Source organism: Xiphias gladius, chromosome 1 (genome assembly GCF_016859285.1).
Source record: "Xiphias gladius isolate SHS-SW01 ecotype Sanya breed wild chromosome 1, ASM1685928v1, whole genome shotgun sequence".
NCBI lineage: Eukaryota > Metazoa > Chordata > Actinopteri > Istiophoriformes > Xiphiidae > Xiphias > Xiphias gladius.
The window spans coordinates 14,972,264-15,083,749 of record NC_053400.1 but is presented as its reverse complement, the minus strand read 5'-3'; the positions used below and the strand labels follow the sequence as shown (position 1 = coordinate 15,083,749).

At 40.7% G+C, this 111,486-nt stretch overlaps 8 protein-coding genes and 1 pseudogene across 12 annotated transcripts in view; 2 read left to right on the top strand and 7 right to left on the bottom strand.

Annotated features, from left to right (window-relative positions):
• Nucleotides 1–7,593: 7,593 nt before the first annotated feature.
• Nucleotides 7,594–33,314, bottom strand: kcnk2a (potassium channel, subfamily K, member 2a). Its single transcript, XM_040126900.1, has 9 exons — nt 33,200–33,314; nt 16,915–17,021; nt 16,659–16,771; nt 14,991–15,081; nt 14,369–14,486; nt 13,229–13,389; nt 10,414–10,600; nt 10,170–10,309; nt 7,594–7,932 (listed from the first exon to the last, which is right to left on the bottom strand). Exons 1-9 carry the CDS (start codon nt 33,312–33,314, stop codon nt 7,594–7,596), a joined length of 1,371 nt encoding a protein of 456 aa, XP_039982834.1.
• A 76-nt stretch (nt 33,315–33,390) lies between these two features.
• cgref1 (cell growth regulator with EF-hand domain 1) lies at nt 33,391–39,448 on the top strand. 3 transcript variants are annotated; one of them, XM_040130795.1, is made up of 7 exons: nt 33,391–33,525; nt 34,543–34,648; nt 35,039–35,113; nt 36,457–36,530; nt 36,894–37,018; nt 37,171–37,272; nt 37,994–39,448. In XM_040130795.1, exons 1-7 carry the CDS (start codon nt 33,516–33,518, stop codon nt 38,285–38,287), a joined length of 786 nt encoding a protein of 261 aa, XP_039986729.1. In that variant the 5' UTR covers nt 33,391–33,515; the 3' UTR covers nt 38,288–39,448. The 3 variants fall into 3 exon arrangements, with proteins under 3 accessions (XP_039986729.1, XP_039986749.1, XP_039986739.1); XM_040130815.1 differs by lacking the exon at nt 33,391–33,525 and adding an exon at nt 33,942–33,975; XM_040130805.1 differs by lacking the exon at nt 33,391–33,525 and adding an exon at nt 34,143–34,171.
• Nucleotides 39,449–39,816: 368 nt separating this feature from the next.
• Nucleotides 39,817–42,656, top strand: efcab2 (EF-hand calcium binding domain 2). Its single transcript, XM_040134731.1, has 7 exons — nt 39,817–39,888; nt 40,116–40,200; nt 40,999–41,071; nt 41,435–41,511; nt 41,979–42,021; nt 42,190–42,256; nt 42,440–42,656. The coding sequence occupies exons 1-7, from the start codon at nt 39,864–39,866 to the stop codon at nt 42,556–42,558; spliced, it is 489 nt and encodes a 162-aa protein (XP_039990665.1). The 5' UTR covers nt 39,817–39,863; the 3' UTR covers nt 42,559–42,656.
• Nucleotides 42,657–43,306: 650 nt separating this feature from the next.
• LOC120789828 lies at nt 43,307–46,301 on the bottom strand (annotated as a pseudogene).
• adpgk2 (ADP-dependent glucokinase 2) lies at nt 45,377–55,439 on the bottom strand. Its single transcript, XM_040137196.1, has 7 exons — nt 55,228–55,439; nt 53,777–53,936; nt 50,484–50,674; nt 50,158–50,254; nt 49,797–49,933; nt 49,209–49,345; nt 45,377–48,677 (listed from the first exon to the last, which is right to left on the bottom strand). The coding sequence occupies exons 1-7, from the start codon at nt 55,421–55,423 to the stop codon at nt 48,111–48,113; spliced, it is 1,485 nt and encodes a 494-aa protein (XP_039993130.1). The 5' UTR covers nt 55,424–55,439; the 3' UTR covers nt 45,377–48,110.
• Nucleotides 55,440–56,091: 652 nt separating this feature from the next.
• ctsba (cathepsin Ba) lies at nt 56,092–65,706 on the bottom strand. Its single transcript, XM_040138539.1, is given in 12 exon segments — nt 56,092–57,601; nt 57,906–57,987; nt 58,277–58,340; nt 58,342–58,406; nt 58,652–58,765; nt 59,453–59,599; nt 59,685–59,770; nt 60,457–60,572; nt 60,726–60,840; nt 61,058–61,143; nt 61,625–61,752; nt 65,593–65,706. Coding segments are annotated over 10 exon segments (990 nt in total). The 5' UTR covers nt 61,748–61,752; nt 65,593–65,706; the 3' UTR covers nt 56,092–57,601; nt 57,906–57,913.
• Nucleotides 65,707–72,408: 6,702 nt separating this feature from the next.
• Nucleotides 72,409–79,896, bottom strand: xkr5b (XK related 5b). Its single transcript, XM_040135871.1, has 13 exons — nt 79,788–79,896; nt 77,892–77,981; nt 77,682–77,787; nt 77,260–77,426; nt 76,388–76,521; nt 76,145–76,223; nt 75,662–75,831; nt 74,774–74,885; nt 74,424–74,591; nt 74,087–74,277; nt 73,827–73,910; nt 73,223–73,406; nt 72,409–73,055 (listed from the first exon to the last, which is right to left on the bottom strand). The coding sequence occupies exons 1-13, from the start codon at nt 79,894–79,896 to the stop codon at nt 72,409–72,411; spliced, it is 2,241 nt and encodes a 746-aa protein (XP_039991805.1).
• A 2,091-nt stretch (nt 79,897–81,987) lies between these two features.
• Nucleotides 81,988–90,782, bottom strand: eva1a (eva-1 homolog A (C. elegans)). 2 transcript variants are annotated; one of them, XM_040133050.1, is made up of 5 exons: nt 90,717–90,782; nt 85,882–85,902; nt 84,877–85,061; nt 83,863–84,219; nt 81,988–83,159 (listed from the first exon to the last, which is right to left on the bottom strand). In XM_040133050.1, exons 3-5 carry the CDS (start codon nt 84,977–84,979, stop codon nt 83,047–83,049), a joined length of 573 nt encoding a protein of 190 aa, XP_039988984.1. In that variant the 5' UTR covers nt 84,980–85,061; nt 85,882–85,902; nt 90,717–90,782; the 3' UTR covers nt 81,988–83,046. The 2 variants fall into 2 exon arrangements, with proteins under 2 accessions (XP_039988984.1, XP_039988974.1); XM_040133040.1 differs by lacking the exon at nt 90,717–90,782 and having other exon boundaries at nt 85,882–86,015.
• Nucleotides 90,783–97,320: 6,538 nt separating this feature from the next.
• The window catches only part of itsn2b (intersectin 2b), a 30,036-nt gene continuing 15,870 nt past the window's right edge, over nt 97,321–111,486 (bottom strand). Inside the window, exons 18-40 of one of the 2 annotated variants that reach the window (XM_040123589.1) lie at nt 110,987–111,486; nt 110,738–110,859; nt 110,319–110,585; nt 109,990–110,186; nt 109,682–109,737; nt 109,035–109,201; nt 108,834–108,864; nt 108,583–108,704; nt 108,220–108,316; nt 107,864–108,058; nt 104,340–104,461; nt 104,055–104,161; nt 103,701–103,884; nt 102,835–102,933; nt 102,504–102,587; nt 102,302–102,385; nt 102,047–102,109; nt 101,556–101,705; nt 101,188–101,306; nt 101,011–101,093; nt 100,811–100,894; nt 100,145–100,318; nt 97,321–99,787 (exon numbers count right to left, since the gene is read on the bottom strand). The exon at nt 110,987–111,486 is cut by the window's right edge and continues 300 nt beyond it. In XM_040123589.1, coding sequence (XP_039979523.1) covers nt 99,639–99,787; nt 100,145–100,318; nt 100,811–100,894; nt 101,011–101,093; nt 101,188–101,306; nt 101,556–101,705; nt 102,047–102,109; nt 102,302–102,385; nt 102,504–102,587; nt 102,835–102,933; nt 103,701–103,884; nt 104,055–104,161; nt 104,340–104,461; nt 107,864–108,058; nt 108,220–108,316; nt 108,583–108,704; nt 108,834–108,864; nt 109,035–109,201; nt 109,682–109,737; nt 109,990–110,186; nt 110,319–110,585; nt 110,738–110,859; nt 110,987–111,486 — 3,256 coding nt within the window. In that variant the 3' untranslated portion in view covers nt 97,321–99,638. The remainder of the gene's footprint in view (nt 99,788–100,144; nt 100,319–100,810; nt 100,895–101,010; nt 101,094–101,187; nt 101,307–101,555; nt 101,706–102,046; nt 102,110–102,301; nt 102,386–102,503; nt 102,588–102,834; nt 102,934–103,700; nt 103,885–104,054; nt 104,162–104,339; nt 104,462–107,863; nt 108,059–108,219; nt 108,317–108,582; nt 108,705–108,833; nt 108,865–109,034; nt 109,202–109,681; nt 109,738–109,989; nt 110,187–110,318; nt 110,586–110,737; nt 110,860–110,986) is intronic. The other variant, XM_040123597.1, reaches the window with a different exon arrangement.

The following is a 111,486-nucleotide window of genomic DNA, read 5'->3' as shown; positions in this document are numbered from 1 at the left end:
CATTTGACCTGGCACAGGCTTGTCTTTACAGAAGCACTCGAGCAATTTAGTTTTTCCATTTCCATACGCTTGGAGGGCTTATAAGAGACAGATACACTGACTTTTAGTCCCTACTATAATGCAGCTTGAACATGCCTTTTGTTAGATCTGGCCTACCTGGTAAACTCTTTCAAACTCCATGCAACCAATTTGTAAGTCAGGCTCTCTCTTAAAAATGTGTGGTTCCAAGTCCATACTGAGATAATGCCTAACTCTTTTATCAGACTTGACAAAGCTAGAGTCACAGAAAACTTAATACAACTGTTTTTACAGGCTGAGTAGTACCCCAGATGACTAGTAACTCCAAAATGGCTGGAATGCCCCTTCAAAGCATACCAATTCAGCACATGCAAGCCAAAAAGATACAAAATCTATAAAGAAACATGGCAAACCACCACTCCAGTCCTCAAAGGCCTTAAAATCTGGACATTTTCTTGCTATTTGTTTTTGTTGGGTGTGATAGAAATGCTTAACGCCTGGCATTCGTGGAAGGTTCAGTGAAGCACATGTCCTGTTGAAGTAGTGTGAAAAGAAAATTGTGTGGTTCATATTGTGCTGTCTGTCTGTCAATGGTGACTTGCCAACATGTCTGAGTCCTCTGTTAGAAGAAACAGCAAGGCTGGAAATCAGAGAGAGGAGGAGAGAGGAGAAGATGCGAAAAGGATCTCAGATTGAAACAGAACTGATAAATGTCTAGATTGAAGTCTTGCAAATGCATATTTTTAGAGGGAGATGAAGGAAAAACCCGCCCAAGCATCTGACCCTGTTGGCTTGACTTCACACCGCAGCTACTGTGTGCCTCCCTGCACTCACAACCTACTCTTGGATGGCAATATAATGTTCAATTACACACAGAGTAGGAGCTATTTTTAATAACCAGTGTCCCCAGGCTTTTTTGTTTTACAGCACCTTTCTAGCAAAGAATTGCCTCCACATACACTGAACTAAAAATAGAAACCATTAGAACAGAATCAACATAAAGGCCACTGGAGACTTCAGTTCATCTGACTTCTGTAGTTGCAATGTTTTGAAACATTAACCCCCCCTCAAGGAAATTACTTTCAAAGACTCGTGTTGAACAAGGACATGACTGTGGAGGAGGATCTCAGTGATATTAATAAAGAGCCGTGGCAAAAGAAGCTAAATACCAGTGGTCTCTGCTCCATCAAGCTGCTTGAGAGCTTTCAGCTACAAAGACTTTTACTTGCAAAAATTAAGGTTAGCAAACATTTGAGAGCCTTCACTAGGCCTGTATAGGGTAAACACGCCGACCAGAGATACAAACTGTATGAGCTGAGAAAAAATTATCTATTTTTAAGATATCATGATAGAAGAACACTTGCATGTGGCATGTACACTTCACTCCTTCACTGCAGAAAGATTGGAAAACCTTCTGAATCAAAACTCTTGATGCAACTAGGGGGTCAGTGAGGTTGTTCTTCAGTGACTGGGGACCAGAGTTTTTCATCTTAAAGGGTCATTTCAACCCAATTTACAAAATCATGTTTTCTTCATTCTCCCTAATGGCATTGAAACATGGAATTGTAGATAGTTTTGGTTTAGTTTGCTGAGGTTTTAAGGTCTTGACTGTTAAGACTTATTTATTTGTGTTCCTCAAAGTGTCCAAAATTACATGTGAAAATCGTGCAAAATGTCTTTTCAGAAAAAATGTCCCTATTGTCTGGATAATCCACAGATTTCACTGTGAACTATTTTTGAAAGAACATACCTAGTAAATACTGAAAAGAGCCCTCAGGCATTTTTTTTTTTTTTTTTTTTTGTATTTGTTTTATTTATTTATTTATTTATCCATTTCTTCATTGGAGTGTAATTTGGGTGAAATTACCCTTGAAGGTGTCCTAGAGCAGGATACTGAGCATGTGATCAGTCCTATTGGTGCAACCTCCCAAAAGCCCACATTAAAGACCAGAGGACAGGTCATGTGCGACGGCAAGTGGCAGCCAGAAGTGGTGTGAGTGGAGAAAATACAGAGGCTTTTGCTTGTATTCTCAACAATATGAATTTAAAAGCCTGTGCCTATCTTGGATTTTCTTGTCTGACGATGTGCAACAAGCTACTGTTTCTTACCGCCTGCAATCCAACCAGCCTCACACCAAAAGCAAAGCCAATCAACCTAATGAGTTTTTACCATGAAATTCTCCAGTTTTCACTTGTAGGACGGATTTTATTTGTGCTATGCCTGACCCTGTGGTTCCAGCCCAGACTACAGCACTGCTGGTTCCCTGGACCTTGGTTGGCTGAACGGGCTTTTAGAAGTGAGCAAATGTCATGGTGAAATGAGCCAGTGTACTGTATCTGTCTGACGGTGCGCTGTTGATTCTGGTCTGTACTTCCTGCTTTGATAACTTTACCTCACGCATCATAAGAGCAGCTGCCACTGGCCAGTCACACTCATCAGACCACTCCATCATCCAGGAAGTTTAAACACTAGTAATTACTCAGTGGTTCAGCGGCTGTGAACTGTGTGAGAGAAGAGAACTTACTGATTAAATCGCTTCCAAATACTTATAATGAAGCAGTTAAAGTTATGTCTGGCAGTGGTGAGACTGAGTTGTCATTCACTGTACAGCTCCTGAAAACTTAAACTTGGTTTAATATTGTGAAATATTTCTTTGTAACATTTCTCACTCAAGACTAAATAAGCAAAGTTAAAGTTTTCGGGGAAAAAAACATCCTTGGTTATTATTTATCAAGAATTTAATTCTGACAGTCACCATACAATCCTCTAACTCTCATTAGATTTTAATTCAAATGTTACGAGATCCTGATGGGTGCATAGAAGTGCTTCTCCATCTGAGCTACAAAAAACCAGCGAGAAGACCAGAGAGAGAGAAAAAAAAAAGACAGAAATTGCTCATGTGAAATAACCAAAATTGTTTTATCTTTTACTGAGATATGTGTGTTCATGCTGGACCTCATTGCTCGAAATAAGAAGCTGAGTGAAAAAATAAGTTTTCAGGGCTTTTAAAAGGAAAATCAAACTTGAGGTGGTTTGTATGGTTTAAATGTTGAGTTGACAAATGGGCCAAATCAGCTATGAGAAGCCAAACAACAACTAATTTCTAGTTAGTTTCAGGACACCTGCCTTCACCTGCCCCTTCCACGTCAGACAGTATCTTTGCCTCAGGTCTCTCCCTCAGTGCATTCACCCTACAACCCCCACCTCGACCCCCTCACAGTTTTAAAGGAGCTATATGTAAGTTTATGTTTTATGTTTTTTATTTTTTAGTTTACCTCCAACGTTTCACTTTTCACTTTGCTGCAGTGATGTACAGGTGTAGTCCAGGGTGTGTCAGTGCACTACGACAACACTGTTGGGCGTGGTTACAGGCGTAAAAGAACACACTTCTGCTCACCCAAACTACACCCATCAGTGATGCTTGATGTGGTCTGAGGTACAACAGAATTAAAACTTTAAACCAGACTAGGTACTGAAACACGAACCAGCTTTTCGTCCTGCTGTTAAGCTACTCTTTAAGTTTTGTCACAATTGTACAACGTACAGTATTTGCATCGATGATGTAATTCAACATCTCTTGACTTTAAACTTTTTTTTCTGCAATGGGGATAGAAGTGCTTAAGATCTATCTTGTTTTGTTATTTGGGAATTTCTGTGAGGACAGTTTCTGTAAAAAAAAAATAAAACTGATCATATGGCGCATATTCTTCTTCTGGATATACAGAACCATCAGAAACGTTTGAGCACTTTGAACAACAGAGAAAACAGTGAAAGAATTGAGATTCGGTTTATTTGCAAGTCATATATTGTACAAAAATCTTTGTTACATTGTGTTTAGATTAGCTCTACAGACTTTATTATTACATTGTGTTCTCCCAGACTCACATCAGTGTGGAACCATACAGCATAGAAAAATACACAGTTTTCATGATCTGAGTCATAAAAAGCATTAACATAACTAGCACATTAGCAGAAAATGAAAAGTCTTGGAGTTAGTTTCATTTTAGCACAGCTAAAAAGACGATTGTGTAAAAAGTTCATTTGTTTGCGAACAAACTGAACAGCAAAGAGAGAAGGCAAACTTAGACCAACCAACCACTATACAGTGTACTGCCATTACTGTTTCCATTCAGTGTTAGCACTGAACCATACAGACTGAGTTAATGCCGGGCTAAAAAAACAAAACAAAAAACCCCACTATAGTAAAAGTCAAAACAAAATAGGACTTTTCCCATCTTTCTCTCAGTTCACTTAGGACGTTCAGTGGGCGTTTGATTGACTAGTTAGCACATCCAATAAAAGTAAAAGGATCCATATTTTTCCATTCTCACAGATACCAGTCAAGCAGGACTTGAAAAATAATCAAATAATTGGAACCGTAGAGGATTGTTAAAGCAAGTTTTCTGATTTATTCTGGTTCAGGTATGAGATTTTTTACCTGCTTTTCTCAGCATATTATTAGAACCATTTAACACTCCAGGCTGTACTATTGATTCATTTCAAGTTTTCTTTGTCATTACTTTCACCAGATTAATCCAAAGCCCTCTGGGTGAATTCTGAGAGGCTCAGATATAAATTTGTTTCAAACTCCCTGTGTATGTGGGTAATTATCTAAGGGTTCAAACTTTGTGTGTGAAACCGTGTACTCACCACTAATGCCACATAACAACAAAATTGAAGCCTTCTGACTGGATGGACTGGTTGGCTGTGGAAGCCTGAGCTTGTTGTTACGTTCAAAGGCTGTTAAATCAAAGTGCATTTTCAACGGCAGGCATACACACACAGAAGAAAACCCTCAGAGTGTGTGTGTGTGTGTGTGTGTGTGTGTGTGTGTGTGTGTGTGTGTGTGTGTGTGTGTGTGTGTGTGTGTGTGTGTGTGTGTGTGTGTGTGTTTGTGTGTCTCTTGAAGCTGGGCTTTAAAACCGAATTTATTCTTGCACTGTAACGATGAAACTTTCATGGCCTGTCAAACAATCATATCTCAGCAATACAAACACAAGTGGTTTGAATTGTCCAGAGTGAACTGATTAAATCTTTTAAAATTAGAGATATCATGTTCTCCAGGACACCGAACGTATGACAGTATGAGAGATACAGATTCAAAGGTTGTTTGCAAGAAATGTTGCTACACATGTGGTTGTCCAACTCAGAAATGGCATTCACTGTCAATTATAGCAGCCTCGGGTTGGTCAGCAGAGCCTAAACACTTGCTAGAAATAATACTCTGATACATTATAGAATCATAAGTTGTTAAAACGTTCACATAGATAAACGTTTTAATGGTTGACTAACTGGCTCAAAGGGGCACTGCATTATTCACATGTGACTGCTACAGTTTCCCCAAACAGGTGAACTTTTTCTGCTTCAAGCCACTAAAAAAATAAAAGTCAAGTCCACTTACTTGATCCACTGAGCCGTGCAAATTGTATTATCATAGAAAACACAAAATATTGGATGAATATGATCACATGTGGTTCCAGGCCAGTAGAACATCATGAGTGTGAACCACTGATTTCGAGCTGTTGGACTGTTCACCATCAGCACTGGGCTTATAAAACACCTAATTTCCGCAGCTGTAGAAAACCAAATTGCTACTGATAACACAAGAAAGTCGCAGCTTGGAGACATATGACATAGCTGCAAATGAGCACTTGTTAAATAAATCAGTGGTGCTTGGCCTTGTAGGCAAAGTAAAGGGTTTAAGGCACAGCAATGGTTTGACATATCTCCTCACAGAACCAATCAGTGCGCTCGGTTCTTTTAAAATTACATCTAGAATCAGAGAGAGATGCGTTTTGACCACTTCAGACCACATGCACCTTCTCCCTCTTCTCTAAAACAGAGAGGAGCTAGTGACAAATATTGTATGAAATGATGCCCTCCATCAGAACCAAAATGTTAAGATCACATCATTATAAAAAGATCTACAGTCATAGTAAAGACTCTCTACACTCAGAATTACAGGACTGTAGGACTAACATGGCTGCCACTGAAAACCAGAGTGGTCAGACTCATTGGCTCATTGGCTCTCATCAGAAGCTGCTCACCCTCCAGTCCAGAAAAAAACTACACCTAACTCTTTAGTTACTCAACAGCAATAGTGTTATAATAGTATAATATAATAGTGAATAGAATAGTGGGAAGGAGGTTTTACATTGAAATAAAGATAATATTTGGCATACAGTAACTGCAAAAGGGTCATGGCTTGTACCTGTTGTTGGTAACAATAATTATTTAAATCTAAACCTGTAGATTATAACATTTACCAACAAACTGTGGAAGCAAAACATGTAAAAAAAAAAAAAAAAAAAAAAGCTCATATAACAGTACTGTTTTTAAGTATTATAGTGGTTTGATAAAGTAAAGGCAATTTATGTGAGCTACTCTATAAAACGGTCACAGTGATATTCAAATATTTTCTTTTTTTAAATTTGTTGGAATTACAAACGAAGAGTTTTAGAGTTTAAACCACACAGGCTGTGAAGTTTCATATTTTAAAAGAGCTTTGGTGCAGCAAATATGGTCTTTTCCCGTGTGTAAAGATAAACAATGCTCTAATATGAGCTCAGTCTAAACGTAAAAGACCTGCTGTCTGCAGTCTAAAGAGATTCTCTGTGCTCAGAGTTTGTAGCTTAATCAACATCACAGTCCTGCATCTTTGTAGTTCAATATAGCACAACTTCTCCATCTCCTCTGTAGTTCAAACAATATCACATCACACCATCTTCACAACCTCACCGTCTTCACATTCTGCAGTCATTTGGCACAAAATCTGCCTCTCCCCATCAGAGTCCACCATCTTTGTAGTTCAGACATCATCTCTTCTAAGTTTCACAATTGTGATATCATCACATCTCACAATATATGTAACACCTCTTCAAATGCCATCGATTTGACGTATGTAGTTAACATCCTACTGTGATTGTCGGTGTTTTCTTCATTCTGCAACTGTCCAACAAAGGACCCCCCCCCCCTCAACAAAAATAGCTAAATACAAAAACCTAAACACAACAAAAAATTGTTCATAAGTTCTAAAGCTGTGTGGTAAAAATGTACCCTAAACTGTTAAAGTGGAAAATATTGAAGTGGTGCAAACACAGCCAGGCACCTTGGACATTCTTCTGACTTTTCAATATCAAGTCAATATCAATTTTACGTATACAGTGTGTTGGAGACATTTTATTGTAATATTTTACCTGCTGACTGACAACTTTGCTTGCTCCAAGATCTGAGTGAGACTTAGCTGACAGACACCCAGTTAATGCAGTTATAGATAAGATCAACTCATGCACTGTATGTTCTTCTTCTTGCTCTTGGGTGGTAAGGTGAGAGAGGTGGCCCGTTGTCAGAAATCCACTGGAGTCTTGTTGAGCAAGAATTTAAATGCAGCCTCCCTGTAGAGGGCTGCAGATGTCCCTGCTGGAGTCACAAAGTACTACATTCTCATTAATACTTGATTTGTGAATGGAAACAGTTCACTTGGTAAAGCAACTCGGTTCTCAGCACTGATGCCGTCAATGATGACAAATGGAAAGGTCTTGGAAGGATCTTGAAAGGTGCTGGCCGTCATCTTTCTACTTGAGGTGTTCAATGATTGAGATATCTCCTCTCTCGGGATCCAAACCGTTTATGAACAGACCACTGTTTCTGGCCAGAGGTGTCGTCAAGCCCTGCAGCCCGGCCTCCTTCTCGTTCTTGTCCCGTTCATCGTTGAAATTGACGGACACGGTCCTCTTGGGCAGAGTGAGTTCAGGGGCAGGGCTAAATCCCAGCTCCGAGGATAGTTTGCGCTTAATTGATGCTGCACGCTGGAACTTATCGTAGATCTCAACACTGACACGTCGACGAGTTTCTTTGAACTCTGCGGAGACGTTAGCCGTCCACTCGGCAGCGTGAGCACGGATCTCTCCTACCTGCAGGAAGAGAGAGAGAGAGAGAAAGAGTGACGTAAGTAGACAGGAAACACATGGATGACAGGTTTGATTCTTGAAACTGTTCAGCAAAAAAAAAAAAAATGCTGTTTTAACTTTTTAGTTAAATGGCTAAAATACAAATTGATATGAAGAAGAGAGAATGCTGTGTAATGACATTTAGAAATAATCTTTAAAGGTCATTTTTGGTGGTTTTGTATGAGGAAGGCTAAAAACATAACATTATTAGCATTACTACCTTTCCAGGCACCTTCTGGGCAGCTATTGGTTTCCATTCACTTTACTACAATATGCGGATCAACATGCAAAGACTTAAAGCTTTGTTGAAGTTTTCCATCCATTACTCTGTTTGAAGTGAAATACTTTCATTGAAACTGTGAATGCTCTGAAAACTCTGCCTGTTGGTGCATTCAAGGGCACTCCAACATCAAAGACTTGCCAGTCACATTATCCCTTTTATGATAATCACGTTTGCCTATTTTTACTCTTTGTCCTTTGAGTATGATTTTTTTCCATAAGATGATAAATAGCAATAAAGTATAAATCTTTGGTATGGTCCTTTAATGATCTAGTATAAACATAACTCCTCCATTTAGAGATGATCAGTAGTTATTGCACACTTGTGTGAATAAAACAGAGCGAGAGTGGACAGAGAGAGAAGTGGAGAGTGACAATGTTATTGACCATCAAGTCAAATCGACTGCATTGAAGCAACGTATCGGCCAATCAATACGACTGCAACGGGCTAACCAACCATGGAAAATGTGACACACACACATACACAGATGAGCACATCTTTAAATAACAAAAATAGCAATAATACGTATATTTCTGGTGGAGCAGAGCATGTTGTTACAGCACAGACATTCGGTATATTGCAGAAAGCACACTGCAGCATTTTTTCTTCCTCGCAGAGGAGTGGAAATAGTTGAATATTAAAAATGAACCCAAGGAAATAGAGTTATATTCTCCAACAACAGAGTGGTCTGCCACACTGAGTCTAATTTAATTCTGTCTGCACATCTCAATTTAAATGAATTAAACACCTCACTATCTGTTCATCTTCAGTGAACCACAGAATCTGATATGATACACCACATAGATTTTTACTCATTTAGCGCTTTGCCTGTAGGGACAGGCCTGTATATAAGCCTCCCAGTCAGAATGTAAAAGAGGTCTTTCATTACGGAAATGTTCTTGCTTCTGACAGTCAAGTAATCCACCATAGTGCGAAAAAACTTTATGTCATATACTTTACTTTTTTCTACAAATATTGCAAATGCAGTATCATGACACTTAATGGCATGAAAAGCTATTTACTACCAATGAATACAGCCAGGTCCTCCAGTGTTGCTTCTGTTTCCATTAATATGACGAGCATGTTGACAGACAAAAAGGAAATGGCAGACTGAGGCGGAGCCCTGTGCCAAAATCTGTTTAACCAGGATATCTATTCGTCTTATTGGGACACCAACATCTGTTTTGTCCTTATATCTCATCAGAAGGTAATGGAGTAATATTATGTGGTATCACAGCAGGACTTCAGTATTAGAAACCTAGGTACTAGCTACAGTTGCAAACCACAATCATTCAACTAATTCTGTTTAATTACTGGGTACACCATGTCATGCCATTATGTTCTTGCCAGAGATACTTGTCTTGTCCCCTGAAAGTCTTATATGAGAAAATGTTTGTTAGTTAAGAACTGGCTAAAATGTTTGACCATTGTTGTAGAGGGAAGCCTCCAGGTTTTTTATCCTGTGAAAACTCCCACGGGTTCCTTTGTGGTAATAAGTGAATTTATTTGTGCAAACTGTTATATTTAGTGTTCAGACAGTTCTAGAAGAAATTTCTGATAAGGACATTATCAGACATTGTCCAAATAATCTCTCTCTCTCTGAATATGACCACAGTAATGGCCTAAGACTATGTGTTTGGATGGCAGACAGTCAGTTATATTAGAAAACAGTCTTATCATTGAAATGAAGTTAAGCAGAGGGCAAAAGTTGAGGCAGGGAAATGGCATTGTTAACGATTAGCCTGTATAACCTGTTTGTCATTGTACTGAAGGAAAGAGAGATATAGAGGGTGGACACATTCACATCAACAGATGAACAGATATGCAGCGAGAAAAATATTAAAAAGTGACAGAAAAGTTGTAAAACAAATGAGACAAAGCCATTGAAGGAAGGAACAGGTGTGAGCCAACAGTCTCGTACCTCTTCTTTTGTTCTCTTAGAGATGACTCTTAGCCAGTCTCCTATCATGCTGAGGATGGCAGCAAAGTAGGCCAGTCCCACCAGAATCCAGAACCATACAACTGGTTTATAGTAATCTAAGTACTCTATTTCTGACCCACCTAGACACAGAGAAAAAGAGATGTCGAGTTATTCAACACCTGACATGACAGATCTGTATGATGCAAAGAAATAGAGCTTTTTTTCAGGGTCAAAGTGTCTGTACCTGCTACAAAGTCCCCAAATCCAATGGTAGTAAGGGTGATGACCACAAAGTAAAGGGACTCCAGCGCAGACCAACCTTCGATGTATTTAAAGATGGCTGCTGGGAGTGCCACAAACAGCAGGCAGCCAAACAACACAAACAGCAGGGTAGAGATAACCCGGATCTTCGTCTGGGTGATGTCCCAGTGCTGCAGGGGAGGCAGAGACATAGAGCGGCCGAGAAAATGAGCAATATAACAGTGAAATTCAACGCTACGACAGGTTCACCTGATCTGTTTGGTCTGTTTGTGAACACTGAAAACGTACACAAGGCTTCTCATTCTTTTAGTGTTTAGGGTTAATCAAATTTCCTTGGATCTGAGGAACAAAAGCTGTGTTGTTAAATTATTTCCTCCTATGCTGGAACTGTCAGAGTGGCAGAGTGCAGGCACTAGAAAGAGATAATCCAGATCAAAAGTGGATATTTTTATATGGCGCCTTGTCCAGCAATGAGAAGTTACTGAAATGCTGTCCCAACTACAGAAAGATGCTGAACGTTGTGTGGAAGTGAACCAGAAGTTAACTACCCGAAAATATGGCCATCTGTCAAACTGGGGGAAAATGGGCTTATACTACTGATTTAATGCTTAACAAGGTTTTACTTTGGCACAGTGATGCTTTGACCTAAATGTTCACATCAGCACGCTCACATGCTCACGCTACAATGCAAACATCTTGATGTTTAACAGGTATAACTTACCATCTTAGTTTGGCATGTTAGCATGCTAAAGCTGGTGGGAATGTCATTAGTTTTGCAGGTATTTAGCCACGAAGTGACATTTTGGACCAAGTCAAATTTTGACCTGATGATGGCCCTAGATGAAAAGTCAGAGGGTCAACAAAATTATTCCAGTTCATCCTGCGGGGGACATAAATGTGTGAAACTAATTTCTTCGCAATCCATCAAACGGTTGTTGAGACATTTCACTCAAAACCAAATGTCATACTCATGGTGGCTCTGGAGGAAAAGTCATTAGGATTCATCCTCTGGGCACCAGTTGTTGAGATAAATCAGTCTGCACCAAAGTGGAGGACCGACTGACAATAAGAGATACAGCACATTGTTGAAGGGAAAAATGTTTTTGAAGTGACATGTTAAAACAGCCAGATGCTGTTAGTAGTAACAGCATTATTCTGTAAATTGGTCCTTCGGGTATAATAGAAGAGAAAAGACATTCACAGTATTCACTGAGGATAATGCTGCAGTCTCACACAATTTGCAGAGAGCAATAAGGCTTCCACACACACACACACACACACACACACACACACACACACACACACACACACACACACACACACACACACACACACACACACACACACACACACACACACACACACACACACACACACACACACACACACAAAATGAACTTTTGTCCCCTATCCTCAGTCTTAATCATCATATTTGTTACTGAATCCCTCGGGTGCCCTGAGAGCAGCAGAAGGAGCAAATCATTCTGAATTACACATTCTGGATTCAGATTTCTCTTTCATTTCATTTAGGACTAAAAAGCAAATTATTCACAACAGCAACTTAGACTTAAAAACCTGAACACAAGCTGTGTGAGCTTTGTTTCTCTTATTTGGTGTCTGCAGGCTTGTTACAACCCATTAATGCTGACGTTAATGATGATGACACTGAAAACGGTCTGTATAACAACAATTGCAAGGAGATCTGCCTCTCATTCAGACAGTTTGGGCGTTTTTAATGAGTGTGGATCCCAGAATGAGAGAATGTATTTACTCAGTTTGAGTTCTGGCGTCAGCTGCTTCAAGACCGACCTTACTGTGGCTCTAGCTGTTATGACATGGCTGTCTAAACCAGCTGAGTCTGCAGAGGTTCTCGTCCGTTACTGATTCAACGGCCATGAATACACAGGATTAATGACACAAAGGGTTAAAAACCAAGCTGACCTTGTTACTGAACACTGAAAATCATCAGGGTTTAATTCCCTCTGGGGTAACTCATGCTAAAGAAACAACGGTGCTGCAAGGTCCTTTTAATAAATCCTTCAAGCAAGGACAAGGACACATCTCTGAGGTGGGAAGTCTACATAACAAACCCAGAGAGACACAGTACCTGAACCGGCTCCGCCATCTTGACTATTCATGCTACTACAGGTTTATGGAAAACGTGCTCACTCAAGGATGATATACATACAATGAAATGATTGTCAATATGTTTAATTGTAGTCCAAAATCAAAATATTTGTGGATATATTAGACCAATGGGGCAACGTTGTATGTTAATGAACAGGAATTCTTTGTAGTAATATTGGATTTTTGCACCAGCATGAGGAGTTTTCAGATATTTAATGCATTTATCTATGAAAATTATGTATATCACAATATAACATAATGTCAAGTTCCATTTGATACAATATAAGATTAAATTCATTTCAACCACCCTTACCACGTTTTGGAGAAATCAAAGAATGGCACAGTAGTTAAATCAGATGTAGGTCTTATAAATATACGACTAAACTAAAAGAGCTGGTGTGGGTGAGGATATTGTCAAGAGTGCTTTGATATGAATTATTCAGGTTTGCCTATATAAAGTTGCTGCCTATAGTCCATACACTTCTGTGAACTTTCCTGTGTGTGTTTGAGAAACAACTGTATGTGCATGTCCACCTGTACCTGTATGTGTGTGTGTGTGTGTGTGCGTGTGTGTGTGTGTGTGTGTGTGTGTGTGTGTGTGTGTGTGTGTGTGTGTGTGTGTGTGTGTGTGTGTTGGGTTTACGTGACTGTGCACATTAGTCCAGACTCACCACAAACATTTTCTCCACTCTGGCAATGCCCTTGCCGAATATGGTGCCGAGCTGATCTCCTACACCAGCCAAAAGAAAGCCGAACAGAGGGATCCCTAGCAACGCATAGACGATACAGAATATTCTTCCACCTTCTGTGTGGGGAGAGATGTTCCCAAAACCTGCAGAGGACAGAAAGAAGGCGAGACAGGGAAATAGATTACCACTGATCCTATAGCATGAACATTAGGACAGTGGACATTTGGCCTGTTATGTTTCAGTGTTTCATTTCATTGTTTTTTTTTTTGCAACGATTGAGCCAGCATTATTTTCAAATATGCAGTTTTTCTCCCAAATGCCAACACTGGTTTTTTTTTTTTTTTAACACAATGGCAAGAGGGAATTACTACAACCAATAACATTTTTTGCAGAGCATAGTGCTTCAAAAAAGCCGAGAAAGTAATTTATGAATCAGATCATCAGATACAACAAGGACACAGGTAAGATGAGTGCTGTGTTAACATGATTGTTTTATTAAAGTCTCTAATATTTTTCAGATTACACATATTTTTGGTGAATTAGTTTATATTTAGTTTGCTAGGGTGTGATTTATTTATTTTTAAATTTCTGTTCAATCTGGCCCTTGAATTAAAGCTGATAAAGATGAAATAATCGTGTTGACACAAAGAGTGATACCTGAGTGATATTTGTTTGTTTGTTTTTTGCAATCATGGGCTTGTTATAAATTGTAGGTTTAAATATAAATCAACAAAACTCAATCTTTCTTCGAGCGTACGTTTTTCTTTGGCCGAGCCTCTTCCAGCATACTAAGAGTGAAGGAATATGGTGCACAAAGACATGACCATCCACTGTGCTGAAAGCGAGGTGAGTGTGATGAACACACACACATACATGCATGTATAGTGTAATGTATGGCCATGGGGATAATAATGTGCATAAGTCAGATTATATCAAGGAAGCAGATATAGAATCACTGACAAAAGAAACTCCCTCCATTTTCCACCTTAGTAAGACATGTTACATAACTGACCACAACAGCATGGTTCAAAAGAGTATGCACACAAATACATTGACCACACACTTGCAAAGACTATGATTTAAATTCATACTCTAATAAACAATGACACACCAGTGTCCTACCAATGGTTGTGATGACAGTCCCAGCAAAGAAAAAGGCAGAGTTCAGGTCCCACAGGCTGCTGTGGTTGGTCAGTGTCCCTGCAGGGTTTACTCCTGAACGGATAGCAGACACAACTTGCTGGAAGGAGAGAAAGAGAGAGAGAGACTTGTGTTCAAAACAGCTGTTATCAGAGAGATACCTTCCGTCTGGTTAAAAAACAGACGTTGTGTTACTTTCTTGCTGCCATAAATAATATTATCATGAAACATTTAAGGAGGTGCTTTTGAGACGTGTTTCTTGTAGCAGTGCAGGCAAGATTGTCTGTTTGTGTGCTTGCCGCTCTAATGAATTAAAGATGGAAATATATAAAACTTGAGATGACTGTGGGTGAGGATAGCTGTCAAAGGGAATCCAGTGCAGGTGAGTGTAAGAGTCCCAGGAGTAGCAAAAGTCTGACTGCAGCAACAGACTTCCTGTAAAGTGAAGCTGTGGGAACTGTCCATGGTGCTAAAACTACCGCAGCCTTGCAAGCTCAGTCGCAACTGTGTGTGTGGTAGGAGACACTGTAAGGAGATATGAGTGCACAATACATATCTTTATTTGTTAACTTTACTTCTTTGATTAAGATAAGGCCAGGCTTACCTTAACCAGCTCCTCCAGCTGGCTCTGGTTCACACAGGAGTGTCTGGACAGGAACTCCAGCTTCTGCGACAGGATGGCCAAGCGCTGGGCACTGGGAGAGAGAAAGGAGAGAAAAGTGAGGGAGGCTGAGAAACCTTTTTGATCACAAGTCAAATTAAATTCATATTTCACAAACAGAGTGTAAGGGTTTGTTAAGGAAGTTTAAGTATAGGAATAAAGTGCTTGCTTCTCCTCTGCTGAAGTTTGAGTTCTTCGTGGTGAGTTGCAGTCCAGACCATAAGTATTTGGACAGGAAGCAACAGGATGAATGCAGAGGTATACAGGAGCATTCTCTGAGCTCAGATTCAGTCAACTGCTTCAAACTCATTCGACGATGTTTTGTCATACAGCAGGACAACAAGCCTAAACTTACGGCCAAAGCAACCACAGAGCTTTTTCAGAGTGAAGACGTGGAATATCCTCGACTGGCCGAGTGAGTCACCTGATCTCAGTCCGACTGAGCAGCGTTCAACTTGGCGAAGACAACTCTCAAGGAGAGACCCCACAACAAGCAAGAGCTGAAGGAGGATGCAGTGACTCTCTGGCAGAGCATCACCAGGGAAGAAAACAAGCGTCTGCTGATTGACCACAAAATAATAAATATGTGGATTTTGTTTGGCTTCATGTTTCGCTGTCCAGTTATTTCTGAACCCCTAAAATTTGGGCACTATGTGTTAAAAGGGCTGTATCTCCCACACAGTTCTTTCTATATTGATGCAAACCTATTCAAATTAAAGCTGAGACCTTGGCACTTTAATGTGGTATCCATTATTTTAGTTCAAATTGAATGTGCTGAAGCTCAGAGCCTGAAGAACAGAAATGTGTAACTGTCCAAATACTTCTTCATTCCTGACTTTATAATCATCTCAGTTTATCTTTAATTAACTGAAAGAAGTTTAGTAACACCCTTTTGTATATTTTTTTCTATAACTGACACACTGGGTCTATAGCACCAGAGTTATTTAATAAGTATATCTGGATGTCATCTGCATAGCTGTGGTGTGAAATCTTATTGTCCTCCTGGAGTTTGGCCTTAAGCATATAAGGAGTGAATTTTTGGAGGCCCAATGATTGAACCCTAGGGGACTCCACATGTTATAGTCATCCACCCAGATTTATGTTCACCAGCTGCAACAACATAGCCACTGCCTTCTACATACAACTTGAGCCAACACATTTCTGTACCAGAGACCACTACAGTTTTTCAGTCTGTGTAGAAATTCTATGATCATCATTGTTGAAGACTGATATTTTTCCTCATAAAGTATTAGACAAACATGATTTACTAGCTTCATCGCAGGGGTCTCTATTTCAGATGTGGAAAATTGCCTTTAAAAATCAATTTGCATTGAAAAAGTTGATAACATAAATAAAGACAACATTCTCAATATTTTTACAATAAAAGAAAGTTTCAAAATAGGTCATTAATTATTCCGTATCAAAGCATCCACACGGCACTTTGTAGAAGGGGCTTAAAACCTGCAGTTTTCAGTGGCACTGAAAAAATGCCTGAGTGAGCAACTTACAGATCGTAGACAGAATGTCAATAACAGGAGTATGATGGGTAAATGGATGTATGAGTCAATGGTGGTGAGGCAGACAGACAGCAGAGATATTTAACCTGCCTACCTCTCGTGAGGCTGCTCCAGGGATCTGAAGACTGCTGCTCCCATCACCAGGTACAGAACCACCAACAGAAAGATGGCTGTCACCGTCTTCCATTTCATCACTGTGGCAACCACCTACAACACTTCAACTGATCAATCAACCCACATTCATACAGGGGGCGTCCTGAGATTACCTACAATAATGCCAAAAACTCATTTTACACAGCCTTTTTCCCCCAGAAAAAAATTATTACTTTTAAAGTCTTTTTTTCTCTCACCTCACTCTCCTCCCGGGGAGTCAGTGTGATTGGCTTTGTGGAGAAGGAGAGGCGGGGCTTGGTGTTGTGAGTAGCGGATTTAGGGTCCAATAAGTCTGGAGCTGCCACTGTCAGGGAAAATTATTTTTTTTAAAATTGCCATTGAATCTTTATTTTTCTCACACTTCCTTCCCCTTCATCTTTCTGCTAGCTTGTTCCAGTCAACACATTTAGCTGTTCATTTTAGAAATCTTTATAAATAAATCATCGACAAGTCCTTTAAATGGCCTTTAAATCCTAACATCTTGATGAAAGCATGAATCAAGCACAAGTGTTAAGTCCTCGGGAGGTATTCTTCCTTTCGCTCATGCTGCAATACTTGGGTGTGTAATTTTTGTGTATCTGCTTTTATAAGATACAGCAAGTAGCTGAGAATAAAGGGTATGCTGAAAGCAAGAATAAAGAAAAAAAGAGGACATGAGGGTGGTGTGCATCTTAAATGTTAGGGGATGGAGGGACGGAGAAGGAAAAAGAAGGTGCTGATGTCTTTGTAGTTTGTGAATCAACAGCTTTTATGTATTTAATTCTTTTAAGTAGATGAATGAGTGTGTTGCAAATGATGTTTAACCGTAAAACTTTTGCATGCCAGATCGGGTGCCTAGCTTATGGCACGTTTTACAATTGTCAGTCAGTTTTGGATCTGTTGATCACTTCACATGTGCAGTCAAAAAAAACCCCAAAAAAAACGAGAGCAATTACAATGGAGACAACAGCGGTGTGATAATTACCTTCAGTTTGTGCACACACAACGTATGATTTTCTGTTTTTAGAGATCTATTAACATGAGGGTTGTCTTTACTCTTTTTAAAAAAAAAAAACTATTTCATTTGTTTTATTTATTGAAATTTAGTAGGAAGAGGAGAGAGAAAGTGATATGTATTAAGACTTGACAATATACTGAGATGTGAGGTATACTGATAATTCTGCAATAGAATTATATTTTAATTATCCTGTCTTCGGTATTTTTTAATTCACTAATCCCAAAATCACAAATAATAATAGACTGTATTTGACAAGCAGACATACTGATGGATTGACAGTTTTACTACAAAGACAGACATCACATTAATGTGATCTCAAACATAAAAGCCACATACTGTCAGACACCATTCAAGTACTTTGGAAATTAGGAAAAATGTTAGGATATAATGTTTTCTTCTAAACTGTGTGTTTATGTGTGAGTGTGTGCATGAGAAGACCTAACAGAGGGCAATATGGGTCAATGGAGGGCAAAAGAGAAAAGAGAAGCGACGAGGAGGAGAGGACATGGGAGAGTCTGGAGGTGGAGTCTGTTCAGGATCTCTCAGACAGGAAAGAAGAGAATTTTTAATTAAAGAAGGAAAATTAATGAAAGTTATGCATCGTTCAGGCCGAGGATACATCATTTCCCAGTGTTTCACTGTAAAACCCTAAAACTGCTACCATGTTATATTCAGTCACACAGAGTCGCCTCAATGGTGCAAAAACATTCCTCTCTAACTGCTCTGCGTCTCCAGGCTGTCACTCCTTAATGCAACGTCCACAACGATCAAACTTCCTATAAAGATTCGTCGACCTAAATAGGTAAAATATTATTCTGCAAATGATGGGAACTGACTTTAGGTGGATTTAGCACTCAAAGGACGATGGGGCCGAGCTTCGGAAATATTTTCCAAAAAAAAAAAAAAAAAAAGAATCAGAATAAAAGAGTAACTGAGACGAGGTCGCACATCTGGGGAGAAACACTATTGTAAAGACAAGCAAACAAACATCGCAGTCGGTGCAACTGTGCAGGAAGCAGAGCGGCTAAAGTCAAAGATAATCACACGCACACATCACATGGTGGACAAGCAGAACGAGTCTTGCATGGGTATGACACCACGTTATTTTTTACTGATACCCGTGTTGTTAATATGCTTGACGTGTCGATGTGTTGGCATAGATTAGATGGCAAGTAAAAACATTTCTTTTCTTTTTTTTTTTCAATAACGCAGCTGGTTTGAAGTGGGAGCATGGGGGGTTTAAAAACTTATTCCACGAGCTGCAGTAAGTTTCACGACTCTACCCTGTCCCCCTACAAATTACGATGACATATTGCTAATTCTGTACTTACTCCTTGTTGTTGCCTATCCGATGCCCTCCGCTCTCCTCTTCTCCTCATCCGACGCTCTCACTGCGCTTAGGGGAATCTTTCCTCCTCTGCGTGTCTCCTCCCTGCGAGGCTGAAGCGGGGGGAAGAACAGGCGCTCCGTTTTCCTTTAGCTCCTCTCCTCTACTTTTACCGCTGATCGGACACTGATGCTGCGCTTAGGTACTTTTATTGTCTCCACATATCACGACAAAGAAATGTTTTTTTTTTTTTTTCCTGGTCTCTCCCTCTTTTCTCCCTTTCTTTCCTCCTCTTTCAGCTCTCTGGCCTCCGCTCCGCTCCGTTTGCGCTCTGGCGTTTTGAGCGCACCGGTGCAGCGGTGGGATATCACCGAGAGGAAGGAGGAGGATGAGGAGGAGAGGGGTGGGGATACGGGAGGGAAGGGGTGGATGTGCAGGACGCAGGGAGGTGGCTCCCAGACCGGAGAGCCAAGGGAGGTCTTTCACAGAGTTTGAGGCGTCCCCATATGAATCTGCAGTAATCTGACTGCATGTTTATTCACTAGAGGTAGACCTAAACCGTTTGCTCATAGCTCTACCTCTCTCCCATTTTATCGGCCAGATGCACCTGCAACAAAATCACGTCAGACGAGGCCACTATCTGAGACAAACCCATCCATCAAGTGTTACAGTGTCATTTCAAATACGCCTAAGGTATTTCTTGGTGTCGACGAGCTGGACGTCAGACAGGTATGAGGAGGGAGAAAGTGGAATTAGTGAAGAGGAAGAGACATAAAGGCAGAGAGGGAAAGAAAGAATAGGGGGAAATAAGAGTGCATACGTTGTTTTTTTTTTTTTTTTTTTAAAAAAGCAGTGAGGCACACTGAGTGGAAGAATGAGGGAAACAGAGGTGAAGAAGAGCAGGTAGTGATGGAGTTTTCTGTGTATCTTACAGGGACCCAGGTGGTTCTGCTGTCGTATCAGTCTTAGAGGGCTATGTTAAATGGTGCTAAAGCAGTGGTTCCGGGTTGCTCGGGCTTGTGTTACAGTAATGATTACGATGTGTCTACTTGCGAGCCCTTGTCACGCGTTGCGTAAATGTTGAACAGTTCCATCACCGAGCGAGTTTCCTTTCAAAACTTCTCAGATTGTTTCATTTGAATAAAGAATTCCTGAGGAAGCCAGGAGAGGTAAAACAGTCCGACTTTTTTTTTTTTTTACAAGAAAAGAACATTTTAGAGAAAAATCATTAAAACAAGATTTAAATTTGAGCAGCAGAACTTTGCTTTCTCTTCTTTCGTCTCCCATTAGTCATTTTACAACCCCTTAGATTTCTCCTGTGACCCCTTGGAGGTTTCAGCCACTGTCCTAAAGCACAAAGCCACTGGCAGGAAGATTTTCTGATATGGATGGCTGGATACAGGCTCACTTTTCTCTGCTATTGCTTGATTGATTGATTTAAAAAAAAAAAAAAAAAACAAGCCTTAAACTAGGATGACTTCATTATTTTCTCCATGATCTGCACACTTCCAGTAACTTTTCCTCATTATGTTTTGTATGGACTTAGGGGACAGTATTGGTACACTGTCATCCTGGTTAGGACCTCAGATATGCAGTTTTTCGATGTGTAGCTGGGAATAGAGATATTGTCTCGCTGTGCTTTCCACTGGAAAACAAAATAAGCCATAGATGGTCCAGTGTGTTTGTACTGCAGCACGGGACTTGTGCAATGGAAATGTTCTCTTAATGTTTAACCAGTACAGGTACTGCAAACTCACTGAGTGAACACAACGCTGGTTTATTATCATCTTATTAAATACTATCTTATTTGCACAAGGTTATTGACCCATATTCCCATTGTCCCAATTTCAATCCAGGCTTCTTGTTACCTCTGCCAAGCAGGTTATGTTTTCATCTCTGTCTGTTTGTTTGTTTTGGATTGTTTATTTGTCAGCAAGATTACGCAAAAAGTACTGAACTGATTTGTCCCAAACTCGGTGGAGGGATGGGGCATGGGCCAGGGAAGAACCCATTACATTTAAGTGTGGCTCCGGTTAACGGAGCAGATCCAGGATTTTTTGATCCCTTCCCTTAACCTTGCGAGATAAGGCATTTTCCGCCTTGGTGGAGGGATGTGGTGTACTGAGTTTCATGCGTTAAAATCCCTTTCAGACACTTGCATGCTTGTTTCTACTGAACAAAAACACCCACAGAGGAGATGAGCAGGAAGGTGAGAGGTCAATGAAGCAGGTTGAATGACAGGTGTCTGAGCCCACTGGGGTGATCAAATATACAGAAATGGGCTATTCCTTTTACAGAAACTTAAATGGAGAATATAAATAGAAGCTTCCTGCCCCACAGTAAGTTTCAACACCAACGGATTTTTGATAATCTGCTGGGAAACAGTCTCCAGTTTGGGCTGTACCCTCTGATTGAAACTCAAGTTGGCAACTTCTCGAGGTAAAGATTGTGGAGTGCTGTGTGTTGTGGCTGAAAAAAAATCAACCAAACGAATCACAGTTTGCTTTTCACAGACTAATTAAGGCCCTGGAGGTATAGATAGAGGCAGAATTGAAATTGGGGTATACATGGCTGAGTGTTCATCAAAGAAGGAAGTGTTTTGGTAAATACTTACATTGGCTTGTAACATTTACTTGTTCCTTGGTAAGTAGTTTTGTGGGTTTTTCTGTGTTGTCTTAGCCTTATTGTAAAGCGTAACCTGTGTTCTGGCTCGCAATTTAAAGCTTTTTTTATGTACAGTATAACTGCCTGCTTAAAGATTTTATTGAATAAGAAATAAAGAATTTATATAGCATCTTTACCTTTATTTGAGAGTGTGACAGTGTAGAGAGACATGAAACACTGGGAGAGACGGGCTGATGACTTGTAACAAATATACTTACATTGTAACTTGCAACTTAACCCCCTTGACTACCAGTATACTATATAATTTGTTTTTTATGTACATCGTTTTCAGCTGCTCTCGCGGGGTCACCTTTCAAATTACCATATGTACTGAAAAAGAAAATGGTGTTTTTTGAGCTGACAAATAATAATGAACAGGCTGTAGTATCATCCATCTCTCATGCTCCATTGCTTTTCCTTCCCTCCCACTCTCCATTTCTCTCCCTCCTCCCTCTTTCTGTCTTTTGGCCCCTGATGAGAAAGTAATACTAGCTTAAATGTTCGTGTTTCCACCTCATGCATCCAACATCTGAACATTAATTACACGCCTGTTTGTACAGCTAAAGATAGATACTGTGTGTTGCGCCCTGTGTCTGACTGAGCGTGTGGGTGATGTGTATATGTGTGTCTTCGTATGTTGCATGCTTACTAACAGGCATATTTAATTTGTGTGTGTGTGTGTGTGTGTGTGTGTGTGTGTGTGTGTCAGTGTAGTCTAAACTGAATAATGCCTGAACATTTGAAGATATATTTTAGTAGGTATCATATAAAACTAGGTTTTCTACTCTAATGAGCACATCAGTTCTAAGATCCTGTAACTTTTCTGTACTGTATGACACTTACCAGCACCTGTCAGTCACTGTCCTGACTATGCTGCAAAGGTGTTCGGTACATGTTACCAAGTCCTCAAAGTCGAACTGACTATACTGAATCGAAATTATCACTGACTGAATCAGTGGAGGTGGAGCTCCTCACTGGTGACTGAGAGCCCTGCAGTCATCTCAGTTAATTCCTTCTTAAAAGCATATTACAAGACCGCGAAAGCCACAGGAACGATCAAAAATCTGATAACTCTGTCATAAATAATAGGCTGCTGAGCTATTAACCTTATGTACACTTCTTGTATAGGATAGTTTAATACCGAACTACATTTAAACTGTGATGCGTTCACTTGCCTACATATATACACAAGTGCATTTGAAGTGTTTTTGCGGCCTAAAATTATTAATATGTCTTGTGCAGCTGAGCCCATCTTGCTACAGTTTTGAGCTCGTTAGCTACACAAAAGACAACAGAAATCTATACTTAACATTCCTGCTGACCATTGTTGAATGCATGTTTTACAGTGTAATCCCTCACAATGAACATTATGTAAGCGGACCTCAAGTTCAGACAGTAGACAGGGGGTGAACGTGCACGGATGCCCACTCAAGGAGCACATCTTACCCACATCGCACTGTACTCTTTAGTATCTCCTATGCGCAATGCATTACAGTAAATCAAGTTATGTCAAGTGTAAACAAACGCACATAATGTTCCGGGACTTTATTTATTAAATTAACAGTATAACCACCTATTAAGGGTAAATAAAGGGTACATGTCAAATTACTGTTAAATGCATTGCCAGTGGTTGTTTTCTTGTAACTTTAGATCACATGTCCTGAAACACTAATCTCTCATGTAAACTCTTTGTCTGAACCAGCACATTGTCCTACACTTCTAGTCTTCAAATTGTTCAGTTGAAAATAGTTCATCAGTTTTTGCCAATTCAAATTAATCCAGTATGAACGTATTTTTATATTTTCTAGTTGTCAGTTAATTTATGAGTCTACTCCAGGACCTCCAAGGGTGGTCCTGGTTGCGAAAAAAAAATACAGATGATTTACACTGGATAGAAATTTTATTTCATTTGTGGTTTACGTGCCTGTTTGTCTGTATATCTTTGAGTTGTGGTTTGTGCAGCGGCAGCTAATTTAGAAATTGATTGCTTAATAATAGCAGTCAGTCTGGTGTGTGATAATCAATGATGCTGATACTTAGTAACAGTCAATTTACACGGCAGTGACCAAATATAGTAGTCTCATTTCAGTTTATTTTCCCATCATTTGTTATGACTGTTATGCAGTCTGTCTGAAGGGTAAAAATAATTCAAATGCAAATATTCTCCTGCCATGGAATGAAATCTTGTCTCCCTAAAAACTCATCTAACAATCTGTACTCCGCTGATTTGAAAACAAGAAGCCGTTGAAACAGCATTATTTTATTAAATGTTGTTAGTTTTACAATTCTGGGGATCATGAAACCTGGGGTATCGTGGAGACCTGTAATTATGATAAGAACAGTGGTGACTTTTTAATAGCGTGCAGCTGTATTTATTTCATTTATCAACTACTGTTGTCTCTGAAACACACAGTATCTATCTTTACCCAGTCTAAAATAAAACACTCTTATCGGAAAAGGTGACTTATACCTTCCAGTCATGAAATGGAATCTGATTTGTAGTTCATAATATTTTTAACAGACTGCGAAGCTATTTTTTTCAGCAGTTTAAGTTCGGAGAGAGCTTTGTCAAGGAGCTCCTTTTTTGCGCTCATAACACACTGATGAGGGAAACTGGAGAGATGCAGAGGAAAGAGCAAAGTCAAATTTTTAAGCAAAAAGAAAAAGGAAAGCTCTACAGAGGCCTGCCTTGAGAAGATATAAATACAGGAAGCAAAGAGGACAACCTTAACTTCACTCTTATGTGGAAAACAAGTGTGATCCCTCCTGAACTTTTCAGGCATTACCATGACAACCAGACCGTTTTAATTACCACAGTCGGTTCTGGTGTAGATTTTTCCACTATTACTAAATCCCCTGTTAGTGCATCTGTACGTGACTTTGTATGTAAGTGTGTTTTTATGTCAGGGTGATTACATTAGTGTCTGTGTGTGTGTGTGTGTGTGTGTGTGTGTGTGTGTGTGTGTGTGTGTGTGTGTGTGTGTGTGTGTGTGTGTGTGTGTGTGTGTGTGAGTGTGTGTGTATTTGCATGAAAATGTGTGCAAGCCCTATACAGTACGTGTATATAGTTTGTGTACTGTATATACACGTGTATGTGTAGGTGTATTTAAGCAGCACAGTTGCTCTCTCAGGTAATTGGTCCTGACAGTGTGGTGCCCCCTCAGATGCCTGTGGAGAAACGACCCTGGGTGCTCAGGACATCATGTCCTGGCTGGACACAAGCCTGCAATTAGACGCCCATGAAGTGGAACTGCCCTGCGTGTGTGTGTGTGTGTGTGTGTGTGTGTGTGTGTGTGTGTGTGTGTGTGTGTGTGTGCGTGTGTGTGCGTGTGTGTGCGTGTGTGTGCGTGTATTTACATATACAGTATGTGTTGTCAGTGTTCAAGCGAACCCCCCCCCCCCCCCCGGGTGTGTGTGTGTTTGTGAAGCCACTGTAACACAATTAGTGCCTCCTCTGGTTTTCCAGATGTAATGACCCGAATCCCAGAGGAATTAGCTTGTGGAATGTGACAGCAACTACTTCAAACAAACTCTTAGTATGGAACTGTGTGTGTTCGCGTGTATGTGTGTGTGTGTGTGTGTGTGTGTGTGTGTGTGTGTGTGTGTGTATACGTTGCAGGTGCAACTCATGGGACCCATACACTTCATCCATCTCTATAATCCCAATCTGACTCCACAGTATCTAAACTGTTTTCTGTATTAAATGCTTTCTAATTGTCACACAGGTTCCTAGCAACAGTTATAAGCTATTGCTGTTCGAAATGACCTGGCAAGGAGCAGATAGTGCCCTCCAGTGAAGTTGTGTTTACCACGCTAACTGATGACTGATGTGGTATGACTTTGTAGCATACATTTTCTAATAGCTCAGAGTTCACAAGTTGAGATTTTTTTTTTGAAGTTTGGAGCGGTAATGAGACTTTTTTTCTACATCCATCCAACATCCATGTTTGTTTTCAAGCAACTAGCAACAGTGTTCTCCCTCGAACAGCAGCCATGACATGACCGCAGCGTTACCATGTTGAGAATGCAACCTCACCAATTCCATTAAGGCAGAAAGTGTCTGCGGCACTAAAGTTAGCAGTGCTCCAATACTTCACAACGCTTTCTAATGTTAAGTAGGTTAGTACTGATTGATTAACATGGGCTAGCAACAGGCTACAGCTCCAAGAATTGAAAACAAACTCACTTACAGGCCTAAAATAGTTCCAGACTGGTTTAACAAAACTTTTGTTGTGGCCTCAGATGTGTCCATGAAGTAACAGTGCCTGTTGGCGTTGTTGTGGGAGTGAATATCAGCGTTAGGAGGACATGTCAGCGTGAGCAGCAATGACCGTTAATCACTGTAAGCGTCTGTTGATATTATATTGGGGTATGGGTTTAAAAATAGCTCACGTAGTTTTGACTGTTGGGGCCATGAAATAATGAAACCTAATCCTTGTTACATAACTGAATGGAGAAAGGGCTTCTGTATGGGACCTGTGTGTGTGTGTGTGTGTGTGTGTGTGTGTGTTTGTGTGTGTGTACATGTGTATGTGTCCGCCAGTGTACGTGCTTGTGTGAGTATGCATGCGAATGCACTTGGGCTATGCTAAAGACAAACAGAGCCATGAAATTGCGTGACATGGTGCTGGGAATGGGAACAGCGGACAGAAAATACCCTTTGTAGTAAACATCAGGGAATTTAGTCATGTTTTAAGAGGGGAAAAAAACTAGTAGTAGTATGCGGGTAAATAAAATATCTGTAACATGCAGTATCTCCAAATCAAATAACTGTCCATCATGTTAGAGAACATGTGTGAGGCAGCTGGATTAGGAGGTGAGCTTCCAACATTTGTGTCTGTCAAATTTAGATTTTTAAACAAGATCTGAGACATCACCAGCCTGACTGAGGAAATCAAAAGTGATCGGGCATCTTTGTAGTAACTGATCTGTCACATATAGAAGGAACACGTGATCGCACTTTTGAATTTCTAAGATCAAAAGGCCACGAATGTTAGTTCGGAGACGCAAATATGACACAACTTGGAGAGATGTTGCATCTTGGAAGAGTGCTTGGCTTTTATTTTTTTCAGAGGTTGGAGGTTCGAAACATTTTGGGTCTTTGTTTGCTCTGACGTTTACCAGTGCAGACTGATCGGATGGGAGAGCTGCACAGTAACTGAGGGTCAAAACTTTGAAAAGCACAAATGCAACATAGTTCAGTGTCTTGCTCACCTGCACTTCCACAGGACACTGGAAGTTGCTTTTGGGATGGAATCTGAAATTTTATTGTCACAGGACGGTACTGTACCTGTGACATTGCTGACCAAAACTATTAACATGCCTTCCAGTATATACTTTTACCTTCTGGCCAATAATTTATAAAACACTTCTCTTCATTTTTTCTTTCTAACTTATCTCAGTCTCTCTTCATCAACTCCCACTCCCTGGTCACAACTGTCCCTTTGGTCCACAGTCTTCCCTCCCCACCTCTCTTTTGATATTCTGTTCTCTCCTCTCTCTGTCATCACCTCCTCTTTTTTCTTTCTCACAGTCTTCCTCCAGATGAGTTTTTAATTAGTACTTTTGTACATAATAAAACATGCGTCACTGAGAAATGGAAAAAGCGTAATCTAAGCAAATAGATTTAAATTAACATGAAGCAAGTGTTGAGAGAGATGAATACAAAGGAGGGCAGCTACGTGTTATAGTAAAAAAGAAGAGGGGTCGGGAGAAGGAGATGTCAGCAGGGAAGAGAGGTGAGTGAGGGAATATGAGAACAGGAGTATGGGAGAGGGGAAGAGAGAGACGTCCCTGACAGGTACAATGATCAAAGAAGACGCCACCACTGAAAAAAAATGTGTTAAAAATAAGAACAGTGTGGTTAAGTAGAAGCCAAAATATTCACCTTCATGCGTTTTGAACAACAGAGGAGGTCAGATACAAATGCAGGTTCATTAGGAGGAGAGAGAGAACAGGAGGAAGCACAGTATCTATGTGTAACACACTTGTGGTTCACCCACACAGGTTCGCTTATTTTGCCTGATTACATCTGTGCTCATTGCACAGACTGTGCTTGACATTGTGTCACTCGACATTTGTTCAGCCATGACAGTGTGACAGTGAGTCAACATGAACAACGCCAGGATGCTGGAACTAAAGCAGCTATAACAGCTATATTAATATAATCAGAATATCCTTCAATATTGCACACTATTGTGTTGTAGATTTTGTGTTATTTGTAAATGGGTAAAATAAGAATTTTTTGCCTTCAGTCTGCACTCAATAACTCATAATGACAAAGTGAGAACATGTTTTAAAAAATGTTTTTATTTATCAGACATCAAAAACTGAAATCTCCCTTCGCTGTGGGGCACCTGTGGAAAACTGAATTGACTGGACATAGTTTAGAGAGTGACACACCTGTGTATAAAAGTTCCACAATTCACACTGCATGTCAGGACAAAAACCAAGCCATGAAGTCAGAGGAATTCTCTACAGACCTCCAGAATGAAATTGTGGTGACGCATTGATCAGGGCAAGGGTATAAAACCATTTCTAGAGCTGTGAGTGTTCCCAGGAGCACAGTGGCCTCAATAGTTCTGGGAGTGAATACTTTCTGAAGTCAATCTGGGTCCAGCCAACTGTAACCTGAGCAGGGGTCTTTAAAGGAAATAGTAAATGTAAAGGGCTAGAGAAACACAATGAAGGCAGGTGCTCCCATAAAAGTTTACTGTATGATACAACTAAGCAGTTAACATTGTATAATGTTCTGTGACCTGTACAAAAAATGCTGCGCATTTACTGTCAATGAGATACATGCTGGGGTTTCAGTGAGCTCTGAAATGATGTCTGTTGAAGCTCTGCTACACTTCAACGTGTCTCACCAGGCTCCACAGTAAATTGCACCCAAGGGGGACCAGGCATCTCTGTGGAGTTAGAGTAAGTCCTTGTCAGGATTCTGCAGTGATGCAGTGGCCCTGTGCCCCTCACAAAGTGTGCAATAAGTGTCCCCTGCTCGCATTAACTGACTGAAATTGCAAAGAAAATAAGCCAGTTGAGAAATTCTCGTGTGTCAGATACTGACATGGATATGGCCAGATAAAAGTGCAGACCCTTGCCTTTGACAGCAAACCAGCCTCTGTGACTGGAGGCCGCATCCTCCCACAACACTCTCATCCTATTTACGCTACAGTATTTACTCTGGTGTCTCTGTTCAACCAAAGAACACACACACACTTAGTCAGAGCAGCAGGAGACTTGTTTTACCCTAACAGCACATTCTGTGTGGGGTGATCTGTAAGAACAACATCGCTGCCTCCATCTCCATCCCTTTATCTGTTTGCCAGCTGTGTGTGAGACTGAGAAGTGTTTTCTTAATGAACGCACATACTAGGCAGAAACTCATGTTAACAATTACAGACTAATCTCCCTTCCTGTAAGCGAGTATCTGTACGATGCTTATGCAACAACTGTCTGTGAAATAATAAGAAACTATAGTGCTAAGCCACTCAGTGAGTAACGCATTGGGATGTTTGAGTATATTTGTGCGCTTAGGCCCCTGACCAATTTTTGTGGGGTTATAAAGGTGTGACTGGTCTCTTCCACTCATAGGCCTGAGCTTCAGAATTTCCAGTGGAAAGTCAAGAACCTCTCTTCTTGACCTTAATAAATGTGTGTGTGCAGGTGCATGTGGTTGAGTGTGTTTTTTGTTTGTGTCTTTATTGTTTCTTTCCATCTTCAGCAGCTGCAGCTCCACTCATCCTGAAAGACTTTATTAGTTTCTTATGTGTCTAAAATGCATACGAACACGCTTCAGCGGATTAATGTTTCATTTCCATGCAGGTGTGAGTTTGTCAGTTTTACAATCATGGGAAGTAACTTTTAACAGCATTATTCATATATCTATCAAGAAATAGTGTATCAGAAAGTCTGACTTGGAAAATACAGTATCATGGGAAACTCTTGTGGTTGCAACTTGGAGAGTATTTTTTAGCATTTTGTGCCGCCTTAAAACAGACGCTGTAGATTCAGTATTCAAAGAAATGGTCAAATAAAACCAAAGTAACTAAATAAAGCAATTCAAATGACAAACTTACCAGAACACTGTTATCAGGTTGACTGAGGTGTGCTCGTAAAAACTGATCGGAGTCATTACTGCTGAGGAGTCACAGGTTGACCACCAAGGTTGTTTATTGGAGCATTATGGTCTTACACTTTCCCACTTTTACGCTAACGTGAGGTAACATGAGAGCAGGTTGGTACTGTCCTTCAACCACACAGTTCAAGCCTCAAAAAGATGGATTTCTCCTTTGGGATCAATGACTATCCCAAGATGATGAGATCAGGAAAGGACTCAGTGACACCGGCATGCTTTTTGAACTGACCCCCTGTCATGCTTAGACTCATCTAGACTGACCAGTGTGGAGTTGAAAAAGAATGTTTGTTTGTGGGTGTGAAGCTATGTGGCAAAAATGGTAGTCCAATCATCTGGTTGAGTAAATCTACAATTCAAATACATGAATACAAACACACACACACACACACACACACACACACACACACACACACACACACACACACACACACACACATACATTGCATTGTACTGTGAATAAGTCCATTCCTATTTAAACTATTCCTTCCTCTATTCTGCCTCAATCTGAAATTCACCTTTCATCTTTTTCCCGGTGCACCTCCCTCGTTCTTTTTCTTCTTTTTTTACCTCATGAAGTTTCACTTCATTCCCTCTCAATACTTTTCACCCATGTACTGCATTGAGGCTGCCAACTTTAGTCCTGCTTTGGTAGTCTGTGTGTGTGTGTGTATGTGTGTATGTGTGCGTGTGTGTGTGTGTATGTGTGTGCGTGTGTGTGTTGGCACCACAATGGAGTTTTTCTATTTTTAGAAATTTGATTGTAAGGTCTGGCATTACTTCAGAGGATGAGGGAGATCGGGACACGAGGGAGGAAGGCAGATGGGAAACACATAAAAAGAGACAACTGAGGGGAGTGAGGTGATGTGGGAACTAACACTGCCTCCGAACAAAGACTCCTAGCCCACTGAAATGAATTGCATCTTAAAAGCTGAGACTGTAGGTCATAGAGTAGTTCTATTACTATTTCCATCGATTTTATACTTTATACCATTCCTTAAATAGCACAAGGTTCCACTATTATTTTTATAAATAACTTACTGTATGTAATTCGACTATGTATAAAGCTACTATACACTTGGATAGAAAAGTTCCTCAGTTTTCCCTTAAGACGGAGTCCAGAGAACCAAGACTGTAATCTGCGTAGAAGAGACCGTCTTTGCAGTGGCTTCATTGATGATGCAAAGCACTGAGAGTATGTGAGTGTTTATTTGAGGTTTTACTTTGAATTGTATGCAGCTCTGACCCAGAACATGTGACCACAAAGATATTTAATAATACATCCAATCATCCAACATACCATGCTTACGTATGGTATTTGGTACAAAGAATGTTCCATCCAAGATGCCTTCAAAATGCTAAAAACCTCATGGATTCAATAACTGGCTCAGTAACTAAGATATTTGTTTACTGGTGGTTAGTCAATCCAGCTCCTAGTGGCTGTTTAGAGGTGGGGCAATGTCTGTGGATGACACACTGAACTCTGATGCCTCTCGTGTGTGAAGCTGTGTCAGTCTTAGGCTGAGAAAGCCCGAGGCAAAATATAATGCGGGCATTTTTCTGATTAAAATCGCCAGATGAAACTCCGTGATAATATTTTCATGAGATACAAATCTGCATATTTACTGTAACATGCAGTGCGGTTCGAAAAAGTTGAGTACAGAACACGAACATGTTTCTGACAAAAGCCATCGCTCAGATAAAAAGTGGTCAGAAATGTGGATCATTCCCTCCTCGTGGTTTTTGATAAGAACCCACACTGTCTGCTGTTCTGATGTTTGGAGGCCAGCGGTAAGGGTGTGTCCAAGAAACATTTTCCCTTTGGGACCAATGTGTCATGTCAAATGAACATTCATCGAAAACAGATCACACACCGTGAGAGCCACTAGAAAATCAGCATAATAATTCATTTGCACAGCTATGACATCTTAACTTACCTTTACCTGGTGTGTGTGTGTGCGCGTGTGTGTGTGTGCGTGTGTGTGTGTGCGTGTGTGTGTGTGTGTGTGTGTGTGTGTGTGTGTGAGAGTGTGTGTGTGTGTGTGTGCATGTGTGTCTGATGTTTGAATCTCAGTGGTCAACACGATATCACTTTTAAACATTTACTGACATTTATTTTATCTGATCCAAAATGTTTCACAAATGCATCATCATGCAAGAATCATATTGAAAGTTATACTGAAAGTAGATACATTATAATGTGTCACTTGTCACATTAATGTACCTGACCGCACTTTGAATAATAGTCGGAGACATTTATAATTATTTGATCTTGACTTTGCTTTGAATTATATAGTCGGATAATAAAAGGCTACAAATGCATGCTGGAACAGTAAGAAGAAACTAAATAAAAGCCTCTGAACTGCAATTTGAGTCTTGCCAAACCCCATACTGATATGACACTTATAACGACATTTCTGCAGATACGGTATAATTATACCATTATTAGCCTAATCTTCTTATTCATACTGTTCTGCAGATGCGACTATGACGCCTTATGAGGAGCAATTCAAATAAAGAGGTACTGGGACATCTTGTGGTCAAATACCTGCACTACAGTGCATACTTGTGACTTTTACTCCCTCTTGGCTTTGTGTGTATCTGTGTGTGTATTTACTGTGGTAAACACACTTAAGGCAATCTGTAAAAGGAGGATGTAAAAACTTTATTTTGCAACACAAGTTTTCCAATTTAGCACAATTATCTGCAGAACTGTATCTGATATCTCACTTGATGTGACCCATGGCCCTCTTAATGCTATTTTGGTAAATTTATCACACGTAGTTCATAGCAGCAATATTAGTTTTACTGGTTGTGAGTCCTAAGAATATTTTGTTCACTTCCAACGAATACATAAATTAGATTCAAGTATAAATTCTGGTGTGAGCACTGCCATGTTATAAATACAGATTACTGTGTGGATTTTCACATGCTGTATGTGTTGCTCTTTAAATCGCTATCACTGCTGGAAATGTTGTCTTTTTAAAATAACCCGAATGGAAACATACTGTAGAGGACGGCTACATGCACACTTTCTGTGCCCCCTCGCGTTTAAATTCAAGTGCAGCTCAAGCGTATTTGTCATTCCAGCTAATAAAAAGACAGCTGGATGGAAGCCGTTTCTCAAAAGACCTGGGCTGAGGCAGCCTGGGTGGTTGTGGGGTTCAGCTGCCTGGCGGTCTGGGAGAGGAGGCTCCTCGTGTTGGCTGAAATCACCACCAAGAGGTACAACACTCTACGGAGATACCGTTAGAAATACTGCGGCGGCGGCCCCCGTCTCTCCCACCCGCATGCCCGCGGTACAGCTGCTACGAATTATCGAGGATCTTAGACTCAGACTGAGCTCTAGCGGAGTCTGACTCTCGGTGTGGACGTGGCGCGGCGGAAAACCCGGAGAGAGGAGCACGAGGAGACGCCTCCTGCGCAAACGCACTGACACGACGGCGGCTCCCGTCTTCCACGTGGACCCCGTCATTGACCAAAACACGCTCCGGTCTCCGTGGCAGCCCGGTTGAGGTTGGGGATGGGTGGGGTGAGGGGGGGGCCAGCCGCCGTTGCGCAGTGCAGACCAGGAGGCGCGAGCAGGGCGGTGCGGGACAGAGGTGCTCTCCCGATATGAGCCTGTAAACCCCGAGCCCTGCCTGAGTTAAAGCTCTTTACTGTCCACGCATCCACCATGCAGACAGGTAGGCTCGCCATCAATCTGAATACAGACGTGGGGCACCGCAGCCCGGGTTTTATCGGATGCCGCTGAGCCTTACTGGGGCGTGTGCATGTGGCTCCGGTGTCACCTAGATGCAGCTTGATAAACGCGCGTTCGCCGGGCTAAACGGGGCTGACCTCTCTCTCGCTCCGGCGGGTCGTCGTGTCGTCGGTTTTTCTTTTTTTGCTTCAGTGCGGGGGCTGTAGTTCAGAGCCGGACCGGTGTTTACAGCGCTGCTGTCGGCGTCGGCTGCGGCTCAGGTGGGGAAGCGTGAGCGTCGGCGTTAGCACCGCCGCTGCTGCCCCCGCAGAGGCGATGGAGCTGGTTCATTAGTCCGGGCATTTCAGGGGGGATAAAGCGGCGCGCCTTGCCCCTTCCGGTTCAGTCCGAGGCAAACAACTTTGATCCACGAATAAAACATCTGCTTGTCTAAGTGGCTTGGAGACGCACGGACATACTCACTGGCCAGTGGGGACAGTGTGGATGCGCTACGCTGAGCTATAAGTAGAGGCAGAGGTTTTAATTGGTTTTACCTTAAGGCTGCAGGGCTGCTATATGTATTCAATAATCGGGTTTTATTTGTAGGCAGTAGGGGTGAGATGGACATTAACTATCTGACACAGCCAACAGTACGAATGACTACTAGGTTATGAGTATGTGGATGTATTTTGGCAGATAGCTACATAGAAGCATGAGCCATGTGGAAATTCCACTTTCCACTTAAACATCATGCAACCATCACCCCTCAAACCCCCCCCCCCCATGTCCCTAACATTAATTCATTGGAAATTTCATTATCATTTTATGCCAACCACGAAATATCTTGAGATACCAGTTCTGCGTTCTGCAAAAGGCCACTTATGCTTATTTAGTTGAATTTTGTGATACTCAATGTTCTCAATATTGTTGTAAAAGTGTTGACTGTTTGCGGGTAGATTCATGACAGTGGCCTGTACAGATGTGATAAGAGGTGGATAACATGGCTGTGTTGTGCCTGTAGGTGCGTTCATGGAGTCTCCCCTGGGCAAGTTGGTCCCATGTGTCCTATGCCTGGTCCTGCTCATACACCTGTGCCCGGCTGCACCAGGTCTACCAGGGACACAAAGGTAAACCCATCTCCCTACTTCAGTCTTTCTTTTTTCTCTATTTTTTCACACAAAACCAAGAAATAAACGTTTTTAATCTTTCAAGTAAATATGCATAAAGATTTTTTTGGCATAATAGATGCATTTTTATCGTAATAAGAAGTGAATGTCCTCAGTAAACATGTCATCAAGGGCTGCAATATCAGAATGGCCAAGATTTGTAACACTGGATATTTCAAGCAGACATTTTCTTAAGCAGGGTACATATCTGTTGCTAGCATTTCCTGCAAAAAGAACAAACTCTGTTGTAGTTGCCTTGTAAAATAAAGTTTAAAAAAATGAAATGAAAGTAAAAGAAAAGAGGCCTTTGGACATATTTTTTATTCCAGTTTTCATTACTTCATCCCACAGAGAGGAATCAGTAGGTGCCCATCCTTCTTCCGTAGCACTACCTAATCCCTTTGGCTCTGGAGAGGAGGACCGCAGGTGAGCTGGTTTTAGTGGACTAAGCAGCTACTGTCTGTTCACTCTGTGGACTTTGGCTGCTGTGTTGTGCTAATGATGTGGCCTGAACCATAAACTGATAAGATTACATGTGCAATAACACTGCTTCATGTTGTCTCTTCACATCTCTGTTACTGTACAATACAATGTACTGACCCGTAATGGACCACAGGTCTAATTTATTCAAGGAACAAAATGAGAAAAGTAACCACTTTGTGGACTCGGTGTCATAGTGTGTCAGCGACAATGTGGCCACAAATTCCCGCTGGCTGATAAGATTAATGGATGTTTACACTACTTTGGCATATTGTTAGATCGAGTCCGTTGAGTGGAGAAAAATGTTTGTCAGCTGTGTAGAATTGCAGCTGATGGGATCTGCACCTCCCTCAGCAAACAATACAAATGCATTCACAGGAGGCCTGTGTGCAGTCTGAATGGACAGAAGGCGCATTTTTGGGTGCAGATGTAAACTTTTTCAATTGTAATAGGAGTGTTGAAGTATTTTCACGATGCTGCTATTGTTGTGACCATTGCTTCAGCTATGGCCTGTGCATGGGATTGAACTATTGTAATATTTTAGGCGAATGATACCACAAGAGCCATCTCAGGTGTTTCCCCTATATCTTGTCTTAGATATATCATATCTATGATGACGTTTCATGTCTTATGTAGAAATGCTTTGTTTTTGAAAGGTGCTATACAGATAAACTTGCCTTGTCTAGACACTGAAAACACCTGGTTTAATCTTTAAGCAAAACGTGTTTCCTCCTAAGTAGCATGACCTGAAACAGCACTGCCACCCATACATCATAAACAGAGAATAGCAGAGCAGCTCAAAGGCTCGGTGAGTACCGCTGTTGCCTCAAGGGTGTCCTCTTGTGATCTGCCTTATGTAAGGTGTGATAGATTTAAAATCAATGAATGAATGAATGAGTATTTTTTGATGAGGTGGCACCTCCTCCTGGTACATTGAGTCATGTGTTAAGACTTAGCCTAAAATAAAAGAAGTAGCCAAAAAGTCTGCCCTCCTGTGGTCATATGTGATACAGGATCACTGCTGTACTTAAAGTACCACTCAGCCTGCTTAGGAAGGGTCAAGAGTCTACATACAAAAATAGCAGAGGGCGATTTTAAACAATCCACCCAAGATATTTTAACCCTAAATTTGTCTTTCTCCTTTGCCTCTCACTGCTTTAGCAGCCAGTGTAATAGTATCTACAATATGACTCTGTCCTCTTTCCCAATTCTGACTCCTGAGTGTTAATTCTTGGCTTGTACTGTTTTACTGATGGATTGAAATGCCCTGTGTGTTGTGTGGACCACAGGTTGCTGCAGAGTTACATTCAATCCAGTCTGAAGGATGGCCAAGGAGGACCAGAAATCAACACCTGGGAGCAAGGTACATATCTCCACCTACTGGTGTGACACAGGATTTTCCCTTTGATCATTGTTACCAAATACAGAAACTCTCATTTTTACAGACAGTTGCTAACTGAAATTTGTAAAAAGGTCTCAGGTTCTAATAAAGTCATCTTCTATGACTTTGGCTTTTTGAATCTTTTTATGCCGATGACCAGAGGTTTTCCAAGTTTTTTGTCTGTGATTCTGGTAGAACGTTTGTGTCCCATACTATCAATTATTAACATCACTGAAGTTGTGTTTGTGTGTAAAGAGTTGGGCATTTTCCTACTGTACATCCTCCTCCGCAGCATATCAAAGTGTTTGCTTTCAAACATGTCGCTCTTCTCCTGTTTTGTGTCAGAGGTATTCTTCCTGTTTCGTCTGTATGACTACGATCGCAGTGGGTTGTTGGATGGCTTAGAGATGATGAAGTTACTTTCAGACTATAACTCCCATCATACACCGGGAGTGCAAGCCAATGAGTTGGTGAGGAGGAGTGGCTGTAGGTGTGTGTGCTGTGTGTGCTGTGTGTTTGAACTGCCATTGTATTTGTGCCTCGTTATACATATCTACCTGTATTAGAATGGCCTGTTTGTCTTACCTGTGTGTGTGTCTGTGTGTGTGTTTCCTGAGTTCAGGTGGTGCCCACGGTAGATTTTTTACTCCAGACTCAGGATCTAAACCAGGATGGCCTGTTGGCGCCATCAGAGCTGCTCTCTCCTTCATTACCTCACACAGAGGTACTGTGTGCATGAACACAATCATATCCATTCATACAAATGTATTCATAGCTCTTTCCTATGTAGTGTAATGGTTGTCTTTAAGCCAGAACAGACAAAATACAGTGGGCTAAATTATATGGTGGCCTGTTCAGGCAGCATGATTGTATAGTGAGGAAAAATCTGTGATGAGTTGAACTGCTGTGAATTTTTTGTATATCTACTGGTGCAACATGTCATAACCACCAAAAAATTCAATGTTACCTGGAGATAAAACTTATGAGATTTTGATATTTAAATTTGACAAAATAAACATTATGTATTTTAAACATGAGAGTTTATTCATCACATGCCAATAGTAATTGACAAAGTAATCACTACTCAAGGTTTTTCAAATTCATAAAAATTATAAAAATATAAATGTAGTTAGTCAAATATATGATGTAAAATAAAAAAATTGGACCTTGAGTTTGGGATTGTTTTGTCAAATTCTGTATTTTGTTTTTGTCATTAAATACAAGTATGTTATAATAGCAAAAATCAGCTGTCAATTTGAAAAATTTGCTTCCATTTGACATTTTGATTGAAGGAAGCTTTTTTTTTTTTAATCACCAATTAACATTTAGACAGAAGTAATGTTACATTTTAGTGTGCATTTTATTTTGGTTTACTGAGCTGTATCTAGGTAGTTTTATTCACAGCTTCACTGCAGTAACATTACATCACACTTTCTACCTTAAAGGTCTCCAGCAACAGCGGCGCACCTCGCCGGGAGCAGGAGGTGGCGGTGGAGGAGAAGCTGTCAAACCCCAGTGCTAAAGAGGGGAATGCAGGAGCACTGGAACAAAGGGAGGAGGCTCATGAAGAGATTAAGCCTCAAGAGGAAGAGATACTTCAACATGAAGTAAAGACAGAGGAAGAGGAACGTGTAAAACAAGTAAATGAACAGAATGTTCAGCATCTCCCAGAAGCCCCAGCAGCAGATCTGAGGGATTACCAGGCAGCCCCCGTACATCAGGGGCAACCAGACATGTGAATGCACAAACACACATACACCCACTAGAGGTCGCTCTGGCCTCCTGGTTCCAGCCTGTGGAAGACTGCTTACCGACGGAAAAGTACCGCCATCACCTGAGAGAAGGTTTTAATTTTCATCCCCACAAATGGATCTGAATTCTGAGATTTTACAATCCATTTCATTGGACTGTCAAACATGTAAGACAGTTGATGAAAAGATGTATCTGTTAAAAATATTCCTATCACTGTATTGGAATACTCTCTTTACAGCCAGTACCTTATGGTATTAATATAATACAAAGGTATCCACATTTGTAAAAGGGACAAAAGTCCTGAATTTAAAATGCAATATTATCCATATTAGTAAAATGGAAGCCATCTTTGATAGGGATTAGTACTTTTGTATACGTTTTCTTCTTCCAGCAAGTGAAACAGGTGATCATTTTATTTTAAAAGATTTGACAATTATAAAATTTGCTTAATTTGGAATATTTTTTTTTTGTTACTTTAATTGTATTTATTTAACCCTTCCTGTTAAACCTGAAAAGCTTTGCATATTTTTAATGTATTAGTTTTATTCTTTGTAAACATTGTTGTTTCATGGTCACACTGATCGGCCTTATTATGTCTGACCCACTCTAGGTTTAGGATTTGCATGTCGTAGTTATGCACTAGAAGTGAATCTGGATGGTAATTTATTCAACCTGGTCTCATTAACAGGCAGCTCAGTTTTGCCATGAAATTAAATTTGGTCTTCCTAGATAATTTCCTTTAAAATTAGGTTATTCGGAGAAAAAAAACACATCTTATTCTGCAGTATTGGCCAAGTCTTCATTTCTTTGGATGCACATGTGTACAGTCCAGAAAGTATTACATTTTGATGAGGATTTCAGTATGCCTGAATGAGCTGGGAATTACAAAATTACAAAACAGTACTGTACTCCTAATGAGTAGTTACAGTAATGAGTTACTGCCTTCTACCACCAGTCTTTAGACTCCAGGCTCATACATTTTCATCTTTACAATTACGGACAGGAAGGCCCTGTTGAAATAGCATTAAATGTGGTGTCATATTAAATTCAGTCTTTCTCTGCAAACTTGAAATGTGTTTAATGTATGAAAGGGTTTACTGTTTAACGTACTTTTTTGTTTGTTTGTTTACCTTTTTAATCATTTATGCATTTATACAGCTGGAGAAAATAAAGCAAACACCGCTTTGTCCCTCTCTCTTTCATTCTGTCTCCTGTTTCTAAAATTTGTTGAAGTTTAAAACGCAGAAGCACAATACATACAAACACTGTACACTATTATACTGTGCAAAGGTTTTTGGCACTTTAGATGTTTAGTTTTTACTCCATCACGCAATAATATAAGGGAGGAGTCTGATGGTCCCAGATTCATTATGTAGCGGAAAAGAAGATGAGATATACTGTATAGTTTAAAGTAAAATGATTGGCAATGTTATAGGATGAAGAGTTTTAAAAAGTACGTGGCTTTATAAGACATATCTTGGGTATCGGTGGAGTCTATCTCTCTCCTTGTCACCAACTAACGGCGGCCAGTCGGTTGCTAGGCAACATGAGAACTGGGAAAACATGGCGGAGAGCAAGCAGAGTGCAGGTTAGTTGGCGTTAGTTAAATACCGTCTATCTTCTAGTTTGTTTGAATTCTCACCTTCAGACAACAATAAAAGGGGCAGTTTCAGTTTAAGCTAAGTCCTTAACAATGTTATTAAAAATGATGAATAGTAGTGGTTGGAAGTTATTTGCTTGAAAGTTTGGACGGTGGATCTGCTGCGTTCATAACTCCGGGCTCTGTTCGTGTTTCCTCTCTCTCTCGTCGGTCAGAGGCCACGGCGTCGGATGTCCACAGGAAGATCCGAGCGGCTTTTGAAGCGTTCGACTACGAGTCTAACAACACAGCGGACGTCCGGTGAGCTCCTGCGGCTGTTCCCATCCCTCTCCCCCAGTGAGGGAAGAAGCAAGGCTGCATCACGAGCCTGGGCAAAGCAGGCAACTGCCCTGCTGGCTCCAGACCCACAGGGGCTCCTTAAAAGCCCCAGTGTTACGCCATAGCATTTGGGACTACTTAAATTGATTGATCGCACATTTGTTAAAAATTTGCACCACTTGAAGTTCAGTACCAACTCCTCCATCCTCCGTCTTGTGGCCGGAGCTCACTGTTTTAGGTTATACTGAGCTTATGTGTTGTGAAGTTGCGTTTTATTGAATTGCTTCCATTTTTTTCCCGTGTGTCAAGTCATTAACACACAGAAAACCTCGGGCAAGGTCATATTATTCCATTAAGGCTGCAACCAACAATTAATTTCATCATCGGTACAGCTGACAGTCATTTTCTTCAATAATTGATGGATAGCTCAGTGTAAAATGTCAGAAAAATAGTGAAAAATGCCCATCATTATTCTAGATTATATTTTTATTATAAATATTTTTATTATAAATGTTCCGTCCAGCTGTCTATGCAGCTGTTACCTTAATTAGGACATCCAGAACAAAGTGAATTAATGTCTGTATTTAAAGCAGATCCTGTCAAATAAATATAGCTGGTTAATGAATATGTTCTACAGTATCTTTATAAGACAAAAAGCGAGATCAGTGCTGTCAAATTTGTCATGAACAGTCTTTACATGTATTTAAATAATGTGGGCTAACATGTTGTGATTTTAGCTGAGGCTATCCTGTTCATCTCCTGCCATGTGTTTGTTTTTAGGGAGATCGGCACCATCATCTATTCACTGGGTTGCTTCCCCTCTCAGAAGGAACTACATGACTTTGTAACTGAGGTCAGAGCAGTCATCACTTATGGTTTGGTCATATTTTGGATGAAAACAACAAGTCAAATAAATCATCTCAATCTCTCCCCAGGTTCCAACCTTTCATATTTTGGTCACGTTACAGTTTCTACTACACTGGATAGTGAAATATATTTAATAATGAGCTTCCCGATATTGTACTGTTGCTGTCACGTTAAGATACCATCTCATCTTTTAAAATACTGCAGTTATTGTTAATTTGTTCCAGCGCAAATTAAGAATTATGATCAGCGGATGTATGGCTGATTGATGTAACATACAGATAAAGTTAGGGGAACACTATCCATCCTTGTTCAAGACCCAAAATCCAGAAGCCTCGTCCTGTTCAACCAGGTGGAGGACGACCACACAGGATATATCCATTTGAACAGGTTCCTCCCAGCCATGACCAAAGTGCTGTTGGAGCACAAGTAAGACAGCTCGGTTATCTCCAGTGCATGCTCTTCACTGATGCCAGTTGTGTAGTTTTGTATATGTGGCTAATTAATAAAAATGCTGAATTTTGAGGGTGAGAAGGCAATGTCATTTTGCAAGCAGGTGCTGGCGTTAAAGTGACCTATTATACGGTTTGTGTTTTATTAGTAGTTGTTATTGAGGGAGCAAATTTAGTACAAGTGTTGAGACTGTTTTTTTATTTGTTAAATATAACAAGGTAGTCGCTGTAGTACTCCACAGAATAGATATGTGGTGCAAAGGTCTATATTTGCTACCGTTGTGTCTTTTCAAAGCCAACAAAATACCATGTCAGACTTCTTTAAATAATTTAAGCCACTTTCTTTTAAACTTGTGCTTTCCTGTGCTTAAGGTTGCTCATTTGTATTCCTGTGTGTGTGTGTGTGTGTGTGTGTGTGTGTGTGTGTGTGTGTGTGTGTGTTAGGTTTCCTCCCATTCCTGAGGACCTTCTGCTTCAGGCCTTTGAGGTGAGACCAGCTGTTCTTTGTGTATTCTCCAGTGTTGTTGTAGTTCAGGAGTTATAAATTAGGAGTAGGAGTTATAAGATCGGAGAACATCACACTGTCAGATTGTATCTAACACAACAGTGTTAGTTACTGATATTTTTTAAAGCAACACTCACACTGTGTTTCCAGATTCTGGACAAAGAAAAGAAAGGATACCTGGAGCCTGAGGAGCTGACAAAGTACATGACACAGGAAGGTAAAGCAGAAGCTTTCTGTTTTTACTAAGATTAGCTTGTGTGGTGAAAAGCAGCAGATTATCTCATAGATATGCTTCGGTGTGTCTATCATTCCCCTTACTTCCACAAAACAACCTATAATGTGTGAACTGTTGTTTTAGTCATGGCTGTGCTGTGTTTGTTGATGGTTGTCTTTAAACCAGGTGAGCCCTTCACTCAGGAGGAGATGGATGAGATGCTGACAGCACTCGCTGACCCTGAGAAGAACCATATCTATTACAAAGACTTAATTAGCCAGCTGACCACTGACCCTGACATGTAGACAGTGTCACAGTGTGTGTGTCAGTGTAACTGTTGAAAAATAATACAGACACAAGTTTTTGTCTTTTTGGTGTGTGTGTTCATGCCTGCATGTTTTTAAGGTGGTCTATCACTTATGTTATGGTATAATTAATAAAAGTACATAGCTCAACACATAGCCTTGCTTTGTGTTTTCTGACTTGTCTTCCAATTCAGATCAAATACTTTTTCATTGTCAGGGATTACGATACTCTGTACTCCTGCAAATACTATACAGAATACATGCAGCAGTAATAAAATAATATCTTTATGTGATTTAAAAGTATTGGTATAAAATCTCAAAGTTGAAAGGAATCTGATGTCTGACAGATGCAGATGATAATATAAATTCTCTGTAATAACTCTATAGAAAATATTCCTTGTTCACTGGTTATATCTGGGCCCAGTAGCAGTAGAAGATGAAGAACCAGGAACAATACCTACATGAAGTGACAAATTAAAAATGAAATCAAAAGTATTAAATGCTGAGAGCAAGAAGAAAGGAAACAACCTCAATCATGGTGAATTATGATGTGATAAAGAAGCCATGATGTGACAGCCCCGTAGTATTCGTCAAAAGAATCTAGAAGAATTCTTGAGTCAAGCAACCTGCCGCTGGGTGAAAGATACATCCCATGGATGCGCTTGGACACATATTCAGTGATGTTTCCTGGGTGTATCGGGTCTCAAAACATCATACACCCTTGCCCAGGCAACCCAGCTGGGGTTGATCAGTCCCCGACTTGCGTCCCAGCAGCAATGGACCACGGATCACCCCTCTTTATCCACAGCCGCCTGGAGGCTCTCTCTGTTGACACCGTTGCTGCCCTGATGGCTGTTCTCTTTAAGGGCCCACTCATGCCCAGCAAGGTGTAGACTCTGTAGAGAGAGTGGCCAACAAAGCCTCTGCAGCCTACTTCAACTGGGTAGCAGTGTGCTTGCCAACCCTGTCTCCAGCATTCCCCCAAGAGTGCCTGATACATGGCATGCTTTCTTTTAAATGCCTCCTTTATGTGGTCTTGACAGGGCACGGTCAATTCTATCAGGGCAAACTGTTTTGAGGCCTCTGACAAAATTACTATACCTGGTTGCAAAGATGTTACAGCGATCCGTGCTGGAAAATTGAGTTGCTTGCCTAGATCAACCATTAGTTGCCAATCCTCTGCTGTGCTCAGGATGTGCTTGAGTGTCCCTCTCCCAGAGATGAAAGGGCAGGAAGGTGTATTGTTCTTGCCCCAAAGCTGGAGGTTTGCTGGGCTGGGTAAGATGTCGTAAAAGGCTTGTATCAAAAATTTTATGCCCTGGGGCTCTGCTCGCCAGATGTCAGTTCAAGTGAGCCTTCGTTCCTTTGCACTCTCCCATCTCATCCAAGCCCCCATGCCTGCAATTTTAGTTGCTCTTATTTCATCCATTGCAGCCTTCGCTTCTTCCTGGTCAAGCAGTCGCCTCACCTTGTCCTAGACCTTATTGTATCAGTGTGTTGGAGAACTGCCCAGGCCTGCCCTTCCCATTGCTACTGCCCCCACCACTGCCTTGTGCCTCAGCCTTGCTTCTGCAGTCTCAAGCTCGCGGGCGGCACTCCATCCCCTGTCAGTGCTGGTTTCAATGCCAGCTGCAGAGACTTTGGGATCCTTGGAGTCTCTGTACTGCAACAGCGCTCTGGTCCAGGAGACCTTTAACTCCTCCATGACGCTGTTAAAAGGAAGCTACAAGATGTTATTCTTTCCGTACAGAGCTGGGCTACTTAGGCTGCATGGTAAACCGAGCCACCTGGGAAAGTATCCGCTGATTCTCCTTTCCATTGTCTCTACTGATGTGATGGCTACATTGTAAACAAGTAATGGCCAGAGAATTCGAGGCAGGATGCCATGCTGGTATATCCAGGACTTGAAGCTTCTAGGCAGTCCTGAATTGTCTATTCTGCTAAGCCAATGGTCTAGCTCCTTGATGGATGACTGGGTGGCTGCCGATTCTCTGAGGTTGTGGTCAAAGAGTTTTCCCAAACTCTTTACTGGCTTCTCAATGATAGATGGAATCTTGGTGCCATTCAGGGAAAAGTGGAACTTGTCAGAGACTCTGCCTTTCCTTGGAACAAGTGACCTGGACTTGGCAGGCTTAAAGCTCATCCTTGCCCACTTAATAAGCCTCTCCAGTCCACAGAGGATCCATCTACTGCCTGGTAAAGAGGATGTGCTCACTGTGAGGTCATCCATGTAGGCTCTGATGTGGGGCTGTCATATGCCAGACTTGGTTAAAGGGCCTCTGCACTCCACTTCTGCATCTTTTAATACCATGTTCATGGCAAGGGCGAAGAGGGTGACTGATATTGTGCACCCTATGATGATGCCCTTTTCCAGTCGGTGCCAACTTGATGTTAGTAGCCCAGAAGTGATAGTAATCTAGGATGAGGTCCTTGATTTTACTGGGAACTCACAGTTTCTATCAACTTGTGTGGTATTGACCCGTAAGCATTAGCTAGGTCTAACCTCAACACAACCAGATCTCCTTTCCCCTCAAGTGTCTCTCTGATTATCTGGGTGACTACCCCAGTATGTTCAAGGCAGCCCGGCATCCCTGGAGTCTCAGGTCTCTGCACTGAGGTTTCGATGTATTTGTTTTTTAGCAGAAAGTCTTTCAGTCACTGGGACAAGATGCTGAAGATCTTACAGCTAACTAAATCAAGAAAAACTCCCAGATATCGGCTTAAAAAATGAAGTCTGTAGCTACGATGGGTGTGAACCTGATCAATGAATGACCCCAAGTATAAAAAATAAACAAAGCAATGATTGCTTTATCAGCATAGCATTTTATCTCAGGTGCTTCTGCACTGAATAGTTAACATGCATGAAACAGTTAAACACAGCTTTGGAACATGGGTGACATGACTTCATTTAAAGCTATGAATATGATATGGTGGCAAACACAAGCAGTTCTCTATATGAGCATGAATGCATGCGAATGTTTCATTTCACAGTAAAAACATGACCCATTACTCCCTGCTTCCAATCACCATGTGAGATGAAGACATCAGAAAATAAAACATAACCCTACAGTAATAGAAAAAGTCTGTATTAAACATTCCCTTTTCACTAAATTCTAAAAGTCAAGACACAATAAGGCTCATTTACCTTCAGCATAAATCAAACAACTGCATCACATCAGTACAGTCTTGATACACAGAGAAAAGATTTAAAGGGATTCCTTTACCTTTAGATTCTCATTTTCTCTTGATCTCATACATGTTGCATTGTAACATGAATAAATTTCCACCTAACTGAAAACTGAAAGTTGTAAGAAACAAATAGAGAAATTAAATTGTGTAAGAAAGAAAAAAAACACTCCACTTGCATGTTAAGTCATAGTTGTGAGACATACTTCAATCGGAATGGAGAAAATTAGTGAAGCTGGGCCTGTGATGGAATGTTTGATTTGTATAAAGTGAGAAAAATAACAGAGTTGGCATCATTCCCATTTAAGTCCAGCTGCTTCTGTAAATACAGTTTCAAATGAAAAAGTGATTCAGATCCTGAAGAGTGAAATGGGAGTATAATGATGATGATGATGATGGTGATTTAGAGACATGGCCTAACGTTAATTTACAGATTATCTCAACAACAATCATTTTAAGAAAAACAAAATAAGAAAGTAGTGGCTTTGACACAAGAGTGCATGTGTGTAGTGACAGGGGCAGTGGGTCTGTCCACCAGTAGACCACCAACACATCATGTTGGATCTTTTTTCCAGCTGGACATTGAGGGGAGATATATCTGGTGCTAATCCTATCACAAGTGAGATGAAGACTAAATATGGAAAGTATAATTTCAGTCGAGACAACTTCTCCACAGATTAAGGGGATTCATGGTCAGTAGCACCATGGCTTCAAGTCAAGCTTACAAAGTCATGTTGCTAACCCCCTCTTTCTTAGAAAAAGATAAAACTAGAGTAAAAGATTGTGATCCACTGTATACAGCCATATTTTGTGAGAATGTGAAAACTGGCTGCCAATGACTTCCCCCTTACAGCAATGTTGTCCGGGGCAGTACACATTGGTTATTTGGTCCTTAAAGAGCCACAAACAAGAAGAAACAAGGAAGAAATATGACAAATAACAGAAAAAAGAAAAAGAAAACATGGGAGACAACAATAAGAGGGCAAAAGGGAGGGTGACACAGAAAAGGCATGGAGGTAGAGAAGAAATTTTTGACATCATATCCAACTACCAACAAGGGTCTCTTAACATAGTTTTTGCATTATTGCACTGAAGCTGACACAGAGAGGAATGACAATCCTAAAACAAATCAAATTCACCCAAACAAGTATGCACATTTTTCACATATATTGGGAAGAACATGAGGTGATCACCTCACCAGCTTTCTACTTTTAATCTTTTTTTGCCTTTGAGAATGAGACACGAGAGGGAAGAGGCAGGAAACAGCCTCCTCATTGAAATGCTTCAGATGAGACAAATTAAAAACTGTCAGGTTGTTAAGTTTTCAGCCTTAGACTAGCTTTTCTGACACTGCAAGTCAGGTGAGGTCAAAGGCTTGTTTAGTGGTTGGACTTGTAGATTTTAAGTAGGTGAAAACACCTAATAAACAGGAAACCAAAGATAAAGCTATTCCAGGAATTACACAACTCTGGATGAGTCTGCTGCATAGTAGAGCCACAGGTTTAAATTACACAAAGAGAGTTTATCTTAGAGCAGAAGTTGTGCAGTCCTGCACTCTTCTGCCCAGTGAACATAGCAGATGATGCATTCAAAGTCTTGATACGCAATTCAAAAACACAATGCCACAAGCTACCCAGTGTGGCTGTATAAAAACAACCCGGTGTCTGTGTGACTTTATCCAAACCTCATCCCCCTTTATCTCATCCTGACTGAAGTCCAAGTCTTGTAAGGCCTTGGAGAAGTAGAGGAGGGCAGGTTATTTACATCACTAGAGTCAGATGATGGGCTACAATGACTTGACAAAGACATTGGGTATGTGACAATACAGGGTAGTGTATGCTCCAAGTTCTGGTTCTTAATAATCAAATGAACTGGATACCTGTGGGTTTTGCACTCAGGCAAAGTCATTACATATACCTATTAATATATGTATAAGTCACAGCCCAATGTACATACACATATAAACACACCAACTGAAGTGGGCCCTTAACTGAGTGTTAACTGAAGGAAGTCTGGTTAATATAGACTTTACTCAGTTTACAAAACTTTTACTGAGTTTATTTTTTTTCTTCATCCCCTTCAAAAATCAATACTTAGCCCATACAATAAAATATGGTGGATTAGATGAATAATAACCACTGTACCCAATCATCTGACTCCTATGAGTGATGACAATCAGTTTTCCTTTTGGTCCAACTGGGCCATGAGCTGCAAATGAGATAGCATTAGCCTAACACCGTTCAAAATCAGTGCTTTGGTTTGCCACAACGGCTATTTTGCGTCACATATTAATCAAGTTCCCAGAGTCACGTAGTCGCCAACATCTACTTAGCACTACACACAGATAGACCATTTAGTGTCCATGTCTAGATCTGCAGCACAAGGCCAGCAGCTGAGATGTTGTCCCCTCCACCTGCAGTTTGGTAAACCTCAGTGCACACCAGCACAGGTGCCACACAGATCTCATAATCCTCCTCATCCCAGCAGCTGACCGGCTTGCTCTCCTGCAGAGGGATACGCTGGCTTCCCTCTCGTCGGCTAACAGAGAATGAGTCATCCATGATGAGCCTCGCCTTGCTGGGGTCAATGTCATTAGAGCCACAGACATGGCGGTTAGCTGTGAGAGAGGCTTTGGCTGTGGCTGACATGGTGTTCTTCCACTGAGAACCATGGGTCACGATCATGGCCTGAAAGGCCAACGTGTGTACATGGAGCCGGGTCAGCGGCTTACCCATAGCAATGTTTGTGTCTCTTTCTGCACTGGCGTCATTGGTATCCTTGTAGCGCTGGTTCAGAATGCGATAGACCTCCCTCATCTGGTCGAGGACAGTAGCTACACGAGGGTTTGGGTCTGACAACACTGTGATGTTGGAGCCTTTCAGCAGGCTGAGCAGGTTGGGAAGCTCCTGTTCATTCATCCCCAAAGAGTCCGCCTGTAAGCAGCAACAGGATTAGTGATTAAACTAAGGACCTAAACTTCACTTTACTGTGGATCTTGGGAGGTTGAAAAAAAACCAAAAAAAAAAAACACACACACGCACACCTAGGAAAGTGCAGCATGTCTTTATCCTGTATCAGAATAAATGACACACACACACAACAGATATTTTAGCTAACATAAAACACTAGCCTAGTAGCATGGCTTTTAGGGCTTGTGTCACTCAAGACATATGAGAAACAACTAACCTCTACACACACACGCATGCACGCACGCACGCACGCACACTAGGTAATACAGTGCATTCAAAAAGTATTCAGACCCCAAGAAGGCAAATATAGTTTCTGTTGAGTCACAACTATTTTATATAATAATGTATTCAGCAAATTTAACTAAGCAAATCTAGTCTCAAACTTCCCAGTACTGACTGCCATTTATTTTCTCATAACCCCTCTAGTCTCTTTGCATTCTGAGTGATGTGTGTGGATTAATGTGATGATTAGTTTAATTGTTCAGTCATACATACATGTGGAATGACATAGTGAAGCAGGTCTTCCATTATACTTTCTTCTACAAAACTGGCCATCTCAAAATGGATGCCAATCTGAGGAGAGGAGGAGGACAGCAGTTTGGCCAGGCGGGTGAGAAGGGCATCCCGCTCACCTTGAATGATGAAAGGAATAGACAGAAGATTAGAGAAGAAATTAAGACAAAAAAGGAGTAAAGGAAACAAAGAGGACAAAGTGGAGTAATAAATATCACTATCAGCAAAGGCCTACTCTGCAGAGGATTCTAGAGGGAATGGTGCTAATCTCCGTCAAACTCTTTTTCCTCTCTGCATAAAATTAACAATTTACAAATAACAAGACCTTTAAGTGTAACTCAGAACAGATGAGTCCCTTTAAGGTAAAGTTATCACTCATAATTGCACCAAAGGTTAGATTACATCAACGCACATCCACAGATCTTCTCAGCAAAGTGATGCAAGGTTAATTGAGAATCTCTGAGTGCTTATTAGTATCCCATATCAACCGTGCGACACAAAACAGCAGACTCTAATATTACATTTTCCACATCAGCAACAAATAAAAGGCTGTCACCAGTTTCCTCTTACCTGAGTGGAAGGGGAAGTTATCCATCATTTGCAGTCCGCCCACCACCAGCAGATCTGGTTTGAAGTCTTCGAGTTTCTCAGCAAACTCCTCCATGGAGTCCAGGTAAGGGTTATGATCATCACTGTGGATGATATATCTACAGAGCACAAACACAAGCAACGCCAAGCACAGTCAGCTTCAAATACCTTAGAGCCTTAAATTTATACAAACAGTATGTACGTACACACATGCATCACTTAGCCTTTTACTTCACTGAATCCAACTTATTCACCATCATGGTGAAAAATGTCAAATATGAACAAAGTTTACCTTCTACGATCCCTCAAGATCCCCCAAACAGCCACCAAATGCTCAACATACCTGTTAGCTCTACGTGAGGTATAGTGCCCCCAGCAAGCTCCAGATGGATACTCTAGGATCAGATGAATGTCTGGCTCTTCTACAATGTTACCTGCCACTGAAAAGAAAGGGGTAGGTATGGTAGAGGTAATGGAAGTGGAGATGACAGGAGTGAGAAACAGAAAATAGAGAGGGCAGAGGAAGTAGAAAAATTAAGAAGAAGAATAGGAGGCAGTGCAAAAGGAATGGCGAGAGGAATTCAGGGATGCAGGAAAATGATTGTGGGAGGTAAATATAAGGAGAGTGAAATGTAATAAGGGTCTCCCAGTGTTAATTTGTGTGTGTACCTGTGATGTGCTGGGACAAGACATCAGTAAAGTCAGGGCTGAAGCTTCCCCCAAGCAACACATCACATCCCTCAGTTGCCATGCGACCAGCCATTACCGGAGCATTGCCGCCTACTGACCATCTGTTCCCAGGTAGGTCACGGGACGCCTCGACTAGCTCACTAAAGAGGGTGTCATTTAGCATAAAACGCCTGCAACGCAAAGAAGTTAAAAAATGGTGAAACAATGTTAAAATTGAAAGACCAGAACCAGAAAGCAGCAACATTCTTTTTTTAACTTATTATTTCCTCTTTCCTAACTGTGTGTTGTGCAATTGTAACAAAGCAATTTTCCTTTAGGGATCATTAGAGTATTTCTGATTCTGATTTTTTTGGCTTATTGGAAAACACAACAATTAAGTGCTGTACTACTGAAACAGTTTTTCTTACAGTAACAAGACAGACTTGTTTTATGCCATGAAACTCCACTGAAAGCTAAAGATACTGACATGTCTAAGGTTAATGGCAAAATACACATGTCAAGTATATCAAGAATAACAAAGTTTCAGAGAAAAGAAAAAGGAGGCAAGAACAAAAATAGATTTGAAACAAAACCATCAAGATGTGATTGTAGTGTAGCGTTTCAGCTTTAATTCCAGGGGTTTAAGAATGTTTAGGAATTACAGCCATTTTTATACACAGTCCCTCATTTCCAAAGCCCAAAAGTAATTGGACAAACCAACATAATTATAAATATAAGGATTATTTTTAATATTTGGATGAAAATCCTTTGCAGTCAATGCCTGCCAGAAGTCTGAAGGCCATGGACCTCACAAATGCTGAGTTTCCTCCCTTGAGATACTTGGCCAGGCTTTTACTGCAGCTGCCTTCAGTTGCTGCTTGTTCGTGGGTCTTTCTGCCCTCAGTTTTGTCTTCAGGTTCAGTGAAAAGCATACTCAGTTGGGTTGAGGTCAGGTGACTGACTTTGAAGAATATTGATTTTTTTTTGGCTTTTACAAGCTCTTGGGTTGCTTTCGCAGTAAGTTTTGGGTCGTTATCCATCTGTAATGTGAAGAACCATCCAATCAGTTTTGCTCCATTTGGCTCAAACTGAGCAGATAGTTTAGCCCTGTACACTTCAGAATTCATCCTGCTACTTCTATCAGCAGTCAAATCATCAATAAACACCAGTGACCCGGTTCCATTGACAGCCATTAATGCCCATGCCTTAACACTGCCTCCACCGTTCTGACAGATGATGTGGGACACTTTGGATCATGAACCGTTCCTTTCCTTCTCCATACTCTTCTCTTCACATCATTCTGGTATAAGTTATTCTTGGTTTCTGTCCAAAGAACCTTGTTCCAGAGCTGGGCAGGCTTCTTTAGATGTTTTCTAGCAAGGTCTAATCTGTCCTTTCTGTTCTTGAGCATTACCAGTGGTTTGCACCTTGTGGTAAACCCTCTGTATTTACATTCATAAATGCTTCTCTTGATTATAGGCTTTGACAATGATACACCTACCTCCTCCAATGTGTTCTTGACCTGGCCAGATGTTGTGAAGGGGTTTCCTTCACCAAGGAAAGAATTCTGTAATCATCCACTTTAGTTGTCCTCCGTGGTCTTCCAGGCCTTTTGGTGTCGTTGAGCTCACCATTCCTTCTTTTAGGGAATGAACCAAATTGTTGATTTGGCCCCTCCTAAAGTTTCTGCCATCTGTCTGATAGGTTTGTTTTGCTGTTTCAGCCTAATAATGACCTCCTTCATTTGCATTGACACCTCTTTGGACCACATATTGAGAGTTCCCATGAACAGCTTCCAATTGCAAATTCAACACTTGGAATCAAATCCAGACCTTTTATCTGCTTCATTTGTCATGAAATAATGAGGGAACAGGCCACACCTGGCCAAGAAACTGATCAATTGTCCAATTACTTATGAACCTCAGAAAATGAGGGAGTATTTATAAAAATGGCTGTAATTCCTAAACATTTAATGAGATAGTTTTGATAAACCCCATGAATTAAAGCTGAAAGTCTATGCTTCAATCACATCTTGATGGCTTCGTTTAAAATCCATTTTGGTGGTGTAAAGAGGCCAAATTACAAAACCTGTCACTGTCCAAATACTTATGTACCTAACTGTATCTGAAGGAATTTAAAAAAAGGTAAAATAAAAAGGTATAATGTGTATTTTATCATAATTAGATGAATAATATGAATTCATAATTATGAATTCTTGAGTTATGGCCAAAAATGTGTTTTGTGAGGTCACAGTGACCTTGACCTTTGACAACTACATTCTAATCAATTTATCCTCGAGTCAAAGCGAACGTCTTGTGTCCTCAAAGTGTTCCTGAGATATTGTGTTCACAAGAATGGGACAGACGACCAGAGAGGCAACCCGAAAACACCTTGCTATGAAAATAAAACTGACTTTGTCTTAAGTGCTTCAAAATTGTGGACTCCTTTAACGGACATCAAGTATTTATAATCCCAAATTCCATAAGAAACCAAGCAAGAAAGAGGCAAGAGAAATAACTGTAAATGCTGAAAAAGATCTGGTTTCTATGGCTAATAGAGGTTTTTCAACAAAATTACTCATTCTTATTCACTGTCTCACACATGCCCTAGCCCTTTCTGACCATGATGATTTTGTAAGCTTGTTGCCTTTAGGTGTTAGTTCCAGACAATGAACAAGGACTCACAGGCGCCAGATAAGGAGCAGTCACGAGTAACAGAAAAGAGAGGGGAGATGAGTTCAAATGCATGAATACCTACTACTAAGAATAACTGCAATTCACTGACAACCATCAACAAAGCAACAAAGAGAGAAAAACACACAAAAAACTGACAAAAGCGAGCAATTTAAGACTCATAACTTTTACTTGGCCAGTCTATTTTGTGTGAAAAATAGATGGACAAATGAAAGAAGATTATATTTATTCGTATGTATGCACCTTACAAAAACCCCTACACCTTCATGGTGGAATGTGAGTGTGTTTGTGAAAGAGCATGAGAGAGAGAGAGAGGAGCAGTAAATCTACTTCACACTCCCCCTTTTTCTTATTAAATCATACACACACACTTTGCAAAACCTTGCCTATAAACAGGAAAACTCAGCTAACCAGTACTAGCAGAGAGAAGACTAAAGTATTCAAATATTTGAGAAAGCACATGTCCCTAAGCACATGTACTGTATTTATCTTACTGTGAGTTTAGGATTAGTTACCTGAACTACTCTACAAAAATTTAATGGACAGCTCTTATTCACACAAACACACACACACACACACACACACACACACACCACTTACTCTGCAGCAGCACCCGGTGCAAAGAAGTAGGCAAAGCTCTGAGCCAACTGTTCAGCGTTTTCTATGTAGTCGTGATGCAGTGGCTGGTCTGTGGGATGGAGGCCGATCTTATTCAGCAATGATACCCCGTCCACTATGAGGTCAACGCAACCTCCAAAACCTGTAGATGAAAGAGAGGGGCAGAGAGAGAAACGTGCATTAAAACCAGTAGGTATACAACTAAACATCTTGGGCCCACATGAGGGGGAAGATAAACAGATGGCCTGAAGGGAAAAAGGGACAGGGAGAAGATTACGAATCACACAGGCAACCTGCTAGAGAAGCCATAATGCAAAAGGTTGGAGTAGATCTCATACTGGAATTAGTTTTGAATATTTGACTAAGTCTGACTGTAGTCTAACTTCAAGCTGTTTAATTGCTTTCTTTGCTCTTAGCCAGCCACCTAAGAGTTTTCGTCTTACAGTTTTCTATAATTAAAAGCTAAAATTACCTGTGTATATTTGTTCTCATGTGGTCAGCACCAGTGTTGCATTTTATTGTGCTTGGCATTGTGTTGTAGTGCTTAACTCCATTGCACCACCTGACACACCTAATAGCAATATAAAAGGATTAGATGAAAATATCTGTTATATTATGTGACCAGGCTCATATATCATGTTATTATATCTGAGTAACTACAGTGTAACAGGTCTGCCTGCGTGGCTGAGCCTGTTGTTGAAACGGGTAAAGGTTGGACAGATATGGTGACCACTTCTGTTGTGTGTTTGTATCAAGGTTCAAAGGACAAGATTTTAGAATAGGATCATGACATACAAAACACAGGTTGGTCGCACTAATGACCATGTTTGCTGAAACCTCAAACATTGGCACCACCTCGCCCACACTTCCAAGCACTTTTCTCGTCCCTCATCAGTTCAAAAATGATGAGTCCATTTGGTTGAGGATGTCCTCTCAGGACAAAATGCTGATCTGGGCTGAGATCTGGTGACTGTGCAGATCTCTCGTGGTCACACCTCGTCTTCTCCTTCATCAAACTACTCTCCACCGTATGGGGTCTGGCACGAAAATATTTACCTTAGTTTATATCTCCTTGCTCATTATTGGTCAGTCATTTGCCGCCAAACGTGCTCCAGATAATTTGCGCACTAATTATACGAATCATGTAGCTAATTTAGCCAAGTTACTGGCAGTTCACATTAAATAAAGCTTTCCCTGCACTCTATATAACTTTCAACAGCCCACCTAATTTTTAGGTTACCGTTACAACATAACGTTACGTTAATTTCAAGTTAAAATGTGCAGGGTTGAGAATCAACTTTTAATTTCCTGCTTCTACATCAGCTATTGTGAATGCTTTTCATTTCGAGACTAATCGATAATCAAACCAGACTCTCTACGAGCCCCTGGAATCGGCTTAGGCTAGCTTAGGTTAGCTAGCTCCCATCACTTACCGACAGCAACTCTCGGTCTGGCGACGTTATTCATCCCGACTTTCCGTTCAGCCCTGAGCAGAGAGGACAAGACCGTGTCCAACCGGTCGTCCAGCACTTCATTTTGGGGTGACCGGAACCAGACGGCCAAAAGAACAACAATCAAGGACACGACGGGCCCATATTTCATCCACGAAACCCTGCCTCCCCCCTCCATCGCTCGCTCGCAGGCTGGCTACGGTGGCTCACTCCGTACAAACACTTTCTAAAGAGCCGAGCATTGGGGTGTCTGTTTGTTTTGGGAAGGGGATTGTCCCGGTTGTCCCGTAACTGGACGGATACTGAGCAGAATCCTGGATTTCAGCTATTGATGTAGAAACACCACCACTGTGTCTCGTAAACAACTAACGTCTATATATTTTCGCAGATGAGGCTTCTCTCACCTCTCTTTTTTTGGTAATTGAAGCGCTGTTGTCTGGGTTGTATAACGGGCGGACGCCGGGGTCCGAAACGAGCAACTTTCTTTATTCTAATACGAAGGGGGAGTGTTTGTTTTTGCTGACAACAAGGCGGAAGTGGCAACGCTTAGAGCACTTATTCTGATCCTTTCCAACATTTTAACCTCTAGAAGTGTTTTTGAATCTTAGCTTTGTTTCCCATCATCAGTATCGTTTATCCAGAAAGTAGAAGCAATGTTTCTAGCTTGTCTTGCTCACATACAGCCAGTGGTGAAAAGTTACAAAGTACATTAACTCGATTAATGTACTTAAGTATAATTTGAGGTACTTGTGCTTTACTTGAGTTTTTCCATTACCTGCCACTGTATACTTCTACTCCACTAAAGTTCATGGGCAAATATATACTTTTTCCTCCTACACTGGATTTGATAACTTTATTTACAAGTTACTTTTCAGATTCAGTTTAATAATACAAAATATAACTGACACATTAATTATGATGTATTATTAATTAAAATAAGACTTTGATCATCAGGGAAAATTCACAAGCTACCTGGCAGTAGATAATGTAATTAATATTAGCCCCTATTTAGCAGCTTCCACATTAAAGTGATGTACACATTGATGCATCAATAATTATAATCCAGTTATACAATATACATTAAGTAATTGCCTTTTTCGGAGCAAAGCATATTGATGCCCATACTTTTGTACTTTTCCTTTAAAATTTTGTATGGCTTTTACTTGTAACAGAGCATTGCTATACACTTGTATTGCTACTTTTACCTCAGCAAAAAAGAGGTGAGTACTCCTTCAACCACTGCATATAGCAAACAATTTGCTAACTTTGCTCTATGATGAATGTTTGTCACAAAATACCATCCATGTACTGTGAGTCAAAGTCTCGGTTTGTTGCCCAGTTTGGATGAAAAATTTAAATACAACAGAAACCAACAAAGTTTATCAACTACCATCAGAATAGTTTTGACTCACATCTACTCATTTATCACATCTTGACCCACGTTTTCTTGCTGAGGCAATCCCATCAGTTGTGAGAGGCTTCACATCTGCCAGATAAAATGCTACATAACTGATGCCGGCATGCACATTTGAGAGTAATAACCCAATATTAGGAACCAAAGAAGGTTTATTTAATTAAAAACATAACTAACTTGCCAACATATTTGATTAATACAGGCAGTCAATAGAGACAGCCCCATCTCATTTCCAACCATATTTAAAAAAAAAAAAAAAAAAAAAAAAAAAGTTGAATTCTTCATTTGACAATAAAGTTTAAAAACATTACCAGGCACCCATTACAAGGAGGACAATCAGACATATAGTAGCATTTGCAATGAGATTAAAATAATTAAAATTTAAAAAAAGGCCTTCAAAACGAAAGCCGTGATTATTTAAAATTAGACACGTTCAAACAAACCTACCTCTCTCTGTATTGTGCTAAAAAGGCCAATATTTTTTTTTACCAGTGCAGAAAAAAAAAAAAAAGAAAAAAAAAAAAAAAAAAAAGGTGAGGGAGACACATTCAGTCATTTCTACAACAGTGACAGTCTGCTTCAAATCACCCGAGATGAAATTAAAAACACAGGCATTTCTTAAAAATACATTTTCTTCTCGTGTGACTTTTTGATTGATCTTGATTTAAGAGGTAAGAGATAAAAAGGAACAAGACCTTACAACAGCTCATTCACAAAAAACACCTTAAATTCAACAATGGTGATTTGTGCTGAGGCACATAGTTGCTGTCATACCCCATCTGCTAATCAGCCTACATGAAATGAAGGTTGCTCTTGAGTCTGCTGTAGAAAGAAAACCACATGCCATGTGTGAAAGGTCATATGTGGGCTTTGAACGTAACTACTAAAAGCAGGAGTGTGTCGCCCTCTAGTGATGAAGGAATGGCCTCTGCAGTTTAAAACCTGCAAGACAAAAACAGAGTCAGTGAGGCATGGACTTCAGGCTACATTCATAATGCTAAATGTTTGCTGAGGATTTCACAAAGAACATCCAACAGGCTCCCAGACTTCAAATAGGAGTTACTGGAGTGGAAAAGGGTCAGCAGTCAATTTAGACCAGTGAGGCTTGTGCACAAATACAAATCCATGCATTAATGTCTGGTTTATGAGATTACATTAGGGAGATTGCACTTTATAGGCACACAGTAAACAAAAGGTTTGTTTGAGGCTATACTTTATATTGCCATTTCTTGTTTTGTTGCCTTACCTTAGGTTTTATTTGGGAATGCCGGCCACAATCTCAGACTCAATACCACAGTGATCCGATCCACGCAGGATTTTAAAGAATCCTGTAGACCAGAGACAAGAAACAGACAATAGGACTGTTTACACATAAATTATTTCAGTTTTACCTTTGAAACACTGAATAGCTTTGGCCCAACACCAACAACTGTGTGTTTGTAAGTACAAAATATCTTCATGTGTGAGAGAAGAATGGTATGTTCATTTGTGTCTCATATTAAGAACAGCTGCTAGGTATATACACAGTACAACAAGTCTTACATAGCAAAGACTGATAGAATTGCTGATTCACTGGTATTTAACCTGTTGCAGAAAAGTTTTCATGTCTCTGCTCACCATTATCACCCCAGTCAGTGTTCCAGGAGTTGGCACAGAGCCAGTAGTAGGGCACCCCCTCCCCCAGCCCCCCAGCCTGATGATGCGTGGCCACCCAAAGCAGACCCAGACACATGCTTATACACACCTGGAGACATGAAGAAAAAAAAAAAAAAAAAAAAAAACAAGAAAACAAAAAAACAAGGGGGTCAGAAAGAGTTTGAGTTCAAGTTTGAGAGAATGTCAGAAACAGCATTTTACAGATTCACTGAGCAAAATCTGCAATCAGCGTTTACCCTACACTTTACAGGCTGTGATTCTACAGTATTTAGTAGTATATTTATTTAGTTATTTATTTATACTTTGTCTGAAGGACAAGCATGCATGCTCTCTTGACGTTGTAAAAAAAAAAGTCTTCATAGACGATGAAGGCTCCCTCTACTGGGCCATTCTTATAAATCTCATACTGAATCTGCTCCTCATTTGCCTCCACGCTGTAAGACGTTTTACCTGCAACACACTTAAAATTACAATCCCGTGATGTGTGTGTGTGTGTGTGTGTGTGTGCGCGTGTGTTCACCATCATTAGGGTTAGGCTCATGTTAGGAAATACAACAGTTTCTCTTTATCAAATATCTTATAAATACTATATATGTGCGAGACAAGTCAGTGTAAATGTATGCCAGTTAGTGATAGATTAATGATGCTGTAACTGCTAATACCATATCATCATTAATAACAACAATTAATTATAACAACAACAACAACAACTATTAGTAATAACAACTTAATACAATGAGTAACCTGAATTTCTAATGAACTTTACAAAAACATTTAAGAATGTATGCATACATATTTCAAGATAATAAATCATACTTTTGAGTCTGTTTACTATTCAAATACTTACCATTTTGTTTCCCATACTGCATTTATAAACAGATTCAGAGCAACAGTGAATCACATCCCAGCAGTCCAACCAACCAACCAACCAACCGACAATATAATATAATAAAAAACAAAAACATAGGGCAGGAACTAAATACAGTTTAAATGTTACATTTCATTTCTACTTTTAATCGAGTATATACTGGTGAGTATGCAAAGGCACACGGTTAATGTTAGCATGCTTAAACCTAAAAATCTCTCATGCCTCCCATATTTATGGTGATCAAAATGTTTTCCTTCTTCTTCTCTTACCATAATGCTTGTCCTCTTTGTAGCTTGGCGTGTATCCAGGATCACACTTGAGGATGCACTTCGGTGTGTCTCCACCCTCTCCAGTGCAGGGAGGTCTGGTACCATTCACATGGTGCTCACAGGGGGGGATGGTGTAGGGCCGGCAACCTGTTGACATAATGATGGAGTCAGAGTTGTAGACACCACACATACATGTCTCCCACTGTAAGAGCCTCAAAGATACAAAACTCACCGATGTGGGAGTCAAAGAGACCTCCAGAGACCAGTCCCTCTTTGGTCCAGAAGTCCCAGGCAGACGAGGGGTACCCACCATTACATCTAAAATGAGTGGAACATAAAAAACAAAACCATGAATTCCAACTTTTTCCACCTTAACTGACAACCAATAAGCACTCTCTGCTTCCACTTCCAAATGTGGACACTGTACAATATTAGGGCTGCACCAATTCAACGTTTTCCTCTCCCAGTAAGTCTCATTACTGCATGACAACATCACAATGATAATATTACTATTCATTAATAGTGTTCTCTTTTCCCGAATGTAAAATCTTTATACCTCTGTGGGGAACTCACTTTTTATTTAACGTTACACTGAGCCTAGAGATTGCGCTTGCCCTAAAAATTGTGTCAACGACCCCTTGTGAATTAATGACTAAAACTGAATTTTATAAATTACATTGATAAAGAAACTGTATTTCAGATGGATTAGTTATGTCATGGCTGATACACAGGCTGCTTAATAAGATCAGTTTTAACACAGATACTAATCCTGTTTATGGGATTGGTCCATTCCTATACAATGTCAAGACTTCCATCTACATATCAGATGATTCACTGGTGAACCTGTATTGAGCAAGTTCATTCTTTCTACACATCAAAAAACAGATAATTCACATTTCAAACAGTATACTTTGCTTTTGAGATCTGGATTATGGTCCTCCTACAGTAGGTCAGAGTTTAACACAACAAAGTAGTGAAACTGTTCACGGATCCCTGTGCCTTACCCCATGCCACAGGTGTCACAACAGGTCAGCAGATCCTCGGCGGATATCTCCACACTGACCATGCTATTGCTGTGGATACACACACGGTCGGAGATAGCCTCTGCAGCACCAAACGCCTGTGGGCAGAAGAACCAAGACATGTCACAAAACGAAATATAACCCCTTAACAGGGAAGCAGTCTAGATGTGAATAAATGACAATAAAGTGAGTTTACACTCAACAGTAGGATGAAAATTAAAGTACATATGCGTTGTTTTTTTTCTGCTCACCCAACAGGATCCACAGGAGCCCTGGTCTCTGATCTCCTTCAGAGTGGGACAGTTGGGCCACTGCTCTCTGGAGTCAAATTCTTTCGGCAGCTTCAGGTCTCCGGCATACTGAACCCTGTGTAAAGGAAAACAACGTTGTAGAGTTAAGTATTACTGTGTGCTACTACTGTAAAACATACAACTACAATGTCTTTCTCAGTGACACTGCAACCACTGTGTACAACACAGCAAATACTAACTCTCACTGATATGTGAGTGGAAAGGAATACGAAACCTAAGTCGATCTTATGTATTTCACATTCAGCAACAGACTGTTTATATATGAGACTCACATGATTGGCAGTTTAGGTCCCTTCAGCATCGTACCACAGAGTTTCTGGACATAACTGTAGTCAACATTATGGAAGTTGTGACCAGCCTGGAGGAGAGAAGGGAGATTTAGTCAAATAGAACTGCTTATACCCACGAGAGGAGTCAGAGGTAAAAAGAAAAGAATTATTAGAATTACCACCTTGCTGTTATACGCCTCGCCAACCAGTCAAGTTGCACTCTACATCCATGTCTGTCCAGAACGGTATAACACATGTAGCGAAAATTTAATAAAAAGATACTAAGTGTATTTTATTATATTTAGCATATGAATTCTTGAGTTATGGCCAAAAATGTGTTTTGTGAGGTCACAGTGACCTTTGAACTTTGACCACCAAAATCTAATTAGTTCATCCTTGAGTCCAAGTGAATGTTTCTGCCAAATTTGAAGAATTTCCCTCCCGGTGTCCCAGAGATATCGTGTTCATGAGAATGGGACATTCGGATGTACGGATTATAAGGACAACTCGGAAACATAATGCTCCGGCCACTTGTCGCCAGCGCGGAGGCATAAAAACAAACAAACTCACCTTCCATGTAGTGTTGATCTTATTGATGTAGTTGACCATCTCATTGGACAGTGGTTGGAGATGAGGTCTGGCCAGGCTCAGCGACGAGCTGGCAGCCAATAGCATGAGGGCTATGTGCCACATTTTGCCTGAAAGACCCAAAATGAAGACATGAGTAAAATCGGTTATTCACATTACACCAGCTATGAGCTATAGTGACTTAATTTCATTAATTCTGATTTTTTTTTTTTTTTAATTAATTAAAAAAATAAAAATAAAAAAATAAAAATCACAAAACCTGGTCACGAATGACCAAACCCTACTTCTAACAAACACAGACTCCACTAAAAATTCCAGGCGAGATGAGTATTTTCATCAGCTTTCAGGCTGGAAGGCTGAAGGGATTACAATGTCTCAAAAAGAAAGCTACAAGACAAAATGTGCAGTACTTAACCCCAAAAGACTGTAAATACAACACTCTAGGGTGGAAAGCGTACTGAAAATACTTTAAAAAAAAAAATAACTATATCTATCTATCTATCTATCTATAAATCTATCTATAAATCTATCTCTATAAGTAAGCAAAGTAAGTAAGTGGGGAATTTTATGAAAATTCAGACTTAAACTCAACTGTAAAGAAAAACTCACATTTCTAGCCAATACAAGCGTGAGAAAATGTAATGTTATGCTTGAGCACATGTTCTTCCCCTCTTATATACACTCCTGAAACTAGACCAATAAAGTTCACAGCTGAGTAGAGATTGTCACCACAGTTACAGATACAAGTGGAACATGCCTACACAGTTTAAAAAACACAGAGCAGGAAAAAAACCCTCTTATCCTCAGTCATGCTAGTCAGAGTCCCTTCAGGTGGTTGAACAGACTGCGTCAGCACACGTACAATGAGCAGTTCACTGAGCTCAACTAATTCACTAGATTTAAATCTACACGCCAGCACAAGAAACAGACTTCTGGATTACAATTTGTAGTGTATTTCCTTTTGATCAGACCTTTTTGATCAGTTTTGTTCACTTAACTGTAATAAGGCTGGGTTTCAGCTCCGTTTTAAAAAGCACAAGGAAAACTAGCTCCTCATATAGCAGAAAAATGTCACCCACAATTCAATACATAGTAAAGACCACATTATCAGAGGTGAGATGCACCAGTGAGAGTTGAGATCAGTTCCATTAGACATCATACTCCAGCCTGTTACTCTGAAGGATGGAGGGTGCTCAAGATAAGCAGGGTGCTCCAGGTCCAGCAAAAAAAAAAAAAAAAAAAAAATCAACACCAGTGCAGACACCATGCTTCTGTATAAACACACTGGGAAGAACTAACACGCAACTTCAAACCCCGACAACCCTGATAGAGGGACCACGGATGATGATGTTGGCCAATCTGCACTCTATCATATGGATTTTCTTAAGAACAAGAGCCAGTCTTGTTAGGCACCTGTAAAATCAGCACACCTGTTTGGGCATGCTCCTATTCCGAAACAAAGCAGAGGAGAAGAAGAAGTTCTGTCTGAGAAAATAAAAACTCCAGTTCCATCGGTTCGATATCACATGACTGAGGCCATTGAATATCATGAGGAAAAAAGTATACAGAGGGAAGTGAGAACATAAAATTCCACTTTACAGAAAAACATCTGATCTCTAAAATCCCACTGAAGTACCACTTGCCATACTGCAATCACCCACCATGACATCTCCAAAATCTCAAGCAGGCTCTTGTAAGTGCTCAACCGTCTTTAATACCACAGACAATCCATAATATATCATATTCTGTGTAATCTAATAAAAATGGTCAGCTGTGACTTTTTTGGCTGGGCATTGGAAGTTTATTTATAACAACTAGGTTATGGTTACAAGTTGGCTGGAGACAGGCTTCAGCGAGTTCTCCAGCTGTTGGAGTGAAGGGGTCATTTTTTATTCGAGTGTATGTGCTGTTTATGCAGTATATATGACTTCTGTGGCTATAAATTGTCTATAAACTGTACAAGCTATTAACTGTGTGCAATCTCAAAAAAAAAAAAATACAGTGGACAAACCCTGACTAACAAATTACATTAGGGTCACAAGAAGGACAAGTATGAAAGACACCATGGTTTTCTTTGTTCAGTTTTTGGAGAAGTGGTTCAACCAAAAAAATCCACCTTGTAGGCTGAAACAATGATGAGGACATGATTTGAGGAATTTAACCATCCACCTGCTGTTCAGCACTGCTGTCTGTCCTCAAGACATCGGTCTCATGTCAATTACTTTCAACACAGCTGTCATACAAAGACTCACACAGGCTATGTTAACTTGCTGAGTCATAGTGGAGGGCTGTGAGGCCCTCCTCCGGCAGTGCCTTTACGTCTCCAAAATGTCACGTTTTCCGATAAGAAATATCAGCCCCGCTATTAGATTGATGATGATTTATTTATGATTTTAACCAGCAGATTTTTAAAGAGCTTCAAAGATCCAAGGGGTCGTGGAATTTTCTCAGTTTGGGAGGTTTCAGATCAAGTCAGAAACAGGTGAGTCAGCGCCAAAGCCACAGAGAGAAGACCTTCAAGTCCCTGGACAACTCCTTTCTAAGTAGAACTAATGTCTTCACATGTCAGCTCCCAAAGAGCTGACTTCAGCTGGCGGAAACCTTGTTTCTTCAAACACTTTGCTCAGCTATTTTATCGTCTGTGTGTGTGTATGTATGTATGTATATATATATAATTTTTTTTGTTTTTTTTTGTTAAACATCTGCTATAAACATGACACAACATATGATCAGTGTTGATAGGTTTGTCTGAAGAGGCTTTAAAGTCAAGTTTTGATGTCCAAACTACAGGAATCATGTTTAAAAAAAAAAAATTAAAATATAAAAAGAAATACTATACTACAGGTGGGATAAGGCATATAGTCCTCATGCTCTACAGTTCCTCTTTGTGCCTCCAGTACAAACACCTGGAAAGAGTGCAAAGACACTTTACAGGTCTGAATCTCCCATCTGTATATGCTCACATATGAAAAGTGACACACAAATATCTTTCATGTCGCCTGCACAAAAATCAACAAGGCGACAACTGATAAGTCTGTAATTGTACACCACAAATCTGTCGGGTTCGTTCTCTCTACTTATAGATAAGACTTATTTCCTCTTTCCTTGTCGCAGTGCTGTGAGCGGGGGGGGGGGCACAGCCACATTTACACAACCATCAAAAAAAGGCCTGTTTTCCGAGTACTTGCAAATCTGAAAACTCTTTTGTTTTGTTTTTTTTCCCTCCTTTGTTTTGCACTGATGGGAGCAGTTCTGGACTGCCAACTGTGGTGTAGTTGGGTACATGGTCTTGTCATTTAAACACTAACCGAGGTCAGTTTCTTCAGGTTTTCTTCCCCTCTCCTCCAGACAGGTTTATAAGTCGGTATAACAAGTCTCAGCCCCTCTCTTTTGTCTGGTTAAACCAGAGGGCAGAATGGCTGCCTTCAATGTTTCATAAAAATCAACTTTCACTTTCCATTTCCCCGTTTTTATGCGCTAAAACTGTTCCGTATTATGTTTCATATCCATTTTCACTGTAGGTATTTAGTTCGAATCAGCTTTCATTGATCATTTTGGGTGAGTCCTAATTGTTAATGAATGAGATACACTGTCCCACCTCTGACCCATGAGGCTAAAATGCGTCAGGCAGTCACAAAACAACCCCCGTTTGACTTATGAAAACAGTTAAGGGTTAAGATGAAGACGTAGACTGCAAGCCCTCAAATACTAACCGCACACGACGTTAAACGTGTTGTCTCTGCGGGTTTATGCAAAGTGTGGCAGATGTAGATAAGTGCTAATTCACCGTCTTAAAAAAAAAAAAAAAAAAAAAAAAAATCTGTAACCAACGTCTGATAACTGGGGCCTAAACAAACTGAGACCGCTTTAACGTCGAGAAACCAAACACCACCACCAACAACAACAACAACTTCGAAATAAAAAATAAATAAATAAAATCAAATACTTACTTGGAACCTTTGTTGTCGGCTGTTGGTGTGAACTTGGTTTAACCCACTCCTCTTTTTAACTAACTGCCGGTCACTGGAAAACAAGGTGTGTGCATCATTTATCCCAGAAACCACGTGAGACAGTCACATGAATGCAGCCCACGTGACGCGCAGCGAAACCCCTCACCACCACCACCACCACCACCACCACATGCCATCAGTTTCTTATTCCGGCCTGGGGCTGTCCTCCTGTTCCTAAGAGAACAGGGATCGGCATCTGGACGAAACCGAGAAGAAACGCACTTCACGACGAGGCAGTTTTTGTGCAGCGGGACGCGGTGGATCGGCACTGCCTCAAATCTGACCGCTAGCTGGTGCTGAGGCTCACCCTCCCTGGTTAATGTCACCACTTCACCCTGAAATATAATCGTTACTCTGATCTTTAGTTTTGTTCGTAAATCCCCCCCCATTGTATTTTGTGTTACTCATTTATGCATTTTTTATTTTTTATTCTCATTACTGTCATCTTTCTTAACCTGTTTTTTTCGTTATTGGTGGACTAGACCTCTGATGTGATGTGATGTCCCTATATAACATTCAAGGATATGCATTTGTAGCAAAAAACCATGATGAAGACATCTCCACTTTTCACTCGCCCATGAGGAATGATTATGACAGACACTTCAGACGGAGGTTCCTGGTGGGCTCATTCTCTCATCCATCCATGACAGCAGTGGCCCCAAATCCCAAAATCTGCACATCTGTTGCTCACTGCTGTTTTAACAAAGATCACTGATTTCCTTTAAGTAAGATAGAACATATCATTACATTGTAGTCGTGAATGATGTGCTATTGTCAGTCCAAAGTCCTTTATATTTGTTCTTGGCTATGTCTCTCAAACAGCTTGACACACCTCTAACCCAAAGGGCACTTGTTATGTATCTGATTAAGAGACTTCCAAAAAAGGCCATTCTAATTAAATTTTTTTTACTCATTAAAAATCAAGAAAATAAATTGCAGGTCTTTTGACATAAAGTTGAACAGACCAGATAGAACCCTCGAGCAGGAAAACGTACACTATACCTTGATAGTCTGGTGTATCTAAATAGACGTTTATTTAGTTATTCTAATAAAAGGATCCTTTCAAAGAAACCAATGTTTTCTTGTTTTACATTAACGGGCTAAAAAACACTATCTTTTAAGCTATAAAATAAATGCTCTCAGTGACTTTAGCAGAATACTGACGACTTTTTTTAAGTAACGCATGCACCGCAGTGCGTGTTGTATGATGATATTTGACGAATTTTAGTTGATCTGTGACTTTCATTTCTCATTTTATTCCTTTGAGAAGTATCCTGTGATTGTGGACGGATGGTGACAAGTGTTTTTGGCTGTATCATGCTATGGATCACTGACCACAGGACATGCTGAATCTCCTCTTTTTATGAGACTGTCATCTGACTTTCAGAATGATACAATGAAAAAAAATACTGTAAGTGCAGCAACTTTAATCCTTATTTCAACAAGTAAGTTGCGTAAGAGCAGATCCTCATTCTAAAGTAGAGTGTGAAGGACCAAAACCACTTTTCTTATTTAACCTGACAGAGTGACCAAGATCACATGCTTTTCTCAACAGATTTAATGATCTTTGAGAGCAAACAACAACAGTAAACAACAGTCTGGGGCTGAGTTAGAGTGTACTGAATGGTTGACCTGAACCTGCCCCAGGGCCCCAAAAACCCCAGGTTCACTGGGTGGCAAATGGTTTGTAGGAATGTCTTTAATTACAACTTTGCTCTGAAAAACTGAAATTAAACACCACACGACTCTGCTGCACTACTACATCTTCTCAGTTCTCACTACTTCTCACTACTTTGTTTATATCTTTGCATATGTATAGTTATTCATTAATGTATTTATTACTAATTCTACAAATGGTTGTAATGGTTATAACAGTGTTTTTCTCTATTCTCCTATTTATTGTGGGTGTGTTTATTGACCTACTGCATATACAGGTGCTCTTGCAGGGATTAAAAACAAGCTTGAATTGAGTTAATTAAAGCACAATATCTTCTTACATGATTGGGGCCATAAGAAGATATGTGCTTTATTACCAGAGCTTGAGGCCCTCTCTTGAAGATGCGCCCTGTGTCAAAATAAAAGTTCAAGAACTTTATTATTTCCGCTAATGTTGCACCAATGTTTCCAAATCCTATAATAATTTGTGCTTAATAACATAACTGCACAGCAAACTCGAAGCCATATAGTATGGCAGTGTAGAATTACTGTAGACAATGTAGAGAAGAGTTGGAGGAATGGTGGTTAATGCCCTGGGCCCCCCTGGCAGGTTAATCTGCCCCTGTGATAATGTAAACAACACAGCATTTTCACTGCAGCAGTGTACTAGAGCGGCCACTGTGCTGTGCTTATACTCAAATTACAATGTGCTAATTACTGTATCATTTACATTGTGATTATTTTCTCTATTTACAAACATTACAACGTTAACAAGGTTTGGACTAAGCTTCACAGTGCTACCAGTGTCTAAAGCTCATAATGGTATTGAAACATCACTGATGGTAAATGAATGATGGCTGACCAACACACCACTCTGGGCTTTGATCACGATTAATGACTTTATTTTGTCACATCAATAGCACAGTTAATGACTCACTACGAACAGCCACAGTTGCTCTGTGGAAATCCTCGTAGAGATGAGGTGATGCACGTTGGTCAAGTGGAGGCCATCCAGGGATGAGGTGATGGTACACTCAGTCCGCAAACTAACTCCAGTCTGTCAATGAAAACTATCCTGTCTCTAAACAATTTCACATGTGAAACTTCAGCACAAAACCTTGAAATACTGCACCGTGGCTCATCTCATAACAGTAAATGTGACCAAATACGAAAGAAGAAAAACACATTATAACATATAAAATGAGTCAAATTAGAAACACAAACAAATATTATTATACCCACCAGCTACACAAAGCAAAGTATACCGTACTAATATAAAGCAACACACACACAAGTGACAAGCTGTCTTTCTACAAGGCAAAGCGCTGATTCACAGTGATCAAGCCAAGGCATCTCTGCAGTCTAAAGCATGGGCGTAGATATTTTTTCATCAGTGCGCTAATACACATTTCATTAGCTGGCTTATTGCTTTAGCGTACACATGCATCCTAGCATGTATGTTAACTACTGTAATGTGTGCTTGTGTGTGCAGTTACAGTAAGTGCTTTCTTTCTCCGTGAGAATACACACAACTCTGCTGCCTGTATGAATGAGTAACATGCAGTGACTCCTTTATCTACCAGCAGGCCACGGTACATGGATAACAGTTTGACACAATTTGATAAAGCGGTTCTGCCAAAAACATGTTTTCCTCTGCACTTTTTTTACAGATATAGACCTTACTTTATAGTTATTATTTTGTTTAGAAAGAAAGAAATAAAGAAAAATAAAATAGCATAGTTGAAGAAAAACAAGACAAATATACAGGGGAAGACTTATATTGGTTAACACCATATTCTCTGATTAAAATGACAATTTACATATTTAAATAAATAATGATAATAATTATAACATGACATAATACTGGTACTGACCAAACTGGAAACCTGTAGCAGCACATAACCTTTATGCAGCATTTCTATTCTGAAACCTCTGCCCCTTACCCAGATTCCCTCCGTCTGGTAGCTACATCATCAAAAAATGTTTTATACTGTCAAACAAAGGCTCAGAGCGTGTTCAGCCATACAGCGAGCAATTATATTTTCTCACTGTGGCAAAAAAAAAAAAAAACAGTGATAAAAAAGTGATTTTGTCTAATGGACATTCAGTTTCACTGAGGTAGGAGGTTCAACTGATGGACAGACTGAAGGACGACAAATATTTATGAATAGTTGGCTTTACAGGAGAAAACCAAAGTCATTTAGAGCTACAGCGATTCCTTCTACACTATATCAAATTTAGATTTAGATTTCCCCAGGTCCTTCAATAAATGGTCATTAGCTTGCAAACTAATTTTAGTGTTTACTGTATGTCCTTTTTGAAATAATGTTAATGACATTTCCAGGTAATCCATGAGTGTACTGTTACATGAGCAATATGAGAGCACTCTGCAGGGGCACAACTGAACAACAAATACAAGTTGAAAAAACCAGTCTTGCGCTTAATGTTTACTGTGGATGGACTGTCTACATGTGTGAAAGTGGTGTCTCGTTTAACACAAAACTGAATACTTACATTTTCCTCTATCAATAGGCATGGACATTATTAATTTAAAATTGCAGCCGGTTTCAGTTGTAACTTTTGCACATAGTCACTTTTGATGACGCTGTATTTCCCAAGTACATCTTTAACGTCCTTCACAAGGCAAATACATAGTTTCTTGCCTTAAAGCTTCACTAACAGCTTGCTTGCTGTGTGCTCTTCAGTAAAACCAACTTGAGTAAATGGATATCAACTAGCCAAAACAATGCTAAATGCTAACAACCAGGGGAGCAGACACATAGTAAAAGCTTTTACCAATCAATAAGTGGGTGGTGAAGTAGAGTGGCAAACTGAAAAAAAAAAAAAAAGGTTTTAAGCACTCTGGGACCACAAGAATTTGGGAAAATAGATTAGTCAGAAATACACCAAAGGTAGTTTAACTTCTGTCCCAGCACATACAGGTCTGTTGCCATTATAATTCACATCATCAGTACGCAGCACTGACAACTGCTGCTACTGCACTTCGTTATCATGTATCACACATTATATCTTATCATCATTCATATACTTCCCTTCTTTCATCAATTAAAAAGAGAAAGAAAATGTGATTGTCAGAGTTGGTCATAAAAGCTACATCCTCTCTGTTAGAGACAAGAACACACACTCATTAGTTAAATATGTCCTGCAGAAATGGTCTTTTCATTGTGCCGTATCTTTTCTTTTCCTCAAAAATGTCCAGTTTCATTTTGTCCCCTGTTTGTAATTTTTTGGGCTACACATGTCGCGAAAGCATGACTGTGTATGGGATATATATATATATATATATATATATATATATATATATATACACACACACACACACACATATATATTATAAATGAATAAACAAATATCTGAACATTAAGACAAAAACAAATCAACAAATTAAAAAAACATTAGAAAAAGAAAATGAAATGCATATAATAATAGAAACATCAGACGATAGTCCTTTCATATTCTATATTTCTTAATTTCCCTTTGATAAACTACCAGAATTTAATCATCGTAGTGTATCCTGCTAACGCCAGTCTGGTGGCTAACAATAAACTTGAGCTGTACTTTTTCTGCTGTAAAGTGCTGAATGACTGACATGATTGCAGATTATTTAGCAAAGGAAAACATCGCACATAATTTATAAACTGTTTTTCCTTCAAACCGTTGCGTTTTGTCATTTGTTAATCTGATAGTTTCATTAAAACAATGACAGACACATTCATGAACAGAACTTACTACTTTTCAGAAAGTAAATTAGGACCTCTTTCTCTTTGTGTCTGACAGTAATGTCTGTTATAACCAACCATGTGGTGTACTGTACATACAGTGAGTAGCTGACTGACTGGATGAACGAGTGGCTGCCTGAAAACTGGACAAGATGCTCAACATCATTTGAAGGTTTTTCTAAAAAATAATGATCAGCATGTTCAGCCACTTTCAGATATATACTTGAGTTTTCATTAAGTATACATTGATTCTATATGTCATAACAAATCATTGGCTTCATTGTATCAGACTAGTCTCACCAATTAAAAAAGAGACTTGTTTTGGCGAGTGGCGTTACAAGAGAATCTGAACAGTAGCCTGGTAGGTAGCATGTTTGTTTATTGTAAACTGGTTTAATTTCCTGGATCATTTAGAAAATTTGTCATTCTAATACGCCCCCCCATCATTTTAATAATTTGTTTGCTTTTGAATTTTACCAGAGGTAACCTGGGCTGACTGTACCTCCTGAACAAGCCAGAGACTTCGCTGCATTGGGTTTTCTGTGTTTAGTTTCTAGTGATTAAAAATTAAGTATATGGGTTTATCTAAACGAATGAAAGCGATGCTCCACTTATTAGCACCTGTGAGTGTTTTCTTTTGAGGGCTAAGCCAGATTTCATCTTCTGTGATGACTAATCTGTAGCGCACGGTCAATTTTTTTCAGCGACTGCTTATACTAAACTGAAAAACTAATTTCTCCCACTTTTTTCCCCTAATTTTGAATGGACAATTCCCTTGTAAACCAGCGTCTGATGCCGTTAACTGCTCTGATGGCCTGCATAGGAAGCAGACAGCAACGTGTCCCCCTGATACACATGAGTCTGCCAGATGCTTTTTTTTTCACCTGCCTGCAAAGGGACATCACATGTGAGGAGGTACATACTACAGCCCTTCTCCGTGCAGCCGCTCCTACCAACCAGGAGCCGGTAGTGCAGCAACATGATTTCTCACCAGCTGACCACCCACACACACACACCGGTAAAGATGTGAGCTAGAACGATCTGCGAAGTCAGAGGTACCTCTAGTAAGAACTGAATCGAAGTTCCTACAGAGGTTTGCAAATGGTTTGCCAGTGTGCCACCCATGCATCCCAATATGCCGCAATTTTTACCTCTGTATCTGAACATCAGGGGAAAAAAAAAAAAATGTGTAGTGTATATTCTTCCATGACTGATTCAAATGAACTGTAAAGGCCCATAACTACCCACCAAGCCTTCCCCAGGTTAATTAAAGCATGAAGTCAGATATATCTTCAAACACTAAACCGAAAAAGATACCATCCCCACCCAGGATTTTCCATCCTCTTCACCCCCACCCTCCTTACACTGCCCTCTCTCTACTGTCCACAAACTGGACGATCTGTTTACGAGCATGGGAGACGACTGGAGTGAGTGGAATGACAGGAGAACCCGGAGTAGTAGCACCAGCAGTCGATGCGCCGGGGCTTGAAGCAGCAGGTGTTGAAGCAGCAGGCGTAGAAACAGCAGTGGTGGAAGCAACAGGGGTCCCGTCAGGGGTGGTGCCTGGTGTTTCACCTGGAGTGGCAGGGATCACAACAACCGGGGCTGGGCCTGGACTTTCAGCCCCAGCTCGAGGCTCCAGTCGCGGGGTGGATGTGACAAAACGAGCCTCCCTGATCCTGTAGGGACTTCGGTAGCTGGAGATGGGAGACAGCTCGGAGCCCCAGCCGAGATAGCTCCCACTGGAGGGAGACTGTGCATCTGCGCTGAAATACAGTGTAGTGCTGGACTCTCCAGGAATCCCTGCTTTTCTCTCTGGTGAACCAATCAGGAGAGGGGAACGTCGCTCAGGCGACCAGCCGGGAGTCTTGATGTCCAGGGAGCCTGCGGAGGACGAGGCCTCGGTCAGGGTTGGAGCGTTGCTGTCAATGTGGCGGAGGCTGTCTGGTTGCCGTGGAGATGAAAGTGTGGGTGAGCCGTAAGCTGCACTCTGAAACTCCTCATCACCTTTGTAAATGAAATGACATTGAATTTAAAGGTAAAGTGTGTTTAAAACGATACATACGTTTCCTACAGAGGAAGCCACTGGGGAACTATTTCTGTGGTCACTGAGTGTACGCTCTTGAGTGTGTGCACTGCTGTTAGTAGTGTGCAGTGTTTATCAGGCGTCCAACCTTTTTCCTCTGATGGTGGAGCACTGGACTCTTCCTCGGCACTCTCCTCAGGAATGACCTCCTGGACCGGGAGAACCTCTGGAAACCTTCTCATATCATGGATTGTTGTGGGAGGAGCTTTTCTCACTGGTCGGGCCACTATACTGGTGGGAGGTGGCTTTGGTGGCTGGACCACCTCTCTCACCTGGGGACAGGATATACAGCTGAGTCTCAGCCTGCAGACAGACAAAACCTACGTATTCTGCACATATACGACTTTTTAGTAGCAAATCTTGTGGCTGAGACCGCTGTTATTTTTTTCTCATGACCTCACTGGGCTGCAACACATTCTCACATCCATTTTACACATGAAGAAGAATCTTAACGCTACTCTGTTGATTTTTTAAGTGGTTACAATAGCATTTTCTTTATAACTAGTCTTATGGCATTAGTTTTTGTTTAAAGAAAAATGTGCCAAACTCATTGAAACTTTGTGTAGTCTATATGCTGCTTTCAGTTCATTCCTCTCCATTTTCAAATCCTACACATAGTGGCTTTTAAGCATTGATTCACTGTATTTTGAGTTTAAATTATTGGTTCAGTGAGCAATAAACAAAGATCTTACCTGTGGAGCCTGGGTCACCTGTGGTTGAGCCGGTTGAGGAGCTGGATATGAGATTTGAGGAACCTGTGGTTGAACAAGTGGAACCTGACAAATCACAGCGCAAATAAGAATGAGTAACCCCTTTACGTAATCTTAAAAGACATAACAATTAGGCTGCGTGATAGGGAGGACTGGTTTAAGAAGCAGACATTCAATCTCCATGCTCAAACTAATAGTAATGAAATTCACAGGACATTTTCAACAACAGGAACAAAACATACCCGAGGGACATAAGGTTCATCTGGGGAGTGAACTTCTTCAGACAGACCCATCAGTCCTGCCAGTCCCCCCTCGCCATACGCCGACCAGATCTTCGCTACATCCCCCGTCTTCAGGGCCAAGCGAATCAGCAGCCAGTGGTGATGTTTCCAGCCCTCCCACTGGATTGGAAGGTCCATGAGAGTCCCACCTCCTGATTAGATTAATAACCACATTCATAATTAAATTAGATAGATAAATAGGTAGATAGATAGATAGATAGATAGATAGATAGATAGATAGATAGATAGATAGATAGATAGATAGATAGATAGATAGATAGATAGATTTTTAACAGACCAGACAGAGTTGCGTGGCGATGGAAAGTGGGTGTGACTTTCTCCTCCAATGTGAGTGTAGATCCACGCTCCATGCAGGCTCCACTTATCCCTCTGTGGCGAATACTCTGGAAAATCTCAAAGGATTTAGGGTGGAGGAAACGATAGTACAGCACCAACGCTATCACTCCTGGAGAGAGAAGAAAAGGTAAATAGGAGACAGAAATGAGGAGAATTTGGGATGGAGGTGTGTGAGTCTCAAAAGTAAAGAAGGAAATGTCACTGCCGCCACATGAAAATACAGGTGTGGAAGATTAGACAGAGAATGCATTTGGATATAGTTTTTATACAGTAGCTGTGGCTGTGTCTAACCAATGAGGAAGCTGCAGAACACTGCAGCTGGGATGCCAACAGTATCCCAGGACACCATGGTAAACAACCAGGAGGAGGCCAGAAGAAGAAAGACGTTCTCTACGAACATGACCTGAAGAAGAAGCAGAAACAGAGGAAAATGGTTACCACTTCCAAAACCTGAAACCCATTCTTGTCTCACATTTGGCTGTTATATATGTCCGCTCAACTCAAGTCATGTAGTTTTTATTCAGCTCATAACTGATTGTTATATTATAATATTTTCTTAGAGATTACACTGATAAAACTGATGGACACCTTTATCCAAAGCTCACTATAGTATCGCAAACATGTATTTTCAGTGTTTCTGATGGTTTATACTTAGCACATGCCTTTAATGAGACTCACATTTTCCCCAAATTCAATTATTCTTACTCATATTAAGTAGGTACCTGTTTCTTCAGTACAAATATCAGAATTGTAATGGTGACTCTGTTGGTGAGCTGCACTCAGATTCATTTGCAGAAGGGGCTGGTCTCTGAAGAAGTTCAGCAATTAGTCTATGTATTTTTTTTTACTCCATAATAAATGGGAATAAGTTGTTTCATCAAATTTATTTTCATGTTTGTATTTTAAAGCTGTGTGTTGCAGTGTTTCTGTTCTTGTCAGATCCCCCTGCAAATAAAACCATTATTAACCAAATATTTAGGGTTCATTTCTACTGCGATTTGCCCACATCAGTGACACTAACATAAGCAGAAGCTATCATTTTTCTTTTGTTATTTGTTATTGTATATGTCTCTGTTTTATGACGGAAGAAATAAGTAATACAAGAAACCGTACCATTGCTTGATGTGAATGTATTGACAAATTCACACAAGCTCGACTTGATCAAAAACCCAAACATACCAGGTAGAACCCAGCCATGCGGTATCTGGATTGGCCGTACTTCACGTTGAGGAAGAGAAAGATGTGAATGGCTCCCAGAACGAGGTTGAACAGTCTCCATCGACTAGTTGATCGTATGATGTCAGTCTGCTGAGATACCATCCAGAAAGTTGCACCCAGCCAGTGCACGCCTGGCACACACGCACACACACACACACACACACACACACACACACACACACACACACACACACACACACACACACACACACACACACACACACACAAAAACACACACACACATCCTAATAAATATTCATCCTCTAACGCATACATAAACACACTAATTCAGATGTTTACTGTAAACTTGACCGTAGAGGAGGTGGACTATGAGTGTCCTTACCAAGACTTGCCCAACAAGAGTATAATATGTTCAGTTGACAAACAAAACCACTCATGCCAATACCCTGCCAATGTTTGCCAGATTCAGCAAATACAACTTGCCAATTACTCCCAGGATCCACTGTTTGAAGATGCGTGTGAAGAGCATGAGAACAGCAAATCGAGATCCCAGCATACTGACCTGCAGATAAAGAAAAACATACATTACTTGTCATACACACCAAGCCAAAAAACCCACTCACAAATCAAAAGCAGGCCTATAAATATGCTGTTCATTATACTGGTACTGGTATATTGAGGGTGCATTTGGTACATATTCATTGTGTGAAGTTTAAATGTGCCCACCCTCCACAGCAGTCGACAGAGAATGGCAGCGGGGGTCATTTGTAAGTGTCCTGGTCTGATAAGTGAACAGGCTCTGGCGTAGAGGACCAAGGCCCAGGCGAGAGATAACAAACACACCACAAAACACACCGAGGCTGGAGGGGAGAGATGGAGAGAAAAGAGGTAGAAGGCAGAGAGGAAAAGAAGGGTGAATACTTTGTACATTGTAATGCTATATACATACTGTCCATTAGATACAAGGCTGCTGCAGATGTATACTGGAAATAGATGGCAGAGAAACCGGTTAGAATTAAAGCTGCACTAATTGATTTTTTGGCCACTTTGGGGCCAGCAGAACAAGCTGAAAACAAAACATCTGACATATTTATGACCTTATAAAGTTGTTATGGTGAACATGTTACACATGCAGTCTGGTGCTGGGCAGTTACCGTGTAGTGGGTTTATCAGAACAGTTTTGCCAATGAAAGAGCCCCGATGAATCTGGAAATAACACTTACAAGAGCGATGAGACTGAACCAAAACAGTAAAGTTGCGGACGGACAGCTAAACAATGAGCCGAAACTCACTCTAAAGTGCCATAAAGCCATGGGAGCTGCAGATTCAGGTGACAAGTCTCTGTAGGTTTCATTTCATTATCATTTTATAAATAAAAATATAGATTGTAGCTGCTCTATTTTTGTTATCATTGTGTTATGCAGGTCTCAGCCATCGTCTATCGGGCCATAGTTAACTGTAGATTTGTTTGAGTGGTTTACATTAAAATGTTTGGTAACTTCTTCTCTACCACACACACAAATTTACAAGTGCTCTTTCAGACCTTATCATGATTGTACAGATACTTTGTACATTCTCTATTCAGTCTATCCCTTTACCTGGAGATTTGAGCCCTATATCAGTACAGATGAGCACATAGGTCTGCAGCACCGTCTCAGGGAGGGTGACCACCAAGGCCTCAAGCAGACGTAAGGCAGATACGTCTGCCTGCTGCATGATCTCACCATACACATCCATATCTGGCAGACGCATACACTCCCACAGCCTGTGAAGCCCGGAGATGGATGAAGGGGAGGCGGGAGGAGGACAGAGGAAAGGGAGGACATTTTGTTGCCGTAATCAAGATCATCATACATCACCAAACATTAACAAATTCATAGTTTCTAAGACTCAACCGGTAGTCCAGTATTACCATTACTCATGATTTGAGAATTACTGATCATTGACCAATTATAGCTTTTCTGGTCCTTATGACTGTCTTGACAGATTTCCGTCATACACATATATAAATTCGGCCCACCTTTTGAAGATACCCAGGTGCAGTATGTGTGTCCAGGTGAGAGACTTCCTGCGGATGCGTCCATCTGACAGGTACCACAAGTAACTTAGCCACTGAGGACCCCAACCTGGGAAACAGCGAATGATAAAAATGAACATCAACCTGTCTAACAATCTATCTGCTGTAGCTTTCTAATGATCTATCGGGTTGTTGTTACTGATGTGATCTCACCTGGCAGCAGGAAGAGGGCAGTGAAGCCGGCAAGATGTGCATAGCAGTAGTTGTGACCCACCCACAGATAGTATACAAAGCAGTAGATCACTGGGGAAAGACAGCAACACACACACATGTACAAAGCACATTCACGATGAGGCCAATCATAAATCATTTATGCAATTTTTGATTGGGCTGTAACGTTGGCTCTTGATGTCTGACCCTGCTTGTGATGCTACTGAAAAATTGTAATAAAACCTAACTCATAAAAACCGACATGGAGAGGTTAATCCAATGTTGAAATGTAATTAAATACATTTAATCAAGAAATGAATTATGAACAGTTTTGAGATAGTTGTATTTCACTTGAGTATTTCCATTTGATGCTACTTTATACTTTTACTCCACCACATTTCAGAGGGAAATATACTATATAATGCACTTTTTACCTCTCCTACCCACTCCTACCCACTGGACAACTTTAGTTATAATGCACTTTTTACTTCTCCTACCCACTCCTACCCACTGGACAACTTTAGTTACTAGTTACTTTGCTGATTAGGATTTTACACACAAATTTGTATCATTACTTTATAAAATATGCATATACAGGTTAAACTAAACAACAGTATACTGTAGAAAATAGATAAAATAAGCTCCAATTTGTCAAGTGATGACATTAAAATGCTCTTTACATGTTAAAACACCAGTAATAATAATGAAACAATGCAACATCTGGTAATATAACACTGATGGGAGCTGTTCTGCTGCTTAATGAGTAATTTTACTTTTGATAGTACTGTACCTGTGACTGATAAGAGTTACATACTTTTCATTAAGTGAGATTTTGAATACAAGCCTTACTTGTAATGGAATATTTTCAAATCCTGATATCTTTACTTTTACCTCAATGATGGGCACAGATTCTTCCTCCAGCCCAGTGTACTTCAACTTCAGATCTAAATGACAGACTGGCAGTATTTTCCGTGGTACTGTTTATATTTTAGTACTTGTTTACATCAGATGCAAACTAAAGCATTTGATCAGAGGAGCATTAGTGATTGTGTATTTTGTGAGTTTCCACTTCTTCAGATGACCATCACATCTAAGGTTTACTGACAACAAGGCCACCGATGCCTCTTCTCCTCACTCACTCTCCTCGCCACACTCCCCGAGGCTCTGCATCCCTCCCTCCACACATGTAACCTGAACCCCCTTTTAGCTGCGAAACAGGCGGGCTGTCCCGGCAGACTAGGCCCCATCCCGGTGTACGCCCATCCCCTCGTCCATTCGTGCACCTCCAAAAAAAAAAAAAAAAAAAGAAAGAAAGAAAAAAAAAGGGCGCTGGAATATGACAACATGGCCCCGCTTCGTTTCTGTTCGGGAAAGATCGCACAGAGGCTGAAAGGATGGCAACTGTTTAAAAGATGTAAACCTCTGGCATGAGTCTGCAGTTTTGCGGCAGGCAGGATTTCATAACATGCGGGGTATAAAAATGGGAAGAGGCGCACTAGTGCTGACTGCAGACTCTGGTCTGACTCTATTATTCATAACACAACAGGAGACAGCCTGTGAAGCGAAAAACAAATGTCCCATTTTGAATGTGGGATTATTGCAGATTTTAAAACAGACCGATACGACACCCAGAAACCCCCTGATCCCATCTAGAATATGGGAGCATCTCTCTCCCAGCTGCCGTAGACCTCACACACTGTGCATCTATACACTGTGGCCAAAAAGGCACAAGCCAATAAAGTCAAATAACACACAGCAGGGATGCGCAGGGGCACATACCATCACCCCGGCCAGTCAACCAACACACCGCTGGTGACAAAACACTCGGGTTTAATGCGTCTGTGTGTGTGTGTGTGTGTGTGGGTGGGTGAGTGGGTGGATGTCCCAGGTAGGACTCACGCGCCGTCCTCTCTGCAACGATGAGAAATGCGGTAAAGACGAAGACGCAAACTTGGCAGCAGGGCATGCAGGAGCCTCCGTTGCTCGGAGTCGCCGAGTAGTCTCTCATGGCGGCTTTTTAAAATGGGAACCAGATTCGCAGAGATAACCGTGTGGGCTACAGGACTGGAGGCTGGTCGTCGTTCTGGTCCCGGTCCAGCTGCGGCAGCCCGCTCTCTCAGCTCCGTGTTCCCGTCCCAGCGTCACCGCCCGTCCAGTTAAAGCGATAGCACCGGCGAAGTAGGTGAGACGCCGGACGGGAGGACAAATCAGTTGACCGGATTTGTTTAGTACCAAGTTCTGATCGGGCATTGTCAGCATTTAGGGGCCACGCTTAGGACTCAGACCGCAACGTCCTGGTCTTGCAGAGTTTGGTTTAGATGACATGTTCTCCTTTTCCTTCTCTTCTCCTCTGGTTTGTGTCTTACACATCAATAATATTCAGGAACGGTAACGTGGTTTTAGCCAGAATTTTTAATCAAGAGAGAATAGGCCAGAATATGAGTTTACTCACTTCATTAAAGTAAAAGAAATTACCCTTCATTTGTCACAAAGATGCTCGCAATTGGGAAAGGAAAGAAGAAAACTCCATGTTTGAAATGGTGCATTAAAACAATCATTGCCTCAAATTTGAACTCATCCAACTAAACTCGTCCCCAGCCCCAACATTCATTGCATTCCCACTTGTTCCGATGACAACTTCTTTGCCTGGAATGGATGCCAGCTTGTAGATGAACAACTGGAGGGCAGAGGGAACTTTTTTTCCCCGCAGAACAGTGTGATTGAGTTGAGTAAAACCCCGAAGTGAGCAAACTTATGTTTAGGGGAGACCTGGGAGTTCACAGGGCACCAAATGGAAACAACAGCAGTGAGCTTTAACTCATTCTTTTGATTATAAACTTACTGACATCACAGCATTGATATGCATCTAATCATTCATTTGGAACTTCAGTCAATGAGTCAGTCGGAGGAGCCATGTTTTTATTCTATATAACACTACTGTATATACTGAGTCTCCACAATTGTTACCTTGAGTACAAGATTGCTCTTATTTTGGCTACTACACTTTTCCATCTGATTGAAAGTTGTCGTTGTTGTTGTTTTTTTAAATTTATTTCCCTCCCTTCCTTTTGCCTTGGCTCATTTTCATTTGGCTTTTCATGCTGTATGTAAAATAATGAAGTGTGGTCTAAGAAGAGGGTTGGCCTGGGGAGCAGAGGCACTTTATGGACACCAGGGGCATGCTGACCCTAAAAGCTGCTGACATTTCTTACAGAATATCAATGTTAAGAGTGCACAGCTGGGACCGGTTTTTGTCCACCGCCGCAGAGATCCGGCCTGCTTTGTTCAGACAAATACAAATGGTCGTCTTCGTGTGTGGGGATAGGTTTAACAGTCACCGCAGCGTCTGCAGATTGGTGACATTTGGGGCAAAACTTTTGGCACAATTCCTTAAAGTAATTGTGAGATGCTTGATAAATGCAGTATCCCTATAAATCATATATCAATCGATATAGCGACTGAACACACAAGCCCAACATCCAGCCATACGATGAGCAGGGCTGTAAAACATTCTGTATGTTTATACCTTTGCTAATACTTTCCATTATTGGCAAGTGTTACCTACTGTTGGTCACTAGTGTGACTGCTGTTGCTCGGACTCCGCATTGTATTCCCAAGGGAGGTTTAGTGGTTCCCGCAGGCTCGCTGTGGCTCAGACGGGAGGGTTGTTGCTTGCATATGGCTATATATTATGATATGGACAGCATGCTGCAAATGAGGGCAAGTCTGAGTAGAAAAACTATACTGCGCACTCGACACCCAGCGCTGGTTCTCATTGCCACCACCTTCCTGTCCTTGGCTTAAGGGTAGATTTATGCCTCCACCTCTGAAACACCTCGATCACAGATACCTTCTTATTTCCAGGTTCTATTTAGTTAAATTCAAAATTCATTGTTGATTGTATCCACCAGCAACATCGGTCTCCGGACATACGGTCTGTTTTGGGTTCTTACCACAGCCCATAATCTACACCTACAACACACCCTAAGGTACTCCAAAAGCGTTGAAGAAACATGAGCCACTATGTGTTTTTAATAAGTGACTTGACTCAAAAATACGCACAGAAAACAGCGTTCATAAAATCCTGGAATAACAGTTTATTAATTTTTTTTCTTTCAGCTCATTTTCACAGGAGCCAAATAAAGAAAGGCAGTATGATCGTCTCAAACATGATGACCTGCTGTCCAGATGTGTGACAGCACCTACGGCTGATAGGCTCCCAAGCCTACAGATACAACTTACTAACAGGTTGTAGGCAAGTTATCCTTGATGGCATGCCTCCATTTTATTTTCAACCTCCACAACCATGCCCGTTACTGCACATTCATCAGTTTATTTAGGGATGAAAACTTGCGGCCGTAAGAGCACCAGTATGTGTGTCTCCACCCTGACATGGAGCTGGTGTTTCTCTTGCCTCCTAATCTAATCTTACGAAGAGGTTCCAGTACTCAGCTCACGATCGTAGCGTTTTTAAAAACAAATAAAGGATGAGCTGAGAAAAGTGCAACAACACAGTGTCAATATTTTAGATCCATACACTCGTCAAAAGCAGCAGAGCTGCAGCCTCCATGAGGCCTCTTGTTCCTCCTCTGTACCACAGTAGCTCCATGTTTCTGAAAAGCATCTGTTTAAAAATGTGAAAAGTTATTGAATCCCTTGTACAGTTTTCACCTACAGTAACTTCATGGCAGCAGTTACACATCTCGGGATTTTTTTTAAGTCTCAGGCTAGAGTTTCAGTCCTCTTCTTTTCATTCTTTATATAATATCTGAACAAATGATGACTGCAGTCCTGCAAATCCACGCTCTGCAGGTCCCGTTGTGTCTTTACTTGTTGGATTTTCGGGGAACAAGGACATTCTTCCAAACACTTCAGTGTCATCCTGTATTCGAGGTTTGAGCCATCAGAATTCATATGTTTTCCTTGTTGTTTACACAGCAGAGGGGACTGCTCCAGGCAGTGCTGTCAGTAATTGTTTGATCTGTAAGAGTCTCTTTGGTGCAGTGCAGAGAGTGCTCCCAAACCGAGGGTTTATGTTCATTTCATCCAGTGTTTTTTTTTTTTCATTTTATTTCACTTGTTTACCGACTTATTTACCTTTTATCCATCTGCCTGCCATCTTCATGTCCTTCTGACAACTTGCCTGACTGATTTTGTGTCAGTAATATCTGTTGAGGCTTTGAGTGACTGTACTGATGTCTGGCTGTCCGTTCATCCAGATCTCTCTGAGAATCCGTTCCCGCTCTTCTAACCGCTGGGCTCGGTCCAGCTCTGATGATACAGACACACACACACACACACACACACACACACACACACACACACACACACACACACACACACACACACACACACACACACACACACACACACACACACACACACACACACACAGAAAAAAGGTAAAGCATACCAGTACACTGTCCACTCACATAACCATTAAATTTCACATTGCTATTGAGAAGACACTCTATTTTAAAGAATGAGCTCACAGAGATAAACAGAGCGACTATGAGAGTGTATAAAGGTGTACTGACATAATGAAATATGCTTATACAATGATTTAAAACAAAAATGTTTTTATTTTACTCAAGTATCGGATTTTTAAATCTTCAACTTTGTTTGTCTACTGTTTTTTAACCCATTTTGGACAAAAGATGCCTATTGTACTGGAGGACGTAATCAAATATGTCTAACATACAGTTGAGACAGTAAAGGTAGATGTTGACTGCAGGATATGGCATTCTTTGAGTCCAACTGGTAAATTTGGTAAAGAAACTTTGTGTTATTAAACATTTTTCTGACTGTGATACACGCTGTTTTAAAGGCTGAGATCACCCAAATTGCACCAAAGTTTTCATTCGGTGTTTTCAGTGTGACATGTATTTCAAGTGATTGCTGTTGTAATGTTTGGATTTTATCTCCTACTAAAATGGATCTTGGTCTTGATGTGTGCGTCTGTGTGTGCCTGTACCCTCGGCTGATGTGAACATGGTGGCGTGCAGCAGAGCTCTCTCGAAGCGCCTGCGTCGTCGTGCCGACAGGTCAGATGTGTCATCCCAGTCCTCCGACTCGCTGTCCCCGGCAGGCCCGGTCCCTCCAGACGCAACAACAGCAGTGCTGTCTGGATTACTGTCACCGGGCTGGTGGTGGGGACAGCTGTGAGGGCGACGGTGATGATGCCTGTTCCTGCGGCGATGGTGAGGGTTGTTATTGTTTCCGTAGTTGCAGTCTGCTCGACAGTGTATCTGGAAGACGATGGCGCACAGTGTGAAGAGAAGGCCGACACACACACCGCCCAGAAACACCAATGCTGTCCGCTCGGGTTGGTCTGAGAGAGAGAGAGAGGGTGAAAAAAAAAAAATTAAAGGTTTACAATTAAAATATCAATTGCTGCTCCATCCTCCACCTCTTCCTCTGCTCTTTCCATGTCCTGTTGTTTTAAATCCTGCCATCTCTCACCTGTGCAGTCGTCTGTTGAGCTGATCTCCACATCTGATCTTATTCACCTGTCTTCTATTTGATTTTCTATGTTGCCTTTGAGCCAGCACAATCGACTGTCTGCTCCCTGTTCCCTGCTCACCTCTCGCTGCCAGAAACATGTTTGCCAGCTGCTGATCTGTCACCGCCCTATTTATTCCCGCTTCTTCCAAGTAAACTGTGGTGACAGTATACAGTAGGTATCTTTTTTTTTCTGTTTCAAATGTCAAATGTATCTAATGCTGATCTCTTCAAATCCAAGAAAGATCCTTGGGCTGTGAGAGCAATTGGGAGATAATTTGGTGACCTTGCTCACAAAGTGTGGTTTGGGACCCCAAATGGGTCCATTAGGAATTTAAAATAAAACAAAAAAAAACAAAAAAAACCCCCAAAAAACAAAATATACAAAAAACCAGTATAGTTAAGTGCCATTCCTTTACTTCTTAAAACTTAGCGCGAGAAGTTTACAGTCTGGTCACACACAGTCATACGTGACAATTGGACCTACCTGCAATGAAGGTGTAAGCTGCCAGTATGTTGCTAAGCAATGCCATCTCCTGGGAGACCACCTTCGCCTCCACATTCGGGCCTCCTGTTGTTGGAACGCTCATGATTTCGCAGTGACTAGAGCTTACTGTGTTCTCCTGCAGAGCTCGGTGGAGTTTATTCCTCACGACTCCCCTAGACTGTAGCCTTGAGGGGTTTGGAGGTGAGAGAACAGTAGTGAGAAATGATAGTGGGACGGAAAGAAAGGAAAGCTTAGAGGGAACGGCAGAGACATGACACATTATCCTTTACCCAAAGTTTAAAAAAAAGTATATTTACATAGAGAGGCTCTAAAGTTATGCCAGAATGCTACACACTCTTCTTCTTGAGTTATTTTAACTTAGCCTGTCATTATAATTAGTATCTTTGTGTAAATTTTGGGGGGGGGGGTTGGTTTGCCTACAACCTCTCCGAACTCATTATTAATTTCTAGAATCTCAGACTAAAACATCAAACAAGTAGTCACCTAGAGCTGATGTAATAACAAAAATATGTCATTTATTAATGACAGTTAACAAAAAAATAATAGTACTCCTGTTACTCTGTAGAGGTTTCTGAAGCCTTGTGATTTGGGACTCTCAGTCATCGTTATTCATGGGAAGCAACAATGCTCATTAAAATGATACAGACACTACGACTGTGTGCAATGTCAAAGTGGGAACATTTATCACCAATCATTTCTATTTATCCTTAAATGAAACATGTCATGTGCGAAGACGAGATGAGTTAATTATAGAGTACTTTGGAAACTCTGATGCTTTACCCCTCAATCTATATATATATTATCTATCCATACATCACTCTTCACTTTCCCTCACTTTAAATACAAGCCTGAGCAACTATTCAGACACAAATACACACTTTCATGCACTCATGTAGGGGACACAAAGGCTTTGCAGTACCAGTACAACAAATACAACAAACGTATACACTTCATTCTGTGCAAAGGAAAATTACACTAACTTACAGTAGATGAGCTTGAGGGTGTCTGGAAAAAGAGGGAAATGAAAATCAAGGGGTCAAGGCAGAATTTCAAAATGAGCCATAATATACTTGTCAAACACAGCAGAAACAAGAAAAACAAAGAGAGAGACAGAAGTCTGACAAGTCTGACACAAGAGGAGAGGATTTTGCAAGACTTTTTGGCAGCTCAGTGAGTACAACCACTTGTTGGTGTATCTACACGCCTAGCTACCTCCCCTGGACTGTGCACTCGTCCTGTGTGTTTACAAGAAATACACACATACTGTGGTATCACTTTTGGACACTTTACAGAAGAGAACCTTGAAAACTTTGTAGCCTCAAATGTATTCGTAGACTTTCATGTCCTCCTGCGATACACACCTGTTAAGCGCTTTGTAGTTCTTGTACTGTGGGATGTTAATGTAACATTTACACTCACTGTGCTCAGGGTATACAGGTATGGGTGATACTTCATCATTGTTATCCTTGTACAATATGAAGGGGGCCAGAGGGCCAGACTCTATATTATAAGTCGGCCTAGCAAAACAGTGACACACACAAAAGGAGGAGTCCTTGATCCTAAAAAGTGCTGTATTCAGTGGCCTGGTGCAGGTTCAGTTTCCTGCCCTGACCTCAGTGTGTTGCCGTATGGTCTTACTGTGGTTACCTACCGTGTAGGTTTCTTCATACATTTTCCAAATGTGCATTAGATTGGACACTCACGTAACATTACTTCACTTATTATAAATACTCACTTCAGCAAAATTAGTAAATTTGATAAAAGTGGTAAATTTTCATTTATGTTTACTTGTCATTTTCTGGTTCTACTATCATTTGCTGTCAAAGGAACATATTTAACAGAATATCCTTTATTTGTTGAGTACAAATAACTGTGAATTGAGTAGAGGTAAAGAAGTTGGTCACTGGGTTTGTTTCTAAAGGTTCAAACTCTAACCAGTAGATGGCAACAATGAGCCAACTTACATTTTGTAGGCTGTAAATACAATCACTCGGATCAAGATATTGCTGACCTTGGTCACACACACACACACACACACACACACACACACACACACACACACACACACACACACACACACACACACACAGAGGCATTATACAGACATGACTTTGCTGTCGTGGACCAGCTGGTGTCATGGAGTGGACTGAGCAAAGTCTTAAGGCCAAAGCAACAGTCCTGTTTAAGGACTTTAGAGTTTTGTCCTGTTGCTTAATGCTCAGTAAGTGTAAATGTCCCTTGTGGGCTTCAAAAATCACAATTAAAGTACTGACAATTATTCGGTTTTCATTGTTTTGGCTCTGGAAAATACACAGCATCAACCAGTGACACATACCACAGCCTTTATTGCCTGAGCTAGTTTGCAGCGCCCAGGTTAAATGTAGAGTAGAGAATGCATGTCTATACAGCATTGTGTCTAGACATGTAGACCCACATCCAGACTGTTACTCCCAGTGGAACTCCCCCATGCACACTCAGAATTATACCCTCAGTGTGTGTCTGTTGCTTACTTGATCTTTTCGATACATAAATGCACAGTATGCTAGGGTCCAGATTGTCGGACGGCGGGGAGAGATTGAGGGAGATGCCAGAGGGGAAGAGGGTATAGAGAGCATGTCACTCTGACTTGCAGACTAATTTAACTAACAGAGCTGAAATCCTGGAGTAGATCCATGAGGAACCCTCATCCTCTGAAAGGAGAGGAGGCTTGTGAGGGAGCGAAGAAGAGAGAAGACTCCTCTGTGACTGCGTCTCGTACTCAACTTCTTTCTAAGCTGATTTGTTCAGCTACAGTCTAATAAGGGAATCTAAAGGAAAAGGTCTGATCAGGTTTTTACCTTAACGCTTGCCTGAGCGTTTCTTCAAGCTCCAACATAGAGGAGTTTAAGTTTCTAAAACAGATCATGCTTGGAGGAGTTTTGCTCGATGGTCAGTTGTGATGTCCCCTATTTTGCAATAATGGGAATTAAAATTTAAAATATTTAAAAGATTGTAATATTTTGAACGACGGAGGCATTGCCTGTTTATTATGACATGACGCTCAGCGCATAATGCGGTTTGACTGACTGAATTACACTGCTCCAGAGGTAAAGCTGTCTGGATGAGCTCGTCCAGCTAATAAAAGCTCCTTCTTCTTACAGAGGACAATGCGAATTAACAACTATCACACATTGTAGTCACAGGGGTGTGTAATAGTGTAAGATAAGAGCTGGCAGAGCAAGAGGGTTTAATGTATATTATCATCACCAAATGGGTTCATTTGCACTGAAATCCTGCAAACATTTTGAGTCCCCCTTTAAGCATTTTCAAAGATAAATGAAAATCTGTGTCTGAAGTTACTTTTATTCTCTTTATCTGCAAAATTGTAACACTTGAGCTAAGCAATATCTGCACATACGCTGTGGGTGACACTTAACTGAACTGTGCTTGAAGCAAGGCTCTCTAATTAGGCTACACAGAAAATCTGTGAAGCCCCTGGGGCAAAACTCGTATTACTGACGTTCTTCACTAACATTTCATGATGTTCCCATCTAAAGCTTTTGAATCTCTTCTTCCAAATAAAGTTAAGCTCTGTAGAACTGAGATCACGCTGATGAAAAAAAAGCGTGTATTAATCCTGTTTTGAAAGTACAGACACAGAGAGGAGCAGGGTTAAAAGGGTTTTGTTGAGTTGTTTTAATTTCATGAATGTGTTATGAATTCCCCAGCTGATAACTACAAAAGCATCTCATTACACGCGCACGTGTGCTCGCTGTTTGTTTATGAGCTTTTTCCCCATTAAACCTTTTATTAATGATTGGAAACAGGCCTAATTACGTCAGGAAGAGAGAGCAGACTTCATGACAGACAACTGTAAAATGTATCTTACCATGAAAACACCATCTTTAAAAAAAAACGGACAGTGTCAAGTCTTCAGGCTTTTAAATTTGAAACAGAGCAAATATAAAGATGCCAAAACCTGCATGTTGTACCTTCATGTTGAAGCTGTAAAGACATGGCAGAAGTTTAAACATCAAACAGATAAAAAATGGATGACGCTCTCACAGAACATCAGACTGGCCTGATTCTTTAGGATGCTTTCATCTGTAAAAACTCGGAAACAGAGGGTGAAGCACTCATGATCTGTTAAAAAACTGAGCGCACACTGAAGAGCAAAGCTGCATTTTATCTGTCACATATCTGAAATCATGTGCCTATAAAAAAAAAAATGCATATCTGTTTCACTCTTACACATAAAGTAGCATTAAAAAACACACCTGGGGCCCGTGATTATGTTACAAGACTAAAGAAACAGTCGAATAAGCAATGCATCAACAAAGCACCGTGCAGGCGGGAACAACACGACAACAGCTCGCATGACATTGCAGTGCAACATAACAAAACCAAACACAACACAACCTCCAAGCACTTCTACTTTCACTGACTGTCAGGGTCATTTTGTGATGTTGTGTAGAAATGCTGCGGGACATGACTGCCCTTCTCTCTCCCTCTTACTCCCTCTGTTGGATTTGACAAATCGGGCTACTGTTTGTTACAGCAAAAAGCATGTCATCGTGCCATCACGAATAATTTATAGTTTAGTGTGTTAACAGCATGGGTTTTCACTTAGCGCATAATGAATCACACTTTGTGTTTGCCATAGTTTAATGTCAGGCAGCTGAACATCGCAGTTATGTAATGACATTAGCATGAGACACTTGGACTGCAGCCAATCACACTCTGTCCAGCAGTCTAGACAACAGGAGCTGTTTACGCTGATGACATGACCGTGCATGAGAGGATCTATCTATCTATCTATATACCTACCTACCTACCTACCTACCTACCTATCTATCCAACAATTTCTCTGTGAGCTTCAGAGGTGTTGGTGGGTGGATCTGTTCTTTCACCTTTGGACAGAGCCAGGTGAGCGCTGTTTCCCTCTGTTTCTGGTCTTTATGATAGCTAGCACAGCTAGCCAGGTGAGTGGCATCAATCTTCTCATCTAACTCTCAGCAAGAATGGAAGTGAAGTATTTCTGAAAATGTCAAACTATTGTTTTAAATATGGCTTAAAATACATGAAGCACTAAGTGAACCAGGTTTTTTTTGCATCAGGGACAATTCAGACTATTTAAAAAAAAATCTAGAAAAGAATGGTAAGTTAGTATGCAAGCATTTTTTTTTTTTTTTTGTTGCATGTTTTTCACCCTGTTTGGCACAATCCAAGTGCAAGATACTTTTTCTTCCTATTTCTTTTTCCATAGACACTGATCTTCCTCTCAATTCTCTCTGCGTCTGTGCAGTCTGGCCAAATTCTTATGTGGCACAATAGCTCTTTGTTTTTCTCCATGTGGTTAACAAGACTATATGGTTTCTTTGCCTGTTTCAGCGTAGCTCACAGCGTACGCCTGCACACACACACACACACACACACACACACACACACACACACACACACACACACACACACACACACACACGCACGCACACATGTGATGCTAATGCAACGTGACACTGGCCTTCCTCTTCTGCACTGTTACTATCACTATGACCTGCAGAGCCAGTAGGGAGAAAGAGAGAAAAAGTATGAAAAAATAGACCAAGAGACAGAGAGAATTACAGCGAGAGGAAGTAAAGATTGTTGAGAAGGAGAAAGAGCGAAATGTGGAGGAAAGACAGTAACAGAGCAAAGACAGGGTGGAGACTCCCCGCAACATATGACACTTCACATCATCAACATCATCATGATCATCGGTGGAGACAACAACAATAATAACAGCAGCAGCAGCATCGTCATGTGCATTTCTCACCACATGCCAAAGCAATGTTTATACTCACATTTCATTAATGCCAAGATCCCATCCGGAGTGTGTTTACTCCTGTCCTGTCCTATCCTCTTCTCCTCTTCCTCCTCCTCTCCTCCCCTCAACTCTTCTTCCCCTCTCCCTCCTCCTCTGTCTCCTCTTCTCTGCTCTGGTCCTCTGTTCTGCACTTCTCCGCTCTGTACTCCTCTTCTCTCTCTGCTCTGTCCTCTCTCCTCCCCTTCTCTCCTCTCTTCTCTTTGCCTTTCCCTCAAAGGAAAAAAAATACTAACAGTATAATTATATGTATAAACTTTCCGTTTCCTCCCCCATTTGTCAGATGGGCCAAACACTTTGTCTTCTTTTCACTTTCTTACAGAGATACAAACTAAACTTTTCAGTCATTCCTTCTCTTTCCCCTTCAGTTGTTCTTCTTTCTTTGAGGCAGCAGCAGCAGCAGAAGGGGATGTTGCGCCGACTGTTTTCCAGAGTGGAGTTTTCTGATATTCCATTTTAGTTTTTCCAGGTTATTTTCCAGACAGAGACAGAGGTCAGGTCCTGAGGGCAGAAATGTGACATGAGAGATCCCGACAGGTCGATCAAATCTCTCGCCTCTACCTCCGCATCCCTTTCTCTCTCTCTCTCTGTCACACACACACACACACACACACACACACACACACACACACACACACACACACACACACACACACACACACACACTTTAACAACCACATGCAAACATAGTCACTCACATAAAAACTGTTGTAAGTGCATATTCTCTGCCTCTGTCTTCCTGGTTTCTCTCTCTGAATTTCATGCAGAAGGGAGGAGAGAGAAAGGATGGAAAGAGGGAGGGACACAGTGACAGGAAAGCAAACAGAATGCCATGTACAAAAAACAAAAAGAAAATTTTTACAATTCACGTGAAAACATATTTTAATGTAAAATGTTGAAAAACCACATGTGCCCACTTGTAAATTTACCACGTGAAATGATCCGTCACATCTGATTTTGCTGATGTTTTTTACATTTTACATGTGAAATATCTTTAAAGTGCTTTATCCCCAACAAACAATAACAACAAAGACACTGAAATGTGCAGCATACAAACCTTTTTGTATGAACAGACAGTAAATGGCAATGAATCAGAGAAAACGAGAGACAGGTAGAGAGAGTATGTTTCATGAGAATGAGGATTTCATTGGGCTGTGTTTGGGAATTCACCTTCACACTGCATGTTCACGCACACTGCTGAATGATCACACGCCTGCTGTTGTCGTTGTAGTCATTTGTGCCAGGGCCCTGTGTGCCGTATGCTTGTATTAGCGTGTCTGTGTGTTTGTGCTTGACTGAATTTTATGGGAGTACGGGAATGACGTTTTAGAGCTAAATCAACAATTTTCTAAAAATAACTTCATATCAGATAGTGTTTATGAAAATTTTATCAGCCAACCTGTCATCTTGGCAGATTATTTTTGTGCTGATGTTATGCTAAAGGAAAGGCCCGGACCCCCCCGCCCCCGCTTCTGCTTGGGGGCTGACAGAGCGAGTTATCCAGGGCAACAGTTCTCAACAGGTATATGAAAAGGAATAAAACACCATGCATGTGTGTTTGCTAAAACCTTGCTCCCAAGTAACAAGTTCCTGCTTTTAACCCTGTTAGCCTTGAATATAATGTTTGTTTGTTCTTGTTTTGCTCTGGTGGGCGTTCAGGGGTGTTGACCCTCTGCATCTGCAGTGTCAGTGGACTAATTTCCCCTCTCAAAGTATATTTATTCTAATTTATTTATAAAACTCTGAATCAACAGCTAAACACATTCTTCTGTAGCGCTTATTAAGGAGTAGTTGGGAATGAACTCTTTATACAACATTTAATACAACTCAGAAGAATTGCGATGCCGTATGTGCTGAAATCTCAGCACGCTTTAGCTACTGGAGAGAGAACGTTACAAGACATTACAGTTATTCCTTCATTGTTGTTATGGCCTTCATTATGCCCTGGGCATGAAACAAGGGCAGAAAAGCCCTTACGCTGTGAGAGGGTTTCTGTAGTACAGGAGAGAGGAGGGAGGATGAGAGGTCATCTAGAAGACACTCTTCAGCATTTCTTCTCACTTCTTTCCCTCTTCTTCTTCAGTCCTCTCCTCGTCCTTCTCACCACCATCAGAACCACCTCGTTCTCTCTTCACCTTCCTCATCTTCACTATATTTCAGCCTGGATGACCAATTGAACGACTGACGCTAACATGGCTAAAAATACATTGACCTGGATACAGGGAGCAACAACAGATATTAGTGAGTCCATCCTTCGCCCATATCTTTGAGAAGAATGTAATATAGATGAAAGTGAAGACACTTAAAAAAAAGCAACTTGTTAAGGAAAAATCCTCATTCACACCATCCCACCTTTATCACATCATCATTGTCTTTACTGATAAACACACACACACACACACACACACACACACACACACACACACACACACACACACACACACACACACACACACACACATCCAAATCTTGTTCTGCATAAGAATAAACAACATACACGCCACTTACCATCCATAATGCATCCATTCCTGCACCCCCTACTCAGTGGGATAAAATATTAACAGTCTCAACTTTGTACAGTATGTTCTGTGAGGAACTGTTGCCAGTCATGTCTGAAATAGCAAGGGACAGGACTTGTGAGTTTCAGATGCTGGGTGGGAAAGCTGGACCTGGACACCCGTAGGGTCTTTGCTCCACTGGTATCTCACTTCATCATTCATGACCGAGGGGTGAACCTCGGTAGTTTTTAATCAAACGTAACTCAAACATCAGCAAAGAGTGTATTTGTTGGGGACTATTTTCAGCCGCAGATTAACTCACACTTGATCAGCGGGAGAGAATTTACAGCAGCAGGGCAGTGTGTCCCGGGGGCTGAATGTAGGAATGCAGTGCGATGAAGGAGCATGTCACCCAGTGCAACAGTGTGGTTGACTGACACTCACAACAACAGAGCTCAATAGCACAAATTATCAGGCTGTGACTCCATAGGCAATATTTAATTCATTACTGGCTGTGGTCTTCAATGGAAGTTGCTGATAGTAAGAGAAATCGTAGAATATCACCAGCCTTATCCTATAAGTACAACTTTGAGGTACTTGTACTTGAGTGCTTATAGTTCTACTCCACTACACTTCAGAAGTCAGTGTTGTACTTTTTACTTCACTGCTTTTAGTTGACGGCTAATGTTACAAGTTTCTTTGTGGGCAAGGTTTTTACATATGAACCCTATGGTACAATTCTAAAATAGGCGGAACTGTTATATTTTAAACCACAAATGGATAAAATGAGCTCCAACTCGGCCAACTGCAGCACTGCATTGGTAATAATCATCCCACATATAATAATACAACACCGACAATGGCTATGAAATGCCAAATGTCACGTTTTCTCAGTGTCCCAGAAGAATATCTGTCTCTTTAGCTGTTAAATGCTTCGCCGGCTAGTCAACGACTTTGTCTGACTGCTGAGCAGGTAGTGTTTGTGTTCAGTGGGTTTTTGGAGATTTTTCCCTGAAAACAGCTACGTACGAAACAATATTGACGAGAGGAGTTAGAGGGAACTAAAACAGCAACGTAGCAGGCTGGAAAACCAAAACCAAAAGCTCAAACATGCTATAAAGCTCCGTAGAGCTGAGACAAACTATAGGGTTAGGTGATAATTCTCTGTGGGCTCATCACTACAGCGACCCCTTTCATTATACAAGTAGTTATGTGATGAATTGTTAACATAAAGTATTGATAATAGCTTAATTTTATATTTGCAAGTCAAGGACCTGACCTATACTAATTCAATGGGTAGTGCCAATAAGAACTGTTTACATCCCTAATAGCAACAGTGGAAACTACTAAATGAAGAAGTAGCAGCATTTACATTATTTTTTTAATTTGCCATGTTTATGTTATAGAGAGGGAGGCTGGGCTGACCTGGGTCTGCAGGTTTTCTTTGATGCGGACTCTCTTTTACTCCCCTTGTCTTTCTGTTGCTACAGGCCACCTTTAATCAGTGTAGGTTTTTGGCCTGAGAACAGACCCCTCATTATTTTTGAGTTATTTCTTTGTGTGTTTGTGTGTATGTGTGTGTTACATAAGACAGCTGTTCATGTGGTGATAATCAAATCATTCCCATGACTGAGTCGAGTGGAATTGAGGGCCTCTCAGACTCATCCTCCATGCATGTCTCTCTCTCTCTCTCTCTCCGTACCCTGAGTCTCCATATGTGTTTCTTCTCGCTGTTTCCGTTTTCTCCTTCTGCCTCCAAACTACTCTCTTCTTCTGCTTTACTGCACTTTTCTTTTATACTTTATCTCCCTCACTTACTCTCTCTACCTGTTTTCTTTCTCCCTTTGCCTCATCTCTCTGCAGTTCTATCTCCTGCCTCTACACTTACTTTGCCTTTATTTTTATGGAAAAAAATCCTACAGGATGATGATTTATGATTTATTTTTACACAAACACTATAAATAATACATTAATGAAATATTAAAAGAGAAAGACAAAATGTAACTCAAATCTTTTCTCAGTAAGGTAAAAAGAAAAACAAATTTGTTTTAGGTGGTTGCTGTAACAAAGCCAAATTTCTCATGATAATAGGTTTTTTTTTTCTCAGTGGCAATAGTAACCAAGTGGCTGATGATCTCAAAGAGAAAAAATAAGGTCTCATAACTGATGCTTTAACTTAGCAGTTGACATATGAGGTGTATAAGCATTAACACCTGCAATAGTGATTTTAATAATAATGGCCACTTGGGGACAGAGGAGACAAGTTGTAAACATAGTATTAACATACTATCACCTTTTAAGTTGATGTGGAGAAGTGGCTAGCAAAACTTTGCTTATTTACATAACAACAAGGCAGTCATTGAGTGACATTATCATTTATGCTCGTGCCCACCCGATGAATGTAAGTCCAATATTCACTCTCTTTTTGGTCTGTTTTGTTCTCCACCAGCTCTTGAATGAACAATCTCAGCCTTTGGCTACTAAATGCTTCACTTTTTTCACTTGGCAGAAGTGTATACCAGGTTCATTAGAGCTTTATTGCTGAAAATGTGGCTGATGAGAGTGGCGAGACTGAGCCAAAACAGTCACATTGTGGGGACAAAAAACCTAAACAACGAGCTGAAAGATGCTAAAAAGCTCTGTGGAGCTGAAGTAAACTCCAGAGTCTGGAGATAATGCTCTTTAGATTTGTTGCTACGAGTCACTAACTTTCAAATACAAGTAGTCATGTGATCCATTGTTAATATAAAAATATCGATTATAGCAGCTTTAAGATCACAACAGAAGCGACCAACCAACACTTCCATTGTGCCTTGGGGACTAATTTTGGATATGAAGTCAAAATATGATCTCATGCTGGGTTAAGGGTTCTCTCAAATCTGTCCATTTAAAATATGAAATAGTAATATTTTCGTCCCATTCATGGACTGCAATTATTTCAGAATATTGATTAGGAGAACCTTTGCATGCTAGAAGCTTTTTGGTATTTTAATTTCAAATTAAGTACCACTTTTTTAAGGCCTGATGCTAATCATAGGATCATAGGTTTGTTTGTCCACAGCCAAGCACGTAACCCAGTGGTAACAAAACTTTTATTTCTTTCTCTTTTTATTTTTAATTTGTACTGAATGTGATTAACACAGCATCACTGAAGATAATCATTCACAACTATAATTTTAAGTTGTGTAAAATCAAAAACTTAAGTCATTTTGAAAGTATGATCAAGAGAAAACCCATAGTGGTTCAGCTATGTCCGTGACACACTTGTTTTTAATCAAGTGCAAAAGAATTTGTTACCATCAGTTATCATCATTTACTATATCACCACATCCCCACGGCCCTGAATACATTACTGCCACTGTAGCACTCTGCTGCAGAAGGTTGAGTTCAGCTGACTTTGTCGACTCAGTTACGCAGCTGTGTGTGTTGCTGTCAGCCTCTCGCAGAGTCACTCAGTGTGGTTACATAATGACTGTTGCTCCTGCAGACCCAGAGTCAGTGGAGGGTGAAGAAGGACTTAATGAGGTCTATTGGTGCGCACTGACAACTCCACACTGAACTCCACCGACTCTGTGGCTGGACACCAACAGAAACTACTGAAAAACAAAATAAAAAACCAAAATGTAATATCTTTTACTTACTTCAAGATTTCATTTTAATTAAAATTACTTGTAGTTTATCTGGTTTTATGATACATTTAACTAAATATTTCTATACTTCACTAAATAATATTTAATGCAGTGGACAACTTAAGTAACATTTACCTCTCAAACATGTTATTTCACCTCATTGTAAGCAGCTTTTAAAAATGACTACCATGATTATTGTGCATTGGCTCCACACTCCACTTTCTTCTGGTGTAACTGATAATGCTGGGATGGTGTTGTAATTATGTACAAAGGCTGAAGTTGTCGAGCACATAACTGGTTTTTCGAAAAAAATGACATGCAGTTTAAAGCTGAAGTCCATCAGCCGTTCGCCCCTTATGTACTGCTGAAGGAGGTTGTGTGCTCAAAGTTTACAGTGCTAAATGTCACTTTTTTTTAGCCAGCGAATAATTTGACAGTTTGTTCAGTTTTAATGTTTTTAATTTTACTTAAGAAACCCTGAAACAGAGAGTGCCACGTAAAGGCCAAAGTGAGTACAAACAGCAGGTTACAGACTCCAGGCTGATCAGCTGTGAACATGCGGTCTGAGTTAGAGAGGCTGTCAATGAGAAGGCTGCGGAAAATAAAAAGTAAAACATAAGACAAACTTTATCAACCCTACACAGACAAGGAAGATAGTCCAGTCTATTTGCACACGTTCCACAATTTAAAAAAAAACAAAAACCAAAAAAACATCAAAATTAAAAGACTAAAAAACAGATTTGTTGATCGAATAAAACAAATCAACAGAGTACATGAGCACAGAACAGCAAGCCGAACAAAAGGACTAGTGACCCAGTCTACTTACAGTAAAACTCAATCGCAGAAGACTCATCTATGATGTTATATTGCTTTTCAAAACAGTATCGACATGTGTCAGATGAACACATTTTTTATATTTGCCGTCACATATGTTCAAAGCAAACCCAGTGGATACCAACTGATTATCCAAGATGACAGAGCAAGCAAAGCTGCTCCAAGCCTTTGGATAGTCACACACGCATAAATTAAGAAATAAATACGACACTTTTTCATTAATATTCAGAGCACCAGCAGGTTCTCAGAGTTAGAAGAGCAACTGGACAAAAAGGACAAAAGAGTAAAAACAAGGCAGAAGACAAAAAAAAAAGTCAACCGACAACTTAAACATACAGCTTTTATAAAACTATATCCTTGTAAAGTTTTAATGGCGGATGTTTATAATGGGCAGCTTGTTGAGGCAACAGAGATGGACAGTATTACTGTCAGTGAGGCAGCGACTGGAGAATGACACTTAAAATCTAGCAGGGTAAAAATGTAGAACAAAAATACAAGAGAGTAAATACTGTTTTATTATTGCCGACAAACTGACAATCTGTTTCACCTCAAAATACCGACACCCTCATTATCCTCTAAACCGAAAAGTGAGGCAGAAAGAGCAGACTCAGCTGGAGAAGGAGTTCGAGGTGTAGAAGGAACGATCATCAACACAGCTTTTTGTACCTCTGCCATTTTTTCACCTAGATTATTTTGCACATCCACTTGGAGAAATTACTTGGCCTTGGCTGAAGAAAAAGCAAAGAAAAAGACATACAAGAACACCGACATCCCAGTGAAATCAAGTGATTTTAGAAACTGAAAGATTTTATAACAGTTAAAAGATGACAGAAGTTATACGTCAACTCCAAAAGTTGCAGCATCTCAAGAGCCCTCAGCTGAAGATATTTGTATGTTCCTGTATCTTAATTGTTAAGCATCTCTGCACTTCCACATTCCAAAGACACACACACACGCACACACACACACCAGATAAACAAAATAAGCGTTCAGTATTGTTACAGTGACTCAACCCAGAACAATGTATCCTGAGATCTCGCATCTACAGTAGTAAACTGACTCCAGACCAGAGCTACTCACAAAAACTTCTCGTCCAGGCTGTCCAATGCATTTCCTGTTGCTGTCCATCATCTGCCATCTACTGTTTATGGTTCCCTTAATGTCACTGAGACCAGACAGCTTATGATCAGTGATGATAAAGCAAGTCAACAGAGTCCCTTGTAAGCCATCAGTCACGACCTTCTCAGAAAAAATATACATCTTCAACATATACATATCTTGAAAGTTAAGAGAAAACACTAGTTACTTTAACTTTAACTAAATGGCCTTGGTTGACCAGACTTGGCAAACTGTGTATCAGTGACTGAATACTTGAGAAGCGACTGAGACACAGAGCTGCGAGAGTCTAGAGGAGAACAGAGAAGAACCTTTATATTTATAGTTTTATTGCTGTATTAATAGTTCTAACTTTCTCTAAAGGTTATAAATTTTATTACAGCCACTGGTTAAGAAGCCAGGCCATAGTTCTTCTTTTTAACTCCTTCAGAGTGCAAATATCTTACACGCGCAAACTCCTGCACTGACCGAGCTTCCCTTTCCAACTGATGTCATCATGAGGCGGAAAACAAAAGAGCTCTAATTGCTATTGGTGGGTTCAGATGATGTCACTCAGGCCGTGGTCCCTACTGGAAGATTCGGATGACATAATAAGAGGTATTATTAGTGCTGTTTAATATTAAAATAATAAGGCCTGATGTGTGAAACACAGTTCAAGGGTGTATTGTTTGATATGGGAACCCTCTTGGAGTCCATTCTAGGCACGTGGGGGGAACCATCCTTTGTTTATGTGCCAAAAAAGCAGCTTTTCTGATTTGGTTAGTTGTCCTTATTTGGATGCCTTGGTAGAAGAGGCTGTTTCTTATTTCAGTTCTTCCTACATGTCTATTTGCCGCTGAAGAGCTGTAGGTCGAGTTGGACCCACACTTCCCCTGTAGGAACCTCATGCAGCAGGAGACGTCGCTTCACTGGTCCTTTGTTCTCCAACTCTTTCTTTATGGTTGCTACAGGAACCTCTGTCCGACCTAGGAAGTCTGATGCAAGAAAAAAACGATATAATGGGCATGTGTTTGGAGAAGCTGGATTTTTTTTTATAAAAATGCTCAGAGAAAAAAATAAAATAAAGAATTGTATTTTTTGAGACATTTTTATGATGCAATTATGATAACTACTACACGGATTTCAGGTTTTTTCAAATTTAGACCTGTGGTTATTTTAACAACTTAACTGCAATTTAGAAATGTGAGTAGTTCAATTAGTTAATCTGGGAGTTAGATTTTTCTTGTCTAATTAAGCAGGTTTACAGAGAAATCAATGAGAGTTATTGAGGGGGTATGAGTACAGAGAGTGACAGAAGAAAAGCAGAAGAAGAAAAATTGCAGGTAACTGACCATCAGGTGAAAACTGATCTCTTTCAAAGATGGTGATGCAGAGGACGTCCTGGTAGAGGTCTTTGATGTGAAACTGACAGTTGAAGTTCCACTTGGGGTTCAGAGTGTCGGTGAGCGTTCTGGACGTGAAGATCTGAGCTCCCATGGTCACTTCACAATAAGGGTTACTTTTACCTGGAGGAGGGACGGAAGACAGGTGAGCATGGGGAGGGAGAAGGATGGTTAAAGCAGGAAGAAAAAAGGAGAGGAGAGCCAAGAGGAGATTAGGAAATGGAAAAGAGGTAGAGGGGAAAAGAAAGAAAGATGAGAAGAGAGTAACAGCAAAAAGAAGTAAGGGGAAGAGGAGAGTGAATGAAAAGGAGGAAATATAGAAAGAACAAATTAAGTACATTAGACAGCATAAAATGAAACATTACATAAGACAACATGAAAATTCTGCTTAATGGAAATAGAATAACTGCAGCTTAAAGGACACAGGAAGGCCGATGACTGAAAGTGAACTGAGGAAAAAACGGATGACACAACATCACACTTAAATGTGGCTCTATTTTGGCTTCATTAGGGTAGCCATGCAGCGGTGCATGCAGTGATTAAAAGTTCACGGTGTGTTTTTAAGTCCACTGAAATGTAAGGACATCATGTAACATGAGTGTTTTTCAAGCTCACCATTGGGTTTTCCTGCCTTGAGCTCAGTGGCCTCTAAGATGGTGACAAGGAGTCTGCCGATTCCACTAGCCTTCACAGATCGAGCTGCACACACACACACACACACACACACGCAGATTGATTAAATCGAGATATCATCAGATTTGTTGGCATTGGTATGACTGTTGTGTGTGTGTGTGGGGGGGGGATTCATGACAAACCTTGATAGGCCTTTTCCCTTTTTTTCTTTTCTGTCTCAATGAATTGTTCAGATGCAGCCTTGATCTTCTGAACCCACGCCGTCCTGGAAATGTGGACACAGAGAAATTACAAAGGCTACCAAACACACCAAATCTGTCTGTGTGTCTGTATGTGTGGACGCATGTGCGTGCTGCTACCGTTCATTGATGTTGTCAGTCCTGAGTATATAAACTCTATCAATGTGTGAGATGTGGAAAATGGGCTCGTCACTGGAAGGATCCGGCAGCTTCACCAGAACTTCATTTAACAGCACGGGCTACAGGAAAAAAAAAAACGACACGCACTGTCATGCAGCAGCAGCGGTGAAAGTAAAAAATTATACGGAAAATGCACCATTAAAAATAAATAAATAAATTAAAAAAAAAAAAATTAAAATAAATAAATAATTATATATATATATATATGAATAAAGAAAATATGAAGTCTCATGCTACTTCAGAGGAAGTAGCATGACATAGCACACTGACTGTGTGTGTGAGTGTGTTTGTGTGTGTGTGTCTTGTACCGGTTTGTACATCTTGAGCTGTGCATTGTTCTTGTTGCTGAACAGTTTATCGGGCCCAGAAGAGGTGAACTGTTTCGACGAATGAGTCAAAAGCAGGAAGTCGTTAAAGAGGAAAGCCCACAGTTCCTTGTTGCTCTTTGCCTTGTACATCTAGAAAGAAACAAGTGAAATACATCACACAAATTTATGATTTCATCAACAATACTTACAATATGATTACAATAACGTGAGTACAGTTAGCATATTTACTCTTGTAAATGCTCTCCCTCCCTTTTTTAACGACTCAGTGATGATGGTAATATTATTGTCATTTGTTAATGGTGACATGTCATCACTGCCTGCGATCCTTCCGACTGCTTTGTCTCATTTGCATTTTGAGATTTTAAAAAGGATTATTCGGTTTGATGAAAAATTCTAATTTTTTTAGAAAAGGAAAGAGTTGTTCATTGACTGGGATTCCACAGTTTCAGAAACACTGCAGTGTTACTCACCTTGCCGCTGTGGAGCAGTTTTCTGGGGCCTAAACAGTTGGTAAGAGAGTCAAAGACCAGGTGCTGTGGAAAAAAGTAAACAATTTAAGGATTTTCATATGTTCTTTAGAATTGGGAGTTATGGAGAATGGTTGTTTCTGTGAGTATTACAGACTCTCTCTATACTAACCTATAAGATAATCAAGCTAGTATTCATTTAATTCATAAATAATGAACTTGATTCATAGTGAACTGTGAGCTAATTAAGCTTAATACCTCCGCAGCACCATCACACTGTACGTGGTTCTGAATCCATTCCAGTCTGTCAGAGTTCTCCTTCTCTCTTACACCCTCATTTACCTGGTCAAGTTAACCGTTCAGTACAGAAACATAATTTAAATAAAAAGAAAAGAAAAATAACAACAAAATTAAAATTACAAGTAAGTTCATAAATGAGTGATTCAGTGAAGGGATGAACCTGTTGACAGAGTTCCTCTGCCTTCTCCAGAGCCTCTTTCAGGGGACCTCGGTCAGCATGGCCCTCTGCAGTGCACTCCAGGATCTAAAAAAACAAAACAAAACAAAACAAAACAAACAAACAAAACACACACACACACACACACACACACACACACACACACACACACACACACACACACACACACACACACACAAAGTTTATTACACCCACAAACAAGAGACGAAAAGGCAAAGCATTATTTTTTCTCATCACACACAGGAAAGGTCAGTATTTGAACCACTGAATGAGGAGTTCAAACACAGACACGCTCATGAACACTATGGCCTACGTTTTTGATGTGCAGCGGGTAGCGTGTGATCCTCTGCATGGGTTTCAGCAGGAAGCTGGACAGCGGCATGCCCTTACACCTGTAGTCTGTGGCGATTTTCTGATGGGAATAAAAAACAATATTAAACACATTAAGAATCTTGTTTCCACTTTCAAGCTTATGACTGCAGAGAATTAGCAGGTTTTAGAAAGTCAAATGTTACACTTCTAAAAGCACATGTAACTGAATTTAGGCGAAATTTAAAAACCAAAACAAAGGAACAAGGCTGGAAATGGCAGCATTTTTGATTCAAAATCAGAAACAATAAATAAGCAACAGGGGGAAAAGGACTACAGAAAAGAACTAGAATGGTACTCAGTAGCGCGCATATCTCAGCTAGGCCACTGTCAAACAAGATACACCAGACTTTAGGGAAAAAAATTCAAATTCATAGTAAATGATCCCGATCTGCCCCAAAATTTAATGGGTTGTTCCCTGGGCCATGTCCCTTACTCCACCAAGTTCGGTGCAAATCGGTTCAGTACTTTTTGTGTAATCCTGCTGACAAATAACAGACACTAAAAAATAACCTCCTTGGTGGAGGTAACTGATAAGGTTATTAAGTAAAAGTGGAACTATTAAAGCAGATATTAAAAAACTGTGGTTTTTGCACAGTGTAGTGCAAAATCTAGTTTATATTTATGTATATGTGGCATGAAATTTGATGCATTTTAAAATTTCATCAAAAAGACCTAAAAATATGAAAAAAAAAAAAACTCTTTCTCCATCTTTGTGAGGACCTTCACCATGACTCCACATTTCCTCTCTCTCATAATAAGACTTTTTTCGCCTTTCCTGCTCACTCCTTCCTCACTCTCCCCTCCCACCTTAAGGAAGTCCTTGAAATCCGGCTCGCTGTCGGTGCGAGTCTGAAGCAGTGTGGCTCCGTTGATCTGGTAGGAGCAGAAGCGGATGTAAGGCTGCATGTGGGACAGCTCCGCGGCCAGTATATCTCCAATCATCTGCACTGGCATGTTCTCCCCACCCGTCTTCTTACGAACACGTAGTGCCCTGCAAACACATATAAATGTACACATATAAACACAAGCAGCTCTGTATATGGACAGTCAGAATCCACATACACACAACATTAAAATGGGTGCACTTGTATAACATTTAATCACTCTATCAGACACAATGTTCCTTCTAGATCCCATTCTCTCTTTCCATGTGATATTTACTTGTGAAGTTTAGTGTTGCAAGTCAGCAGCTCTTTCCAGTTGACAAAGATCATGGCCATCTCTGCATCATTCACACGGCCTGACTCTGACATAGGCCTATAGAAAACCTACACACACACACAAACACACCAGGACAGGAATACAGAAAGAAAGTGATGGATTAACACACACTTTCAGGTATATGATCAGGAGAACATGCAGACCCTGACACATGTCATACAACTACACAGCATGTAACTGCCCTTGATCAATACATGAGTCATTTAGCAGGACAATTTGCATTACCTCCAGCACTATATTCAAGTCTTCCACGTATCTCTCCTCAGTCTCTATCAGCTCATGGATGTAACCCTGTCTCTTCTTCTCCTGGGGGCTCATTGAGTCCAGGCTGTTCAGGTCTGCACACCCTGCAGGAGATGAAGAACAAAAAAAAAAAAAAAAAAATCCAACCAGTGCAGAAGCTTCAATAAAACCACACTGCTTAAGCCACAGCAACACTTCAGCACTGCATTTACTGCCTCCTGCTGGAGGTTCTGGCATGGGAAAACAAAACAAACAAAAAAAAAATACAGAAGCTGCTTTTAACCTTACTGCTCTTTGTCATGTCTATGTGCACATTACCGAAGCTTTCAGAAAGGAGGGGGAAAACGACAAAGGGGAAGAAGAAGAAGAATAAGAGGTATTATGGAAAGGGAAACATGAAACAGGGTGTGCATCAGCACACACATAAACACTCACACACACTCACCTGATGCAGGGTGCCCATTTGCCCATTGTGAGGGTCCCATACAAATGGACTGGTTCTCCCTCACTGATAGTTCCCTATCCTCTCCCTCTCTTCCTTCAACCTCATCATCTCTCTCATCCCAAAGGTTTAAAAAGTGAAATCTGTTCTGTAAAGTCATTGCTATGACTCCGATTCTGTGTCTCTGAGTATTTTAGTCGCCCGTCTGTCTTCTGTCACAAAGTCTGATTGTGCGCTGTCTCCTTCCTTGTTTATCTCTTTCTCCTTCTGTGCTGTTATCTTCTTGTTGCTGGTGTCAGACTAAAACTTCTCCTAGACCAAATCTGTTTGTACAAAAACAGGAAGGAGGATTCCTTCATTCTCTCTCACCTCGTTGACACATGTTCAGAGTGGATAAAGCTTACTCTTTTTTCTAGCTTTCCACAATTTCTGCCACTGAAATAAGGCCAAAACAAATACGTCCAGGTCAGATATCTAATATCACCGCACGAAAGGTAGCAATTTAGCCAATATCACATGGATAGAATTTATAATTTTGTAAAGACGAACAAAAGGAGGAGAGACACAAATCCAAATTGTCTGAGAAGCAATCCTTTGGGGCTAAGTTGCACAGAAGGGCTACGGCTGCTAGAAGAAAAAGGGAGTATCTGAATTTATAAAAAAAAAATGGATATAAGGCTACGTCTAGCTGAGAAAAGGTTGCTCATATGTATCTGTTCACCCTAGTTGTATTTATTGTGTTGACAATATAAACACTGAATATAACACACACACAAACATTGTAGAGCTGACCAAAGATGTTTCACTGAATAATAATAAAACCCTTTTGTGATCCCAAACCAATCTTTATTTTTTATTTCAGAATTTCAGAAAATATATTAAGCACATCTTCAATAACAGATACACCATCTTGTACCACAAATGGTCTATATTTTTTATATAGATATCTATATATATCTATATATAGTCGAGTCAGTTGTGCTAATAGCCTTTGCTGCTATGAACTCTTGATGCAGCTTCCTGACAGTGTGGTTCACACAATTCTTTCACAGCTTTTCACTTGAAATCTAAGTGGGGTTTGTGATAAATTGAGTGATATGACTTCTGAATTAAAAATGAAAGAAAACAGTTACGAGTGCTTTAGCAGCACTTTGCTTTTGCTTGCATTAGGGTCCACCAAACTGTACTGTATAATTTTTCATTTGCTTCCTTGATGTCGGTGTACCTCAGTATTCATCAGACTCGGCAGTGGAGTCACAGTAGCTCATGTGAAGCTTGCATAGATTAGTTTCTCACTTGCTGACCCGAAGAAAATGTATCCATAATCCTAACAGTAATGATTACTGTTATTTTTCCACTGTGTAGCTTGCATTCACTTTCTGCACAAACAAAAACATTCAGAGCAGCAATAAAACAGCATTCAGATAATATAAGGTGCAGCAGCAGTTTGTAATATCACCCCTGGAGCTAAAGCTCATGTCTGTAAGTGGCTTTGAAACAGCCATTCAAAACTCCTTCTGCTCCTTCTGTTAGTGATAACAGCTGACCCAGTTATGGCTTTTCAAATATATAGGACAAAATGTACGCTTTTGCTTGTATCATTTTTTGTCCAAATTAATTTAAGCGGAAGCGTTTCAAAGGCATAAAATTAAAAGGACCGCTGCATAATGGTTAAAGGTAACAGAACTGACATAAGGTGGAAGCAAAGGGTTAAAATTTTAATGCTCAGTGGCCTAAAATTTACTAAAATTTTTATTTTTAGTAAGGCTCTCCACTTAAGTTTATAACTCAATTCCGAGCAAAATTACTGTTGATTATGTCTTATTTTATTCCTTCTTCAAAATATTTCTTTTATAAGTATAGCAAGTCAAACCTGAAGGCTTGTTTCAAGCATTCTTAAAGACAAGTGCAGGAGTGTTGAGCATGCAACCCAGCCTGGAATTTAGACTGTTCGTTCTTTCTCAGAGGCTTGAGAGTTAGTGCGATATTTGTCATTATTGTAGATAACACGGCTTAGGAAGAGACAGTAAAACTTGTATGTCATGTCTGACTATAACCACATCTCTGAGATAAATAGTGGGCTCTGTGTGAGCTAAATTTGATAGAAAGGAGAGTTAGAATGGAAATAAGGCATTAAACAAAGAGTAGAAATAATAAATAAGAAAAGGAAATTAAGTGAGAGAAAAAAAAGAGGGACACGTGGAGGGAAGGAGGGAGTCTTATGAGGGAAAATGAAAGCAAAGAGGGAGAAGCCACAGAGAGACCCACTATCCCTCTGCTGCAGACACTTTTTTTTCTGGGATTCAGCTTCATCAGTTCACAATCACAAAAGGCACCGAGGCTTTAACAATTGAGAGAATCGGCACTGAGAGTCGTAAGAAAGTTGTACCAGGTACTCCTGCATTCACAGGTAACACAGGATCTGTTTTCATTTTTTTTTCTCTAAAACACATATAACAGTTCATTCTCAATATGTTTCTATCTCTCTCTCTCTCTCACACTCACACACACACACACACACACACACACACACACACACACACACACACACACACACACACACACACACACACACACACACACACACACACACACACACTCAGTAACATTAGCTCAGTGGGAGAAGTTAGTTGATAGGGAGTCCAGACACTCCGCCCACTTCAGAAAAGAGTGTAATAGTGGGTCTCCCTGAAGTCAGGAGGAGTAGAGGAAGAAGAGGTGGAGGAGGAAGAGGACTTTCTACCAGCCTAGAAGGAGAAAGAGACAGAAGCCAAGGAATGGAGAGACAGAGAGGGAAGGAGAAATGCACATTGGGAAGGGAGGGAGGAAGTGAGAAAAACAGGGACAAAGGTGAAATGTCAGTGAGAAGAAGGGATAAACAGATGAAGAAATGGATGGATGTGAGGATGTTAGATGAGGGTTGCATAGATGAACAACAACGGGATAGGGATTAGTTGGTCACAGACGTTTGAAAGAAAATGGAAGTAGAGCATCTCCGTGTTTTAAACAAGCAATTTTTCCTTTCATGTATAGTCTTGATATGATGTTTAAGGGATTTACTTACACTGCTGGCTGGGGTCGCAATCCGCTGTGGTCATCTTAACGTAATTGGTGGGGAACAGGCCAGTGACCCCATTGATCTCTCCTTTCCACCAATCAGGGTTGTTCTTGTCTAGAACGCTGATCAGCTGACCTTTAGAGAAGCTCATCTCATCCTCGTTGGCGGCGGTGTAGTCGTATATGGCGATCACTTGACACACTGAGAGAAAAGAGGACAGAGTCTGTATGTGTGAGTGTGAGTTATTTTTACTCACCCAACCATTTTAATCACAATCACAACTGTAGAAAATGTAGTGGACTTTCACCTCTGGCCTTCACCTGACCTGCAGAAATTTGTGTGTGTGTGTGTGTGTGTGTTACCTGGCTGGGGTGCTGGTGTGGACTTGCCGCTGTTGGATCCCAATATCTTGACATGAGCAGCAGGGAACCAGCCCTTCTGTCGCTTTTTACCACGGGCCTAGAGTCAAAAAACACAAACATCTGTAGCTAATGATGTTTCAACCAGAAAGCAGGGATGCTGGCCAAGGTCACAAGCCAAAAAGGTTGGGAACTGCTGTTCTAGTGAACGCTGTTAAGAGGTGCTGACACTTATCAGCAGCTGTGGCCCCACATCGGCGTAGCTGATTGAGCACATATAAGCTGAATTACAGACCCTCTATGGTTACCTCCTGTACAGTACTATAGACCACCACTAACGGGTCTGAACAGCGGTAACACACCGACCTGCAGTTCTCCAAGCCACCAGCCAGAGGCGTTCTTGCCAAGGATGAGGATGAGCTTGCCATTTTCCAGGTTCAGCTGATGAGGGCCAGTAGAGAAATGGGCCCTAATCACTTGGCCAATCTCTGAGCACACAAAATACAAATCTAGATTTAAATTGCAGCAAATGCAAAACAAGGAGTTGTTTTCTTATGTGTGAGTCAGTGAGAGAAATATCATTAAAAAAAAAAAAAAAGAGTAGACTTTGAGCTTACCTGGCTTCTTCTTTCCAGATGTGCTCGATGTCTGAAATAATACAAATTATGAAGCTGTTATTTCAACAGCATTTGTAAATAAAATCTTTAAGAGCACTTCAGAAAAATACAGGTAGTAAAAAAATAACAGGAACACATTACAATATAATACATCATCCACTATAATTCAGTTTATCCCTTGTATGTGTTGAGCGTTCTTACATCTGTCTCTTTCGGTTTGACGTAGTTGCTGGGGAAGACGCCTGTGCGGTCACCTAGAGAGCCATTCCACCACTCTCCGTCTCTCTTGCTCACCAAAATCACATCTCCCTCTTTGAACGTCAGATCACCGGGCTCCGGCGACTCATAGGTGTACAATGCCATGTATTCTGGAGAGGAAAAGGACAAATGAACGAAAGCTAAAAAAGCCAAAATATTGTACTTAGTGTGGTGTGGTTTCAAATAGGCCAGAATGACTGGCCATGTGGTTATAATGTGGTTATAATTTGTATGCCAATTACAAAATATACTATAAGTTTCCTTCCCTGGCCCGTTCTCTTGATGATACGGATCTCATCTTTACAGGTAAACATAGTGGATAAACATGTACTTTATGTAATTCAGCTGGAAATACAGATTTCACTGTGCACTTCTGCCATAACAAACAATTCAAGGTTAAGATAAAACTAATATATGGGGCCATGTGTTCTCCTTAGATCACCTGGCAATCATTGTAAAATGTTAAAATATGACCTAGATAAACAGCAACATGTATAGTGTATAATGTTAGCAACATATGAAGATAAATATTAGCTGAACTGCATTAGGTCAATATTTCAAAGGAAGGTGGAGATAATGTCTTAGTGTACCTTCAAGCTGCAGGCTGTCGCTTGACTCTAAAGCATCAGGAGGAGAGCTCTTCATGCTATAAACACAGAAAGCCAACAGTACATTACCATACTTTTTAATTTAAAGCACTCTGATGTATTGCATCCATCTCTCAATTAATCAATTAATCTATATCTATATCTATATCTATATATATATATATATATATATATATATATATATATATATATATATATATATATATATATATATATATATATAAAAAAAATGTTGATAAGAGACAAAGCCACTGTCCTCCCACTAGCTTAATTATGGGGAACAAACTTACTCTGAACTCTCTTCTTCTCCCAGCAGCATCACATATGTCTTGGGGAACCAGCCCCGTTCACCGTTCAGCTCTCCCAGCCACCAGTTCTCCTGCTTCTCCAGCACCTGAATGACATTGTCCTTATTGAAGTTCAGATGGTTGTCTGTCTTTGCTGTCCATGAACACAGGGCCTGGGCGAGCAGGTTACCCACCACCTGCTGACAGAGGCACAGAAATAAAGACAGTACAGTGAACATCTGAGCATTCGTGTGCAGACACTAATCATACTAGGTAATCAAAGGGTAGTAGCTGGTCCAGCAGCATAAGGTGACAATCTGTAAACCTCTCACCTGTCCTTGTGTCTCCAAGGGTGCAAGGTTTGGAGAGTGTGTTGGTGTAAAGGCAGACTTTGTCCCTCCTGCCTTGGCAGCCTCAAGGGCATTGGAAAGCTGAGACTGGAGCGGCACTTTAGGAGCAGCAGTAGCAGCAGCAGCCGTATTATTATTAGCCATGTCTGATGGGGCTATTCTCTCCACGTAGCTCTCTGGGAACCAGCCCATCTTCCCTTGTTTGCTGCCATAAAGCCAACCCTCCTCCCGTTCTGTCGTCTCATCAACCTGACAGGAGACAGGACAGTTTGAGAGACAAGAAGGGAAAGGTGTAAAAGCACAAAGGGGGGGAGCAAAAGTTAAAGAGTGAGGAAGAGATAGGACAAGAGTGATATTTTCTCTTTTGTCTGGCCCTTATGAGACATAATTTTCATTCTTACCTCGATGATATCATCTGCATTGAAGCTAAGTTCTTCATTGTTTCGTGCAGTGAATGGATAGAGTGCTCTGAAGGATGTGAGAGCGGCCGACTTCCTGTGTTGTGTGGCCCTGGGTTGTCCACCTAAAGCAGTACAACAAGAATCATAATGTGATTTGAGCATAAAAAGTGGTTTTAACAGACACTAAAGGCAGTAAGAGACGACAGAGAAGTAGAGATGAGTACGAAAATGTGTGTGTGTGTGTCTTACCCTTCCTCTCCTCCAGTCCTCTCAGCAGAGCCGTCAGTTTCTCTTGAATATCCAGCTTCCCTCCTCCACTTGGCTGCTGCTGCTGCTGCTGACGAGATGTCTCCTCCTTCCTCCTTCTCTCCTCCTCGGCTTTCTTCCTCTCCTCTGCCTCCTCTTTTCTCTTCCTCTCCTCTTCTGCCCTCTTTCTTTCTTCCTCACGCTTCCTCCTCTCCTCCTCCTGCTGCTGCTGCTGAAGCTTTCTCCTCTCTTCCTCCCTCTTTCTCCTGTCCTCCTCCACTCTCTTCCTTTTCTCCTCCTCCTCTCGCTTTCTCCTCTCCTCTGCATCTCGGATGGCAGCCTCGGCCGCCCTCTGTCTCCTCCTCTCCTCCTCCTCCCTCTCCCTCCTACGCTCCTCCTCTCTCCTCTCCTCCTCTAACCTCTTTCTCTCCTCCTCCCTCCTGTGTCGCTCCTCCTCTTCTTTCCTTCTCTTCTCCTCTTTCCTCCGCTCTTCCTCTAATTTC

What these genes read in the sequence shown, in the direction of transcription:
- kcnk2a (XM_040126900.1), bottom strand. Translation starts at nt 33,314, where the DNA reads ATGACGGGGTCCACGTGGAAGACGGGAGCCGCCGTCGTGTCAGTGCGT. An exon ending in ATTTGGGGACTTTGTAGCAG is followed by an intron (nt 10,310 to 10,413) that starts GTACAGACACTT and finishes CTCTGTGTCTAG; the next exon opens with GTGGGTCAGAAATAGAGTAC. An exon ending in CTAAGAGAACAAAAGAAGAG is followed by an intron (nt 7,933 to 10,169) that starts GTACGAGACTGT and finishes CTCTTCCTGCAG; the next exon opens with GTAGGAGAGATCCGTGCTCA.
- cgref1 (XM_040130795.1), top strand. An exon ending in GGTCTACCAGGGACACAAAG is followed by an intron (nt 34,649 to 35,038) that starts GTAAACCCATCT and finishes TTCATCCCACAG; the next exon opens with AGAGGAATCAGTAGGTGCCC. An exon ending in CTTCATTACCTCACACAGAG is followed by an intron (nt 37,273 to 37,993) that starts GTACTGTGTGCA and finishes TCTACCTTAAAG; the next exon opens with GTCTCCAGCAACAGCGGCGC.
- efcab2 (XM_040134731.1), top strand. Translation starts at nt 39,864, where the DNA reads ATGGCGGAGAGCAAGCAGAGTGCAG. An exon ending in TTCTGCTTCAGGCCTTTGAG is followed by an intron (nt 42,022 to 42,189) that starts GTGAGACCAGCT and finishes CTGTGTTTCCAG; the next exon opens with ATTCTGGACAAAGAAAAGAA. An exon ending in AAAGTACATGACACAGGAAG is followed by an intron (nt 42,257 to 42,439) that starts GTAAAGCAGAAG and finishes TCTTTAAACCAG; the next exon opens with GTGAGCCCTTCACTCAGGAG.
- adpgk2 (XM_040137196.1), bottom strand. Translation starts at nt 55,423, where the DNA reads ATGGAGGGGGGAGGCAGGGTTTCGTGGATGAAATATGGGCCCGTCGTG. An exon ending in GCACCGGGTGCTGCTGCAGA is followed by an intron (nt 50,675 to 53,776) that starts GTAAGTGGTGTG and finishes TTTGCGTTGCAG; the next exon opens with GCGTTTTATGCTAAATGACA. An exon ending in ACCTCACGTAGAGCTAACAG is followed by an intron (nt 49,934 to 50,157) that starts GTATGTTGAGCA and finishes TGTGCTCTGTAG; the next exon opens with ATATATCATCCACAGTGATG.
- xkr5b (XM_040135871.1), bottom strand. Translation starts at nt 79,896, where the DNA reads ATGAGAGACTACTCGGCGACTCCGAGCAACGGAGGCTCCTGCATGCCC. An exon ending in TATAGGGCTCAAATCTCCAG is followed by an intron (nt 76,522 to 77,259) that starts GTAAAGGGATAG and finishes TCTCCCCTCCAG; the next exon opens with CCTCGGTGTGTTTTGTGGTG. An exon ending in GCATGGCTGGGTTCTACCTG is followed by an intron (nt 74,886 to 75,661) that starts GTATGTTTGGGT and finishes CTTCTTCTTCAG; the next exon opens with GTCATGTTCGTAGAGAACGT.
- eva1a (XM_040133050.1), bottom strand. Translation starts at nt 84,979, where the DNA reads ATGAGCGTTCCAACAACAGGAGGCCCGAATGTGGAGGCGAAGGTGGTC. An exon ending in AGCTTACACCTTCATTGCAG is followed by an intron (nt 84,220 to 84,876) that starts GTAGGTCCAATT and finishes TCTCTCTCTCAG; the next exon opens with ACCAACCCGAGCGGACAGCA. An exon ending in CATGTTCACATCAGCCGAGG is followed by an intron (nt 83,160 to 83,862) that starts GTACAGGCACAC and finishes CTGTATCATCAG; the next exon opens with AGCTGGACCGAGCCCAGCGG.